The sequence below is a fragment of the Oncorhynchus keta genome, chromosome 35, assembly GCF_023373465.1.
Source record: "Oncorhynchus keta strain PuntledgeMale-10-30-2019 chromosome 35, Oket_V2, whole genome shotgun sequence".
NCBI classification, from domain to species: domain Eukaryota; kingdom Metazoa; phylum Chordata; class Actinopteri; order Salmoniformes; family Salmonidae; genus Oncorhynchus; species Oncorhynchus keta.
In genome coordinates, this window is record NC_068455.1 from 49,254,978 (window position 1) to 49,381,551 (window position 126,574).

Sequence of the window (126,574 nt, forward strand, 5' to 3'; positions counted from 1 at the left end):
TGTCCCAAACATGCACAAAATTTTAGCAGCCAGGGCTGTTAATTTGGGGTACCCTGGTAGTAGATACTGATAAAATCAGGGCAGGGTTGCCATTTGCCAGTTGCATCTCCCACAAAGTCAGCTTCAACTTAAATGCATGTATGTTGTCAGAAAACTGTATGACAACTTTTTTTGCGGACCTTGCAACATTTTGTTCAGATTGTTCAAGTGTTCAGTAATATCAACCAAGAATGCAAGGTCCCGTAGCCATTCCTGAGATTGTAATTCCAACACCGGTTTTCCTTTTTCTCCATGAACTGTCCGATTTCCTCTCGTAGATCAAAGAAATGCCTCAGCACAGCGCCTCGGCTTAACCATCTCACTTCAGTGTGGTATGGCAGGCTGTGGGTAATGTTGCTGTCGCTGAGAAGTTTGTCAAACTGACGATGGTTCAGACCTCTGGACCGGATGAAATTTACAGTGCGAACAACCACCTCCATGACGTGGTCCATTTTCAGCGACTTGCAACACAATGCCTCCTGGTGCAAAATACAGTGAAATGTCCAGAAACGATCTCCTCCATTAAGGGCTTGTACTTTGTCTTTGAACTTTGTCGCGACACCTGCTTTCTTTCCGACCATGGATGGCGCGCCGTCTGTAGCCAGGCTGACAGCGCGGGACCAGTCCACTCCAACTCTGTCCAATGCAGCAAGGACAGAGCCGAAAAATGTCCTCGGCTGTTGTGGTGTCCATCATTGGCACCAACTCAAGAAACTCTTCAGTAACAGTCAATGTCTCATCAACTCCTCGAATAAATATGGCCAGTTGGGCCACGTCTGTGATGTCAGTGCTCTCGTCAATTGCCACGGAAAATGCAATAAATGACTTGACTCTCTGTTTCAATTGACTGTCTAAATCTGCCGATAGTTCCGAAATCCTCTCTGCTATAGTATTCCTCGTCATGCTAATATTGGCAAAAGCTTGTCGCTTCTCGGGACATACAAGTTCAGCCGCCTTCATCATGCATCGTTTAACAAAGTCACCGTCGGAATACGGCTTCGATGCTAATGCTATTTCGCTAGCAATTAGGTAGCTGGCTTTTACCGCTGCTTCACTGACTTCTCGGCTCTGGATGAAAGTTGACTGCTGTTTCCTCAGACCCGCCAGCAATTCGTTAATCTTATCTCTTCTCAGTTGTCCTTGCAAGCCGTCATATTTTTCGCTGTGATGAGTCTCGTAGTGGCGTCGAATATTATATTCCTTCAATACCGAAACTTGTTGCAAACACACCAAGCACAAAGGTTTTCCGTGCATCTCTGTAAATAAATAGGACGTGGTCCATTTTTCTTTGAAAATTCTACACTCCTTATCTACTTTTCTCCTTTTGGATAACGACATTTTGGCTAATGAGGGTGTAGTGGAGAGGTAGAGACATTAACAATCTTAACAACGTCGTAACAAGCAGCAGATGGCGCATTGATACCGTCTGCTGTTTTCAGTCTGTCTCAGTGATGCGGCTTGTCTTAAAAAAAAAAAAAAAAAATTAATTCCATGTCTTTTATGCATTTTTTTCCACTTTCAAATTATCCTGCGGGCCTGATCGAACCTCCTTGGGGGCCGGTTCCGGCCCGCGGGCCGTATGTTTGACACCCCTGCCCTAGACCCACTTCAATTTGCTTACCGCTCCAATAGATCCACAGACGATGCAATAGCCATTGCACTTCAAACTGCCCTATCCCATCTGGACAAGAGGAATACCTATGTAAGAATGCTGTTCATTGACTATAGCTCAGCATTGAACCCCATAGTACCAACCTCATTGAGGCCCTGGGTCTGAACACCGCCCTGTGCAACTGGGTCCTGGACTTTCGGACAGGCTGCCCCCAGATGATGAAGGTAGGAAAAAACACATTCACTTCACGGCCCAACTAGGATGCGTGCTCAGGATGCGTGCTCCTGTGCTCCCTGTTCACCCATGACTGCGTATCCTCACACGACTCTACATTTACATTTACATTTAAGTCATTTAGCAGACGCTCTTATCCAGAGCGACTTACAAATTGGTGCATACACCTTATGACAACCAGTGGAACAGCCACTTGCATCTAAATCTTGTTGGGGGGGAGAAGGGGGGGTGAGAAGGATTACTTACCCTTACTTACCCTATCCTAGGTATTCCTTGAAGAGGTGGGGTTTCAGGTGTCTCCGGAAGGTGGTGATTGACTCCGCTGTCCTGGCGTCGTGAGGGAGTTTGTTCCACCATTGGGGGCCAGAGCAGCGAACAGTTTTGACTGGGCTGAGCGGGAACTGTACTTCCTCAGTGGTAGGGAGGCGAGCAGGCCAGAGGTGGATGAACGCAGTGCCCTTGTTTGGGTGTAGGGCCTGATCAGAGCCTGGAGGTACTGAGGTGCCGTTCCCCTCACAGCTCCGTGGCGAGCACCATGGTCTTGTAGCGGATGCGAGCTTCAACTGGAAGCCAGTGGAGAGAGCGGAGGAGCGGGGTGACGTGAGAGAACTTGGGAAGGTTGAACACCAGACGGGCTGCGGCGTTCTGGATGAGTTGTAGGGGTTTAATGGCACAGGCAGGAGCCCAGCCAACAGCGAGTTGCAGTAATCAAGACGGAGATGACAAGTGCCTGGATTAGGACCTGCGCCGCTTCCTGTGTGAGGCAGGGTCGTACTCTGCGGATGTTGTAGAGCATGAACCTACAGGAACGGGACACCGCCTTGATGTTAGTTGAGAACGTCAGGGTGTTGTCCAGGATCACGCCAAGGTTCTTAGCGCTCTGGGAGGAGGACACAATGGAGTTGTCAACCGTGATGGCGAGATCATGGAACGGGCAGTCCTTCCCCCGGGAGGAAGAGGAGCTCCGTCTTGCTGAGGTTCAGCTTGAGGTGGTGATCCGTCATCCACACTGATATGTCTGCCAGACATGCAGAGATGCGATTCGCCACCTGGTCATCAGAAGGGGGAAAGGAGAAGATTAATTGTGTGTCGTCTGCATAGCAATGATAGGAGAGACCATGTGAGGTTATGACAGAGCCAAGTGACTTGGTGTATAGCGAGAATAAGAGAGGGCCTAGAACAGAGCCCTGGGGACACCAGTGGTGAGAGCGCGTGGTGAGGAGACAGATTCTCGCCACGCCACCTGGTAGGAGCGACCTGTCAGGTAGGACGCAATCCAAGCGTGGGCCGCGCCGGAGATGCCCAACTCGGAGAGGGTGGAGAGGAGGATCTGATGGTTCACAGTATCGAAGGCAGCCGATAGGTCTAGAAGGATGAGAGCAGAGGAGAGAGAGTTAGCTTTAGCAGTGCGGAGCGCCTCCGTGATACAGAGAAGAGCAGTCTCAGTTGAATGACTAGTCTTGAAACCTGACTGATTTGGATCAAGAAGGTCATTCTGAGAGAGATAGCGGTAGAGCTGGCCAAGGACGGCACGCTCAAGAGTTTTGGAGAGAAAAGAGAGAAGGGATACTGGTCTGTAGTTGTTGACATCGGAGGGATCGAGTGTAGGTTTTTTTCAGAAGGGGTGCAACTCTCGCTCTCTTGAAGACGGGAGGGACGTAGCCAGCGGTCAGGGATGAGTTGATGAGCGAGGTGAGGTAAGGGAGAAGGTCTCCGGAAATGGTCTGGAGAAGAGAGGAGGGATAGGGTCAAGCGGGCAGGTTGTTGGGCGGCCGGCCGTCACAAGACGCAAGATTTCATCTGGAGAGAGAGGGGAGAAAGAGGTCAGAGCATAGGGTAGGGCAGTGTGGGCAGAACCAGCAGTGTCGTTTGACTTAGCAAACGAGGATCGGATGTCATCGACCTTCTTTTCAAAATGGTTGACGAAGTCATCTGCAGAGAGGGGAGGAGGGAGGGGGGAGGATTCAGGAGGGAGGAGAAGGTGGCAAAGAGCTTCCTAGGGTTAGAGGCAGATGCTTGGAATTTAGAATGGTAGAAAGTGGCTTTAGCAGCAGAGACAGAGGAGGAAAATGTAGAGAGGAGGGAGTGAAAGGATGCCAGGTCCGCAGGGAGGCGAGTTTTCCTCCATTTCCGCTCGGCTGCCCGGAGCCCTGTTCTGTGAGCTCGCAATGAGTCGTCGAGCCACGGAGCGGGAGGGGAGGACCGAGCCGGCCTGGAGGATAGGGGACATAGGGAGTCAAAGGATGCAGTAAGGGAGGAGAGGAGGGTTGAGGAGGCAGAATCAGGAGATAGGTTGGAGAAAGTTTGAGCAGAGGGAAGAGAAGATAGGATGGAAGAGGAGAGAGTAGCGGGGGAGAGAGAGCGAAGGTTGGGACGGCGCGATACCATCCGAGTAGGGGCAGTGTGGGAAGTGTTGGATGAGAGCGAGAGGGAAAAGGATACAAGGTAGTGGTCGGAGACTTGGAGGGAGTTGCAATGAGGTTAGTGGAAGAACAGCATCTAGTAAAGATGAGGTCAAGCGTATTGCCTGCCTTGTGAGTAGGGGGAAGGTGAGAGGGTGAGGTCAAAAGAGGAGAGGAGTGGAAAGAAGGAGGCAGAGAGGAATGAGTCAAAGGTAGACGTGGGGAGGTTAAAGTCGCCCAGAACTGTGAGAGGTGAGCCGTCCTCAGGAAAGGAGCTTATCAAGGCATCAAGCTCATTGATGAACTCTCCGAGGGAACCTGGAGGGCGATAAATGATAAGGATGTTAAGCTTGAAAGGGCTGGTAACTGTGACAGCATGGAATTCAAAGGAGGCAATAGACAGATGGGTAAGGGGAGAAAGAGAGAAAGACCACTTGGGAGAGATGAGGATCCCGGTGCCACCACCCCGCTGACCAGAAGCTCTCGGGGTGTGCGAGAACACGTGGGCGGACGAGGAGAGAGCAGTAGGAGTAGCAGTGTTATCTGTGGTGATCCATGTTTCCGTCAGTGCCAAGAAGTCAAGGGACTGGAGGGAGGCATAGGCTGAGATGAACTCTGCCTTGTTGGCCGCAGATTGGCAGTTCCAGAGGCTACCAGAGACCTGGAACTCCACGTGGGTCGTACGCGCTGGGACCACCAGGTTAGGGTGGTCGCGGCCACGCGGTGTGGAGCGTTTGTATGGTCTGTGCAGAGAGGAGAGAACAGGGATAGACAGACACATAGTTGACAGGCTACAGAAAAGGCTACGCTAATGCAAGGAAATTGGAATGACAAGCGGACTACACGTCTCGAATGTTCAGAAAGTTAAGCTTACGTAGCAAGAATCTTATTGACTAAAATGATTAAAATGATACAGTACTGCTAAAGTAGGCTAGCTGGCAGTAGCTGCGTTGTTGACACTACACTAATCAAGTCGTTCCGTTGAGTGTAATAATTTCTACAGTGCTGCTATTCGGGGCTAGCTGGCTAGCTAGCAGTGTTGTTTACGTTACGTTGAGTTAAAGAACGACAATAGCTGGCTAGCTAACCTAGGAAATCGGTCTAGACTACACAATTATCTTTGAAACAAAGACGGCTATGTAGCTAGCTATGTAGCTAGCTACGATCAAACAAATCAAACCGTTGTACTGTAATGAAATGAAAATGTGATACTACCTGTGAATGCGACCGGGTTGTTGAGTTCTATTCAGTAGACGTTGGCTAGCTGTTAGCTGTTAGCTGTTGGCTAGCTAGCAGAGTCTCCTACGTTAAGGACGACAAATAGCTGGCTAGCGAACCTCAGTGAATTAAGATAATCACTCCAAGGCTACACACACTAAACTACACAATTATCTTGGAAACAAAGACAGCTATGTAGCTAGCTAACACTGAACTAATCAAGTCGTACAGTTGAGTGAATAGCACTACAGTGATGCTAATCTGTGTGCGTTAGCTAGCGTTGCTAGCTCCTGGGCGAATAGCAGTGAAGGCTACGTTAGGGCGACGAAATACGAAATACGATAATTAATGCAATTATCTCTGATACAAGGACGGCTATGTAGCTAGCTAAGAAGAATGGCTAAGATTATGTAGCTAGCTAACAGTAAACTAATCAAGTCGTACAGTTGAGTGAATAGCACTACAGTGATGCTAATCTGTGTGCGTTAGCTAGCGTTGCTAGCTCCTGGGCGAATAGCAGTGAAGGCTACGTTAGGGCGACGAAATACGATAATTATGCAATTATCTCTGATACAAGGACGGCTATGTAGCTAGCTAAGAAGAATTGCTAAGATTAGACAAATCAACCGTTGTACTATAATGAAATGTAATGAAAAAGTTATACAACCTGCAGAGCGAAGTGCGAATGCGACCGCTCGCTCCAACCGGAACCGGAAGAACTAACTCTAACTCAATCATCAAGTTTGCAGACGACACATCAGTACTAGGCCTGATTACCAACAATGGCGAGACAGCCTACAGGGAGGAGTTGAGGGCCCTGGGAGTGTGGTGCCAACGTCAACAAAACAAAGGAGCTGATCGTGGACTTCAGGAAACAGCAGAGGGAGCACCCCTCTGTCCATATCGATGGGACTGCAGTGGAGAAGGTGGAAAGATCCAAGTTCCTCGGCATACATATCACTGACAAACTGAAATGGTCCACCCCACACGGACAGTGTGGTGAAGAAAGCGCCTGTCGGCCCGTATCAACACCTGGTACGGCAACTGCACCGCCCGCATCCACAGTGCTCCCCAGAGGGAGCCAACGCATCACCGGGGGCAAACTACCTGACCTCCAGGACATCTACAGCACCCGATGTCACAGGAAGGCCAAAAAGATCCTCAAGGACAACAACCACCCGGGCCACTGCCTGTTCACCCCGCTAAGGCGAGGTCAGTACAGGTGCATCAGGATATTTGTATAAATGGTTACAATGTGTATCGCACTGATTGAGTTAAGAAAGGTGGGGGTGTGTCTATATATACTAAATTCCTTGTAAGTGTGGCAAAGTCTAACTATTTGTAAATAGTTAGAATTTCTTGCTTAGAATCTTGAGGTTTCAAAGGGTCTCTCTATAACTGTATAACTATAACTGCTGGTATAGACCCCCAACTGCTCTCGGTGATGCATTTTCTTCTCTGATGCACCTTATGTCTAAACTTCTTTACAGTGAAATGATGTTGATTGGTGAAATGGTGTTGGCTAAAGCCGATGTCTGGTGATTTTAAGATGTATTTTAATTCTATGAAATTTACCCAGTTGATTAACTCACCTACCCGCCCAAATCTTAAATGTCCAGAGAAATCTACCCAGATTGATTTGATATTGACAAATGTTCCACATAAATATTCTGCGGTTTGTGTTTTCTGTAATGATTTAAGTGTTGCTGTTGGAAATACAAATGTTCCTAAAACAAACCAACGGTTTATTCGTAAGAGAAAATGTTAAGAGTTTTAATGAGCAGGCGTTCTTTCATGATTTGTTTTATTTTGACTGGAACAAGATTGAGCTTATTAAACTGCCTGGAAATGCTTTCATTATGTTTTTTTCCAAATAGTAAACAAACATGCCCAATTCAGCAGGTTCAGAGTTAACCTGTAGTGACACCCCATCCCGTGAACGGGACCGTTGTCATCATCTGACAATAATTAGCATAATGCAACGGACATAAATCTTCTTAGAAAATATTCCTATTCATGAAAATCACAAGTGAAAAATATTGGAATACAGTTTAGCCTTTTGTTAATCACCCTGTCATCTCAGATTTTCAAAATATGCTTTACAGCCAACGCTAGACAAGCTTTTGTGTAAGTTTATCATAGCCTAGCATAGCATTATGCCTTGCTAGCAGCAGGCAACCTTGTCACGGAAATCAGAAAAGCAATCAAATTAAATTGTTTACCTTTGATGAACTTGGGATGTTTTCACTCACGAGACTCCCAGGTAGACAGCCAAAGTTAATTTTTTCCCAAAATATATATTTTTTTTAGGCGAAATAGCTCCGTTTGTTCTTCACTTTGGCTGAGAAAACGCCTGGAAATTGCGGTCACCACAACTCCGAAAAATTCCAAATTAGCTCCATAATATCGACAGAAACATGGCAAACGTTCTTTAGAATCCATTCTCAAGGTGTTTTTCTAATATCTATTCGATAATATATTCGTCGGGACAATTAGTTTTTCACTAGGACCGATTGGAGTACTGGCTACCTCTGTATTTTACGCGAGAATCTCTCTCGGAGCCACCATGTGACCACTTACGCAATGTGGCCGCCTATGGCTATTCTTCAACGTAGATGCATAAAACTACGTCACAATGCTGTAGACACCATGGGGAATACGTATAAAGTGTAAGCTCATTGATGGTACATTCACAGCTGAATAGGGAGTCATTGTAACGCAGCGCTTTCAAAACCTGGGGCACTTCCGGATTGGATTTTTCTCAGGTTTTTGCCTACAACATCAGTTCTGTTATACTCACAGACACGTTAGCGTGTTTTCTATCCAAAGCTGTCAATTATATGCATATTCTAGCATCTTTTCCTGGCAAAATATATTTTGCCAAAAATGAAAACACTGCCCCTAACACCAAGAGGTTTTAAAGGGCAGGATAATCCATGGTTTTCTTCTGAGCTGTTTTGTATTATTCACGAACATAATCTAACCTGGGCTAAGGCAAGGAAATATTTTTTCTGATGCTGATTGGCTTCTTTTTAGGCAGCTACAAAACAAGTGTTCTTCGCTTCTCGGGAAAGCCAAGTCTGAATATTTTAAGTATGTTACCACTGATGACCATAGAATGTTTTGGAAGGCGATTAAGTCTATGTCTGGTAACAGTAATGTTAATGAATTACCGTCATGTGAATTGAAGGACTCTTTTGCTGTATATGACAAAACTGAAATGCTGAATTGTTTCAATGAGCACTTCGCATCATCTGATAGGCTGTTTGATTCAGTATTCTCTGGCTCTGTACACTACTGTGTGGATGAACTGGTGAGAGCTGGTCAAACCTATAGCTGTTTGCCATTCTTAGTGCAGGAAATCCTTAGATCAGAGAAAGCCTACAGGTCCTGATCTTCTTGATCCATGATTTTTTCAATTGGTGAAATTCCAAGGATCTGGAAATCAGCACTTGTCCTACCACTTTTAAAAGGGGGAGATCCAACTATTTTAATCATTTATAGGCCAATCTCAAAGCTGTCAACCCTGGCGAAAATACTTGAAGCCCTTGTTAGTGAACAGCTAAAAGAGTTTTTATATACAGTACTAACTTTACTAATTTGATCAATGTACCAATCAGGCTTCCGAAAGAGGCATAGCACAATTACAGCAGCCATGAAGGTTTTAAATGATATCAATGAAGCCCTTGACAAAAAACAGCACTGTCTCACTTTTTATTGATCTCTCTAATGCTTTTAATACAGTTGATCATGCTATACTGAGACAGAGATTGTCGCGCGTAGGTCTTTCGGTGCATGCACTTGCATGGTTAGGTAACTATCTGTCTGACTGAACTCAGTGCACTCAATTTGATGGGCACATGTCTGTTAAATGGTCTGTCTGTAATGGTGTGCCCCAGGGCTCTGTACTTGGTCCCCTCTTATTCACTATTTCAAATGTGCAAAATGCGCAACTTCACTGTTATGCTGATGATACTGTTATTTATTGTTGTGCCTCATCTCTCACAAACGCTTTCCAGAACTTGCAAACTGCTTTTTATACTGTTCAACATACCCTGTGTCAATTGAAGCTTATCGTCAATGCTGACAAAACTAAACTAATGGTGTTTTCTAAAGCAAGAAATAGACCTCTGAACCTTTCACGTATTACTGTAAGGGCAATGAGATTGAGGCTGTAACCTCATATAAATATCAAGGAATTTTAATTGATGACGGCTTCTCTTGAATATTGCATATTGCATATTCAACAATTTACAAAAAAAATATGAGCTGAAGTTGGGATTCTATTTTAGAAATAAGACCTGTTTTTCTTTTGAAGACAGGAGGCTAGTATCAGCTACATTTATGCCTCTTCTAGTGATATTTTATACATGAATGCTTCCGCTCAGAGATCAATTGACACCCATAGGTATACTCCCGTGATTTATATGGTTTTTACTAGATTACTGGTAGTTTTTCATGTATTCTGTCTGTAGTTGTGTAATGACTTGGTGCTGCTTATCTTGGCCAGGATGCTCTTGAAAAATATATTTCAAATCTCAAAGTGCCCTTCCTGCTTAAATAAAGGTTAAATAAAATAAAATAAGGGGCTATTAAATTTGAACAAAATTTGAGAATCAATGCAACACATTTACTAGCTATGCGACTGGTGAATATTCTGTGAATCAAAACATTTACCGATGTCGAATCTGTGCGCTCAGTTTTGAGTTTTGGCACTAATTTTGTGACAATCCTCTGCCAAAAGTTTTGTAGTTGTAAAAAGATTCTGCAAGCAACCATTCGTGAACGTTTCTCGGGATGTAAACATGGTTTCCATTGTGCTAAATATGGATAACTACAGTTGAATTCGGAAGTTTACATAAACCTTAACCAATTACATTTAAACTCAGTTTTCACAATTCTTGACATTTATTCCTAGTAAAAAATCCCCGTCTTAGGTCAGTTAGGATCACCACTTTATTTTAAGAATGTGACATGTCAGAATAATAGTAGAGAGAATTATTTATTTCAGCTGTTATTTTTTTCATCACATTCCCAGCGGGTCAGAAGTTTACAAACACTCAATTAGTATTTGGTAGCATTGCCTTTACATTGTGTCACTTGGGTCAAACGTTTTGGGTAGCCATCCACAAGTTTCCCACAATAAGTTGGCTGAATTTTGACCTATTCCTCCTGACAGGGCTGGTTTAACTTAGTCAGGATTGTACACACGCTTTTTCAGTTCTGCCCACAAATGTTATATAGGGTTGAGGGCAGGGCTATGTGATGGCCACTCCAAAACCTTGACTTTGTTGTCCTTAGGCCATTTTGCCACAACTTTGGAAGTATGCTTATTAGTAGTGCGAACGGCCCATTGTTCATTTGGAAGACCCATTTGTGACCAAGCTTTAACTTCCTGACTGATGACTTGAGATGTTGCTTCAATATATGCACATCATATTCCTACCTCATGATGCCAGTGCTTCACGGTTGTGATGGTGTTCTTCGGCTTGCAAGCCTCCCCCTTTTTCCTCCAAACATAACGATGGTCATTATAGCCAAACCATTCTATTTTTGTTTAATCAGACCAGAGGACATTTCTCCAAGAAGTACGATCTTTGTCCCCATGTACAGTTGCAAACCGTAGTCTGGCTTTTTTTATGGCGGTTTTGGAGCAGTGGCTTCGTCCTTGCTGAGCGTCCTTTCAGGTTATGTCGATATAGGACTTGTTTTACTGTGGATATAGATACTTTTGTACCCGTTTCCTCCAGCATCTTCACAAGGTCCTTTGCTGTTGTCCTGGGATTGATTTGTGCTTTTTGCACCAAAGTACGTTCATCTCTAGGAAGGTGTCTCCTTCCTGAGCGGTATGACGGATGTGTGGTCCCATGGTGTTTGTGCAGATGAATGTGGTACCTTCAGGCGTTTGGAAATTGCTCACAAGGATGAGCCACATGTGTGGAGGTCTATACTTCTTTTTCTGAGGTCTTGGCTGATTTATTTTGATTTTCCCATGATGTCAAGCAAAGATGCACTGAGTTTGAGGGTAGGCCTTGAAATACATCCACAGTTACACCTCTCAAATGATGTCAATTCGCCTATCAGAAGCTTCTAAAACCATTACATCATTTTCTGGAATTTTCCAGGCACAGTCAAGTTAGTGTATGTTAACTTCTGACCCACTGGAATTGTGATGCAGTGAATTATACGTGAAATAATCTGTCTGTAAACAATTGTTGTAAAAATTACTTGTGTCGTGCACAAAGTAGATGTCCTAACCGACTTGCCAAAACTATAGTTTGTTAATTAACAAGAAATGTGTGGACTGGTTGAAAAACGTATTCTAACGACTCCAACCTAAGTGTATGTAAAAGTCCGACTTCAACTGTGTGTGACTTGTTATGCAAATGTTTACTCCAGAACTCATTTAGTCTTGCAAAGGGGTTGAATACTTATTGACTCAAGACATTTTAGCTTTTCATTTGTATTTACTTTGTAAACATTAATAAAACAACTCTACTTTGACATTATGGGGTATTGTGTCTAGGCTAGTTACACAATCTCAATTTAATCCATTTAAAATTCTGGCTGTAACATAACAAAATGTGGAAAAAGTCAAGGGGGTGTGAATACTTTCTGCAGTATGGATTTTCTTTTTGCAGTATGGATCAGATGACCACTAAATGCATTAAAAGGACCATTTTAGGTGTGCCGCAGAATTTCGTATCCCATCAAGGTGTGCCATGGTTAAAAAGGTTGGAAACCACTGCTCTACTGAACTCTACTGTACTGCTATTATTAAGCAATCAGGGCTCGAACCACCCAGTTGATAATGTAATTTATGAAACAGGTTTTTTGGATCCTGATTGGTTGATATGCGGGAGTCTAGGACAACAACTCCTGCAAAATACCATGATTTTTGAACTTCACAATTCCACGGTCCCGCAGCCCAGGCGTGAAATTCATCAACTTCAACTACAAGGGGTGGGGGTCTATGTATTATTTTAAACAACAGCTGGTGCACGATATCTAAGGAAGTCTCGAGCTATTGCTCACCTGAGGTAGAGTTTCTCATGATAAGCTACAGACCACATTACCTACCGAGAGAGTTTTCATCTATATTCCTTGTAGCTGTTTACATACTACCACAGTCAGAGGCTGGCACTAATATAGCATTGAATGAGCTGTATTCTGCCATAAGCAAACAAGAAAACACTCACCCAGAAGCGGCGCTCCTAGTAGCCAGGGAATTGAATGCAGAGAAAATTAAATCAGTTTTACCAACTTTCTAACAGCATGTTAAATGTGCAAGCAGAGGGAAAAGTACTCTGGACCACCTATACTCCACACACAGAGTTGCATACAAAGCCTCACCCTCCATTTGGCAAATCTGACCATAATTCCATCCTCCCCTCTTACAAGAAAAAATTAAAGCAGGAAGCACCAGTGACTAGATCAAGAAAAAGTGGTCAGATGAAGCAGTTGCTAAGCTACAGGACTGTTTTACTATTACAGGGATTCCTCCAATGGCATTGAGGAGTACACTACATCTGTCATTGGCTTCCTCAATAAGTGCATCAATGACGTCGTCCCTACAGTGACCATACGTACATACCCCAAACAGAAGCCATGGATTACAAGGCAGCATCCGCACTGAGCTTAAGGCTAGAGCTGCCGCTTTCAAGGAGAGGGACATCAAACAGGCAAAGCGTCAATACAGGATGAAGATTGAGTCGTTCTACACCAGCTCTGATGCTTGTTGGATGTGGCAGGGCCTGCAAACCATTACAGACTACAAAGGGAAGCACAGCCGAGATCTGCCCAGTGACAGGAGCCTACCAGATGAGCTAAACTACTTCTATGCTAGCTTCGAGGCAAATAACACTGAAACAGGCATGAGAACACCAGCTGTACTGGAAGACTGTGATCACGCTCTCCGCAGCCGATGTGAGTAAGACCTATAGAAAGTTCAACATTCACAAGGCCGCAGGGCTAGACGGATTACCAGGACGTGTACTGCGAACTAACAAGTGTCTTCACTGACATTTTCAACCTCTCCCTGCCCGAGTCTGTAATACCAACATGTTTTAAGCAGACCACCATAGTGCCTGTGCCCAAGAACACTAAGGTAACTTGCCTAAATGACTACCGTCCCGTAGCACTCACGTCTGTAGCCAAAAAGTACTTTGAATGGCTGGTTATGGCTCACATCAATACCATCATCCCAGAAACCCTGGACCCACTCCAATTTGCATACCGCCCCAACAGATTCACAGATGATGCAATCTCTATTGCACTGCACACTGCCCTTTCACACCTGGACAAAGGGAACACCTATGTGAGAATGCTATTCATTGACTACAGCTCAGCGTTCAACACCATACTGCCCTCAAAGCTCATCAATGAGCTAAGAACCCTGGGACTAAACAGCTCCCTCTGCAACTGGATCCTGGACTTCCTGATGGGCTGCCCCCAAGTGGTAAGGGTAGGTAACAACACATCCGCCACGCTGATCCTCAACATGGGCCCCTCAGGGGTGCGTGCTCAGCCCCCTCCTGTACTCACTGTTCACTCCATGACTGCACGGCCAGGCACGACTCCAACACCATCATTAAATTTGCCAATGACACAACAGTGGTAGGCTTGATCACCGACAACAACGAGACAGCCTATAGGGAGGAGGTCAGAGACCTGGCCGTGTGGTGCCAGGACAACAACCTCTCCTTCAACGTGATCAAGACAAAGGAAATGATTGTGGACTACAGGAAAAAGAGGACCGAGCACGCCCCCGTTCTCATCGACGGGGCTGCAGTGGGGGCAGGTTGAGACCTTCAAATTCCTTGGTGTCCACATCACCAACAAAATAACATGGTCCAAGCACACTGTGACAGTTGTGAAGCGGACACGAGAAAGCCTATTCCCCCTCAGGAGACTGAAAAGATTTGCCATGGGTCCACAGATCCTGAAAAGGTTCTACAGCTGCACCATCGAGCGCATCCTGACCGGTTGCATCACTGCCCGGTATGGCAACTGCTTGGACTCTGACTTTAAGGCACGACAGAGGGTAGTGCGAACGGCCCAGTACATCACTGTGGCCAAGCTTCCTGCCACCCAGGACCTCTATACCAAGCGGTGTCAGAGGAAGGCCCTAAAAATTGTCAATTGACTCCAGCCACCCTAGTCATAGACTGTTCCCCCTGCTACCACACGGCAAGCGGTACCGGAGAGCCAAGTCTTGGTCCAAGAGGCTTCTAAACAGCTTCTACCCCCAAGCCACAAGACTCCTGAACATCTAGTCAAATGGCTACCCAGACAATTTGCATTGCCCTCCTCCCCTCTCCACACCACTGCCACTCTCTGTTGTCATCTATTCATAGTCACTTTAATTAACTCTACCTACATGTGCATACTACCTCAACTAACCGGTGCCCCCGCACTTTGACTCTGTACCAGCACCACCCTGTATATATATAAAGCAAGGGCTGATTTCAAGGTTTTACTGCTAACCTACAAAGCATTACATGGGCTTGCTCCTACCTACCTCTCTGATTTGGTCCTGCCGTACATACCTACACGTACGCTACGGTCACAAGACGCAGGCCTCCTAATTGTCCCTAGAATTTCTAAGCAAACAGCTGGAGGCAGGGCTTTCTCCTATAGAGCTCCATTTTTATGGAACGGTCTGCCTACCCATGTCAGAGACGCAAACTCGGTCTCAACCTTTAAGTCTTTACTGAAGACTCATCTCTTCAGTGGGTCATATGATTGAGTGTAGTCTGGCCCAGGAGTGGGAAGGTGAACGGAAAGGCTCTGGAGCAACGAACCGCCCTTGCTGTCTCTGCCTGGCCGGTTCCCCTCTTTCCACTGGGATTCTCTGCCTCTAACCCTGTTACGGGGGCTGAGTCACTGGCTTGCTGGGGCTCTCTCGTGCCGTCCCTGGGGGGGGTGCGTCACCTGGGTGGGTTGATTCACTGTGGTCGGCCTGTCTGGGTTGCCCCCCCCCCTTGGGTTGTACCGTGTCGGAGATCTTTGTGGGCTATACTCGGCCTTGTCTCAGGATGGTAAGTTGGTGGTTGAAGATATCCCTCTAGTGGTGTGGGGGCTGTGCTTTGGCAAAGTGGGTGGGGTTATATCCTTCCTGTTTGGCCCTGTCCGGGGGTGTCCTCGGATGGGGCCACAGTGTCTCCTGACCCCTCCTGTCTCAGCCTCCAGTATTTATGCTGCAGTAGTTTATGTGTCGGGGGGCTAGGGTCAGTTTGTTTATCTGGAGTACTTCTCCTGTCCTATTCGGTGTCCTGTGTGAATCTAAGTGTGCGTTCTCTAATTCTCTCCTTCTCTCTTTCTTTCTCTCTCTCGGAGGACCTGAGCCCTAGGACCATGCCCCAGGACTACCTGACATGATGACTCCTTGCTGTCCCCAGTCCACCTGGCCATGCTGCTGCTCCAGTTTCAACTGGCCTGGGCCCTAGGACCATGTTTGACATGAGGACTGGCCTGCTCCTGGCCCTGGGCCCTAGGACCATGTCCCAGGACTACCTGACATGAGGACTCCTTGCTGTCCCAGTCCACCTGGCCATGCTCCTGCTCCAGTTTCAACTGTTCTGCCTTATTATTATTTGACCATGCTGGTCATTTATGAACATTTGAACATCTTGGTCATGTTCTGTTATAATCTCTACCCGGCACAGCCAGAAGAGGACTGGCCACCCCACATAGCCCGGTTCCTCTCTGAGGTTTCTTCCTAGGTTTTGGCCTTTCTTTAGGAACATCTTGGTCAGTTTTTATAATCCTAGCCACCGTGCTTTTACACCTGCATTGTTTGCTGTTTGGGGTTTTAGGCTGGGTTTCTGTACAGCACTTTGAGATATCAGCTGATGTACGAAGGGCTATATAAATAAATTTGATTTGATATACTTTTTTACTTCTGCTCTTTAATTACTTGTTACTTTTATCTTTTATTCTTATCTGTTTTTTTTTTAAACTGCACTGTCGGTTAGGGGCTCGTAAGTAAGCATTTCACTGTAAGGTTGTATTCGGCGCATGTCGTATTCGGCGCATGTGACTACATTTTTAATATTTTATTTGCTGATATTGCTGTCCATCTCTCTCTGTTTTATTTTGCTGAAGGTGACCACCTCCTTCATAGTAGAATCCTCAAACCAGTTTCTAAAGATGGTTGACCTCTAGTGGAAGCCGTAGGAAGTGCAACTTGACTCCATAGACACTGTGTATTCGGCAGACCAAGCTTTGAAAAACTACAAACCTCAAACGTCCCACTTCCTGGTTGGATTTTTCTCAGGTTTTCGCCTGCCATATGGGTTCTGTTATACTCACCGACATCATTCAAACTGTTTTAGAAACTTCAGAGTGTTTTCTATCAAATACTAATAATAATATGCATATATTTGCATCTGGGACATAGTAGGAAGCAGTTCACTCTGGGCATGGCGTGCTTTCGCTGTAAGGCCTTTTTGAAATTGGACACGATGGGTTGATTAACAAGAAGTTAAGCTTTAATTTGGTGTTTTACACTTGTGAATGTATGAAAGTTACATATTTCTAAAAAATATGTTTGAAATTCTCGCTCTGTCCTTTTCAGCGGAATGTTGTCGAGTTCCGCTAGCGAACTCCTAGCCGTAAGATTAACTGAGTGCCTTTTCAGCGCAAGGCAACCCCTGTTTGGGGTTTTAGGCTGGGTTTCTGTACAGCACTTTGATACAGCACTGAGATATCAGGTGCTGTAAGGGCTTTATAAATACATTTGATTTGATTATACATCTCACAGGAAAAAGTCAATGAAAGATAAATCTGATGACAAACCCATAACATGTAATGTTCCACTTTGAGTATTCTTCCTCGGCAGTTCCATGCTTCATGATCAACACCAATTTATAAATTTCTTCCTGAAACAAACTTAGATAGTTGTTGTTTTAGGTCTGTTTCGTGTAAACAGTTTGATAAGTGAATGTAAATACAATGCATTTGGAAAGTATTCAGACCCCTTGATCTTGACTTTTCAGTCTCATAAAATGCAGACTGTTGGAGCTCTCGCCAATGCCAGGTACAGGGAAAACACTTTGGCTAGGCAGTAGATATTTTCCTGCCACTCAAGGAAAGCCGGTATGTGTGTGAGGGCTCTTGTGGCCTTGTTGTAGCGGCTGGTGGCAGAATCTGTAGACGGCCGGAGGGATGCTGCTCTGAGGATTTTCTCTTTCCTCAGTTCCTTCCTTCCTAACTGTCTCCCTCTTCATTGAGGCCTCCAGCTCCCATTGAAAGAAGCAAAATCCTCAAATGGCATCCTTGAATTGGTGAGGCTTTCTGCTGTGTAAGTGGAGGTGGCAGGGAACGTGACTGGGACACTGACTGTTTCACTCTCTGCAGTAACATAATGCCATAGCTGTGTGTCTCTAGAAGCATCTCTGGACTCGTGTTAAGAGCAAAACAGATCCACCCACTTCGGGATCTCTTCCTCAACGTGATGCATGGCCAGTACGACATCACTGGCAGCTCTAATGGGCTCTGTCCATCGGAGTTGGTCAAAGATGAAGGGCCGAGTGGAGAAGTTGTCAAGGGCATTGGTGGTGTGCTTGGCAGATCTGAAAAAGAGGCACAATATTATTGTAATGACCAAGCCTTTCCTATACACTAACCTAAATTGTGTGTGTGTGACATGCAAATAATCTGGGTAGCCAATTGATTAGATGTTCAGGAGTCGTATGGCTTGAGGGTAGAAGCTGTTTGACACCGCCTGGTATAGAGGTCCTGGATGCCAGGAAGCTTTGCCCCAGTTATGTACTGAACCGTTAGCACTACTCTCTGTAGTGCCTTGCGGTCGGAGGCAGAGCAATTGCCATACCATGCAGTGATGCAACCCGTCAGGATGCACTCAATGGTGCAGTTGTAGAACCCTTTGAGGATCTGAGGACCCATGCCAAATCTTTTCAGTCTCCTGAGGGGGAATAGGTTTTGTCGTGCTCTCTTCACGACTGTCATGGTGTGCCTGGACCATGTTAGTTTGTGGACACCAAGGAACTTGAAGCTCTCAACCTGCTCCACTACAGCCCTGTCGATGAGAATGGTGGCGTACTCGGTCCTCCTTTTCTTGATCACGTTGAGGGAGAGGTTAGGCTGTCCCGTCGTTGTCGTTGGTCAGGCCTACCACTCTTGTGTCATCAGCAAACTTAATGGTGGTGTTGGAGTCGTGCCTGGCCCTGCAGTCATGTTTGAACAGGGAGTACAGGAGGGGACCGAGCACGCACCCCTGCGTGATCACCTTTACCACCTAGGGGCGGCCCGTCAGGAAGTCCAGGATCCAGTTGCAGAGGGAGCTGTTTATTCCCAGGGTACTTATTTCAGTGATGAGCTTCGAGGGCACTATGGTGTTGAACGCTGAGCTGTAGTCAATGAATAGCATTCTCACAAAGGTGTTCCTTTTGTCCAGGTGTGAAAGGGCAGTCTGGAGTGCAATAGAGATTGCATCATCTGTGGATCTGTTGGGGTGGTATGCAAAGTGGGTGGGTCTAAGGTTTCTGGGATAATGGTGTTTATGTGAACCATGACCAGCCTTTTAAAGCACTTCATGCCTACAGACGTGAGTGCTACGGGTCGGTAGTCATTTAAGCAGGTTACCTTAGTATTCTTGGGCACAGAGACTATGGTTGCCTACTTGAAACATGTTGGTATTACATACTTGGTCAGGATTTCTTATAAGCTTCCGGGTTAGAGTCCCGCTCCTTGAAACTTGCTAATTGGCAATCAATCCCCTATGGCATTACTTGACACATAAACAAACATTAATAATTCACTATTATTAATAATTCACTTTGGTAATTAAATTATATTCTTCTTCCGGCGTTCTCTACATTGCGCATCACGTAGAGTGAAAAAATAAAATGTAAATCAATACATAATAGTAATAAGGTTATACAAACAATAATTACATCCCAAGAGCAGTAAAATAACATACATACATACCAATAAAAACATATATATATTTTTAACAGAAGTCGCTTGAACCCAGTCTGACACAGAGAAGATTCATATGGGAGATTTTTTAACTTACTTTTATTAAAACAAGGCAAGTCAGTTATTAAGAACAAATTCTTATTTTCAATGACAGCCTAGGAACAGTGGGTTAACTGCCTTGTTCAAGGGCAGAACAACAGATATTTACCTTGTCAGCTCTGAGATTTGATCTTGCAACCTTTCGGTTACTAGTCCAACGCTCTAACCACTTTTGCCCCAGATAAGCAGATTTGCAGAGAAAAAGCCATATCTCAGACTGGCTAATAAAATAAAGACTAAGATGGGCAAAAGAACACAGACACTGGACAGAGGAACTCTGCCTAGAAGGCCAGCATCGCGGAGTCGCCTCTTCACTGTTGACATTGAGACTGGTGTTTTGCGGGTACTATTTAATGAGGCTGCCAGTTGAGGACTTGTGAGGCGTCTGTTTCTCAAACTAGACACTCTAATGTACTTGTCCTCTTGCTCAGTTGTGCACCGGGGCCTCCCACTCCTCTTTCTATTCTGGTTAGAGACAGTTTGTGATCTTCAGTTTCTTGACAATTTCTCGTATGGAATAGCCTTCATGTACCTTATCTGTTTTGAAGTATATTTTTAGCTTTCATCTTCAGTTGCTGCCAAGTACGTTTTGTGCCTGTTGGATTGCACCTGCATAAATGGTAAACACGCACGCGCACACACACACATTATATAAGTGGAACACTTAAGATAAAACTTTTTTTTTTTTACTCACGCATTGACTTGTTTGCAATATTCTGCCACGCCAGCTCACATTCTTTTGCTGCTGCTACGGTATTGCTTTTTTTCTTAAAAATTTACTCATATTCTGCATAAGCATTCATTAATATTTCTAACTCCACTGGGGATAAGTAGGAGGTTTGAGCCCTCTTTTCTCCTGTTGCCATTATGAATCATGTAATCTGCGTTCCATTGATGGGGGCTTTTTGTCTCCTCATGCATGTGCTTTACTCAGGGTTAACTTAACATAGAGTAGATTGAACTAATTGTTATCACCTGTTCTGAAACCGAAAACTGAGCTTGCAGGCTCAGAGTTAGTCATCCCAGAGTTCAGGTTTAAACTCAGAGTTTGTTAAACCTGCTTTCTGAAACTCGGCCCGGGTGTCTCATTTGATTGAGAATTGCTGATACTATCTATGTCTATTTTCTTCAGGAATTCTGCCACTGAATCACACACATTTAATCAGGGCAAGGTGACCGGAAACATGACCAAATACAAACAGTGTAGCTATTCCCTCCGCACGGCAATCAAACAAGCTAAGCGTCAGTATAGAGACAAAGTACAATCGCAATTCAACGGCTCAGACACGAGAGGTATGTGGCAGGGTCTACAGTCAATCACGGACTACAAAAAGAAAGCCAGCCCCGTGTGTCTTGCTCCCAGACAAACTAAACAACTTCTTTGCTCGCTTTGATAACAATATATAAAACATTTAAACGTGTTAACCCTCACAAGGCTGCCTGGCCCAGACTGCATCCCTAGCCACGTCCTCAGAGCATGCACAGACCAGCTGGCAGGTGTGTTTACGGACATATTCAATCAATCCCTATCCCAGCCTGCTGTTCCCACATGCTTCAAGAGGGCCACCATTGTTCCTGTTCCCAAGAAAGCTATGGTAACTGAGCTAAACAACTATCACCCCGTAGCACTCACTTCTGTCATCATGCTTTGAGAGACTAGTCAAGGATCATATCACCTCCACCCTACCTGACACCCTATATCCACTAAAATTTGCTTACCGCCCCAATAGCTCCAGGGGCGACGCAATCGCAATCACACTGCCCTATCCCATCTGGACAAGAGGAATACCTATGTAATACCGATGCTGTTCATCGACTACAGCTCAGCATTTAACACCATGGTACCCTCCAAACTCATCATTAAGCTATCGACCCTGGCTCTCGACCCCGCCCTGTGCAACTGGGTCCTGGACTTTCTGACGGGCTGCCCCCAGGTGGGGAGGGTAGGAACAACATCTCCACCCCACTAATCCTCAACACTGGGGCCCCACAAGGGTGTGTTCTCAGCCCTCTCCTGTACACCCTTTTCACCCACGACTGCGTGGCCATGCACTCCTCCAACTCAATCATCAAGTTTGCAGATGACACTAGAGTGAGAGGCTTGATTACCAACAATGACAAGATGGCCTTCGGGGAGGTGGTGAGGGCCCTCAGAGTGTGGTGCCAGGAAAATAATCTTACACTCAACATCAACAAAACAAAGGAGATGATCGTGGACAGTAGAGGGAGCACCCCCCTATCCACATCGACGGGACAGTAGTGGAGAAGGTGGAAAGTTTTAAGTTCCTTGGCCTACACATCACAGAACAAACTGAAATGGTCCACCCACACAGACAGCGTGGTGAAGAAGGCGCAACAGCGCAACAAACTTTTACCGATGCACAATCAAGAGCATCCTGTCGGGCTGTATCACCGCCTGGTACGGCATCTGCTCCGCCCACAACCACAAGGCTCTCCAGAGGGTAGTGAGTTCTGCACAACACATCACCGGGGGCAAATTACCTGCCATCCAGGACACCTACACCACCCAATGTCACAGGAAGGCCAAAAAGATCATCAAGGACAACAACCACCCAAGCCACTGCCTGCTATCATCCAGAAGGTGAGGTCAGTACATATGCATCAAAGCTGGGACCGAAAGACTGAAAAACAGCTTCTATCTCAAGGCCATCAGACAGCCATCACTAACATTGAGTGGCTTCTGCCAACATACTGACTCAAATCTCTAGCCACTTTAATAATTAAAAATGGGATGTAATAAATGTATCACTTGTCACTTTAAACAATGCCAGTTTATATAATGTTTACATACATATTGCTCATCCCATATGTATATACTGTACTCTATACCATCTACTGCATCTTGCCATCTTTGATGTAATGTATCACTAGCCACTTTAAACAATGCCGCTTTATATGTTTTCATACCCTACATTACTCACCTCATATATATATACTGTACTCTATACCATCTACTAAACCTTGCCTATGCCGTTCGACCATCGCTCATCCATATTTATATGTACATATTCTTATTGATTCCTTTACAGGTAGTTGTTGTGAAATAGTTAGATTACTTGTTAGATAATACTGCATGGTCGGAACTAGAAGCACAAGCATTTCGCTACACTTGCATTAACATCTGCAAACCATGTGTATGTGACCAAAAACGTTTGATTTGATTTGATTCTATCTAGTGAGAATGCACAGAACATTTTAGCTTTAATTACCTGGTTGTCCCACTGAAGTCAACATAAGTTTTTCCATTGCCATGTCTCATTTTCGCTTAATTGATAATGATGCTTTTTCAAACAAGCATTGCAGAGCTGGCTTCAATTTCAATTTCATCCCCCTGAAAAGATAGAACAAATATTTTTGCTGAACTCAAATGTGCTGGTTGATAAAATACCGGTATTTATAGGAAATATGTTTGAAAAGGGTATTTTGTTCTTAAAGGATATTGTAAATTGTAATGGTAGAGTTATGTCCTTCATGGAGTTATCAGAATTGTACTGCAAGGTCTGAATCCAAGAGTACAACCAATTGATTTCAGCATTGCCCCAAAAATGGAGGAGGCGGGTGGCAGCGGGAGGAGGTGGGGGACTGGTCTGTCTGCCCAATATAAAGGATCAAAACTGGCGGAGGAATAAAAATAGCATAAATAGGAAAGTATACCAGTTTCATTTGAGGACCAGGATGTTGACAACTGTGCCATACAGATTGCAAAATAGTTGGGAAGAGATTTTTGATGTACCGATTCCATGGTACAGGGTGTATGAGTTGATATATAAAACAACGCAAGATTCAATACTTCGTGCTTTTCAGCTAAAATTATTAAAAATAATTCTTGCCACCAACAAAATTTTGAAAGTTCAGGGCATAAAATCATCGAAGCTCTGCAGATTTTGTTGTGAGGATACAGAATCAATAGACCATTTATTTTGGTATTGCCCTCAGGTAGCCTGTTTCTGGTCTCAGGTTCAGGAATGGCTGAAAATGCATAGCATTGATCTAAAATTGACCCTAGAAATAGTACTGTTAGGAGATCTGGAGAGAGCGGGTCAGTCAATTACTAATATACTAATACTCGTAGTAAAAGTATTTATCTTCAACACACAATTTGTAGATTCTATTCGATTAGATAGATTGAAATTGTATGTTAAACATCATAGCAGAGTTGAAAGATATATGTTGCGTCGAAACACGAATTGGGTGGCCAGCAGAGATAAATGGGATGGTGCTGGGAAGTTGAGGGTTGGTATGTGGAATTGGAGACAAGTGGGAGTGGAGTTGCTGTGTGAGAGAGAATGATGGTCAAAATAAAACATAATAAAAGTACATTTGAATGACACTAAGTGGCAGTGTTTTTACAACTAATGTCGGTTTGCCTGAGGCTGATGCCGTGCAGGTGTTTGTACACATGCATATACACACACTCTCATTCAAATAAACACATACAAGAACACACACATACAGTGGGGCAAAAAAGTATTTAGTCAGCCACCAATTGTGCAAGTTCTCCCACTTAAAAAGATGAGAGGCCTGTATAATTCTCATCATAGGTACACTTGAACTATGACAGACAAAATGAGAAAAAAATCCAGAAAATCACATTGTAGGATTTTTAATGAATTTATTTGCAAATTATGGTTGAAAATAAGTATTTGGTCAATAACAAAAGTTTATCTCAATACTTTGTTATATACCCTTTGTTGGCAATGACAGAGGTCAAACGTTTTCTGTAAGTCTTCACAAGGTTTTCACACACTGTTGCTGGTATTTTGGCCCATTCCTCCATGCAGATCTCCTCTAGAGCAGTGATGTTTTGGGGCTGTCGCTGGGCGACACAGACTTTCAACTCCCTCCAATGATTTTCTATGGAGTTGAGATCTGGAGACTGGCTAGGCCACTCCAGGACCTTGAAATGCTTCTTACGAAGCCACTCCTTCGTTGCCCGGGCGGTATGTTTGGGATCATTGTCATGCTGAAAGACCCAGCCACGTTTCATCTTCAATGCCCTTGCTGATGATAGGCTTTGTTACTTTGGTCCCAGCTCTCTGCAGGTAATTCAATAGGTCCCCCCGTGTAGTTCTGGGATTTTTGCTCACCGTTCTTGTGATCATTTTGACCCCACGGGGTGAGATCTTGTGTGGAGCCCCAGATCGAGGGAGATTATCAGTGGTCTTGTATGTCTTCCATTTCCTAATCATTTCTCCCACAGTTGATTTCTTCAAACCAAGCTGCTTACCAATTGCAGATTCAGTCTTCCCAGCCTGGTGCAGGTCTACAATTTTGTTTGGGAACTGTGGGGGAACTGTGGGGGATCTTGGAGGGTTCGGGTTTCACAAGATTGTGATCATGAAAAAGGAAACTATGACATATATTTTATATCACTATCATGCACACGCACCCTCACACATAAGGATGGCTCTGTTGTGGAAAGACTGATACATGTTTGATAGTGTCTTGATGCTGTATTGTTTGTCCTTCATGTTCTAATACTTTAATGTTACCCCTTCCTTGTGTGTTTTTTTGTAATAAATTAAATGTAAAAAAAAACATACGTTTTTCATGGGAGACCTGCTAGTATGGATGAAGGCTTGAGTATTTTCACTCTTTAATGCAAGTGAATAGCTAAACAAGTGACACTGCCACAGCTGCATGAATTTGTGATATCTCCATAATGTTCATTTAACAATTACAATTTCTAAGTCCAACTAGATATACAGACAGTGTTCCTGCTACATTGTTGTCATTCAGTAAAGGTGTAGCTAGCTGCTGTAACTTTTACTGTACTAGCCTACTGTAGCCTACAACCAAACTAAATAACGTTATAGTTAACACACTTTTGTACATCGCGCTGTAACATAGAATTTACCTTATTTTAGCGCCCAAAAAATGTAATACTTCCAGGTCAACTGTAATATGAATACCATTGTAAAGCACAACTTCATGCTGTCCATCTCTGCATGATTGATGAAGGCAATGAGCTGCGTTGGGTCTTGCTGTGTGATAGAGAAAGGGCCGTGTGGGGAAACAACTTTTCACCCGATCTGTCCAACTTATCACCTCTGAAATGTAAATAAAACACTACAAAGAGTTTACATAATGTGTCATTACATACCTATTTGATGACTATAAAGTTCTAAAAGCAAGGTCACTACCTGTCTTTTTGGCGACTGCTGATCTGCTGGCAAACTGGATCTAGAGCCAGCTAAAGTTAGCTATCTTGGACATAAAACAGAGGAAATCATTTCAGTTGTGTTGTAAGAAGTAATTTACAGATGGTGAAATGCCAGACCAATCTGTAATAACTAACAAAAATCTGAGTCTACAGTGATAGTTTATTTATTTAACTAGGCAAGCCAGTTAAGAACAAATTCTTATTTACAATGACGGCCTAAGAACAGTGGGTTAGCTGCCTTGTTCAGGGGTAGAACAACAGATTTTTACCTTGTCAGGGATGATCTAGCAACCTTTCAGTTACTTGCCCAACACTTTAGCCACTAGGCTACCTGCCACGTCCTTCTTCCTCTTCTTTTTCGATGAGGTTTAACGGTGGTTGGCATCAAATATATGTTGCATTACTGCCACCTACTAGACTGGAGTATAACTCCCTTATACTTTGCTGTAAACAATAAATAAATAAAATACAACTAATACCCTACCATCTAACACTACGCTCACAAAAATCCCCAAATAAAATTAAAATAAACATACTTGACTATTTGAATCTATTTAGTCCTACTTCAGGACAACAGCCTGAAAGGATGGGACCACTTAATACACTCTGTAACTCTTCTGATGTCAAGTCTCGCACACCCAAATACCTCTCTGCAGCTGCCACCACAACCTCTATTTTCTGTGACTTTATGTTCCATCCCTGCAGTACAGTTGATAACCATTATTATAAATGCTAAAAATCCAATCTTACTGAAACATATAACACTTGTTGGTTTATCCCTCTGTACCTCCCCCCTACACACTGCTGGCACATGCCCATAAGCTTGACACCTGTAACAACGTAATGTATTTAGCACAAAAGCTCATACAGGATAGCTTATATATCCTAACATCTATTTGCCGGTCAAACATCAAAACTCAAAAGAACAGACAATGACACTTCTGTTTCTCCACATTCTCCACATACGCCACCCTGTCTGTCACCTAAAAAACAAGCATCACAAACACTGGGAAACACTTCCCCTTCATTTGGTCAGCTTTCACATTTCCCACTACCCCAGTAATCACTCCTTTCAATGGCACCCTAATCACTCCTTCTGGTTACCCTCACCGATTCCACAGCACCCAACTATGTTTTCACCCACCCTGAAACCATAAATGGATCAGCCAAAAGGCAAGGGTCCACTTTTGCCAAAAACTTAACTCCTACTGTCACAGACTCTGCTCCTTTCTCCGTGAGTTACCTAATGTTTTAGTGTGTGGAGTGTGGAACATTGTCACAAAACCAACCAGTGGCCAGAAATATATTACACCCATAGTGATAAGACACCTTAGAGAATGAATAAGCTTTACTATATCACACACACGAACCGACCATTCCAACATTATACCCTTGTCACCTCTGTATCCCCTGTTACTTATAATCTGATTCAGCAGATTTAGTGCCGGGAAGGCAGTGTTCCCATTTTGAACCATTTCATGTGTCTGAAGGTAGCTCTCCACCTACCCGGAAGGCCCAGAGAGCAAATCAAGTGCACCTATTGGCCTACCACTGGCCAATCAGATAGCTCAGATCACAGTGTCTGCACAGTTTCCTCGAACCATAGACTGTGAAAAGAATCCTCGAACCATAGACTGTGAAAAGAAACCTTGAACACACAGTAAAACCTTTAAAAAAAATAAAAAATCATGGCTAGAGACTCAACGAATACAGCAAAGAGCTGCTGTTTTTATGAGTAAGTTCATTTTTGTTGTTATTCAGCACTTTCAACAGTTTTATAAGCCATAAAATGCCCGTTCCTCCTACTTCCACTCACACTACAACCAGCACTGCAGCTGCAATGAATGAGTATCACAGAGTGTTCGAATAAGTTTGCGTTGTTAATATTAGCGGCTTGTGTCTTGAGGAATATTTCACATTCTCTGTTCAAAGGAGTAACAACATTCATTATATCCTTCCTGTTTGGCCCTGTCCGGGGGTGTCCTCGGATGGGGCCACAGTCTCTCCTGACCCCTCCTGTCTCAGCCTCCAGTATTTATGCTGCAGTAGTTTATGTGTCGGGGGGCTAGGGTCAGTTTGTTATATCTGGAGTACTTCTCCTGTCCTATTCCGTGTCCTGTGTGAATCTAAGTGTGTGTTCTCTAATTCTCTCCTTCTCTCTTTCTTTCTCTCTCTCGGAGGACCTGAGCCCTAGGACCATGCCCCAGGACTACCTGACATGATGACTCCTTGCTGTCCCCAGTCCACCTGACCATGCTGCTGCTCCAGTTTCAACTGTTCTGCCTTACTATTATTCGACCATGCTGGTCATTTATGAACATTTGAACTTCTTGGCCATGTTCTGTTATAATCTCCACCCGGCACAGCCAGAAGATGACTGGCCACCCCACATAGCCTGGTTCCTCTCTAGGTTTCTTCCTAGGTTTTGGCCTTTCTAGGGAGTTTTTCCTAGTCACTGTGCTTCTACACCTGCATTGCTTGCTGTTTGGGGTTTTAGGCTGGGTTTCTGTACAGCACTTTGAGATATCAGCTGATGTACGAAGGGCTATATAAATAAATTTGATTTGATTTTGATTTGATTGGTGCATGAGGCAGAAATAACGCAGTTTCGCCATCAGTTCGAAGACTGTGTCCCTTTTTCTTAGCGGAGGGAGAGCAGAGGAATGGTGAGTAGGGTGAGAGGCCTCCCTGCTGCTCCCTCCCCTCAGACTGACCGTCAGATGAAGGCCATCGGTCCAGTAAAAAAAAAATAATAATAATCTAAAAAATGGTCTGAGAAGAACACATTGGCAGGGCAATTCAAGCACAGCCAATACTGTATGCAGTGATAATGTATTGAGCCTATAGCCTACTGCACAAACCTTATTGCATCATAACTGTTTTTAATTGGTTAATGTTGCATAGGTTTATGTTTTTAAGTATTTAAAAAAAATCTTAGTGGTAGATCTCGACTTGAATTTTGACTCAAAGTGATCTTGACTCAGAAAAGGTGGGTGACCACTGAATTCGGCTATTAATTTAGAATCCACAGGTGGCACCTTGTGTGGCCATACATCTCTGGAATCAAATTACTATTGTGGTGCATAAATGCCATGGTTTGCTATTGTGATGCATAATTGATAGTAATTTGGAATGTAATGAAATGTAGTCATTCTAAAATAATAGTTTTAAACATGGAATTTTAACACCACTAATACATCTTTAATTTCTTGTTATTTCTTTACAATATACAGTAGGGTCCAAAATTATTGCCACCTTTGATAAAGATAGGAGAAAAAAAGACTAAATAAATAATACAAATACTGAGCGATATTGTATGCTCACAAAATGGGAAAACTACTCAAACCCTTAGAAGAGCTGCTGCATATATGATTGCCATGCCTGTAGCATAAACTGAATTATTTTTTTAAGTGTTAGAATAGTTTGTACATTGTCTTTTGGGTTGATATGTGATACAAAGCTTTTTGTGCATGTACATAGGTTGGCCATGTTCGACAAAGCCATTGGGTGGAAACCTTACAAAGATACATTGTAAGGTTTCCACCCAATGGCTTTATCGAACATGGACAACATATGTACATGCACAAAAACGTATAGGGTGATCAGTATAGCATAGATCCTTCGCAAAATTACTCAAAAGAGGACTACATTTATTGTCAGATCTACCCCCCTACACACACCACTAGGATCTTAGTGAAACATTCAGTAGTCTAAGTAGTCTAAGTGTTTTCCCAAGCCTTCATTGGTAAAGTGGCTCTTAAAAACCTTCACACATCTACGAGTGATCCAGACCACTTGTAGAGCTGCATCGTAAGATGTGCATCGTAAGATGCTTTTTTCCCCTTCCGTGTCACTTTATTTACAGAAGATCTCCGCTAAACATAGAATGAAGTAGATGAGGCTATATGTCTGAGTGTGACTGCTGATAACTTCAGAATGAAGTTGACTACAAAACAAAGTTGCCAAAGAATTTGCAAGTGTTACAAACAAGTGAAGTGAACAATGATGCTTCAAATTAAAACTGAGATGACCTCATTAAAAAGTACATAGCCAATATAGGCCCTTGTAGCCTATTTCAAAATATTTAAATCAAATTAATATTCAATTTAGTTATATTTTACGACTAGGCTTCTGTCTGTAGTTTTTGCCTCAATGTGTTTCATGATGTGTGGCAACGTGTGCAATGATGTGCCCAATCTGTGATTTAGTGCATTATTATTGGGTAAGCACAATAAGCTGCCTCAATAGCCTATTTGTGGCCATAGGTTGTAATATCTCTCTAGGAGCTGATCCGTTGTCTGTATTGTGGAATAGTTATAATGTTAAGGTAAGATTTGAATGTAAAAGCTGATCAGAGAGCAGCGCTGCTTTTCTTTCAATCCTATCAGTATTGACACATGGTCTAACAACAAACTAAGAAAAAAGGCTTTTTGGGGAAACACTTAAAAAGTTGACCTGTAAATAAGAATGCATCTGGCACGATCATCGGAATGCTTAAGTTTGATCGCAACTGGAAACCGAGGCCCTGACTGGTCCTGTGTCCTACACTGTCCAGACCGCAGAAGATGTCATTTGGAAAAGGCTGGGTGACATCCTAACCCAGCAGTCATCACCTAGGGGCTTACAAGTCACGTTCTCAGGACACTGACTCAGCCGCACCCACACAAGTGTGTGACGAGACGGTGACACAGGCTACTCACATGCCTACGCCTGTGTCAAGGCCACAGTCTGAAGACATTGTTGTTGAGAGTCAGGTTGACCGCCGTTACCCTACGAGAGATAGGCAGGCACCAAGATGCTTGGACTTGTAGAACATGCTCTCCCAACAGTTAATGTAGAAGGGGAAGATTTGTTGTGTATTGGGGTTGTGCCGCAGAGCACAGTCTCCCCTCAGGATTATTTTTGAACGTTGAAGATCATTTAATGCATTTCTATTAATTAAAATAAACTTAAAATACTATTTGGAGAACAGAAAAACTATAAAAATGACCACAGCCATTATTCACCTCAGTCGATCTACAAACAAATAGCCTATTAACTATACAATTGTAATGTTATACCCCTAAAAGGCGGGAAATGTGAGAAATTATTCATACTGACACGTAGCGTCAGCGACTGTTCAGTCAGTTGTAATGATGAATTGCATAAAATCGTCAACTCATCAACTGCCGTTCACATTTGTATTCCTAGGCATTACTAATCAAGCTCCGCGCAAACAGACACCATTGGAGCACACAGATGATCATATTATCACATTCACATCAGTGGAGGCTGCTGATTGGATGACGGTTCACAATAATGGCTGGAACCGAGCGAATGGAATGGCATCAAACACATGGAAACTATGTGTTTGTTGTATTTGATACCATTCCACCAATTCCGCTCCAGCCATTACTACCATCCCGTCCTCCCCAATTAAGGTGCTACCAACCTCTTCCACATGAACTATTACAATAGTACTTATGAGTCTTTATTCATATCAGTGATGTAGTGGTGAAAATGGTGGGTCATGGCCAAACTATATCTCCAGTAGGTGATCGAGATAAGATCAACAACCACTGACATAAACTAAAACATATGACATTTTTAGAGCTGTATTGGTTGCATTTTGATTGCATTTTAATGTAGGGCTATAGGGAAGATAGGCCATGTGGAGATGTTAATATTGAAACATATCTTAATTTTTGAAAGTTCCTAACTTGTTTGATAAGATAACTATCGATTTTCTCAGAGGAACCCACACGGGGCCACTATGCTAATGTCTCTCTTTGCTTGCTTCCTCTCTCTCGCTGTCTCCTCTGCTTCCTCCTGCATGCATTGCAACCTGCCTCAGCATCACCATTGAGCACCACATCACTGTCTGTCTCAGTAGCCTACTCTCTGTTAAGCAAAGTTATTATGATAACTTAGTATCATATTGTTTGATCCTGCTGGTGTAGGCTCCATTTAACTTTAACATCTTACTTCATCCTTCTAGCTGGCTAAGTAATACTAGCCAGAGCCCTTTAATGTTACTGCAGTGGCTGGAATCAATATTTACTGTAGATTTTGAGCCATAATTGATTTGCTGTATACAAAATATATAAATATTTATTATTACATTTTTCAAATTCAACCTCTATGTCCTCATATGTAGTTATGGCCCTGCTGGTTGCCAGTGTCTGGGACAACATTTAGAATTACACATGAGAATGGAAATGCAGCCCTGTCGGTTGCCATTGAGTGGCCATGACTAATACCTGTTCCTTCTCTTTCCATGGAAGCAGGAGTCTGTTATAATGAGAGAACTAGTGAAAGCTGACTGGGGTAGAAGGGACTTGGACACAGAGCACATGGAAAATAAATCCATACCCATTTGTAATAGTCACACAAACACAGGAGGTTGGTGGCACCTTCACTTGGGAGGATGGGCTCCTGGTAATGGTTCGAGCGGAAAGAAAAAAAATCCATTGTCTTTGTCTTGACCCATCTTTTTCTTTGCATTCTTAATATTTTTCCTAAAACTCAACCTCAACCTCAAATACTCTCCTGCGAAACGCCTCACCCAATGTGGTGTGGATCTGTTTTTTTCCTAAAGTATTTCTATTTACCTCCGAACTGGACTGCCTCAACTGAAGCTAGCTAGCTAACTTGCTACCAGCTATCAGTCAGATACCCACTGCTAGCGGTCATCAGCTAACTTTTAGCTCGGAAAGCTCTCGGCAGTTCGTACAACACATTTTAAACCAGAGCATACCGGACCTATGCTAGACGGCCAGTTCGTATAGCATTTAGCCGTACCCTTGTCCAACTTCTCCTCTGTTCCTCTGGTGATGTAGAGGTTAATCCAGGTCATGCAGTGCCTAGCTCCACTACCCAGGTGCTCTCATTTGTTGACTTCTGTAACCGTAAAAGCCTTGGTTTCATGCATGTTAACATTAGAAGACTACTCCCTAAGTTTGTTTTACTCACTGCTTTAGCACACTCTGCCAACCCAGATGTCTGAATCCTGGCTTAGGAAAACTACCAAAAACCTTGAAATCTCCATCGCTAAATATAACATTTTCCACCAAGAGAGAATTGCCAACGGGAGCGGTGTTGCAATCTACTGCAAAGAAAGCCTGCAGAGTTCTGTATTACTATCCAAGTCTGTACCTAAACAATTAAATCTTCTACTTCTAAAAATTCACCTTTCCAGAAACAAGTCTCTCACTGTTGCTGCTTGCTATAGTATCCCCTCTGCCCCCAGCTGTGCCCTCGATACCATATGTGAATTGATTGCCCCCCATCTATCTTTTGAGCTCGTGCTACTAGGTGACCTAAACTGGGATATGCTTAAAGACCTCTCTGGGATATGTGGGACTCTAGCGTCTCACCTGGCCAAAAGCCAGAGAAAATGCAGAGCACCAAATTCAAATTCATTTCTTTAAAAATCTAACTTTCTGTCACGCCCTGTTCGAAGTATTTTTTGTTTATCTTCATTTATTTGGTCAGGCCAGGGTGTGACATGGGTTTTTGTATGTGGTGTGTATGTATTTGGATTGTTGCTTAGTGGGGTGTTCTAGTTAAGTCTATGGCTGTCTGAAGTGGTTCTCAATCAGAGGCAGGTGTTTATCGTTGTCTCTGATTGGGAACCATATTTAGGCAGCCATATTCTTTGTGTGTTTTGTGGGTGATTGTCCTTAGTGTGTTGATGTCCTTGTTCTGTGTGTATGTGCACCAGTATTAGGCTGTTTCGGTTTTCGTTACGTTTATTGTTTTGTAGTGTTTGTATTTAGATTTCGTGTTACGTTAGTTGAATAAACATGGATCGCAATCTACACACTGCATTTTGGTCCGACTCTCCTTCACCACGAGAAGCGTTACACTTTCATGAAATCACAAAAGCTTCACGTGTTGTGAATCCAGCCAACATGTCAGATTTCAAAATGGCTTTTTGGCGAAAGCAAACGATGTTATTAACTGAGGATAGCGCCATAGAAACAAAGAGAGAAAACATATTTCAACCCTGCAGACTCGACACAAAACGTAGAAATAAAAATATAAATCATGCCTTACCTTTGATGAACTTCTTCTGTTGGCACTCCAATATGTCACATAAATATCACCAATGGTCCTTTTGTTCAATTAATTCCGTCGACATATATCCAAAATGTCAATTTATTTGGTGCTTTTGATCCAGAAAAACACCAGTTCCAACTTGTGCAACTTGACTACAAAATATCTCAAAAGTTACCTGTAAACTTTGCCAAAACATTTCAAACTACTTTTGTAATACAAATTTAGGTATTTTTCAAAAGTAAATAATCTATCAAATTGAAAACAGGATGATCTGTGTTCAATACAGGAAGAAAACAAACTGACGCTACCTTTCTGGTCATGCGCGTGTAATAAACAGTACACTTGAAGTGACCCTCATTTTGAACAGGGCTACTTCTTCATTACACAAAGGAAAAACCTCAACCAATTTCTAAAGACTGGTGACATCCAGTGTAAGCGGTAGGAACTGCAAGACGGTCCCTTAGAAATCTGGAATCCCAATGAAAATCCATTGAAAAGAGAGTGACCAAAAAAAAAGTGTTTTTCCTCTGGGTTTCGCCTGCCACATAAATTATGTTATACTCACAGACATTATTCAAACAGTTTTAAAAACTTGCGAGTTTTCTATCCAAATCTACTAATAATATGCATATCTCATCTTCCGGGGATGAGTAGCAGGCAGTTGAATTTGGGCATACATTTCAGCCAGAAGTGAAAATACTGCCCCCTGTCATCAAGAAGTTATTAACACCCCGGCCATCCTACAATCCAAGCTTGATGCCCTCAATCTCACACAAATTATCAATGAACCTACCAGGTACAACTCCAAATCCGTAAACACGGCACCCTCATAAATGTCATCCTAACTAACTCGCCCTCCAAATACACCTCTGCTGTTTTCAATCAAGAACTCAGCATTCACTGCCTCACTGCCTGCATCCGTAATGGGTCTGCGACCAAACGACCACCCCTCATCACTGTCAAACGCTCCCTAAAACACTTCTGCGGGCAGGCTTTTCTAATTGACCTGGCCAGGGTATCCTGGAATGACATTGACCTCATCCCATCAGTAGATGATGCCTGCATATTCTTTAAAAGTGCCTTCCTCACCATCTTAATGTCCCATTCAAAAAATGTAGAACTAGGAATAGATATAGTCCTTGTTTCACTCCAGACCTGTCTGCCCTTGAAAAGAACAAAAACATCCTGTGGCGTTCTGCATTAGCTTCGAATAGCCCCCGTGATATGCAACTTTTCAGGGAAGTTAGGAACAAATATACACAGGCAGTTAGGAAAGCTAAGGCTAGCTTTTTCAAACAGAAATTTGCATCCTGTACTACTAACTCAAAATAGTTCTGGGACACTGTAAAGTCCATTGAGAATAAGAGCACCTCCTTCCAGCTGCCTACTGCTCTGAGGCTAGGAAACACTGTCACCACCGATAAATCCACTATAATTGAGAATTTCAATAAGCATTTATCTACAGCTGGCAATGCTTTCCACCTGGCTACCCCTACCCCGGTCAACTGCCTTGACACCCTCCAATGCAACCCGCCAAAGCCTCCACAATTTCTCCTTTACCCAAATCCAGATAGCTGATGTTCTGAAAGAGCTGCAAAATGTGGACCCCTACAAATCAGCCGGGCCAGACAATCTGGACCCTCTCGTTCTAAAATTATCTGCAGAAATTGTTGCAACCCCTATTATTAGCCTGTTCAACCTCTCTTTCGTATTTTATGAGATTCCCAAAGATTGGAAAGCTGCCGCGGTCATCCCCCTCTTCAAAGGGGTGACACTCTAAACCCAAACTGCTACAGACCTATATCTATCCTACCCTGTCTTTCTAAGGTCTTCGAAAGCCAAGTCAACAAACAGATTACCGACCATTTCGAATCCCACCGTATCTTCTCCGCTATGCAATCTGGTTTCAGAGCTGGTCAAATCAAATCATATTTTATTTGTCACATACACATGGTTAGCAGATGTTAATGCGAGTGTTGCGAAATGCTTGTGCTTCTAGTTCCGACAATGCAGTAATAACCAACAAGTAATCTAACTAACAATTCCAAAACTACTGTCTTATACACAGTGTAAGGGGATAAAGAATATGTACATAAAGATATATGAATGAGTGATGGTACAGAGCAGCATAGGCAAGATACAGTAGATGGTATCGAGTACAGTATATACATATGAGATGAGTATGTAAACAAAGTGGCATAGTTAAAGTGGCTAGTGATACATGTATTACATAAGGATGCAGTAGATGATATAGAGTACAGTATATACGTATGCATATGAGATGAATAATGTAGGGTATGTAACATTTTATAAGGTAGCATTGTTTAAAGTGGCTAGTGATATATTTTACATCATTTCCCATCAATTCCCATTATTAAAGTGGCTGGAGTCGAGTCAGTGTCAGTGTCAGTGTGTTGTCAGCAGCCACTCAATGTTAGTGGTGGCTGTTTAACAGTCTGATGGCCTTGAGATAGCAGCTGTTTTTCAGTCTCTCGGTCCCAGCTTTGATGCACCTGTACTGACCTCGCCTTCTGGATGATAGCGGGGTGGACAGGCAGTGGCTCGGATGGTTGTTGTCCTTGATGATCTTTATGGCCTTCCTGTAACATCGGGTGGTGTAGGTGTCCTGGAGGGCAGGTAGTTTGCCCCCGGTGGGTGCACCTCAGCCACGCTCAAGGTCCTAAACGACATCATAACCGCCATCGATAAGATATATTACTGTGCAGCCGTATTCATCGACCTGGCCAAGGCTTTCGACTCTGTCAATCACCACATTCTTATTGGCAGATTCGACAGCCTTGGTTTCTCAAATGATTAACTCGCCTGGTTTACCAACTACTTCTCTGATAGAGTTCAGTGTGTCAAATCGGAGGGCCTGTTGCCCGGACCTCTGGCAGTCTCTATGGGGGTGCCACAGGGTTCAATCCTCGGGCCGACTCTCTTCTCTGTATACATCAATGATGTTGCTCTTGCTGCTGGTGATTCTCTGGTACACATTCTGTATACTTCTGGCCCCTCGTTGGACACTGTGTTAACTAACCTCCAGACGAGCTTCAATGACATACAACTCTCCTTCCGTGGCCTCCAACTGCTCTTAAACGCAAGTAAAACTAAATGCATGCTATTCAACCGATCACTGCCCGCACCTGCTCACCCATCCAGCATCACTACTCTGGACGGCTCTGACTTAGAATACGTGGACAACTACAAATACCTGTCTGGCAAATACCTGTCTGGCGAGACAACTCTCCTTCCAGACTCACATTAAGCATCTCCAATCCAAAATTAAATCTAGAATTGGCTTCCTCCATCGCAACAAAGCATCCTTCACTCATGCTGCCAAATATACCCTCGTAAAACTGACCATCCTACCGATCCTCGACTTCGGTGATGTCATCTATAAAATAGCCTCCCACACTCTACTCAACAGATTGGATGCAGTCTATGACAGTGCCATCCATTTTGTCACCAAATCCCCATACACTACCCACCATTGCGACCTGTACGCTCTTGTTGGTTGGTCCTCACTTCATACTCGTCGCCAAACCCACTGGCTCCAGGTCATCTACAAGTCTCTGCTAGGTAAAGCTCCGCCTTATCTCAGCTCACTGGTCACCATAGCAGAACCCACTCGTAGCACGCGCTCCAGCAGGTATATCTCACTGGTCACCCCCAAAGCCAATTCATCCTTTGGTTGTCTTTTGTTCCAGTTCTCTGCTGGCAATGACTGGAACGAACTGCAAAAAAATTCTGATGCTGGAGAGTCATATCTCCTTCACTAGCTATAAGCACCAGCTGTCAGAGCAGCTCACAGATCACTGCACCTGTACATAGCCCATCTGTAAACAGCCCATCTATCTACCTACCTCATCCCCATACAGCATTTATTTATTTATCTTACTCCTTTGCACCCCAGTATCTCTACTTGCACATTCATCTTCTACACATCTTCCATTCCAGTGTTTCATTGCTTCGCCACCATGGCCTATTTATTGCCTGAACTCCCTTATCTTACCCATTTGCACTCACTGTATACAGACTTTTGTTTTCTTTTGTTCTACTATTGACTATATTTTGTTTATTCCATGTGTAACTCTGTGTTGTTGTATGTGTCGAATTGCTATGCTTTATCTTGGCCAGGTCACAGTTGCAAATGAGAACTTGTTCTCAACTAGCCTACCTGGTTAAATAAAGGTGAAATAAAAAATAAATAAAAAATGAGTGGAATGGTATCAAAAAAGTTAAATGCATGGTTTCCATGTGTTTGATGCCATTCCATTTGCGCCATGTCAGCCATTATTATGAGCCGTCCTCCCCTCAGCAGCCTCCTGTGTTACACAAAGTGCTCACGGGGAAAACATTTTCAGTCAATCCATTTGAACTCTGTTGGACACACAGAGGCAATTTACCTGACAGAATATGATGATATTGACAGCTTTTGTCTGGCTTTCACAAGGGGGCACAAATCAAATAAAATTGTATTTGTCACATGCTTCGTAAACAACAGGTGTAGAATAACACGGGGGTACCAGAACCGAGTGGATGTGCAGCGGTACGAGGTTATTGAAGTAGATATGTACATATAACTAGGAATAAAGTGACTAGTAAACAGGACAGAAAAATAAACAGGAGCAGTGGCGTATGTGATGAGTCAAAAAAGTTAGTGAAAAAAGGGCTCATGCAGAAAGTCCAAGTAGCTATTTAGTGAACTATTTACCTGACTATTTAGCAGTCTTGTGGCTCAGGAGGAGAAGCAGTACAGGGTTCTGTTGGTTCAAGACGTGGTGCATCAGTACTGCTTGCAGTGCAGTAGCAGAGAGAACAGTCTATGACTTGGTTGGCTGTAGTCTTTGACAATTTGTAGGGTCTTCCTCTGACACCGCCTGGTATAGAGGTCCTGGATGGCAGGGAGCTCGGCCTCAGTGATATACTGGGCCCTATGCACTACCAGCCTTTCAAAGCATTTAATGGCAACCAATGTGAGTGCAACGGGGCAATAGTCATCAAGACAGGTTACTTTGGCATTCTTGAACACAGGGACTATGGTGTCGGTATTACAGACTGGCTCAGGAAGAAGATGAAAATGTCAGTGAAGACACATGCCAGCAGGTCAATACATGCTCTGAGAATGGGTCCTGGTAATCTGTCTGGCCCGGCGACCTTGTGAATGTTAACCTGTTTAAAAGGTTGTTTTACTCCCATTGGCTACGGAGAGCGTGATCACACAGTTGTCTAGAACAGCTGGTGCTCTCCTGTATGGTTCAGTGTTGCTTGCCTCGAAATGGGCATTGAAAGAATTTAGCTTGTCTGGTAGACTCGGGTCACTGGGCAGTTCGCGGCTGAGTTTCCTTTTATATTCTGTGATAGTTTGCAAGCCCTGCCACATCTGATAAGCGTCAGAGCAGGTGGAGTAGGATTTGATCTTAATCCTGTATTGACGATTTGCCTGTTGGATGGTTTGTCGGAGGTCATAGTGGGATTATTATTTATTTATTTAAAACATTTTGGTATATTTTAGCCCATTTTTTTCTTTTCCCACTTTTGTGATATCCAATTACAATCTTGTCTCATCGCTGCAACTCCAACAGGTTCGGGAGAAGCGAAGGTTGAGTCAAGTGTCCTCTGAAACATGACCCACTGCAGGATTTCTTATAAGGGTCCGGATTAATGTCCTGCTCCTTGAAAGCAGCAGCTCTAGCCTTTAGCTCAGTGCGGATGATGCCTGTAATCCATGGCTTCTGGTTGGGATACGTACGTACGGTCACATATGTACGTACGGTGAGGACGACGTCGTCGATACACTTATTAATGAAGCTGGTGACTGTGAACATATTCCAGTCTGTGCTAATGAAACAGTCCTTCATCGGACCACTTCCGTATTGAGTGCATCACTGGTACTTCCTGTTTGAGTTTTTGCTTATTAGGAGGATAGAGTTATGGTCAGATTTGCCAAATGGAGGGTGAGGGAGAGCTTTGTATGCATTTCTATGTGTGGAGCAACTCTTCGAACTCGCCGATAGCGTCATTGCGCAAAATAGTATGCAGCCTCATCTGAATATGTATGCAACAAAAGTTCAACATTCACCTTCTGCTACCATTTCTGTCAAGCCGTCTATGTATACAGTTTGACGCTTATGTTCGATAAATCCAAAGTATGCACCACACCGAACGCACTGCAACTGCCTCTGCAATGCAATGCTGCAAGGCAAACGCAGCGTTTCATTGGAAATTAATGTAATTCTGGTGTACCAAAATGCAATGACGCTGTCGGTGTGTTCGAAGCGTCAAGGTGATCTAGAGTTTTTTCTCCTCTACTAGCTACACAGGTGACATGCTGGTAGAAATGACATGAAACAGATTTCAGTTTTCATTCAATAAAATCACTGGCCACAAGGCGTGCCACCTCTGGATGAGCATTTTCTTGTTTGCTTATGGCCAGTGAGTGCGGTCCTAATTCCAGTAGCAGTTTGTTATGGTAAATAGACAGCTACGAAAAATGTAGATGAAAACTCTCTTGAGAAATACTATAGCTTATCATGAAGTATTCTAACTCAAGCGAGTAGAACCTCGAGACTTCCTTAATATTACAGATTGCGCACCAGCTGTTGTTAAAATTTTAAAACTTGTTAGGGCTAGGGACCTTTTTTCAGAATTTCCACCTGACTGACGTGCCCAAAGTAAACTGCCTGTTACACAGGCCCAGAAGCCAGGATATGCATATAATTGGTACCACTGGATAGAAAACACTTTGACGTTTGTAGAAATGTTACAATAATGTATGAGACTATACGACAATTAATATAGTAGGAGAAAATCCAAAGAAAAACCAACCAGAAGTTGTTGTTTTTTTAGTTCCCATGCTCTTACAATGGGAAGCTATGGGTCCTATGCAATTCTAGCTCCCAGATTGCAATTCCTATGGCTTCCACTAGATGTCAACAGTCTTTGTTCAAGGTTTCAGGCTTGTTTCTTCCTAAATGACTCTTGGTACAGGGAGTCAGTTGGAAATCATTCAGGGGCGCGGGACAAAGAAGACGCGCACTTGCTAATTTTACTTTTCTATTGAACATACTTCTTTCTGTATGAAATATTATAGTTTAATTACATTTTAGGGTACCTGAGGATTTCATAGAAATGTAGTTTGACAGGTTTTAACGAAGTTTAGCGCTAGCTTTTTGGGTTCCTTTGTCTGCACTCAAATCGATGGCGACAACTAAACAGACTTTTTGCAATATAAAGAAGGATTTTATCTAACAAAACGACCATGCATGTTGTAGCTGGGACCCTTTCGATTGCAAATCAGAGGAAGATTTTCAAAAAGTAAGTGATTATTTAATCGCTATTTGGGATTTTATGAAGCCTGTGTTGGTTGAAAAATATGTTGATGTGGTGCGCCGTTGTCAAACAATCGCATGGCATGATTCCGCTGTAAAGCCTATTGGATATCGGACATTGCAGTTGGATTAACAAGAATTTAAGCTTTTAACCGATATAAGACACTTGTATGTACCTAGATGTTTAATATCCATAATTTTACGATTATTTATTTGAATTACGTGCCTTCCAATTTCACAGGAAATTGTCGACAGGTGTCCCACTGACGGGATGCCTAGCCCTAAGACATACACTCCTCCTTTAGTGACAGGACAGTCTCGAACAGAGCTAGTCCAATTTGTCTCCGTTGATTCTACGTTCGCCAATAGTACGGCGGGTAAGGGGGGTTTTGTCAGGGTGCCCACACGTCAACCTCTCTTACTTTGCCTTTCTTTTTTCAGAATTTCGGCAATTAAGGGCATGGTCCAGGGTGAGCAGTATGTCCTGCACCTCCAACTCGTTGAAGTAGAAATCTTCATCAAAATCAAGGTTAGTGATCGCTGTTCTGATGTCCAGAACCTATTTTGGGTCATAGGATATGATGGGGAAACATTATGCTCAAAAAATGTTACGATCAGCGGAAGAAGAAAAATATGCAGAATTGGTCATCCAGCCTGTAACACAACAGCTATCCATTGCAGCGCTTTTTTTATTTTTATTTTTTTACAGTTGATTGTTAATCTATTATCGATTGAGGCTGAGAAGACATCTAACAAAGATGGAGCATTCTCAAGACCATATGAGAAGGCTATGGCATTATGGATTAAGGCAGTGTTTCTCAAACTCGGTCTTCGTTTGGATTGCTTGTGAACAGAGACTCAATCTGAAATGGTATGAATGGTTCCTGTAAACACACTATGAATCTCACTGCCGATAGACTGCTGATAGGTACTTATCACAGCGGGAGGTTGTTCCTTCTCTTGCTAGAACAAAAGTGGTACCTCCTGTGAGCCGACCCGTTAGCAACGATCCTGACACTTCTACTTGTAAAATCGCAATGCTCGACAGTGGCCAACAATTTGACATTGAGCTAATCAGAGAGCACAAACCCCTGCATCGGGAGCAGGGTTGGGGAGTAACGGATTACATGTAATGGAATAAAACAACTGTAATTGTAATCCGTTACATTACCAGCAAAAATATTTGTAACCGGATTACCAATACTTTTGAAAAAGTTGCTAATTACTTCTAAGATTACTTTCAAATTTAGAAGGGATGTTGGCAGAAAAAAAAGGAAACAATTGCCTGTTTTCTTAATGACCTTTCATAATAACATCAGTAATTAACCGAGTGCTACTTTGATCTTCCCGCCTGAGCAACATACACGGTCACAAAAGAAAACGTATGGTGCACCAACGCAGTGCATATTTTGGATAGCGTTTCAAAGAACAAATTGTGATCAAAGAAAAGGGCAGGAATGCAAACTGTTTGCCCATGGTAAAGCTGCTTTCGACATACAGAGACTTGACTTCAAACCTGAAGAAACACTTGGAGATAAGGATGATGATTGGCAGAGTCTAGCTAGTCTCTAGAGACAGACAGGTTGCCTTGACAATGTTACCAATGTTCCAGCTAACAGTACCAGTCAAAGGTTTGGATACACCTACTCATTCAATGGTTTTTCTTTATTTTTACTATTTTCTACATTGTAGAATAATAGTGAAGACATCAAAACTATGACATAATACATATGGAATCATATAGTAACCAAAAACGTGTTCAACAAATGAAAATGTATTTTAGATTTTAGATTCTTCAAAGTAGCCAATTAGGCTCTGCATAAAGGCAGTTGAATAAATAGCCCTTACATAGCCTGAATGTGTTTTGGGTCATTGTCCTGTTGAAAAACAAATTATAGTCCCACTAAGCGCAAACCAGATGGGATGGCGTATCACTGCAGAATGCTTTGGTACCCATGCTGGTTTAGTGTGCCTTGAATTCAAAATCAATCACCAACAGCGTCACCAGCAAAGCACCCCACACCATTATACCTCCTCCTCCATGCTTCACGGTGGGAACCACATATGCAGAGATCATCCATTAACCTACTCTCACAAAGAAACGGCGGTTTGAACCAAAAATCTCAAATTTGGACTCATCAGACCAAAGGACAGATTTCCACCGGTCCAATGTCCATTGCTAGTGTTTCTTGGCCCATGCAAGTCTCTTACATTTACATTTACATTTAAGTCATTTAGCAGACGCTCTTATCCAGAGCGACTTACAACTCTTCTTATTATTGGTGTCCTTTAGTAGTGGTTTCTTTGGCAGCAATTCAGCCATGAAGGCCTGACTCACACAGTCGCCTCTGAACAGTTGATGTTGAGAGGTGGCTGTTACTTGAACTCTGTGAAGCATTTATTTGGGCTTCAATTCCTGAGGCTGGTAACTCAAATTAACTTATCCTCTGCGGTAGAAGTAACTCTGGGTCTTCCTTTCCTGTGGCGGTCCTCATGAGAGCCAATTTCATCATAGCGCTTGATGGTTTTTGTGACTGCACTTGAAGAAACTTTCAAAGTTCTTGAAATTTTCCACATTGACTGACTTTCATGTCTTATTAAAATTCTATACAATGTGTCACTTCATTTGTGCTATTTGATGGGAACTAGCCCCTGTCCCCCTACACACCTAAAGTTTGCTCTTTCAGGCCCGCAAATGCAACAAGAAAAATGTTGCTCTATTAATTTCTCTCAAAACTCTTCATTTGAAGATCAACCACCATAACCACTACTCTACCGGTTAGACAGAGTCAAAATGTTAAGGGGTACTTAAAAATTCACACACCAAAGACACGATTTCAGAGGTTGGAGAATGGTGTGGGGGCTTGTACTTCTTGGATCCATCAACCATTCCTCAAACTTCTTCTGATGACTACAAGCATAGATTATGAACCTTCAAAACCTACAATATAGGATTGATGTGTTTAGGAATGGGGGACGCAATTCAAAAGTTACATGTTTCCAATTACCAGCAAATAGACGCTAGAAATGTTACACCATCATATTATTGTACATTTTTCCCTTCATTTGCCTACTACTGTTACTAAGCTATCATAACATGTGGGTTTTTTCAGGGTGACAAGGTATCAGAACGCTTTAGAATGGTTTTCAATTACAACCACACCAGCTACAGTAATTCTTATTACATAATATGGGCTAACTATAACAATGTGATACTCATTCAAATTACAATATTTTAAAAAAACGAAAAAGCATCAATACAAAACATACAATTTTTAAAAACACAAAATGGCTCACGTGTTTGTGCAAGGTAGAGCAATGCAAAGTGTTACAAGAAAATATATATAGGATTTTCTTTGTTTGTACAAAAGGTAAAAGTAGGCTTTTGCAGAGAAGGGTTATAGTTACTCCACAACATAATATGTTATCACTCCATTAAATTAATGATGGGCTGTCATTTGTCTTTGCTTATTTGAGCTGTTCTTGCCATAATATGGACTTGGTGTTTTTCCAAATGGATCTTAAGTCACCACCTCTAACTTGTCACAACCCAACTGATTGGCTCAAACTCAAATAAACATATTCAAATAAATTCCACAAATGAACTTTAATTGAGGCACACTTTTTAATTTAAATGCATTCCAGATGATTACCTCTTGAAGCTGGTTGAGAGAATCCCAAGAGTGTGCAAAGCTGTCATCAAGGCAAAGGGTGGCAACTTTGAAGAACCTCAAATATAAAATATATGTTGGTTGGTTTAACACGTGTATTTGTTATTTCATAGTTTTGATGTCTTCACTACATTTACATTACATTTAAGTCATTTAGCAGACGCTCTTATCCAGAGCGACTTACAAATTGGTGCATTCACCTTATGACATCCAGTGGAACAGCCACTTTACAATAGTGCATCTAAATCTTTTAAGGGGGGGTGAGAAGGATTACTTTATCCTATCCTAGGTATTCCTTAAAGAGGTGGGGTTTCAGGTGTCTCCGGAAGGTGGTGATTGACTCCGCTGTCCTGGCGTCGTGAGAGAGTTTGTTCCACCATTGGGGGGCCAGAGCAGCGAACAGTTTTGACTGGGCTGAGCGGGAACTGTACTTCCTCAGTGGTAGGGAGGCGAGCAGGCCAGAGGTGGATGAACGCAGTGCCCTTGCTTGGGTGTAGGGCCTGATCAGAGCCTGGAGGTACTGAGGTGCCGTTCCCCTCACAGCTCCGTAGGCAAGCACCATGGTCTTGTAGCGGATGCGAGCTTCAACTGGAAGCCAGTGGAGAGAGCGGAGGAGCGGGGTGACGTGAGAGAACTTGGGAAGGTTGAACACCAGACGGGCTGCGGCGTTCTGGATTAGTTGTAGGGGTTTAATGGCACAAGGCAGGGAGCCCAGCCAACAGCGAGTTGCAGTAATCCAGACGGGAGATGACAAGTGCCTGGATTAGGACCTGCGCCGCTTCCTGTGTGAGGCAGGGTCGTACTCTGCGGATGTTGTAGAGCATGAACCTACAGGAACGGGCCACCGCCTTGATGTTAGTTGAGAACGACAGGGTGTTGTCCAGGATCACGCCAAGGTTCTTAGCGCTCTGGGAGGAGGACACAATGGAGTTGTCAACCGTGATGGCGAGATCATGGAACGGGCAGTCCTTCCCAGGGAGGAAGAGCAGCTCCGTCTTGCCGAGGTTCAGCTTGAGGTGGTGATCCGTCATCCACACTGATATGTCTGCCAGACATGCAGAGATGCGATTCGCCACCTGGTCATCAGAAGGGGGAAAGGAGAAGATTAATTGTGTGTCGTCTGCATAGCAATGATAGGAGAGACCATGTGAGGTTATGACAGAGCCAAGTGACTTGGTGTATAGCGAGAATAGGAGAGGGCCTAGAACAGAGCCCTGGGGGACACCAGTGGTGAGAGCGCGTGGTGAGGAGACAGATTCTCGCCACGCCACCTGGTAGGAGCGACCTGTCAGGTAGGACGCAATCCAAGCGTGGGCCGCGCCGGAGATGCCCAACTCGGAGAGGGTGGAGAGGAGGATCTGATGGTTCACAGTATCGAATGCAGCCGATAGGTCTAGAAGGATGAGAGCAGAGGAGAGAGAGTTAGCTTTAGCAATGCGGAGCGCCTCCGTGATACAGAGAAGAGCAGTCTCAGTTGAATGACTAGTCTTGAAACCTGACTGATTTGGATCAAGAAGGTCATTCTGAGAGAGATAGCGGGAGAGCTGGCCAAGGACGGCACGTTCAAGAGTTTTGGAGAGAAAAGAAAGAAGGGATACTGGTCTGTAGTTGTTGACATCGGAGGGATCGAGTGTAGGTTTTTTCAGAAGGGTGCAACTCTCGCTCTCTTGAAGACGGAAGGGACGTAGCCAGCGGTCAGGGATGAGTTGATGAGCGAGGTGAGGTAAGGGAGAAGGTCTCCGGAAATGGTCTGGAGAAGAGAGGAGGGGATAGGGTCGAGCGGGCAGGTTGTTGGGCGGCCGGCCGTCACAAGACGCGAGATTTCATCTGGAGAGAGAGGGGAGAAAGAGGTCAGAGCACAGGGTAGGGCAGTGTGAGCAGAACCAGCAGTGTCGTTTGACTTAGCAAACGAGGATCGGATGTCGTCGACCTTCTTTTCAAAATGGTTGACGAAGTCATCTGCAGAGAGGGAGGAGGGGGGGGGAGGAGGATTCAGGAGGGAGGAGAAGGTGGCAAAGAGCTTCCTAGGGTTAGAGGCAGATGCTTGGAATTTAGAGGGGTAGAAAGTGGCTTTAGCAGCAGAGACAGAGGAGGAAAATGTAGAGAGGAGGGAGTGAAAGGATGCCAGGTCCGCAGGGAGGCGAGTTTTCCTCCATTTCCGCTCGGCTGCCCGGAGCCCTGTTCTGTGAGCTCGCAATGAGTCGTCGAGCCACGGAGGGGGAGGGGAGGACCGAGCCGGCCTGGAGGATAGGGGACATAGAGAGTCAAAGGATGCAGAAAGGGAGGAGAGGAGGGTTGAGGAGGCAGAATCAGGAGATAGGTTGGAGAAGGTTTGAGCAGAGGGAAGAGATGATAGGATGGAAGAGGAGAGAGTAGCGGGGGAGAGAGAGCGAAGGTTGGGACGGCGCGATACCATCCGAGTAGGGGCAGTGTGGGAAGTGTTGGATGAGAGCGAGAGGGAAAAGGATACAAGGTAGTGGTCGGAGACTTGGAGGGGAGTTGCAATGAGGTTAGTGGAAGAACAGCATCTAGTAAAGATGAGGTCGAGCGTATTGCCTGCCTTGTGAGTAGGGGGGAGGTGAGAGGGTGAGGTCAAAAGAGGAGAGGAGTGGAAAGAAGGAGGCAGAGAGGAATGAGTCAAAGGTAGACGTGGGGAGGTTAAAGTCGCGGGGAGGTTAAAGTCGCCCAGAACTGTGAGAGGTGAGCCGTCCTCGGGAAAGGAGCTTATCAAGGCATCAAGCTCATTGATGAACTCTCCGAGGGGACCTGGAGGGCGATAAATGATAAGGATGTGAAGCTTGAAAGGGCTGGTAACTGTGACAGCATGAAATTCAAAGGAGGCGATAGACAGATGGGTAAGGGGAGAAAGAGAGAATGACCACTTGGGAGAGATGAGGATCCCGGTGCCACCACCCCGCTGACCAGAAGCTCTCGGGTGTGCGAGAACACGTGGGCGGACGAAGAGAGAGCAGTAGGAGTAGCAGTGTTATCTGTGGTGATCCATGTTTCCGTCAGTGCCAAGAAGTCGAGGGACTGGAGGGAGGCATAGGCTGAGATGAACTCTGCCTTGTTGGCCGCAGATCGGCAGTTCCAGAGGCTACCGGAGACCTGGAACTCCACGTGGGTCGTGCGCTGGGACCACCAGATTAGGTGGCCGCGGCCACGCGGTGTGGAGCGTTTGTATGGTCTGTGCAGAGAGGAGAGAACAGGGATAGACAGACACAGTTGACAGGCTACAGAAGAGGCTACGCTAATGCAAAGGAGATTGGAATGACAAGTGGACTACATGTCTCGAATGTTCAGAAAGTTAAGCTTACGTAGCAAGAATCTTATTGACTAAAATGATTAAAATGATACAGTACTGCTGAAGTAGGCTAGCTGGCAGTGGCTGCGTTGTTGACTTTGTAGGCTAGCTGGCAGTGGCTGCGTTGTTGACACTACACTAATCAAGTCGTTCCGTTGAGTGTAATAGTTTCTACAGTGCTGCTATTCGGGGGCTAGCTGGCTAGCTAGCAGTGTTGATTACGTTACGTTGCGTTAAAAGAATGACAATAGCTGGCTAGCTAACCTAGAAAATCGCTCTAGACTACACAATTATCTTTGATACACAGACGGCTATGTAGCTAGCTACGATCAAACAAATCAAACCGTTGTGCTGTAATGAAATGAAATGAAAATGTGATACTACCTGTGGAGCGAAGCGGAATGCGACCGGGTTGTTGAGTGCGGAAGTTCTATTCAGTAGACGTTGGCTAGCTGTTGGCTAGCTAGCAGTGTCTCCTACGTTAAGGACGACAAATAGCTGGCTAGCTAACCTCGGTAAATTAAGATAATCACTCTAAGACTACACGCTCTAAACTACACAATTATCTTGGATACGAAGACAGCAAAGACAACTATGTAGCTAGCTAACACTACACTAATCAAGTCGTTCAGTTGAGTGTAATAGTTTCTACAATGTTTCACTATTCTTCTACAATGTAGAAAATAGCAAAGATAAAGAAAAACCCTTGGATAAGTAGGTGTGTCCAAACTTTTGACTGATTTCAGGGAGTTCTAGCTAGCTAGTTAGTCATATTTCTAGCTAGATAACCTGTTTAGTTTGCTAATTTGCTTGCCAACTTTCCTACACTATGTGGTATGCTGCTAACTTTTCTTGGGTCACCCATCCCATTAGCGGGATCATTTTCGTCAACATCCGCTGAATTGCAGAGCGCCAAATTCAAATTAAATTACAAAAAATATTTAATTTTTATGAAATCACAAGTGCAATATAGCAAAACACAGCTTGCTTTACAGCAAAAGCTATCCAAGTGTTTATGTTCGGACATCTCTCTCAGCAGACAAAACATTACAAACAGCTAGCAGCAAAGTAGATTGGTCACGAAAGTCAGAAAAGGAATAAATTAATTGCTTACCTTGATAATCTTTGGATGTTTGCACTCACGAGACTCCCAGTTACACAATAAATGTTCCTTTGGTTCGATAAAGGTAAGTTTTATATCCAAAAACCTCCATTTGGTTGGCGCGTTTTGTTCAGAAATCCACAGGCTCGTGCAGGTCATGACAGGCAGACAAAAATTCCAAATAGTATCCGTAAAGTTCGTAGAAACACGTCAGACGTTTTTATAACCAATCCTCAGGTTGTTTTTACAATAAATAATTTATAATATTTCAATATAGCTTTTTCAATGGGAGAGAGAGAGAAAATGTCTGCTCCAAGCTGTTGCGCATATGCAAAACTCTGCTGGCACCCAGCCAACCACTGACGCGATGTGATAGTTCTCGCTCATTTTTCAGAATAAAAGACTAAAACTATGTCTAAAGACTGTTCACACCATGTGGAAGCCATAGGGAAAGGAATCTGGTTGATATCCCTTTAAATGGAGGGAAGGCATGCAATGGAACAGGGAGATTCGTTTCTCTTAGGCACTTCCAGGTTGGATTTCCTCAGGTTTTCATTTACATTTACGTCATTTAGCAGACGCTCTTATCCAGAGCGACTTACAAATTGGTGCATTCACCTTATGACATCCAGTGGAACAGCCACTTTACAATAGTGCATCTAAATATTTTAAGGGGGGTGAGAAGGATTACTTTATCCTATCCTAGGTATTCCTTAAAGAGGTGGGGTTTCAGGTGTCTCCGGAAGGTGGTGATTGACTCCGCTGTCCTGGCGTCGTGAGGGAGTTTGTTCCACCATTGGGGAGCCAGAGCAGCGAACAGTTTTGACTGGGCTGAGCGGGATCTGTACTTCCTCAGTGGTAGGGAGGCGAGCAGGCCAGAGGTGGATGAACGCAGTGCCCTTGTTTGGGTGTAGGGCCTGATCAGAGCCTGGAGGTACTGAGGTGCCGTTCCCCTCACAGCTCCGTAGGCAAGCACCATGGTCTTGTAGCGGATGCGAGCTTCAACTGGAAGCCAGTGGAGAGAGCGGAGGAGCGGGGTGACGTGAGAGAACTTGGGAAGGTTGAACACCAGACGGGCTGCGGCGTTCTGGATGAGTTCTGAATGCAAATTAATTACTTAAAAATCATACAATGTGATTTTCTGGATTTTTGTTTTAGATTCCGTCTCTCACAGTTGAAGTGTACCTATTACATGCTTTGTAAGTAGGAAAACCTGCAAAATCGGCAGTGTATCAAATACGTGTTCTCCCCACTGTATATATATCCATATATATACACATATGCATACATATACATACACATACCTATATAGACATACATACTTTTTTTAGAATATACCCTTACTATTCCCCGCAAACCCTACCACCCTTCCCCCAATTGGAGTGAACTAATAAACAATAGCACTTAGGCTTCTACCTTCAGTTTATACATCTTATACACATTTTACAGACACAATATATTTTACAATAATAATATTTGGTTTGTTTTTAGTCCTTCCTCTATTTCTGATGTCCATCCAGTTTGATTTCTATTTGTACATGTGCTATTTCACAGATTTTCTGAACCTATATTAATTTTACAGACCCCCTATGTTTTACATTGGTTATCTTGTTATTAGTCCCACCCTTCAGCCCCATTCAACCCCTGCCATCTATCTCTCGACACCATCCATTTTGGAACGGACTGCCGACGTGCCGCCGGAAACTCCAGACTGCAGACCATCCGCCGGAGACTCCGGACTGCCACCGGAGACTCCGGACTGTGGACCACCGCCGGAGACTCCGGATTGTCGCCAGAGGCACCAGACTGTGGACGGTCTCAGGAGGTTTCGGACTGGGAAACGTCGCCGGAAGCTCCGGACTGGGAAACATCGCCGGAAGCTCTGGACTGTGGAGGTGCACTGGAGGCCTGATGCGTGGGACCGATACAGGTGGCACCGGGCTGATGACATGCACCTCAGGGCGAGTGTGGGGAGGAGGCACAGGACGTACTGGACTGTGGAGGCGCACTGAAGACAGAGTACATATGGCCAGCACAGGATATACTGGGCCGTGGCGGCGCATTGGAGGTCTGGAGTGTAAAGCTGGCACAACGCATCCTGGCTGGATGCTCATTTTAGCCCGGCAAGTGCGGGGCGCTGGCACAGGACACACTGAGCTGTGAAGGCACACTGGTGACACAGTGCGTAGAGCCGGCACAGGATATACTGGACCGTGGAGACGCACTGGAGGTCTGGAGCGTAAGCTGGCACAACGCGTCCTGGCTGGATGCTCCCTTTTGTGCGGGGCGCTGGCACAGGGCGCATTGGGCTGTGAAGGCGCACTGACGACACAGTGCGTAGTGCCGGCACAGGATATCCTGGACCGAGGAGGCGTACTGGAGACCAGGAGCACTGAGCCGGCACAACCCATCCTGGCTGGGTGCTCACTTACGCATGGCAAGTGCGAGGAGCTGGCACAGAACATATCGGGCTGTGGATGCGCACTGGGAGACACATGGTGTATCTCCGCAAAACACTGGTCCCACACTCCTCACGGCGACTGTTTTGCTCCACCAAACCATCCACTCTACCTCATCACTCCCCTCCCTCAACCATCTCACAATACTCCTCACTCAGTCTATCCCAATACTCGTTTTTGCTCTCAAACTCTCCTCTCGGCTTCGGCAACCAACCCGTGTGCCACCGCCCCCAAAAATTTGGGGGGCTGCCTCTCGGGCTTCCTTCTTGGTCGTGAACTTCGGAGTCGCCGTTGGTCCTTCTGCACTGCCTCCGCCTGCTTTCATGACAGGGTCCCTGCCATAACCTCCTCCCATGTCCATGATGTCCTCCACTCACTTTTCTCGCGGGCCCAGGATCCCTGCTCCTCCTGGCCACGCTGCTTGGTCCTTTGGTGGTGGGATCTTCTGTTACGTCCGTTGTTAGAAGGAGACCAACGTGCAGCGTGGTAGGCGTACATTATATTTTTATTTTAAATGACACCAAAAAACAACAAAATGCAAAAGGAACGTAAAGCTATATGCAGTGCAGAAAGCAACTACACACAAAGAAGATCCCACAACTGAAGGTGGGAAAAAGGGCTGCCTAAGTATGATCCCCAATCAGAGACAATGATAGACAGCTGCCTCTGATTGGGAACCATACCCGGCCAACAAAGAAATAGACAAACTAGAATGCCCACCCAAATCACACCCTGACCTAACCAAATAGAAAAATAAAAAGGCTCTCTAAGGTCAGGGCGTGACAATTTTGGAGATTATTTCATTTTCAAACAACCAAAAGTGAGCAGTTGTAATCTGAATAAAAGGATCAGATTAGGTTACCGATTATAATTTTAGACAGGTAATTAGTAACGGATTACATTTAAGAAGTAACCTACCAAACCCTCAGTGGGAGCCAACAGAAGTGTCAACAAAAGGGATAATAAACCACACTAAATACACTAAAGGACACTAAACAACACACAACAACACAACACTAAATACTTTCTACAACTCATTATAATTCAATCACAATGGATTCGTTTCCATTAAAAAACTGCCTGTGTTAGCTGCTGAGTTAGTGCAATGTCATTGGCTAGGTAGCTAGCTATGTTGTGCTAGCTAGCAAATATGCTAATGTTCACTAGCTAGCTAAACATTTGTCTATGGGCTGGCACTGTTGGTAGTGGATTATGCAGAGTGAATTAAACACTGTATTTGTCATCTTGCTGTGGCCATCTCGCTAGTATCAACAAGGGCTTTCTACAAAATAGCAACATTAGCACAGCTACTGTAGCCAACTTGATAATATTGGCATCTAGACCATGAATTAAGCAACACACACAGACATGCATTGCGAAACAACGCTACTGGCACCTTCTGGATAGAGTATTTTAACAAGGCCGAGTAGCTGACTACTTCAAGGTTTTTCTGTGTGAACACAATAAATATTGACTGCTGACACTCTGTACGGAGGTCATAAGTGCTGTCGGCAGGCAAACATTTGACAATCCTACCACTGTGTCTGAGCTATACGGATTTATATCCTACGCCAACCCTTCCATTATAGTTCAGAAAGCTATCATTATCAGACACATTTAATGTCTGGTAGCCTATACCACATGCCCTAGGATGGAGAAATACATTTCTACAGATCACATAATTTACTTAATTTCCGGTGACTATGACAAATTAATCGGCCACATCGTGAAAAACAATATTTAAATATCTTAAATGCCTAATTATGTCTGTACCCTCCTTCACTCCCCCCAAGTCTGAACCGAGTGCACACCCAGACACAAATGCTAGATCCACAATCGGTGCTATGTGTGCACGCCTTAAGAACTGAGCATTCTGCTCTTTGGTACTTTTTTGATGGGGTCAGAAGGAAACCAGGCCACCAGCAGTTTTTTTCCCCGACCAAATTGACATGACAAGCGAAGTGGTAGCAAATTACATTTATCGAAATACGGAAAAACAATATTACACCGAGTCCTTGAATTAGCCTCAAGAGCATCTGGAAATAAAAGGCACTCTAAGTCGCAAACGATTGAATCAATGGACCAATGTTTTTTCTAAAGAAAGCGAAGACAGCCACTCCAAATTGAAGATCTTAAGGACAGCTGAAAATGGGATGAGTGACCTTGCAGGTGTACTCCATTTTCTTGCAGGTGTACTCTATCTCAAGTGTAGATAGAGTTCTACTGTCATTGACTTAAACTGTGTACAACATCTGTGCACGGAAACAGACCGACTGAAGTCAATTTTCACTGGGGAACTTGTCAAAGTATTTCACTGCAATAGCCTGCGAGGTATGAGGGGAATGAACACACATGGACACATACACAAGTGAGGGAACATGCACACAGACACACACACAAACAACCCCAAGGTAATAGATCAATACAGTACAAGGCGATTAAACTGTAAGTAGTTTACCCTTAATAAGCTTTTATCAAACATGCAGGCTGTTAGACATGCAAATGGAGTTAGGTTAAAGGGTTAAGGTTAGGGGAGGGGTTAGCTAGCATGCTAAGTAGCTGCAAAGTTGCTAATAAGCTAAAGTTGTCCGTAATGAGAGAAAATCATTTGTGTTGCTAGACATTCGCGTTATAAGCCCAACCAACCGTCCTCCTATTGTTTCTGTCTTAGGTAACCTACTGTCTTTATCTGTGATTGAAATTAACTGTATAGAAAATTGTGTAATGCACACAAAAAAAAATCACATCTTTGTGTGCCTGTCACAAAGTTCCAATAAGCAACTTGTGTCTATTTCACAATAATCTGTGATACTGGGTTGCTAATTACTATATTGGATTTCCAAGAGTCCTTGATCCACTCAATAAGAATATATGAATGGCCACCTTTAATTCACAAGGAAAGATGGATTACACATTAAAGTGGCATAAGACATCAAAGGGCTGTTGTAAGCACGGGGCATTTACCTTTTTGTGACACTCAAAAAGGTGTCATGAGGAAACTATGAAAGGTCAACATATGATAAAAGAGTACCTTTTATCGTTCCAATATTTTATCGGATTTGAGGATCAATATTAATGAAATGAATGTAAACTTCTGTGTCCGTACATATCAGTTGTCTCAAAGAAGTGCTGATCTTGGATCAGCTTGCCCCGTCCATGTAACCTTATTCACTGTAATCTAAAAGCCAAAACTGATCCTTCAACTACTCCTACTCTAAGACGCTTGATACATACGGCCTATGGAGACATCCATTATTGTATGTGTCAGAAGACAAAATTATGTTGAATTAAACACTGAAAGCAGACCTAGCAGGACACCATGTGGTGGGTTTGTCTTAGTATGCTTCTCATGTTGTTCAACAGCTCATCTCACTGAACCAGGAGAAAGTTAAAGAGCAATTCCACCACTTTCCAACCTCATATTCATAATCTCCAGATAATAAGAAAGGTCCTAACAAATGCCTCTCTGTAACCACCTTTCATCCAGTTTTTAAATGCGAAGGAAGTAATAGAGAGGATATTTTCTTGCTCCCCACATCACTTTGAATTTCATAGTGTTTGAAAATCACGTTTTTAAACTTTGTAGAACATTGTAACTTTATGCAATTTTTCTATAAAAAAAATATATTTTTTCTTTTTTACATACGTTGACACGGGTATGGTGCTGGAGATAATGAAAATGAGGTTGAAAAGTGATGGAGTTGCCCTTTAAAAGCAGAAAGATTTAGAAGAAAGTCAAGAAGTAGAAAGTCAACTCCGTTCAGGAGCTAAATGAGAGTAAGTTACTGATGTTAATTGGTAAGAATTTGACACAATGTCATGCACACGCACAGATTAGTCAGACTGACTTTGCAATCTCGTCAAATTAAACTCTTGGATTCAAAATCATATAATATTTATTCCATTTAAATATTGTTTTATATTACACAGTTCCATGTTATATGATACAAACACTCTGTGCTATGAATATCCTTTCCAAGAATTCCCAGAAACTCCATGCTAAAACTTTTCTACACCGGGGAATAAGTTGAATTTGACATTTTACACTCCTTCTATTCCCTTTTTGGTAAATCCATTTGTTATCAATTAACAGAATTTACCAGAAAAAAATGTCATTTAAAAAATACATAAAATAACAATAATGTTGTCCTACTTTTCTTGGAAAGTAGTCAATTGCACAAGTGAATGCATTCAACCGAAATGTGTCTTCCACAGGGGATGCCTTAATCGACGTCATCGGCGCCCAGGAAGCAGTTATTGTTGGGGGTTAACTACCTTGCTCAAGGGCAATGAACACTTGTTCATTGGTCAATTCAAGGCTGGGTAGTAGGGCAAAACCATTATCTTGGGGTGGCCCTTCCAGTTAAGAGTCATCGGTCATTCATATGCTGAATTAAAAAAAACAGTCCTTTCCTTTCTGCCCTTCATTTGCACGTTCATGCACGCCCCCGCCATATGCACAATTGTCCAAAACTGAGGGAGTTAAAATTATCAAAGTGATAGCCACAACACGCAGCGCAATATGTTTGGAGTTTGCGCGAATATGCATTAATTCATGTCTGATTTTGAGCAAATACCAAATAAATTACCTAAAAAATTCTATGTAATCTGTTAACTGTTACTGAGGTTTATATCTTCTAAGACAACAAGGGGAATTTGTTCATTAGAATTTCCTGCTCATATAATTATTTAAATTATTATTTAAATGTGAAACATGAATTGCACGATTCAAGTCACAAGTGTGTACCAAAGTTGATGGGTTTATTTCATCACCTCTCCACTCTAGAAGTCCCCCTAGGAATTTCTTCAGCAGCCCATGACAACGGAGGGCATGACAACGAAGGGCACCTCTGAGTGAGTTGGTAAGGGCGAGGGGCTGGTTTGGGATTCACAGGTACTTTACCTCTAAGACAGTGCAGACAGCGAGTCAGTGTTGGCAAACGCCTGGATAATTTCTCGTTTTGAAAAGTCTAAATAATTCACTCTTAAATTACTTCAAAAATAAATGACATTTTCTCCATATATAAATACATATTTCTCTATGCACTTAAGCCAATTAAAATTTAAATTCAAGACTAAATCATTACAGATAAAAGTGTTAAGCCTTCATTTAATTTATGAGTCATCCCGTTAAATCCAAAACAAGTCTTAACTCGTACCATCTATCAACACGAAACGTGACTACTAACCCACATATTTATAGGCAAAGGAATGGGATGAAGCAAAAATAAAATCATCATTTGGCAAAGTAGTAAAAACAAAAAAGGGGATTTGTGCTTGGGATGATAAAAAACATTTCCTCATTGAACAATTGTGACCCACAGGACTTGCGAGAAGAGAGAGAGAGAGAGAGAGAGAGAGAGAGAGAGAGAGAGAGAAAGAGAGACATTGAGCAAAAACACTTCCAGACATCGAGACTTACTCAGCCTAAAACTGTTGACATCTCACACCCCTCTCAAAACAGAGTGGCTTGGTCTGTCTCAACTGGCGCTTTTGGTGAGGATTCTGAGCAAAGAACAAAATAGTGTATTTTTAACCTCTTCTTTCACTGTTTAATATTCCTTCCTTCTACCACTGTCCTCACAAGTGCTACTGCAGGTTCTTCAGGATGCGCCCGTAGCGGAAGTCGTAGACGTGGCGACAGACGAACACCAGGTTGGGGTCGATGTCCGTGGGCACACAGCGGTGGGCAGAGTATTCAACACAAGGCCGTACCATTCTGGTGGCACTTTCAGGGAGACCCTTCCCGCGACATTTCACGAAGGCACAAAATCTGAAATACCATGTCAAGAAGACCACCCAAATGCTTAAATGGAAATTCCACAGTTTTTTCACCTCATTTTCATTATCTCCAGCAAAATACCAGTGTCTACATATGTGAAAACGGCACATTTCTATGTTTTGTAGAAAAAATATATAACATTTAAAATGTTCCTCCTGATGACCTCATCAGAAGTTAATGATTTTCAAAAACGAAGAGTTTCGCGCTGCATCGAGAGCATGAAAATACCCTCCCTGTGGCTAGGAACTCGTTGATGGTTTTGAAAATCACTGTTTTTCGTACTTTTAATACTACCTTGTGATGACACAGAGAAGCATTTTTTTCTTGTCTTTTTAATCACAGATCATAGAAACACATAGTTTTTACATATCTAGACACTGGTATGGTGCTGGAGATAATGAATATGAGGGTGAAAAGTGACGGAATTGCCCTTTAACATCTTAGAATAGCTCACAGAGAAAAATAAAAGTGAACAAATACAATGCAACAGATATAATGTAATACAATCCACTCAACATCATGTGGCTCCCACATCCTATTGATTCTCACGCCCAACTTCCATCAGCGAAAAACAGACACCTTACCTACAGTACTGTGCTAACGTCAAAACATAGCACTTGTCTTCAATGCAGGCCACACTGTTCTGGTCCTGATGACGAGATGCAAAAATCTCATTCTGGAAACAAGGTCAGGTGACAAGACTGAAGAAAATTATGCATGAATCTTCACTTATGAACCAAAACAAATACCTTGCTTAAAGGGATATTTCAGCAATTTTACATATGTACATGTATCAAAATATGTCATAACTGAACTATCCCTTTAATATGAAGAGGAATCTCGTAACTATGTGTATCTGACATCATCACCAAGACCCACTTACCATCATGAAATCACACAGTCATGGGAGATTTAAAAAAGTGTGTCTTGTTTTAATCCTAGCTAGTTATCCTTACAGAGGCTTTAGTAGAGCAAAGCAGTAGCTTTGGTCTTCTCAAGGGCCTAGGGTATTAAGTAGGGCACACTGCAGCAAAATGTTTTACAACAGGTCATGAAAATCAGGCTGTACCACTCTGGTGGCACTTTCAAGGAGACCCTCCCCGCTATGTTGGACAAGTTCAGTTAGTGCCTCCCTGTTTCAAAACGTTTTTCTCCCTACTAGCTCTCTCGCAGATCATTTCCACTGGGCACACATTGATTGAATCAACGTTGTTTCCACGTCATTTCAATTAAATTACATTGAACTAACGTGGAATAAATGTTGAATTGACATCTGTGCCCAGTGGGTTGTGAATAAGGCTGCTGTTTATTATTTCTAGCCTGGGTGAACAAAGTCTGTTTGTTCCTGAGGGATATTGACAACGGGAAGCCTGTAGCCTATTTCTCCAGGAAATACATAATTCAACGGAAGCAATGTGTTTGCCATGTCATTCCCTACGGAGAACCAGGCCGGGGCTGGACAAACATTGTGGATTGCAGCCACACAGTATGAACTCAGCTTCTGCAAACTCACCTCACAGTGTGTGCTGGGATTGCGGCCTCCCTGTGTGTGTTCTGGGCGGTAGTACCAAAACAGACTCATCATCATCTCTTCTAAGGATACACACAGACAGTGCAATTTTCAGAGTGAAAAGAGGATAACTGAAGTTGTATCGAATTATGATGGGTAGGGATCCTATTCATAATATTTCACGTTTTGCCATGTCACATTCTCTAAATGATTATGCAGCAAACAATGGTCTGTTTAACAAACCTTGGTTCAAATGGTATTTGTTTTCATTCTAATGTTTTGAGCAATTTATTCCTGCCTGGAACAAAAGATGGGCAGGTTTTGTACTTTGGGGGCTATTCCTTTAGTTCCATTGTGCAAGGCACGCTCAATCTGAAGTATTTCAAACAAAATCAATACTATTTGACCTGTGGGTCTATGGTTTTAAACATGGCTATAGTTTCGTTTTTCATCCATCTGTGTCAGTTTAGATTTATGTAAAAAAGGCGGTGCCTCACCGGATTCTGAGTCCTCCCATAGGGCTGAGATTTTGGCTATGTAGGGCAGATACTTCTTCCTGGGGCCAGAGCGCAGCAGGACTGTGTCTCGAACCCAAATGACCTCCCCATCCCGCGTGACCCCTTCAAAACATTTGCGCAACACTGTTGTCTCTTCCCCCTGGAAACATATTCAATATATAACCATTGTTGCCACATACTATTAGCAATGTTATTAGTATATGCAAGCACATGATGTGTAATAATATCATACATGCATACAGACAAAGTTTGTCTTTACAGTACTAAATATAATATTCTGTAGCCTCAGCAAGTTACCTTACAAGGTACAACCAATATCCCTTAAAGGAATAATCCACCCCAAACCACTAATTCCAATGTTGAACATTGTTAAATTAACACTAAAATGTGAAAGAAATATTTTTGGGTGAAGAAATGTTTCATTTTGTTGTTATAACAAAGGTTGGTAGCAACATGTGAATTATTTTTTATTTTGTTGCAACGTGAAAATCATTGTGGAAATCTGTTGCAGCTCAAGTCGACTACAAAACCAACATTGTAGCTAGCCCAGAGAGAGAGCATTACAATGTCGGTTTTGTAGTCGACTTGAGCTGCGACAGATTTCCACAACAATTTCCAAATTGCAAAAGAAGCTAGCAAACATAGCTACGTACAATAATACCAGAGTAAATATCAGCATGTAAAGTAGCTAGCAAGCTGGAAAATGACCTAAACAAATTGCTCTATCCATTTAGAAGTTTATCTCACTGAGTTCAACTTGCAGTTCCTCTCTGCCCAGATCAAGTGCAGAGTACATTGCTTTGGGAACAATGGCCCTTTCCCACATTTCACACAGGCAAACAGGGCGCATTGCGAGATGGTACTTGAAGGAGAAACTGAATTGAACATTTGGTGCACTGTTTAGATTGAGCACATTTAATCAAAATATGCTTTCTTGTGACGATATAAACGGTTGGATGTGTTCTAGACCAGTGGTTCTCAACTGGTTTTGCCTCGGCACCCAAATTGAACCAGGTTGTCTCAGTCGTGACCCAATATTTGAAGAAAAAAAAATAGCCAGAACACAATCTGGAAACATATACTGATCAAAAATATAGACGCAACATGCAACAATTTCAAAGATTTGACAGTTCATGTAAGTGAATCAGTCAATTAAAATAATAAATTGATTGATTTCACAGGACTGGGCTATTGATTTCACAGGACTGGGCAAGGGTGCAGCCATGAGTCAGCCTGGGAGGGCATAGGCCCACCTACTGGGGAGCCAGGTCCAGCCAATCAGAATGAGTTTTTCTCTACAAAAGGACATTATTATAGACATAAATTCTCCTCAGCACCCCCTCAGATGATCCCGCAGGTGAAGAAGAAGGATGTGCAGGTCCTGGGGGCTGGCGTGATTACACGTTGTCTATGGTTTTGAGGCTGGTTAGACGTATTGCCAAATTCTGTAAAACGAAATTGGAAGCTTATGGTAGAGAAATTTACATTCAATTATTTGTCAACAACTTTGGTGGACATTCCTGCAGTCAGCATGCCAATTGCACACACCCTCAAAACTGCACATTTTAGAGTGGCCTTTTATTATTCCCAGCACAAGGTGCACCTGTGTAATATTTAATGCTGTTTAATCAGCTTCTTGATATGCCACACCTGTCAGGTAGATGGATTATCTTGGCAAAGGAGAAATGCTCACTAACAGGAATGTAAACAATTTTTTCACAACATTTGAGAGAAATAAGCTTTTAGTGAATATGGAATATTTATGTGATCTTTTATCTCAGCTCATGAAACATGGGAACAAAACTTTACATGTTGCGTTTATCCATTTCTTCAATATATTTTAAATGCTATATTGATATTAAATGTAGCAATTACATGACAAGGGAACATCATTCCCACCCCTTTTATTGTCAATAATAAAATTGAGTGCAGGTAATTGTTTTAAAAGCATTATTGGATGTGATAGTGTGATCCCTTATCTCCAGTGACGAAAACCATGTACAGTAGCTATAATGCGTTCCTACATGATTTCCTGATTTCACAGACGGACCACTTAGAAGTTAAATCACTGGAATATTATCACTTTACCTACTGATTAAACATAGGCTTTCACCAAATTGACAGGAGTTTCATGATTTTTATTTCTGGGGGTGGATTATCCCTTTAACACAGCAACACGTACCACAGTGAATACCTCCCTCTCGAAGGGCATGCCCACGGGCAGCCAACCATTGGTTGCCCGGCGACGGGTGAACCTCTGCTGCTTGGCAGCTCTGCAGGCTGCGAGGCCGGCGGGCCCCAGCTGCTGCTTGTCTTGAATGTGGGGGCAGACGGAACACGAGCCGCTGCTCACCCCAGACAGAGAGCTGCTGGGTGGCTTGGCACTCTGAGGGCACTCCCGGACCACCTGCAGCGGGACCTGCAGTTGGCTGGGGTCTGATAGAGAGGTCTGAAAGCAGGCCACTGATTGGGCAGCTGGGGGAGTGCTGGGGCTGGCGGGGCAGCCGGAGAGGGGCCGGGGTGCGGGGGAGGCTGGGACAGAGGAGGAGCTGTGGTCCTCCAGAGACGAGGAGTAGTCTTCTGTAGGGAGAATTGGAGCTGTCAGACACTGGAGTGACCGGTCTCGTAAACACACACACACATGCACCCACATGCACCCACATAGACCCTCACAAAAACTCTACACTTATCCTCTCCTTTCCTGTCATGGTGAACCCACTCTGTTTCAGCACTACTGATATAGAAACACTGACGCTGCATGCAGTAGAGATTAGAACACTGCCTATCTGTATCCCCTGTATTAATTGTAGCTGTGAGGCACAAGGCTGAAACAGCAGGCCACAAATGCACATCAGAATGACAGAGATGTCCATTTATTGTGGTCTGATGGACCACAGACCGGCAGTGTGGAATCAGAGAACTGGTTAAAGTTGATATGATACTGTAATATACAAAGTGATGCAGTCAGTTGAGGTCAAAGCATTTTATGCACCTTTTTTGTGAATAGCGTTTAGCCACCTATTACGCTAAATATGTTTTTTTTTGTTTGTATTATAGCATTTATGCTACTTGACTCTCATCTCAATCGGCACTCATTTACCACTTCTGTTTATTCCTGGAAGTATATTATTACATAATCTGATGCATGACTGGATCTGTGCACAAAGGTAGTAGAGACGCTGTATTGTACTCTAATGTAATGTAGAGTCTTTTTTTTAAACATAGGAATCAACCAAGCTGTGGGGCAGCTTCACCTGACCATTAAGGCCAGCTAGGATGAGAGAGGATGCAATAAATGTCACATGTCACACAGTGCAACAATATGATGAAGTGTGAATATTTCTGCCACCCACATACAGGAAAACGGTTCCAAATAAATGACATTATTACGTGTTCCACCACCCATGTTATTTACATGATTACATTTCCATGTGGGCTGTGCTATGTCGGTAAAACCTTCCACTCTCTCAAACAGAGAATCAGTGAACATAAAAGTTCAGTCAGGATAAACGACAGGGATTATCAAGTCGGAGTACATTTTAATGTCCTAAAGCATGACATTTCTACCTTTAGATTTTGTGGCATAGAGAAAGTTAAAATATCAGATAGGTGAGGTGACAATAATACTCTGAGTAAAAAATTATGTTTTCGGATTTTCACCCTCCAAACATTATTTCCTAAAGGTCTTAATGATATGTTATGTTGTGAATTTGAACATTAATTATTCCCCTATTTAAGATTGCTCTGATGTTTTTCGTACGATGTACCCAATGATTAATGTAAAACTTGCTCTGTAGGTCTATGTCCTCATTGTGGTTTTACATACGTGTTTAATACATCTTATTTACACACTTTATTTGAATATTTGTGAAATGCATATTGTTATATTTGGTAACACTTATTTGTTTTTCCTTCACCTCCAACCACTTTTGATGCGTGGAACGGATGTGGGTGGGGCTAGGTCTACATAAGGGTGCTTATTTTTTTTAAACTCACAAAAGCTCTGACGAAGGATGTGAGGCTGATACGTAAAGCTTATTAAAGATCAGTGATACTATCAAGAGCAGTGTGCAGTTTCCTTTTTCCTTCATCATGTGTGTACAGTACCAAGCTCTGCTACAAAGATTAACAGACCCTATATATATATATATATATATATATATATATATTTTTTTTTTTTTTTTTACCTTTATTTAACCAGGCAAGTCAGTTAAGAACATATTCTTATTTTCAATGACGGCCTGGGAACAGTGGGTTAACTGCCTGTTCAGGGGCAGAACGACAGATTTGTACCTTGTCAGCTCAGGGGTTTGAACTCACAACCTTCCGGTTCCGGTTACTAGGACGACTGGGAGCAATTGGGATTTCAGAGTAACTGGACTTCAGTTGATCAAAGACCACAGCTTGGCATCTCCGCATGAACACTACTCAGCTTCAGTAGTAAATACAGTACATTCTATCTAAACCATCTGTGGTGAATACTCATACAACTAGTGGCTAGATACAGTGGTTAAGGAACCCCCATGACCATGTACGTTGAGTGGGGGGGGGGGCAAGGATAAAAAAAAAAAGTTCAGTTCAGGTATGTGGATGTTAAACCCTACGAGGCTTTTAGACCCCACTGAATGAATCCGGAGAACATGACTGAACAAATTTCTTGTGAAATGTTGATTCTTCCCTCCTATGTGACATTTCTTATTCTCTGTAACCTTTTCCTATAACTGCCATTCCTGTGAGGAGTATTCTCAAGGTCAAACCATAAGTATTCTCCACAGATTGTTGCTGGTTTGACTGATCGACTTAAAGGACACTGAGCCATCTCAAACATGTGGTTAACACCCTGCAACTATCATTGCCATTTCACATCATTATCACTGTATACATTCACTTCCAAAATGATTAGCGTCCTTGATAAAGATGAGCAAAAAAAGACTGTATAAAATAAATTTGACAAATACTGAGCTATATTGTAAACTAAAAAAAAAACATTATTTTAGACAAATACAATTGCTCAGAGAAAGAGATTTTGTTTAACAAGTGATAACAATCAATCAAAATTATTGGCAACCCTGTTTTTAATACTCCGGTAGCAAGGATAACTGCACTGAGCCATTTTCTAAAATGTTTTTTGAGATTGGAGACATATTGGGAGGGATCCTCCATACAGAATATTCCCAGATCCTTAATAACCTTTGGTCTGCGCTTATGGACTGCCCTCTTCAATTCATTCAAACCAAAGGTTTTCAATGGAGTTGTCGTCCGAAGACAGAGATGACCATTGCCAAAATTTTGATTTTGTGGTCAATTAATCCTTTCTTTGTAGATATTGATGTGTGCTTGGGGTTGTTGTCTTGCTGGAAGAGCCACTTGTTGCCAAGTTGAACCACCTGGCAGAGGCAACCAGGTTTTTTGGCTAAAATGTCCTGGTACATAGTAGAGTTCTTGATGCCGTTGACCTTAACAAGGTTCCCAGGACCAGTGGAAGCAAAACAGCCCCATAACATCAAAGATCCCCCACCATATTTTAAAGTAGTTACCCAGCTAGCACATTTGGTTCCTTGGAAGTTGTGGGAAGATACATTTTTGGTTTCTCACTAGTTCTGGGAATGAAGCCATAAGTTTCCTGACTGGTAAAACTTTTTTTTTTTTTTAATGTTCTGAGAACTGACGTGAACATTTAGCCTGTTCTGTTAATTCGTGTATGCAGGTAGATTCTGATAACGTTTTACTATGGTTCCCTGGGAGGCTTTATTAACAATCTGAGAACAGAATGTATAGGTTATTTGAAGCTAATTATTAAATTATGTTCTGAGAATATGTTTCAATAAGACTTTTAATAACACTGCTAGCTTAGGCTAACTGTTTTCTAGCTTAGGCTAACTCCAGGAACACATGGAAATTCATTTTCTTAGGCATTAATCATGGAAACACGTTTATTTTTTATTGTGGCACTATGTCAGTGTGATTTGAACCTATGATCTTCTGTTCTCTATCCATGGAATTAGTCCATTGCACCACCAGGATGGAGTTAGCATGCCATGTTTTTTTTTACTTATACAAAGCTGTTCATTTTAGTGTATTCAGACAGAACCCATTTCAAAGGAAACAAGTACTCATTAAGATCAGGTGTGGCCAATTAGTGGCTGAAACACTTAACAAGATTGAGGATCGAGATACGTGTAGTTTTGATGACGCTGAGAACGGAATGTATATGTTTTTAAATAATATTTTTTGAACGTTCTCTGAACGTTACTAACGTTTTCTTATGGAAAGTTGTCTTAACGTTCTCAGAACAATTTGAGAACAAGACTTTAAATAGAACCATGAGGAAACCTGTAGGAAATGTTAGGACATTGTTCTGAGAACATTAGAGACAATGTGAGAACATTCCCAATGTCAAACCAGTTGCATTCCTAAAACATTATCAACATTTTTATTAAATCCAACCATGTTTGAACTTTTAGGAAACTTCTGTAAAGTAATAAAATACCAAGAAAATAATTAACCACACTCTCACCAAGCTCTAAGAAACATATGGTTCTCAGAATGTTATTTGCTAGTTGGTTATGAGTTTCTTTTCTGAATACACATCCTGCTTTAGTCTCCAAACTCACCACTGGTGTGCATGGCCAAAGAGCTCTATTTTCATGTCATCTGACCATAGCACTGGTTCCAAACTAAGTGCCAATACGTTTAGCGAACTCCTGGCATTTACAATTGTTGGTTGCTTTTAATAATAAAGGCAACCCTTCCAAAGAGCATATTGGTATGGAGGTGGTGAATGTAATTCTCCAACTTTGGCCCTTGGTTTTTTCTTTGCCTCCAGAACCATCTTCCTCACTGTGCGTGGGGCCAAGATACACTTGCGTCCAATTACCAGGCAAGTTTACCACTGTTCCACTGGTTTTATACTTCTTAATTGTTGCCCAAAGATTGGTAAGTGGTATACTCAGTTGTTTTGCAATTGTTTTCTCTCCCATTGCCTGTTTTTTGAAGGTTAACAACCATTTATCTCTTTTCGTTGGTGGGTTCTTTGCCTTTTCACATGATGAATGATAAAGGGATTATATATGTGTGTATTACCTCATTTTTATACCCCAGTGAAATAGGAAGCCATGGAAGGCCACAATACAGTTCCTTAAACTGAGATTCATTTTTAAAAGTAGAATGTTAATGCAGATTTTATTTTGTTTAGCAAAATCTCTTTCTCTGAGCAATTGTATTTGTATAAAATAATATTTTTTAAAAATAAGCGTATAATATACCTCAGTATTTGTATAATTATTTTATACAGTATTTTTGCTCATATTTATCAAGGGTGCTAATAATTGTGGAGGTGACTGTATTTATAGGCATTTCTGCCTCCACTTACCCATCTTAATCTTGTGGCTGCAGCTGGAGCAGCCTGCGTTATAACAGCACCTGCTGGCTAGCGTCGGTACTGCTCTATATGCGTATCCACTGATTTGGCAGGATTCTCCATAACAGTAGACCGGGTGGGCGATTCCTGAGGGTAGAGAGCCCTGTTGTGGAGCCTCGCTCAACAGGATGGGGGCCACAGAGGAGGGAGGGTAGGGCATGGGGATGGAGCTCACGGAGGTCATGAGGGTAGAGGAGGTTTCATGGTGAGAAAAGTGGACGTAGTAGCCCAAGAAACACGGGTAAGGGTGGGGGCATATGGTTAGGGCATGTGGGTGGGCCAGGGAATGGGGAGAGGGGAGGTAGCTATTGGAGAGCGAACGCTCCTCAAGTTTGTCTTCACCGAAGCTCTTCTGGTTGAGGAACAGGGCCAGTTGGTGGCAATACTCCACTGACCTTTCTTGGGAGCAGCAGTAGAAAGAAGGAGTCAACTGCGTCTTGACCTGTTCCTCCTTCACAGACTTCATCGGGTAGCCCAGCAAGGCTCGACACTGGAAGTCAGATCTGATGGAGCCATTCCCCCCTGTAATCCCCTCCCACTGGGGTTCGGGGTAGAATGACTCCCTCTTATAGAGATTACAGCTTTTCTGAACCAGGTGTGGATGGGTCTGGTATTTCCCGTGTTGGAGTTTATGATACTGTTGTTTCTTTAGCTTGGGGTGCAGCGACTGTTTGGTCCTCAGTACTGCACTCAGTTGCTTGCAGTTCGTCTTAGCCACCCGGTGTTTGGCTTTGAAGGAGGTGCTGGTGATCTTGAGCAAAGCAGCAGCGTTGAGACTGGCCTGACGCCGGGGGGTAGGACCGTACAGACTCAGCAGATCCATGTCCTCCATCTTCATAGACTTTTTGTTTTGTTTGGAACTTTCAGTTACATAAATGTCTGATTTTGACACTTTAGGACCCCTTGGGGTGTTGTGTCCCAAAATTACTGCATCTTTTGCCAGATTCCCATTGGACTGTAGCTTCTTTATGAGTCTGGCCCCTTGAGGATATTCTCTATGTAAGAGCAGACTATTCACAGCCTCCGCATTCAGAGAGGCTAGTCTCCGTTTGAGAGGCTCCACAACAGGTAATGTGCATAACAATTTTAATTGTTTGTTTATTTCCGGCAATTTCTGATAAGCTTTGAAGGTCTTTTGTCTAGACTTGCAGGGCTTGGTCCTTCCACGCACCAGGTTATGGCTCCCTTCCTCTTTGGTTTCTATTCGACCCTTCAAGCAGCTCGCCTTGTCCTCATCACCACTCTCCTCCAGACGGGTGAGAAAGACGCGACAGTTGAGGGTGTCCCCCTCACATTGATCCAGTGTCCTGGCCCTGAGAGGGTACAGCTTCCTGTCCTTCTCCTCCTCCTTCTTCTCCACCACTCTCAGATCATTGCGCTCTTTCGCTCTGCCCCTCTTGATCTTCTTGGGCCTCCCTCTTTTTAGTTTTGGGCGATCAGGCCAGACTCCCACCATGGCCTCAGCATGTGGCACCCCCCCGAACTGCTCCCAGGAGTTACCGGGCTGGTATCTGCTCAGAGAGTCCTTCTGTCGTGCATGGGTCATCACATCCCTTCATACAGACCCTGGGGGAGGAGACATAGAAATATCAACACATACACACACACAATATTGAGTCATGGAAAGCAAAAACTTGCCCTATCCCATTGTGTAGTTCCAATCATGCTTAAGTGATTCGGCAGGTAGCTTAGCGGTTAAGAGTGTTGGGCCAGGCCTCCTGAGTAGCGCAGTGGCCTAAGGTACTGCATCGCAGTGCTAGCTGTGCCAGTAGACATCCTGGTTTGAGTCCAGTGTCGCCCAGGTTAGGGGAGGGTTTGGGATGTTTTTTTTCATTTATTTTAATTTTTTTATTTGATGTCTTTTTTATTATGAACACAACAAATACAAAAAAACTGAAATATGCATTTTCGTGACCAAGCTTCCTGATGCTAAGTGTACATGTTATGCTATGCTATCGATAAACTTACAAACGCTTGGATTGCTTTCGCTGTAAAGCATAATTTCCAAATCTGAGACGACAGGTGGATTAACAAAAGGCTAAGCTGTGTTTTGCAATATTGCACTTGTGATTTTATGAATATGAACATTTTTTTATAATATTATTTGACTGTTGCGCTATGCTATTCAGCGGTTGCTGACGAAAATGATCCCGCTATCGGGATGGGTAGCGCCAAGAAGTTAACACTGAACAGACCGGGACTGTGTATTCAATGGAAAAAGATTCCAATCATATGCTTATTACAACCTCTTAGAAGGGCAAAGATCTACAGTCCATTCGGAAATTATTCAGACCCCTTGACTTTTTCCACATTTTGTTATGTTACAGACTTATTCTAAAATGCCTAAACTATTTTTTCACCCTCATCAACTACCACTGAGGAAGTACAGTTCCCGCTCAGCCCAGTCAAAACTGTTCGCTGCTCTGGCTCCCCAATGGTGGAACACACTCCCTCACGACGCCAGGACAGCGGAGTCAATCACCACCTTCCGGAGACACCTGAAACCCCACCTCTTTAAGGAATACCTAGGATAGGATAAAGTAATCCCCCCCCCTTAAAAGATTTAGATGCACTATTGTAAAGTGGCTGTTCCACTGGATGTCATAAGGTGAATGCACCAATTTGTAAGTCGCTCTGGATAAGAGCGTCTGCTAAATGACTTAAATGTAAATGTAATCAACCTACACACAATACCCTGTAATAACAAAGCAATAACAGGTTTAGAAATAATTGCACATTTTTACAAATAAAAGACTGAAATGTCACTTTTACATACAGTACCAGTCAAAAGTTTGGACACTCTCACTCATTCAAGGGTTTTTCTTTCTTTGAACAATTTTCTACATTGTAGAATAATAGTGAAGACATAACAACTATGAAATAACACATTTGGAATCATGTAGTAACCAAAAAAGTGTTAAAACAAATGAAAATAGATTTTATATTTGAGATTCTTCAAAGTAGCCACCTTTTGCCTTGATGACAGCTTTGCACACTCTTGGCATTCTCTCAACTAGCTTCATGAGGTCGTCACCTGGAATGCATTTCAATTCACAGGTGTGCCTTTAATAAAATTACATTTGTAGAATTAATTTCCTTCTTTAATTAGTTTGAGCCAATCAGTTGTGTTGTACAGAAGACAGCCGTATTTGGTAAAAGACCAAGTCCATATTATGGCAAGAACAGTTCAAATATGCAAAGAGCAGCGACAGTCCATCATTACTTTAAGACATGAAGGTCAGTCAATGCAGAACATTTCAAGAACTTTTGAAGTGTCTTCAAGTGCAGTCGTAAAAACCATCAATCACTATGATGAAACTTGCTCTCATGAGGACCGCCACAAGCTCATCATTAAGCTAGAGGCCCTGGTTCTCACCACCTGGGGGAGGTAGGAAAGGTAGGAAACAACATCTCCACTTTGCTGATCCTCAACACTGGGGCCCAACAAGGGTGCGTGCTCAGCCCCTTCCTGTACTCCCTATTCACCCATGACTGCATGGCCATGCATGCCTCCAACTCAATCATCAAGTTTGCAGAAACACAACAGTAGTAGGACTGATTACCAACAACGACGAGACGGCCTACAGGGAGGAAGTGAGGGCACTCAGAGTGTGGTGCCATCAAAACAACCTCCTACTCAACATCCAAAAAACAAAGAATATGATCTTGGACTTCAGGTAAGAGCAGAGGGAGCACCCCCCTATCCACATCGACGGGACAGTAGTGAAGATGGAAAGTTTAAGTTCCTTGGCGTACACATCACGAACAAACTGGAATGGTCCACCCACACATACAGTGTGGTGAAGAAGGCGCAACAGCGCCTTTTCAACCTCAGGAGGCTGAAGAAATTTGTCTTGTCACCTAAAAGCTTGACAAACTTTTACAGATGCACAATTGAGATTATCCTGTCAGGCTGCATCACCGCCTGATACGGCAACTGCACCGCCCACAACAGCAAGGCTCTCCAGAGGGTGGTGCGGTCTGCACAACGCATTACCGGGGCAAACTACTTGCCCTCCAGGACACCTACAGCACCCGATGCCACAGGAAGGTCAAAAGATCAACAACCAGCCGAGGCACTGATTGTTCACCCCGCTACCATCAAGAAGGCGAGGTCAGTACAGGCGCTTCAAAGCTGGGACCGAGAGACTGAAAAACAGCTTCTATCTCAAGGCCATCAGACCATTAGCCATCACTAACACAGAGAGGCTGTTACCTACATACAGACTTGACATCATTGGCCACTTTAATAAATGGATCACTAGTCACTAATAATGCCACTTTAATAATGTTTACATATCTTGCATTACACATCTCGTATGCAGATACTGTCTTATACACCATCGACTGCATCTTGCTTATGCCACTCTCTCATTGCTCATCCATATATATATATATATATACATTTCAAGACTAGTCATTCAACTGAGACTGCTCTTCTCTGTATCACGGAGGCGCTCCGCACCGCTAAAGCTAACTCTCTCTCCTCTGCTCTCATCCTTCTAGACCTATCGGCTGCCTTCGATACTGTGAACCATCAGATCCTCCTCTCCACCCTCTCCGAGTTGGGCATCTCCGGCGCGGCCCACGCTTGGATTGCGTCCTACCTGACAGGTCGCTCCTACCAGGTGGCGTGGCGAGAATCTGTCTCCTCACCACGCGCTCTCACCACTGGTGTCCCCCAGGGCTCTGTTCTAGGCCCTCTCCTATTCTCGCTATACACCAAGTCACTTGGCTCTGTCATAACCTCACATGGTCTCTCCTATCATTGGTATGCAGATGACACACAATTAATCTTCTCCTTTCCTCCTTCTGATGACCAGGTGGTGAATCGCATCTCTGCATGTCTGGCAGACATATCAGTGTGGATGACGGATCACCACCTCAAGCTGAACCTCGGCAAGACGGAGCTGCTCTTCCTCCCGGGAAGGACTGCCCGTTCCATGATCTCGCCATCACGGTTGACAACTCCATTGTGTCCTCCTCCCAGAGCGCTAAGAACCTTGGCGTGATCCTGGACAACACCCTGTCGTTCTCAACTAACATCAAGGCGGTGGCCCGTTCCTGTAGGTTCATGCTCTACAACATCCGCAGAGTACGACCCTGCCTCACACAGGAAGCGGCGCAGGTCCTAATCCAGGCACTTGTCATCTCCCGTCTGGATTACTGCAACTCGCTGTTGGCTGGGCTCCCTGCCTGTGCCATTAAACCCCTACAACTCATCCAGAACGCCGCAGCCCGTCTGGTGTTCAACCTTCCCAAGTTCTCTCACGTCACCCCGCTTCTCCGCTCTCTCCACTGGCTTCCAGTTGAAGCTCGCATCCGCTACAAGACCATGGTGCTTGCCTACGGAGCTGTGAGGGGAACGGCACCTCAGTACCTCCAGGCTCTGATCAGGCCCTACACCCAAACAAGGGCACTGCGTTCATCCACCTCTGGCCTGCTCGCCTCCCTACCACTGAGGAAGTACAGTTCCCGCTCAGCCCAGTCAAAACTGTTCGCTGCTCTGGCTCCCCAATGGTGGAACAAACTCCCTCACGACGCCAGGACAGCGGAGTCAATCACCACCTTCCGGAGACACCTGAAACCCCACCTCTTTAAGGAATACCTAGGATAGGATAAAGTAATCCTTCTCACCCCCCCCCCCTTAAAAGATTTAGATGCACTATTGTAAAGTGGCTGTTCCACTGGATGTCATAAGGTGAATGCACCAATTTGTAAGTCGCTCTGGATAAGAGCGTCTGCTAAATGACTTAAATGTAAATGTATACATATTCTTATTCCACTCCTTTACTTATCATTTGTGTTTCAACAGGACAATGACCCAAAACACATTCAGGCTATGTAAGGGCTATTTATTCAAGAAGGAGTCATGGAGTGCTGCATCAGATGACCTGGCCTCCACAATCACCAGACCTAAACCCAATTGAGATGGTTATGGTTGAGTTAGAACACAGAGTCAAGGAAAAGCAGCCAACAAGTGCTCCGCATATGTGGGATCTCCTTCAAGATTGTTAGAAAAGCATTCCAGGAGAAGCTGGTCAAGAGAATGCCAAGAGTGTGCTAAGCTGTCATCAAGGCAAAGGGTGGCTACTACTCACCTCCCTGACCAAGGCCCTACTCCCCCAATTACTCAGTATGGCTGGGAAGCCAGCCCTAGGAAGAGCCTTGGTGGTTACAAATGTTTTCATTTTTAAGAATGATGGAGACCACTGTGTTCTTGGGGACCTTCAATGCTGTAGAAATGTTTTGGTACCCTTCCCAATATCTGTTCCTCTACACAATACTGTCTTGGAGCTCTACGGACAATTACTTTGACCTCATGGCTTGGTTTTGCTCTGACATGCACTGCCAACCTTCTACAGACAGGTGTGCACCTGCCAAATAATATCCAATCAATTGAATTTACCACAGGTGGACAAGTATCAAGTAGAAAAATCTCAAGGATGATCAATGGAAACAAGATGCAACTGAGCTCAATTTCGAGTCTCATAGCAAAGGGTCTGAATGTCTAGAGTTGAAGTCTGAAGTTTACATACACCTTAGCCAGATACAATTAAACTCAGTTTTTCACAATTCCTGACATTTAAAAATTCTCTGTTTTAGGATTCTCTCTGTTAGGATCACCACATTGTTTTAAGAATGTGAAATGTCAGAATAATAGTAGAGACAGTTATTTATTTCAGCTTTTACTTCTTTCATCACATTCCCAGTAGGTCAGAAGTTTACATAAACTCAATTAGTATTTGGTAGCATTGCCTTTAAAATATTTAACTTGGGTCAAACGTTTCGGGTAGCCTTCCACAAACTTCCCACAGTAAGTTGGGTGAATTTTGGCCCATTCCTCCAGACAGAGCTGGTGAAACTGAGTCAGGTTTGTAGGCCTCCTTGCTTGCACACGCTTTTTCAGTTCTGACCACAAATTTTCTATAGGATCTAGGTCAGGGCTTTGTGATGACCACTTCAATACCTTGACATTCTTATCCTTAAGCAATTTTGCCACAACTTTGGGAAGTATGCTTGGGGTCATTGTTCATTTGAAAGATCCATTTACAACCAAGCTTTAACTTCCTGACTGATGTCTTGAGATGTTGCTTCAATATAACCACATAATTTTCCGTCCTCATGATGCTATCTATTTTGTGAAGTGCACCAGTCCCTCCTGCAGCAAAGCACCCCACAACATGATGCTGCCACCCCCGTGCTTCACGGTTGTGATGGTGTTCTTCGGCTTGCAAGCCTCCCTCTTTTTCCTCCAAACGTAACGATGGTCATTGTGGCAAAACAGTTACAAATGTTGTTTCATCAGACAAGAGGACATTTCTCAAAAAAGTGTGATCTTTGTCCCCATGTGCAGTTGCAAACTGTAGTCTGGCTTTTTTTATGGCGGTTTTGGAGCAGTGGCTTCTCCCTTGCTGAGGTGCCTTTTCAGGTTATGTCGATATAGGACTTGTTTTAATGAGGATTTTGATACTTTTGTACCTGTTTCCTCCAGCATCTTCACACGGTCCTTTGATGTTGTTCTGGGATTGATTTGGACTTTTCGCACCAAAGTACGTTCATCTCAAGGAGACAGAGCTCCTTTCTGAGCGGTAAGTATGACAGCTGCGTGGTCCCATGGTGTTTATACTTGCGTACTATTGTTTGTACAGATGACGTGGTACCTTCAGGCGTTTGGAAATTTCTCCCAAGGATGAACCAGACTTGTGGAGGTCTACAATTTTTTTTCTGAGGTCTTGGCTGATTTCTTTTGATTTTCCCATGATGTCAAGCAAAGAGGCACTGAGTTTGAAGGTAGGCCTTGAAATACATCCACAGGTACACCTCCAATTGACTCAAATGAGAAGCTTCTAATGCCATGACATAATTTTCTGGAATTTTCCAAGCTGTTTAAAGGCACAGTCAACTTAGTGTATGTAAACTTCTGACCCCCTGGAATTGTGATACAGTGAGCTATAAGTGAAATAATCTGTCTGTAAACAACTCTTGGAAAAATACTTGCGTCATGCACTAAGTAGATGTCCTAATAAGACTTGCCCAAACTATAGTTTGTTAACAATAACTTTGTGGAGTGGTTGAAAAACAAGTTAATGACTCCAACACAAGTCTATGTAAACTTCTAACTTCAACTGTATGTAAATAAGGTTTTTCATTTTCTTATTGTTGATAAATTTGCTAAAATGTATTTAAAAACAACTGTTTTTGATTTGTCATTATGGGGTATTGTGTGTAGGTTGATGAGGGGGAAACAATTTAATCAATTTTAGAATAACGTTGTAACGTGACAAATTGTGGTAAAGTCAAGGGGCCTGAATGCTTTCCGAACACACTGTATGTTCTCTCAGGCACAGAACACTAGAGTAAATTGTTCTTCTCACTCCAGAGAAGCACAACTTTCCACAGAGGCCATTAATATCTTAGACTCACTGAAGCTGTCATCCATGCCATACAATCTGGATTGAAGTATTTTTTTCCAATACTGGCCGCATGGAGATAAAACCTAAAAGCTGATATGATCCATAGTCTGCTTGAAAAACTCTAATAGTTACTGTCTGAATGGACATTCTTTAACTGCTTTCTCTTATGACAATTCATGTTTTCTATCATACAAATGCCTATCATCAATCGGCAACCATTCAAATGTTGGTGTGACTACTAAGCAAACAATTTCCTAACAATTAGCCTACCCACTGAAATCAATGCAGAATAACACACATAACTCTAAACGAACTAATCACCCCCAGTACAGGTAGTGGGAAATTCTTATGACATGAATGGAGATGTTTTTTTTAATGCACAAATGAATAACTGGTCTTAATTAAAAACAATAACAGGACTACAGGAGCTGGATTTTGTATGAAATACCACTTTGTAACAGAAGGCTCTATACACACCAACAATATGGCACTTTATGGGACCCCAGCCTGCCATTCTATGGATATAGTTCTGTTATTCACACAAATTCCTCACACATCAATTAGAACTGAAGTTTGATGTAGGCTACATTAATTGCCTTTTGGAATGCAGAATACCTGTAATGAATTTCCTCCTCTTCTTCCGAAGAGGAGAGGCGAAACGGATCAGAGGACCAATTCACGGCGTGGTAAGTGTCCATGGTTCTTTTTAATACGTTAAGGTACACATGAACAACTGACTACAAAAAACAAGAAATGTGAAAACTCAAAACAGTCCTATCTGGTACAAAGACAGAGACAGGAACAATCACCCACAAACACACAGTGAAACCCAGGCTACCTAAGTATGATTCTCAATCAGAGACAACTAATGACACCTGCCTCTGATTGAGAACCATACTAGGCCGAAACATAGAAATACCCAAATCATAGAAAAACAAACATAGACTGCCCACCCAACTCACGCGCTGACCATACTAACTAAATACAAAACACAGGAAATAAAGGTCAGAACGTGACAATACCCCTTGTCTATATGCATCATATGCATGATTGCTAGCAAATGCAACACTCTTAAAGACGTGGGTTCACTCAAATATATGCCTTTTATTGAGCCTGCCTTGAGTGCCGGATAGATGGGGTTTGCACATTTGGGACTACTCCATTGAGTCCATTGTGCCAAGCAAGCTCAATCAAGTGCCGTATTTGAAAGAAAACAAATACTAACTGAACCCAGGTCTGGTCCTTTCTTTCTTCACAATATCATTGCACTGGTTTCCTCCAACCTTTTACAACCAAAGAGCAACCTTTGCAAACACCCACTACTGAAACAAGCCAACTCTCTGCATGATGTTATTCCTTCTTCAGCATTTGTACATGCAACCAGAATAATGTTCAGTTGACTTGATTCTGGACTGCATTTTTAGCCTTGCATTTCCAAACATCCCGCAATTTAAAGGGACATTATTTCCAGTGGACTCAGAAGACCATGACATGCAATACATCAGAAATACTTTTTTATTTAGAGATAATGAGGGAACAGAAGGGGGCACTTTGAGTTTCTGTCTATGGATGTCAAATCAAGTTGCTTCATTGGGATAAGACAGCAGGCTATGGAACGAATGAAGTGTAAATGACGCACGCATGTTATTAAAAAGGGAAAACTTTATGGATAACTTGGATAAAGAAAACAATCATAATATTAATATTATATGGTTTATGATATGTCATATCATATTCTTTTTAACTTTCAATAATGGGAGAGAGTGGTGGAAGACCATGGATATGATGAGGGAACCAGGTAGCGGAGCGTTTGGCCAGCAACCAAAATGTAGCTGGTTCGGTAACCAAAATGTCACTGGTTCGAATGCCTGAGCCCGAGAAGGTGAACAATCTGTCGATGTTCCCTTGAGCAAGGCACTTAACCCTCATTTGCTCCAGGGGTTATGTTCTACTATGACTGTCCCTGTAAAACAACACATTTCACTGCACCTATCCGGTGTATGTGACAATAAAGCTTTTTTTTTTACCGACCTTCCGTTACAGTGCCGTTCTCATAGGGCGTAGCACATAAACCTGAACCACTCTCATATCTATCACGGTTCTGGATTTACCAGATTAATTTACCACCATGAGCAACGAGGCTATGAGTTTAGACCGCCAACTCACACGACTCAATGCGTGTTCAGTATTTAGATGAGCGATTAGCCTACCAATCGGACATTTAGCCTAACATTATAGTCAGTCATTATAATCCGCTTAAACCCAAATCATGAAATTGATAATGCACTGTAAAAAATCTGTTCTAAATTCTTGAGTTCGACTCCCGACACGGGCTATTCTAAGGCTATACTATAATATCAGAAGTAACGGTTCAGGTGGGTGCAGGCAAGGAATAACCATGACATCTGTCTGCAAGCATAATAAAGCAGTTATAAACATGTTATTACAACGTATCTCACATAGGCGATACATTAAATATGATGCATTATGCGCTATATAATTTTACCTTAGGTCACGATAGATGGTCGATTTGAGTCCACTCTTACTTCAAATTACACCTTTTTATAAATGATGAACAGTGTCGACGTGTAATTGTGATATAAAACGAGCACCCAATAGAGCTGAGACATGGTAAAACGGTGACCTACTTCCGAAGTGGCATGCTAGAGATAATATTCATGCGCTGCATTCGAGAGACTGCTGTTGCGCTGGGACAACGAACAGTATCGTTCCAAGAGCCACGATTTTCACAATGATAGTTTATTATCGAAGTATACGGACGTCAGAATTAACTACCAGTGGCCATATCAATCTGCTCTAACTGCGACGGAGATTAGAGAGACATATTTCCCCCAGATTACACAGATCCACAAAGAATTCGAAAACAAATCCAATTTTGAAAAACTCCCATATCTTTTGGGTGAAATTCCACAGTGTGCCATCACAGCAGCAAGATTTGTGACCTGTTGCCACGAGAAAAGGGCAACCAGTGAAGAACAAACACCATTGTAAATACAACCCATATTTATGCTTATTCATTTTATCTTGTGTCCTTTAACTATTTGTACATTGTATACATTGTATATAATATGACATTTGTAATGTCTTTACTGTTTTTAAACTTCTGTATGTGTAATGTTTACTGTTAATTTTTGTTGTTTTTCACTTTATATATTCACTTTGTATGTTGTCCACCTCACTTGCTTTGGCAATGTTAACACATGTTTCCCATGCCAATAAAGCCCTTGAATTGAATTGAATTGAATTGAATTGATTATTTTCTGCACAAACTTGCTGCATGAATCAAACATGCTTCACGAGACGCAGCCACCCAAGACTATGAAGAAATCAATATCAAGGCAAAACTTTGTTGCAAAGTGCATAATTATGATTCTTCCTAAATCAACCCAAATCGGAACAATTCCTTACTAAATGTAAACCAATGACACCGACGGTATTTGTGTTACCTTGAAATCTAGATTTTCCAATCAAAGTCGTCCCTGGGATGGAGCAAATTCAGTTAATTGTTTTAGGCTATCCAATGTCCACCCATCAACAGCCTACAATGAAAGTATAAGCCTACTTAAACCTAAATGAAATCCATGCAGGGCTGGCTCCACGCATATAAGTGACATAAACTGTCGCTTAGAGCCCTTGTTTTATCAGTCACTGACAGTAACTCAATTAGCCATGTCAGCTAACATTTATTTCATTGTTAACTTAGTCTCGACAGTTAACTAAATGTATAGTAATCATGGCAGAATATCGACCGGGCACGTAGGGCACGTGCCCAAAGTTAGTTACCTTAAGGAGCAATTCTCTCTCTGGAGAATAAATGTGGGTGTTACTGACTAGAAGCACATGGCTGAGCTCTTTAATCACCACTTCATTAAGTCAGGATTCCTATTTGACTCTGCCATGCTTCCTTGCCTTCCAACAATTCCTCTTCTCCCACCCATTCTAATGTGACTATCCCCGATGCTCCTCCCTCTTTTTCCACTGCCCCACCACAAAGTTTCCCCCTGCATGTGGTCACTGAGTCTGATTTCCTAAGGTGACCTCAATCTGGTTCAGATGGTTTAGACCCTTTTTTCTTTAAGGTTGCTGCCCCTATCATCGCCAAGCCTATCTCTGACCTTTTAAACCTGTCTCTCCTCTCTGGGGAGGTTCCCATTGCTTGGAAGGCAGCCACGGTGCATCCTTTATTTAATAGTTAGGATCAGGTTGATCTCCCCCTTAATAGGCCCATTTCTATTTTGCCCTATTCATCAAAAGTGTTGGAAAAACTTGTAAATAATCAACTGACTGGCTTTCTTGATGTATATAGTGTTTTCTCGGGTATGCAATCTGGTTTATACTCTGGTTATGGATGTGTCACTGCAACCTTAAAGGTCCTAAATTATGTCACCATTGCCCTTGATTCTAGGCAATGTTCTGCTGCTATTTTTAATGACTTGGCCAAAGTTTTTGATACGATAGACCATTCTGTTCTTGTGGGCAGGCTAAGGAGTATTGGTTTTTCTGAGGGGTCTTTGGCTTGGTTTGCTAACTACCTCTCTCAATGAGTGCAGTGTATAAAGTCAAAACATCCTGCTGTCTCGCCACTGCCTGTCACCAAGGGATTACCCCCCTCAATTTACATCAACAACATAGCTCAAGCAGTAGGAAGCTCTCTCATCCATTTACTCTATATGCAGATGATACAGTCTTACACTCAAATGGCCCCTCCCCAGATTTTGTGTTAAACACTCCACATCAAAGCTTTCTTAGTGTCCAACAAACTTTCTCTGCCTTAACCTTGTTCTGAACACCTCCAAAACAAATGTCAAGGGTTTGGTAAGAAGAATGCCCCTCTCCCCAACGGTGTGATTACTACCTCCTGAGGGTTTAGAGCTTGAGGTAGTCACCTCATACAAGTACTTGGAAGTACACTGTCCTTCTCTCAGCACATATCAAAGTTGCAGGCTAAGGTTAAATCTAGACCTGGTTTCCTCTATCGTAATCGCTCCTCTTTCACCACAGCAGCAAAACTAACCCTGATTCAGATTACCATCCTACCCATGCTAGACTACGGAGACGTCATTTATAGATCGACAGGTAAGGGTGCTCTCGAGCAGCTAGATGTTCTTTACCATTCGACCATCAGATTTGCCACCAATGCTCCTTATAGGACACATCAATGCACTTCTGTAAACTGGTGAGCTCTGTATACCCATCGCAAGACACACTGGTTTATGCTTATTTATGAATCCCTCTTAGGCCCCACTCCCACCTATCTGAGATACCTACTGCAGCCCTACAGACATGAAAAAACATGGGTACGAGGACCCGTCGCACACCAACACAACAAAATGACAACACTGACAATTAAACAATCTCTGACAAAGACATGAGAGGAAACAGAGGGTTAAATACAAAACAGGTAATGAATGGGATTGAAAACAGGTGTGTGGGAAGACAAGACAAAACCAATGGAAAATTAAAAATGGATCAATGATGGCTAGAAGACCGGTGACGTCGAACGCTGAGCACCGCCCGAACAAGGAGAAGCAACGACTTCGGTAGGAGTGTGTAATTAACTTCTGTAAACGGCCTCATGTACGATTTAATGGAGCATTAAAATGGTGGGAAGCTGCTAAGTTGGCAGACTGCAGAGAGCATGACCTCCTACACTATATCAGCACCTAAATTGCATTCCGAGCTGCACTTGCTCCTCATTTAGGAAGACACCTAGACTATACTTTCTGGAACCAACTTGAAAATGATCTCTTCATGCAATGGTTTTGAATTGCAGCTGAGATTCATTCCGACTTGTTTTAACAAGACAATATCATGCAGAAATTCCTCTATTCTGAATGAGTGAATATGAACAAGCAAATAAACAACCTTCACATCTTCAAATTAGTCAAAAAACAACACGAGTGTGTGTTCATTAAGCACCAAACTAAATAAAATGGACTGAAACAGCAAGGGACTACCTGGATCTTTCCAATAAGAAACATACATTTTAGTTTTCCATTGAAAACCTTTTCCATTACGGGCCTTATTGAACCCGACCAAGGTGTCACGAGAAACAATTGGTCATTTACCATCTCTTCTAAAACAAAGTGACAAGTACATTCATAATCAATGTCAAACAGGATATGATTATAATAGTCTATATAGATACCAATTCAATAAGTTTACAAAAGCTTCAAAATCAGTCACTAAAGTACTGTGGATGTCCACAGTTCTATAACATTAATATTGACAGAGCATGTCATGCGTTGAATGCTTGAATGTACAGTTGAAGTACACAAACTTCAAACCGCTTGATATGAACCTAACTGACGAATCAAATCAAATCAAATCAAATGTTATTTGTCACATATTTATAGCAGATGTTATTGCAGGTGTAGAGAAATGCTCATTTGTACATCTTCGTGCACACAGATTTGTAGATGACAGTACACAACCTCTGATCAGAGGAGATGACACAGGAAGTCTAGTTAGCTGCTGCTACAGCTCATCTTCAAAGAGCAGGGGAATACAGGGCAAGATGCCAAAGAGAGTGACAGAGAGAGCTGAGAGAGAGAAAATTAGGGGGTTTGAAGAGAGAGACTAGACAGCGAGAGAGAGAGAGAGAGAGAGAGATGGGGAGTCTTCCTGCGGTGAGCACTTTAGATCTCATCCAGTTGCACAGTAAATCATAAACTCATATGTCAATTTCTTTCTCGCAACCCGGCCCTTCGTTGACAGCTTTCATACGCTAGTAAAAAGGTTGACATGCCTCTCAAAAAACATCAGGAGCAATGGCTCTAGTAGGGCCTAGTAGGGCCTTACTTTCCAGAAGCAGGGAGGTGCCCAATTTCAGTGATACTTTTTAAGCATCTGTCACTTTAAGGACACTTTATGCAATGTGCTCGGTGCTTTTCAGTGGATGTTAAAAGGGTAAGTTTTCAACATCATATTCATTATCTCCAGTACCACAGCAGTGCATGTGCCATGACCAGAGTAGGCACATTTGCTATTTAATGCAACCATTTTTTGTGACAAAACTATAGGTCGAGTTGAGAATGTGATGGAAACACATTGAACTTCAGGTTTTTATTCGGTATAGTACATGAAGACAAGCAACACTATTTGGCCATCAATGTATACAACTTTGATGCCCTTTCTGAGTTTTTTTGTGAGTAGGGAACATAAAAAATGTTTAAACTTTCTGGCATCACAGCAATATAACTTCAGCTACATTGAAGTTACTCCCATGCTGTAGTTCTTGACTCAAGGTGGTTTTCTCATCTTTAGAGAGCAGTTTATTACAACGATTACGTCCTGGCTGTTCAGCCCACGATTTTCATCTCCCCAAGATGTCAAAATGAGTGTAGGAACTGTGCCTACCTTATTTGTTTTGCCGGCTCCTGTTCCACTGATCTGGACTCTTTGGTTGGTTCATAGTGTCCGTCGAGTTCTTACTCTGATAATTAGAACCTAACAGTTGGCATTGTCAGCAGGATTCACCATGGTTTTTAATCAACGTTTATTCTTCCCAAAGAATCGAACGGCAAGAAACATTCACACAAAAGACATTCACACAAGCACTGATTTTTAACCATTTCTCCTATGCTGAGTCTACTCCTACACATCTGAAAAGCCAATGCATCTCTGTTGCTAGACAGAACCTTAGTGATACCTGTTCTTCCTCACTTCATCTGACCTGACCTCTGCCCCAAAGTGCACACCCCTCCCCAACTCATGGCTGTCATGTTGACTTGTACCAGACAGTGTATTTTCTCTTCCCATAGGATCCCTGATGGCTAACAATAACATATCGTTGACATAATAGTATTTTTTATAAATGACCCTCTCTCCCTCAGTTGAAAGGAATAAGTATATTTCATGATTTCATAAGTCAAGAAATCAGAACCAAACACAGTATTCAATGTCATTTCTCTAAAACAGGCTACATGCCACATGTGCACCACCAAGTCAGAACAGTAGACTAAGTTGTGAGGGGAAAAGGGACCAAATTATTAGGGTGAGGCACATGGGCTACTAAGAGCTTACTACACAACATACACTTAGTATTACTTTCTTAGCTACAGTATACATACAGTGGGGAGAACAAGTATTTGATATACTGCCGATTTTGCAGGTTTTCCTACTTACAAAGCATGTAGAGGTCCAGAAATCCAGAAAATCACATTGTATGATTTTTAAGTAATTAATTTGCATTTTGTTGCATGACATATGTATTTGATCACCTACCAACCACTTGTCTAATCTGATGGGTCATGTGAAATAAAGATTTATACAACTCTGACTCCCTGTAGCAAAACTCAAATTTCTTCCTTGTTTAGGAAGAAACAAGCCTGAAACCTTGAACAAAGGACTGTTGACATCTAGTGGAAGCCATATGAATTGCAATCTGGGAGCTGGAATTGAATAGGACCCATAACTTTCCATTGTAAGAGCATGGGGTCTCAAAAAACAACTTCCGGGTGGTTTTTCTTTGGATTTTCTCCTGCCATATCAATTGTGTTATAGTCTCATACATTATTTTAACATTTCTACAAATGTCGAAATGTTTTCTATCCAATGGTACCAATTATATGCATATCCTGGCTTCTGGCCCTGAGTAACAGGCAGTTTACTTTGGGCACGGCAGTCAGATGGAAAATCTGAAAAAAGGATCCTAGCCCTAACAAGATTTAACACCCAGCATCATATTGCCAAGAGGATGGGTCGCTGCAGAAGATGTAAACGGTACAGCCAAATGGTTACTTGCATAATAGCAATATCAGAAATAGATAGTGTCAATATAAATAATATACAGTATGTAGAAGAACAATATCAATGATAGATGATGAAGTTATATGCATACAATCAGGGGTAAAGTGGCAGAGCAGCAGGATAAAAAAAATAATAGTGGCAACAGCGTATGGCATGTGCTAGGAGAGAGTCATTTGAATAGAGGCACTGCAGATAGTGATGATGACTGGTCCGTCTGAACCACGCATGAACAAGGGAATGTATATTCTGAGTTTCTGTCCTGCCCTTGACTGCAGGGCATATGTGATGTCCCATAGCCTCTTTGTCACAACACTCTCTGATCTTCTCAAAAACATAATGTTGTCTATCTGTGTCCAGTCCAGGTGGTGCTTGTACAGGCAGACCATCTATTTGAGGAAGGATTGCGCAGCAGCTGAAACCTGGTCCAGACTGAGTCTGATCGCTTCTTGGCAACAACAACGAAGCTGTAAAACAGGAAATAACAAAAAAATTACATTACAACCTTACAACCTTGCACAACATCAATTCACCTCCCAGGTTTAGATAAGAAGAAGAATCTCATACAATGCAATGAAAATGATAATCGCCTGAAGTGCTGGTACTGCTTGAACTGTGGCTGTGGCCTGAAGTACAGAGTCAGGTGTTGTTGCCAGCCATAGGTTTCCACCAGCACCGTACCATCCTCCAGTCCAACCAGCTGTGGGATGTTGACCCTTGTCACAGTGATGTCCTTCACAACACCAGCAATCTCAGACAGTGTTCAATCTGGTCTTTCTGAAGCGCTGCTTGATGAGGCCCGAAACACCAGTCGGGGGCAAACTTGGTGTGGCCAGTGAAGGTCCAGACTGATGGAGCTTGTGCATGGTTCGCCAGGCACAATACCAGAGCACAAACATGTTCTTGTTTTGGCCACTGCAGTTATCACAATTCAGGTCCACACGTGTTTCCCCAACTCCTGTAGTTGGTGAAGAAATGGTGCATGTAGTTGATGACTGCGCTGCTCCCTTTGCTGGATGACGTAGCAGACGTGAGTAAGACATTTAAACGTGTCAACCCTCGCAAGGCTGCCGACCCAGACGGCATCCCTAGCCGCGTCCCCAGAGCATGCGCAGACCAGCTGGTTGGTGTGTTTACATACATTTTCAATTGCTACCTATCCCAGTCTGCTGTCCCCACTTGCTTCAAGATGGCCACCATTGTTCCTGTACCCAATAAGTCAAAGATAACTGAATTATATGACTACCGCCCTTTGCACTCACTCCTGTCATCACGAAGTGCTTTGAGAAACAAGTCAAGGATCATATCACCTTTACCTTACCTGCCACCCTAGACCCACTTCAGTTTGCATACTGCCCCAACAGGTCCACAGACAATGCAATCGCCATCACACTGTACAGTGCCCTATCCCATCTGGACAAGAGGACTACCTACTGTATGTTAGAATGCTGTTCATGCATTCAACACCATAGTACCCTCCAAGCTCATCATTAAGCTGAAGGCCCTGGTCTCAACCCCACCCTGTGCAATTGGGTCCTGGACTTTCTGACATTCCTCGCCCAGGTGGTGAATGTAGAAAACAACATCTCCACTTTGCTGACCCACAAGGATGTGTGCTCAACCCCCTCCTGTACTCCCTGTTCACCCATGACTGTGTGGCCATGCACACCTCCAACACAATCATCAACTTTGCAGACAACACAACAGTAGTGGGCTTGATTACCAACAACGACGAGATCGCCTACAGGGAGGAGGTGAGGGCATTCAGAATGTGGTGTCAGAAAAACAACCTCTCCCTCAACGTCAACAAAGGATATGATCGTGTACTTCAGGAAACAGCATAGGGAGAACCCCCTATCCACATTGACAGTATTGGAGAAGGTGGAAAGTTAAGTTCCACGGCATACACATCACAGAAACTGAAATTGTCCACCCACACAGACAGTGTTTTGAAGAAGGCGCAATAGCGCCTCTTTGACCTCAGGAGGCTGAAGAAATTGGGCTTGTCACTTAAAAGCCTGACAAACTTTTACAGATGCACAATCGAGAGCATGCTGTCGGGCTGTATCACCACCTGGTATATGGCAACTGCACCGCCCTCAACCGCAAAGCTCTCTAGAGGGTAGTGCGTGCTCTGCACAACTCATCACCGGGGGCAAACTACCTGCCCTCCAAGACACCTACAGCACCCGATGTCACAGGAAGGCGAAAAATATCATCAATGTCAACAACCACCTGAAGCACTGCCTGTTCACCCCACTACCATCCAGAAGGCGAGGTCAGTACAGGTGCATCAAAGCTGGGACTGAAAAACAGCTTCTATCTCAAGGACATCAGACTGCTGAACAGCAATCACTAACTCAGACAGGCTTCTTTCTACATAGATACTCAAATCACTGGCCACTTTAATAAATGGATCCCTAGTCACTTTAAACAATGCCACTTTAATAATGTTAACATATCTTACATTACTCATCTCATATGTATATACTTTACCTTATATCAACTATTGCACCTTGCCTATTGCACCTCGGCCATCACTCATCCATATATTTATATGCACATATTCTTATTCCAACCCTTTAGATTTGTGTGTATTAGGTAGTTGTTGGGGAATTGTTAGATATTACTGCACTGTCGGAAATAGAAGCACAAGCATTTCGCTATACTCGCATTAACATATTTTAACCATGGGTATGTGACCAATAACATTTCATTTGAGTATTTAACTTGTTGTGGTATTCCTTCACAGCGGACACCAAACAAGCCACACTTGCATGGAGTTAAAAGTAGATGGGACCTGGCTGAATAGGGTAAGGAAGATAGTGCACCTGCAAACAACAAAAGAACATTAAGATAAGTTCATGAAAATAAAATGTAACATAAAACGTAATGTAATTTTTGAATGCATCATTATCAGGTAAGTTTCACTTACCTACAAATGTGCAGAGCAGCAGCACTGCATACAGAAACAACATCTTGGAAACTGGAAGTTAAAATGATAACACACCTAAATACAGAAATAATGTGAGATCAATAAAAGTAGTGCCAATCATGTTGGAGGTCAATTAAATAATCAAAACATGTTGTTTTATTCTATACATACAAAGTGTTGTCATCGATTCCTTGTAGATGTGACGTGGTGAGGGTGGACCCAGGTGCAGAGAAGAGACCAGGCGAGGAATCAGTGGTTGAGGATTAACATAACTCCTGATAAACAGTAGCCCCAGGATCAAATCCACTCCAAAAGTCGAACGAGCAGTAGATGGCGGGCGCGAGCAAGATGAAACATTATTGCGCTTGCAAATACTGAGTCGAGAGAGAAGGAAAAGGTCGAGCTAGCAGGGGACCGGTCCCCTGAGTGCACAGGTCAGTCAAGAGCGCCAATTAAACTTTAGAGCGTGCAATTCTGACTTTGAGCGAGCAGAAGAACATCGTCACATTACAACCCCCCCTCCCCCCCAAAAAAGAAAGAATTACATATAGAACTGTAAGCAAAGAAACGTGATTCAAATGTGTAAAAATGCATTCAATTGTCTCTCAATTTCTCAAATTGCTCTCTTTCAAGTCTTGGCACCTTTGGGTTTGAATTTCAGGCTGATAAGGGGGTGGGTTTACAGGCGGGTGCGTGTCTAGAAACCTCAGATTGGTCACTTTCACTGGAGTGATTATGACCCCATCCTCAGTAGCCTATTCCAGCAAGCTATTGGAAAACGCAAGCACTTATTATTGTGAAATCGCCTCGCTATTCAATCATGAATTAGTCTGTTAATTTGAACTAAGCAAGCTGCTAAATCGTTCAGTTTATATCTTGTAGAGTAGAATCTGAAATGAGATGCAGGCCTACCAGGGGCGATAGGCTACCTGCCCAACGGCTGTATCCAGGCACTCCGCTTTGCGTTGTGCATAAGAACAGTCCTTAGCTGTAGTATATTGGACATATGACATACCCCTTGTGCCTTATAACCTAATAAAATAATTTGAATATATGGCAAGAGAAAAGATCATTTGCCCCTTCTAAACTCGCCAGATCATTTTACATGTCGATTTAACTTGTTTGATTGCTATGATTAAGCATTGTCATAGCTTGCGATAATTATTATTTTGAGGAAACCCGAATTTAGCTTCTAACGTCATTACAAGTTACTAAGATATTCCTTCTTAATTGGCTCGGTAACGTTTTGGAAAAAGGTGTCACATTCTGACCATAGTTCTGTTATTTTATTCTTTGTTTTAGTATGGTCAGGGCGTGAGTTGGGGTGGGCAGTCTATGTTTGTTTTTCTATGTTGGTTTTTATGTTCGGCCTAGTATGGTTCTCAGAGGCAGGTGTCGTTAGTTGTCTCTGATTGAGAATCATACTTAGGTAGCCTGGGTTTCACTTTTGGTTTGTGGGTGTTTGTTTCTGTGTCAGTGTGTGTCGCCACACGGGACTGTTTCGTTGATTCACGTTTATTATATTGTTCCAGTGTCCAGTTGTGTTTTTTTTAAATAAATCAGTATGGACACTTACCACGCTGCATTTTGGTCCGATCCTTAGGAGGAAATCCATTACAAAAGGGTTGATAGAAAGGGCAACACCTCTTGATGTGAAAAAAAAATTGAGGTTGGGTTTCAGGCCTTTTGGCCCGGTTTTGAGTGGTCATTGGGCTAGAAATGTTAGCTTCACCTGGCAACTCTGGCTAGCCGGGTTGAGCAGTAAGCGCCAAACAACTTGGGAGACCCATTAGATGTATTGGGAAATACATTCTAATAGGTATACTATACCTTGAGTGAAATCTACTTGCTAAACTTAGCTAGCTTATTACTTGTTCGACCAGCAAAACGAAAAGCAGAGAGCTCAAAAAAAACAGTCAGCTCAAGCAAACACCATTAATCTTGAGTCCACTATCTAATTTTTTTCACCATTAATCTTGAGTCCACTAATCTTGAGTATTTAGGGGATTAAGCCCAGGGAAGGACACACACACAGCATGGTACCTGGTACCATTCATCCAGTACATAACCAATCCCAAATAATAAAATATAAACTGACAAACCAGCTAAACTCAGGTTAACATGTCAGAATCTGTTTTATTCACCAAATACATTTGCATGTACAGGAATTTGAATGTGAAATGGTGCTGCCACAATAGACAGAATATGAGGACGATAAACAGAATATTTAGACAAAAAATATATAGTTGCAGAATTTCCACAGATCCACACTATGAAGACTAAGTGGCAGGCAGCCTAGTGGTTAAGAGCGTTGGGCCAGTAACTGAAAGGTAGCTGGATTGAATCCCGAGCCAACTATGCCAAAAAAATATTTTGATGTGCCCTTGAGTGAGGCACTTTTCTCTAGTTGTTCTGGATAAGAGAGTGTGCTAATTGAGTGAAATTGTGTATCACAGCAGCATGCCACCCTGCATCCCACTGCTGGCTTGCTTCTGAAGCTCAGCAGGGTTGGTCCTGGTCAGTCCCTGGCTGGAAGACCAGATGCTGCTTGAAGTGGTGTTGGAGGACCAGTAGGAGGCACTCTTTCCTCTGGTCTAAAAATGATCCCAATGCCCCAGGGTATTGCCCTGTGTAGGGTGCTGTCTTTTGGATGGGATGTTAAACGGGTGTCCTGACACTCTGAGGTCATTAAAGATCCCATGGCACTTATATTGTAAGAGTAGGGGTGTTAATCCTGGTGTCCTGGCTAAATTCCCAAGCAGTCCCTCATATCATCACGGTCACCTAATTATCCCCAGCTTACAATTGGCCGATTCATCCCCCTCCTCTCCCCTGTAACTATTCCCCAGGTCGTTGCTGTAAATTAGTATGTGTTCTCAGTCAATTTACCTCGTAAAATAACGGTAACACAAGGAGCAGTGTGTAGTTTAGGGATGAATGTGCAAAGTTCAGGTGGCAGGAGGTTTTGGTCGCGAGAACTAGATTGAGAGAGAGAGAGGAAAATAAGATGTCAGGAAATGTCTCAGACAGAGTTCAATTGGAGTTTAAATGTTTTAACATCTCAATGTTGCATTCAAGGTAGCAGTCCATTTTAAGATTGCTGTATCAAAACTGTGGTTAATAATTTTGGCAAATAAGAGATAACAAAATGTGGTACTGAGCTGCAGGGCAATTTCACGTGAACAGAGTGAGCTCCTGTATATATTGAGATTTAAATGTTTTTTTAGAGTGAAGTACATCGAAAAAATCAAGAGAGAACTGCAAGACTCAATAGAAGACAAAACAAGGAACAAACCAAAAAAGACAGGCTTTTGAAAAATTAACTATTTTTCATAAAATTGTACAGTTATCTTAGCTAGCTGAATTGCTAGCAGAATTGTTTACTTGTTGCTAAGCAGTTGCTAGGGAATCTCCTGGAAGAAGCTAGCTAGCTTACAAAGAATAACAACAAAAAATATCTAGTTAACAGAAGAAAGGAAGACAAAATAAGGACAAAAGAAGGACAGAAGAAAAGGAAAATAAAGAGGACAACAAAGTGAAACAGTCAGCACTTCTATTGCAACTTCGTATTTCGTCGTCCTAACGTAGTCTACACTGCTATCTGCCCAGCAGCTAGCCAGCTAGCAAACGTCCACCGTCTACCGAATAGCAGCACTGTAGAAACTATTACACTCAACTGAACGACTTGATTAGTGTAGTGTTAGCTAGCTACATAGTTGTCTTTGCTGTCTTCGTATCCAAGATAATTGTGTAGTTTAGAGCGTGTAGTCTTAGAGTGATTATCTTAATTTCCCGAGGTTAGCTAGCCAGCTATTTGTCGTCCTTAACGTAGGAGACACTGCTAGCTAGCCAACAGCTAGCCAACGTCTACTGAATAGAACTTCCGCACTCAACAACCCGGTCGCATTCCGCTTCGCTCCACAGGTAGTATCACATTTTCATTTCATTTCATTACAGCACAACGGTTTGATTTGTTTGATCATAGCTAGCTACATAGCTAGCTACATAGCCGTCTGTGTATCAAAGATAATTGTGTAGTCTAGAGCGATTTTCTAGGTTAGCTAGCCAGCTATTGTCGTTCTTTAACGCAACGTAACGTAATCAACACTGCTAGCTAGCCAGCTAGCCCCGAATAGCAGCACTGTAGAAACTATTACACTCAACGGAACGACTTGATTAGTGTAGTGTCAACAACGCAGCCACTGCCAGCTAGCCTACAAAGTCAACAACGCAGCCACTGCCAGCTAGCCTACTTCAGCAGTACTGTATCATTTTAATCATTTTAGTCAATAAGATTCTTGCTACGTAAGCTTAACTTTCTGAACATTCGAGACGTGTAGTCCACTTGTCATTCCAATCTCCTTGCATTAGCGTAGCCTCTTCTGTAGCCTGTCAACTATGTGTCTGTCTATCCCTGTTATCTCCTTTCTGCACAGACCATACAAACGCTCCACACCGCGTGGCCGCGGCCACCCTAATCTGGTGGTCCCAGCGCGCACGACCCACGTGGAGTTCCAGGTCTCCGGTAGCCTCTGGAACTGCCGATCTGCGGCCAACAAGGCAGAGTTCATCTCAGCCTATGCCTCCCTCCAGTCCCTCGACTTCTTGGCACTGACGGAAACATGGATCACCACAGATAACACTGCTACTCCTACTGCTCTCTCTTCGTCCGCCCACGTGTTCTCGCACACCCCGAGAGCTTCTGGTCAGCGGGGTGGTGGCACCGGGATCCTCATCTCTCCCAAGTGGTCATTCTCTCTTTCTCCCCTTACCCATCTGTCTATCGCCTCCTTTGAATTTCATGCTGTCACAGTTACCAGCCCTTTCAAGCTTAACATCCTTATCATTTATCGCCCTCCAGGTCCCCTCGGAGAGTTCATCAATGAGCTTGATGTCTTGATAAGCTCCTTTCCTGAGGACGGCTCACCTCTCACAGTTCTGGGCGACTTTAACCTCCCCACGTCTACCTTTGACTCATTCCTCTCTGCCTCCTTCTTTCCACTCCTTTCCTCTTTTGACCTCACCCTCTCACCTTCCCCCTACTCACAAGGCAGGCAATACGCTCGACCTCATCTTTACTAGATGCTGTTCTTCCACTAACCTCATTGCAACTCCCTCCAAGTCTCCGACCACTACCTTGTATCCTTTTCCCTCTCGCTCTCATCCAACACTTCCCACACTGCCCCTACTCGGATGGTATCGCGCCGTCCCAACCTTCGCTCTCTCTCCCCCGCTACTCTCTCCTCTTCCATCCTATCATCTCTTCCCTCTGCTCAAACCTTCTCCAACCTATCTCCTGATTCTGCCTCCTCAACCCTCCTCTCCTCCCTTTCTGCATCCTTTGACTCTCTATGTCCCCTATCTTCCAGGCCGGCTCGGTCCTCCCCTCCCGCTCCGTGGCTCGACGACTCATTGCGAGCTCACAGAACAGGGCTCCGGGCAGCCGAGCGGAAATGGAGGAAAACTCGCCTCGCTGCGGACCTGGCATCCTTTCGCTCCCTCCTCTCTACATTTTCCTCCTCTGTCTCTGCTGCTAAAGCCACTTTCTACCACTCTAAATTCCAAGCATCTGCCTCTAACCCTAGGAAGCTCTTTGCCACCTTCTCCTCCCTCCTGAATCCTCCTCCCCCTCCCCCCTCCTCCCCTCTCTGCAGATGACTTCGTCAACCATTTTGAAAAGAAGGTCGACGACATCCGATCCTCGTTTGCTAAGTCAAACGACACCGCTGGTTCTGCTCACACTGCCCTACCCTGTGCTCTGACCTCTTTCTCCCCTCTCTCTCCAGATGAAATCTCGCGTCTTGTGACGGCCGGCCGCCCAACAACCTGCCCGCTCGACCCTATCCCCTCCTCTCTTCTCCAGACCGTTTCCGGAGACCTTCTCCCTTACCTCACCTCGCTTATCAACTCATCCCTGACCGCTGGCTACGTCCCTTCCGTCTTCAAGAGAGCGAGAGTTGCACCCCTTCTGAAAAAACCTACACTCGATCCCTCCGATGTCAACAACTACAGACCAGTATCCCTTCTTTCTTTTCTCTCCAAAACTCTTGAACGTGCCGTCCTTGGCCAGCTCTCCCGCTATCTCTCTCAGAATGACCTTCTTGATCCAAATCAGTCAGGTTTCAAGACTAGTCATTCAACTGAGACTGCTCTTCTCTGTATCACGGAGGCGCTCCGCACCGCTAAATCTAACTCTCTCTCCTCCGCTCTCATCCTTCTAGACCTATCGGCTGCCTTCGATACTGTGAACCATCAGATCCTCCTCTCCACCCTCTCCGAGTTGGGCATCTCCGGCGCGGCCCACGCTTGGATTGCGTCCTACCTGACAGGTCGCTCCTACCAGGTGGCGTGGCGAGAATCTGTCTCCTCACCACGCGCTCTCACCACTGGTGTCCCCCAGGGCTCTGTTCTAGGCCCTCTCCTATTCTCGCTATACACCAAGTCACTTGGCTCTGTCATAACCTCACATGGTCTCTCCTATCATTGCTATGCAGACGACACACAATTAATCTTCTCCTTTCCTCCTTCTGATGACCAGGTGGTGAATCGCATCTCTGCATGTCTGGCAGACATATCAGTGTGGATGACGGATCACCACCTCAAGCTGAACCTCGGCAAGACGGAGCTGCTCTTCCTCCCGGGGAAGGACTGCCCTTTCCATGATCTCGCCATCACGGTTGACAACTCCATTGTGTCCTCCTCCCAGAGCGCTAAGAACCTTGGCGTGATCCTGGACAACACCCTGTCGTTCTCAACTAACATCAAGGCGGTGGCCCGTTCCTGTAGGTTCATGCTCTACAACATCCGCAGAGTACGACCCTGCCTCACACAGGAAGCGGCGCAGGTCCTAATCCAGGCACTTGTCATCTCCCGTCTGGATTACTGCAACTCGCTGTTGGCTGGGCTCCCTGCCTGTGCCATTAAACCCCTACAACTCATCCAGAACGCCGCAGCCCGTCTGGTGTTCAACCTTCCCAAGTTCTCTCACGTCACCCCGCTCCTCCGCTCTCTCCACTGGCTTCCAGTTGAAGCTCGCATCCGCTACAAGACCATGGTGCTTGCCTACGGAGCTGTGAGGGGAACGGCACCTCAGTACCTCCAGGCTCTGATCAGGCCCTACACCCAAACAAGGGCACTGCGTTCATCCACCTCTGGCCTGCTCGCCTCCCTACCACTGAGGAAGTACAGTTCCCGCTCAGCCCAGTCAAAACTGTTCGCTGCTCTGGCTCCCCAATGGTGGAACACACTCCCTCACGACGCCAGGACAGCGGAGTCAATCACCACCTTCCGGAGACACCTGAAACCCCACCTCTTTAAGGAATACCTAGGATAGGATAAAGTAATCCTTCTCACCCCCCCCCCTTAAAAGATTTAGATGCACTATTGTAAAGTGGCTGTTCCACTGGATGTCATAAGGTGAATGCACCAATTTGTAAGTCGCTCTGGATAAGAGCGTCTGCTAAATGACTTAAATGTAAATGTAAATGTAATACTGTATAGTGATCTTGTATTAAATCAAATACACAGTCTGTACTTTTAGCTTGAAATAACTGTATTCCAGCATGTTGACCATCTAGTATAAAATGTCATGCACACAACACCAAAGACAAATAATAATTTAATTTATTTTAATTTTATAATCCACATGTTTTAGACAGCCTATGTTCTCTAATTTCTCTTTGGAAATACACAAGAATCATTTATATACATTTGTTACAAAAATACATTGAACATCTACCTTTTATTGTATTTGAACAACTTTTTTAATGTTTATTTATATATATATATGTATATATATATTTTACCCTGTTCTCTCACCAATTTCATGGTATCCAATAGTCTTGTCTGCAACTCCCAGACAGACTCAGGACAGGTGAAGGTTGAGAGCCGTGCAACCGCCGAAACACAACCCAACCAAGTCGCACTGCTTCTTGACACAATGCCCACTTAACCCAGAGCCCAGCCACACCAATGTGTCAGAGGAAACACTGTGCTCCTGGCGACTGTGTCAGCATGCACTGCGCCCGGCCCGCCACAGGAGTCACTTGTGCGCGATGGGACAAGGACATCCCTGCCGGCCAAACCCTCCCCTAACGACACTGGGCCAATTGTGCAACAGCCCCATGGGTCTCCTGGTTGCGGCCGGCTGCAACAGAGCCTGGACTTTTGAACAACTTGAACAACTTTATTAACAGCGATCCAAAATAGACTCTTCAAAGCAAGTCTTGTGAGAAGGGTATCTGCCCAGTGTTGTCATCAGTCAACCTCTCTTTTCAAGTAGTCCACATTTTCACTGCTGTATTCAAATCAGGAGCAATCTGGCTCTACCACTGAGGTCCAGTTCCATGGCATAGACAGTTCCACTGCTGAATTTTAACTGAAGTACACAGTAGGAAATTGATTGAATGTTGAATGTCACTCACGTGACGAGTCCTCAGTCACCATATTTGGCCATGCTGATTTATTTACATCTAAATTATTTTGTTGATTACAATGCTGCCATCTAGGGGTAGCTATACAGTACAACGTATACATGTCCAATTATTCGTGATACTTTCTGAACGTGAAACAATAAGACACAGGTAGAGAAATACTTTTTTTTCAAGTTTATTAACTTTGTTTCAAAAGATTCCTTCATACAAATTAATCTCTCATCTTACTTACAGAATCTTAAATATGTGGTACAGTATATCATACACATGGTAATGAACCTAGTACATTTATCATACATATGGAAATTGACATATAGTAGCTACATTTATAATGATTCCATCTTAACTATTAATACTCTGGATAGGACTCGTATCATAAAAGCAGTGCCGAAGCTCATTACAACATTAGAGACCATCTCTGGTGCTACATAGTGTAGTAGCCTAACAAAATGCAACTAGTGTGGTTTCGGGATATTCCCTAACAATGAACTGCAGTTTTTTATTGAACCATATCATAAAATCAACATTACAATATTTTATGAAAGTAACATAAGCAACAATGGACCGTTGCAGCTTTTGCAATGATATGTCATTGAATTCTTTCCCGTTTTGACAAGACATTTATAAACAAGCCAAACACACATGACCTAATAACAACAGTATAAGAAATCACATCATGTTCCTGTCCAGTAATAAAACATGATAACATATAAGGGTAGTTGGTAAAATGTCTGAAGTGAACAGGTAGTTATTTCTCCGGTGTGTGACTCTCATCCTCTTCAGGGTTCTGAGTGGCTTTCTCTGGTCCACTCTGTGATTGGTCCGTGGAGATATGCTCTCGGCTCAGTGACGGCAGGAGGAGATATTCCAGCTCCTCAGCACTGACAGCCACTTTCTCAGGTACCAGCCAACGCTTTAGATGCTCCAGGGCACTGTGAAGAACAGATAGGAGTTATGACACATCCTTTCATTACAAAAAGAGGTAAAGTACTGGGTGACTTCAACCTCCCAGTGCCTGACTGACTAATTTCTTTCCACCTCTTCTTTCCCCTCCTTGCCTCTTGACCTCACCCAGTCACCTCCCACTCACAAGTCAGGTAATAGGCTTGAACTCTACTTTACTAGAGGCTGTTCGCCTACAAATCTCACTGCAACCCCCCTCCAGGTCTCAGATAAAAATAAACAAAGTAGTTCTCACTCTCTCCTGCAATCCTACCCACTCAACCTATACCCAGATGATCATGGACTTTCGCAATCTTCACTCTCTTCTATCATCTCTCCCTTCTGCTAAATCCTTCTCCTGCCCGTCTCCTGACTGCCGCTTCGAACCTGCTCTCCTCCCTTACCGCCTCATTTGACTCAAACTGTCGCCTCCCCTCCTGCTCCGTGTCTGAGTGACTGCGCGCTCACAGAACAGGGCATTACCTGAGTGACTGCGTGCTCACAGAACAGGGCTGCGGGCAGCTGAGCGGCAATGGAGGAAAAATTAACTTCTGGAGACCTATCTTCCTTCCACTCCCTCCGCCTTACCTACTCTTCGGTATCCTCTGCTAAAGCCACTTTCTATCATTATATTCCAAGCCTCTACCTCCAACCCCGGGAAACAATTTTACTCCCCCTCCCTGCAGACGAGATTGTCAACCACCTTGAAAAAAAGTTTGACGACATCCGCTCCTCATACACACCTACTGAGTCCCCTGGTCTCACTCACACAACTACCCTACGCCTTGACCTCTTTCTCCCCTCTCTCTCCAGATGAAATCCTGTGAGTAGTGATGTCCAGTCGCCAGACAACCTACCCACTCCATCCCCTCTTCCCTTCTGCTATTCCCTCATCATCTCATACCTGACCACTGGCTGTGTCCCCTCTGACTTGAAGATGGCCATAGTTGCTCCCCTCTTCAAGAAACCAACACTCAACCCCTCTGATGTCACTGCTCTCTGTGTCATGGGAGGCTCTCCACTCTGCCAAAGCTGACTCTCTCTCCTCTGTCGTTATCCTCCTAGATCTATCCGCTGCCTTAGATACTGAACCATCAGATCCTCCTCTCAGGCTCTGCAACTCCTGGATTGCATCCTACCTGGCACATCGCTCCTACCAAGTGGTGTGGAGAGGATCTGTGTCTGCACCACGTGTTCTCACTGCTAGTGTTCCCCTAGGGCTCGGTTCTAGGCCCTCTCCTCTTTTCTCTATACACCATGTCACTCAGCTTCGTCATATCCTCTCATGGTCTCTACTATCACTGCTATGTGGATGACACACTAGCCACTTCAATAATGAAAAATGTATGTAATAAATGTATCACTCGCTACTTTAAACAATGCCACTTTATATAATGTTTACATACCCTACATTACTCATCTCATATGTATATACTGTACACTATACCATCTACTGCATCTTGCCTATGCCGTTCGGCCATCGCTCATTCATATATTTTTATGTACATATTCTTATTCATTCCTTTACACTTGTGTGTATAAGGTAGTTGTGAAATTGTTAGGTTAGATTACTTGTTAGATATTACTGCATGGTCGGAACTAGAAGCACAAGCATTTCGCTACACTCGCATTACATCTGCTAACCATGTGTATGTGACAACAAAATTTGACTATTTTTCTCATTCCCCCCTCTGATTCCCATGTAGCAACACACATCTCTGCATGCCCTGCAGATATCTCAGCTTGGATGTCAGCCCACCACCTCAAGCTCAACAAGAAGGAGCTGCTCTTCTTCCTGGGAAAGGCCTGCCCGCTCCAAGACCTCACCATCATGGTCGACAACTCCACGGAGTCCCCATCCCAGAGAGCAAATAACCTTGGCGTGACCCTGGACAACATCCTGTCGTTCTCTGCAAACATCAAAGCAGTGACTCGCTCCTGCAGGTTCATGGTCTACAACATCCGTAAAGTACAACCTTTCCTCACACAGGAAGCGGTGCTGGGCCTCCCCGCTTGTGCCATCAAACACCTGCAACTTATCCAGAATGTTGCAGCCCGTCTGGTGTTCAACCTTTGCAAGTTCTCCCATGTCACCTTCCTCCTTTATACACTCCACCGGCTCCCAGTCAAAGCTTGGATCCACTACAAGACCATGGTGCTTGCCCAAGGAGCAGCAAAAAGAACTGCACCTCCCTACCTTCAGGCTATGCTCAAACCCTTACATCCCAATCCGAGCACTCCGTTCTGACACCTCTCGTCTCATCAGTCTTACTATCCCCCTCAGTCCTACTAGCAGTGACTTTGCTGATAACATCTTTGAGGATAAATATACTTACTATGACTGTGAAATGTGGTTGTCTCACCTAGCTCTCTTAAGATGAATGCACTAGGACAAGAGCGTCTGCTAAATTACTTAAATGTAAAACAAATGTTAAATGTTTATAACAGAACAATCCATGGACCTGTAAGACTCTTTACAAGCTCAGCCTCCAAAGCTGTCCAGAACTAGTGGAGAAGGTTAATAGGCCTACTTCAAACAGAACAACAAAACAAATGATGCTCTTCAGCTCACCTCTGATCTAGTTCACCCTCCTGAAAGAGTTCTGAGCTCTGAGCATCATGCAAGAATCTATCCCAGCATTCTTTTTTGGCCTGAGATAGGGAGCGCAGCATCTCCCTGGAAGTCACCTCAGTGCACTGGCCCTTTATTCTCTTCAGACGGTTCTCTGAAAGACAGGATTCATAATGAACTTTAATATTAAATGTTAAGAACTATGAGATTAGGATTAATAGAACCTTGATTTCCGACATTGATTTCCAGCATTCTCACAATCATCCCAAATAGCTGTGTGAAAATAAGACTTAGAAGTGTGTTGCAAGGAGAGAATGGAATCAATAGTAAAATCCCACTGGGCACAGATGTCAATTCAATGTCTATTCCACGTTGGTTCAATGTAATTTCATTGAAATGACTTTTATTTATTTTTACCTTTATTTTACTAGGCAAGTCAGTTAAGAACAAATTCTTATACATGAAAACAGTTTTGATTCAACCAGTGTATGCTCAGTGGGATATGCATTTGGATACTTTCAAATGAATTATTCCTCTATTTCTGGACATAACATTGATGCATGAGAAGTTTTACACTACTGTTTACATGAACCCAACATAGAAACTGGAAAGAATGCTAAGCCTCTAAAACTACAGTAAAGCAGACAGCTGTTGGGTGTGCAGGCTTTTGTTCCAGCATTACACTCACACAGGCGTTGGAGTTAAAGTCAAGGACCAGGGTTGATGCCATCAAAAGGGCCATAGATAAGGGTGGAGGGCCACACATGACAGAAGTTTGATATTAGATTGACTTTACCTAAACTAGCAATGTAGACATCTGAGTCTTCCATAGGTTCCCAGACGCTGTGAGAGGAGGAACTCGTAGACATGCCATTAGATTGCAGGCCATTGCCAACATGTGAGGGTTGGAATGAATCTGTGAACAATGTGGCATCATCCCCCTCTTGGCCTTGAGCTTCCTCCTGTACGTCAGGCAGGCTCGAGCAGATTTCTGACCACAGCTCTCCGCTGGACCGAGTCTCGTGACTCTCGAAATCCTCAATCATCTTCATACAGATGCAGTCTGTCTGTGGTCTGTTGAGAAAAGCATGTCAACAACTCTATGAACGGACAGCTAGCTTAAAAATCAATTCAGTGATAGCTAGCTTGAGCAATGCAATTAAGTTAAACTGTATACCAACTGCAAGGTCTTGGTAAACTTTTCACCAAGTTAGAAATGAGCTGCTGTTTACAAGCATTAAATGAGTGTTTCTACGTTATTTGTTAGCTTGCTAACCGTAGCTACCAAGTTGGCGCGTTTAGCTTTAAATTAATCACATTGTCATTGGAATTTCAAAAGTATAACTAAATGGAAGCTAAACGTTCACTCTGCTAAATATGTTATCTTGGTGTCTTACCTGCGAATAAAACGTAAAGCAACTAACCCGTATTTTCCAGGCAGTAGGACATAAACGTGCTAACGTTAGCTAGCTAGCCTACTAGTCGAGCAGGAATCCTAAACAAAATCCAAATACTCCTCCTTTGGCGTGTTTTGAGTGATTTGATTAGATGAGGTCACTGCCTGTCAAGTCATTCTGAGGTTCTATTGGTGCTCATTGGCTTTCAGTTATGTAAACCCAAAGTTATTGGCCAGCTATGGTAGTCCTTTGTGGGGACCAGGAAGTGTCCTGCAACAGTCCAAATGTTGAAGATCGATATGGTGGTAAGTAGCTACTATCAAGGTACGTTTTCATCATTTGGAAAATCTTTGCTACTCACGTTAGTGTTACATGTAGTATATTCTGAGTTATGCAAGCAATAAACCAACCGTTTTTGTTCGATGGCAAGCTAACAAACTTGATATTTTCGATAGTTTTTATAAACGTGTGTGTGTGTCGGTCTGAGCATACCTTGCAATGGGGTTTTTGTGTGACATTGTGTGGTTTTATTTTCATTGTCAGGGAGCTCCACCAGTATAGGAGATGCAAGCAGTGTTCAGACTGGTTGTAGTTGCAGTCCCTATGGGTGTGCTGCTTTCAAGAACCATGGCATGGATGTCCACTGGAAAGACACACCCAGAACTTATCGACCGCCTGAGAGGTATGAGAGACTGATGTCAGTCCTGGGCTGTGTTCAGCAGGACACGACATTGTGGAATGTTAAGATGGAAACATGTTCTGTTGACGTGTGGTTCTCAACCTTTTTTGGTTACTGTATATATATTTTCTGGTTACGGCATATCCTTCTAAAAAGCCACTGTGTTCAATAATTGTATTTGAAAATGACCTCCTTTACTCCAAAGAACATGGGGTTATCCGCAGTGATCGGGTATTTGACGCCATGCTTGCCACCGACCGAGGGATCTACTCCAGAGACTACCCCTATGCTGACTCCCCTCAGTCCATAGGTACAGTGCCTAATGAAATTCTACACATCTAATATGTTTTCCAAATGAATTTTAAAAAATGGTGTCTTGATTGCGTTTGTCTTCACACCCAAGAGTTAATACAGTACTTACAGCTGTGAATCATTTTGAATAAGATTCTACCATCTGAGGGCAATATACTCTATATCCATTGTTTTTGTAAAAATTGCTCAAGCTCAGTAAATGTGGATGAATCTAATCTGATTTTCAAGCAGATTTAAATCAGGACTGAGACTGCACTATTCAGGAACACAAAATTCAAATGCTATTCCAGGGTTAGGTATTAAAAGGTTCGAGGCAGGGCTTCCTCTAACTTTAAAAAAAAATATGGGCTTTGATCCATTCATATTTCAATCCTACCAATAACATGCTGCCACCACAATACTTCAAAATACAGAGGATCAACAACATTGTGTTCACTCCATATTACTGGCCTGTATGACAAAGTAAAAAGAAAGAAGCCTTTGTTAATAAAACAAAAAAATACACAACACTGCAATTTATTATTATTATTATGTTTTTCCAATTTTTAAGTATTGTGGCATTAGCATCATGTTATGGGTATGCTGGAAGGTTTGTCATGTTCAAAATAAATAGGAAAGGAGCAAATCTCAAGTAAAAAAAGTACAAGGAAAATCCGCCTCAGTCTTCTGAAATCCTAACCCTGGGATAGTTTTATTTTTTAGCAGGACAAATACAAAATATGTAATGCCAAAGACACACCAGAATGGCTTTCCAAGAGGTGTTGAGTGTTCCTGAGTGGTCCAATCTCAGTCTTGACTTAATTTAGCTTGAAAATCAGAGACAAGGTTTATCATATTGCTGTCGATCAATGATTCCTAACCAAATTTACTGAGCTTGAACAATTTTGACAAAAACAATGGACATACACTGAGTGTACAAAACATTAACAAACACCTTCCTTATACTGAGTTGCTTCAACATTAGGAATTACTTCAGTGTAATTTACATACAAAGTATAGGTTATAGAACTTCAGAAATATTTTTGTTGTTCTGCTCATTGATCTGCATTATATACACTGAGTACACCAAACCTTAGGAACACTTTCCTAATATTGAGTTGCACCACCCCTTGCTCATTTTAGTTGTCCCCCCTTTTTTTCTCTCAGAACAGCATCAATTTGTTGAGTTATGAACTCTACAAGGTGTCGAAAGTATTCTACAGGGATGCTGGCCCATGTTGTGTCAAGTTGGCTGGATATCCTTTGGGTGGTGGACCATTCTTGATACACATGGGAAACAGTTGAGTGTGAAAAATACAGCAGCGTTGCAGTTCTTGACACAAACCGGTGCGCCAGGCACCTACTATCATACCCTGTTCAAAGGCACTTAAATATTTTGTCTTGCCCATTCACCTTCTGAATGGCACACATGCAAAATAATTGTCTCAAGGCTTAAAAATCCTTTAACCTGTCAACTCCCTTTCATCTACACTGATTGAAGTGGATTTAACAAGTGACATCAATAAGGGATCATAGCTTTCACCTGGTCAGTCTGTCATGTACAGAGGAGGTGTTCTTAATGTTTTGTACACTGAGGTTACGTTACCCTAAGTGTTCTGCAAAGTTGGTGGAATCTTATTCAAAATGATTTACAGCTGTAATGGATGCTAAAGGGGCTTCCACCAAGTATTAACTCTGGGGTGTGAAGACATACACAATCAAGACATCTTCGTATAATTATATTTTTCATAATTTCTCTTTCACTTTGAAAATGTGAAGTAGGTTATGTAGATCTATTGGGGAAAAAATGTAATGTATTCCCTTTTTAGAGTTAATTTTAAGGCAGCAAAATGTGAAGACTGTGCAAGGGGTGTGTAGACTTACTTCAGTGTAGACTTTCTTCAGTTATGATTAGCATACAAACTTGTACAAAGTAGCATAATTGACAGTTGAATAGATGTTATCACTACATACAGTACATAATGAGCTCCTTTGTTTTCATAGGATTCAAGGCAACAATCAGTGCTCCACACATGGTAAGTTTCTCAGTATAGAACTTGTAGTTTTCTAAGTAGGAAAGATAATGACACGATGCTGTCCGGTGTTTATTCAGCATGCCCATGCCCTGGAGATACTAAGTGACAAGCTAATGGACGGTGCATCTGCATTGGATGTGGGATCAGGCAGTGGCTATCTCACAGCGTGCTTTGCAAGGATGGTAAGTTCCAGAATCGATCAGTATGAGTACTTCACAATAATCATATTTGTGATATTTCCTTATAGTCATTTGCGTCTCCTTCCCTCTGTAGGTAGGGCCCTCAGGGAAAGTAGTAGGGATTGAACACATAGATGAGCTGGTCCAAACCTCTGTGAGGAATGTCCAGGCTGACGACCCCGAGCTGCTCTCTTCAGGGCGTATCAGTCTTGTCGGTAAGTCCGGTGAATGAAAGGCTATGTATTCAGCTGTAGGTTCAGACAACATACAAACAAATAATGATAGATGGAAATGTTGAGTTGGCAAACTGTATCTAGTCATGATACACTTGGTGTCTGATAAATCTAAGATTTCTTAAAGTGGTGTCATTCCCTATTGGATTAGTGACCTTTCAATGATTTATTGCACAAAAAAGGCTCAGAAACTGTCACAACACAATACCTTTTAGGTGTCTGAAACATAGCAAAGATGCATTTATTGATCACTTGAATAAAGTTCATTGGGACCCGGTACTTAAATGTATAGATATGTATAGATATGGATAAAGTATTGGAGTGTTTATAGTGGCTCCATGGAAAGCCATAAGAATTAAACAAAGAACTGAAACTTGGATGAATCAGGAAATCCTTGAGGCCATTAAATCAAGGAATACTGCATTTCTAGAATATAACAGAACCAAAGAGGAAGATGCTTTCACCAGACACAGTACCCTAAGGAACAAAGCTAGTCAGATGATTGAAGATGCCAAAAAATAATATTTTACAACAGAATTTGTGAGAATAGGCATAATCCTAAGATGTTGTGGCAGTCCTTAAAACATTTGGTATATAGATAACAGAAAACAAATTGCAAAAGCTTGAGTATTGAGGCCAATGGAGAAGTGGCAGCTGACAATCTCAATACCTTTTTCACAACAGTTTCCTCAAATTTGGTTGAGAAGCTACCTGGTAGTACTGGAGTGTATGCTAGGATCAGGTCCTAGGCTATTACTTCATGATGCATGTACAAGCTGATGCCTTTTCCTTTATAGCAGTGTCTCAGGCTGAAGTTGTTAAGAGACGGTCTGAAAAAAACTGCTCTAAAGCTACAGGCCTCAACAATATCCCTACCAGGTTTTTAAGAGATGGTGCTGAACTTATTGCCCCCTGTGTCACCCAACATTAAATGGGTAATACAGAGTTCCCACGAATACGACACTTGCTAGAGGGATCCCTATCCACAAAAAGGGCAGCAAAACAGACAAGGGCAACCTGTATCTATTTTGAGTGTGATGTCTAAAGATAGAGGAAAATACTAGTAAGAATAATATTTAATACGAACTACAGTCTGGTTTTAAAAAGTCCCTCTCCGCTGACACACCTATTGTTTTTAACTGACTTTATCAGGAAAGAATTTTACCAGGGACATTTCTGTGGAATGGTAATGCTGTATTTGCAAAAGGCATTTAACATGTTTGATCATAGTATCATGCTCTATAAGTTAAAAGCCCTTGTATTTAAGAGAATGGTCGTTGACTGGGTTGAATCCTATTTAACGGGTAAAGACCAAATGATGGATATTAATGGAAAACATTCTATTGCAAAGGGGATTAGCTGTGGGGTGCCACAGGGGAGGACCTTGGCACACTTCTCTTCCTACTGTACATTAACGATATGAAATCAGCCTGCTCTTGTAACTAGTTGTATGTGGATGACTCTGCTCTACTGGTGTCCCATAAGGACAAAGCCTCAGTAGAAGAGAACCTTCGTGCAGAGTTATCCAATATCACTAAATGGCTATCAGATAACAACCCTTCTCTGCATCTTGGAAAAACATTTTGGTTCCAGAGTAAAGCTTGCAAGGCCCCCTATTTTTAGTGTCAAAGTGGGCAACTCAGGGGTTACACCAAAAACCTCAGTCAGTTACTTTGGGTGTGAATTGGATAGGTACCTGGTGAGACTATGTCCCTGAAGGTTTTAACAAAGATAAACCAAAAAATACAATTCCTAGCTCGGACCTCAAAATATCTTGATAGTGACTGGCAGGTGCACAAGTTCAGTGTCACTTTGATTATGCATGGACATCATGGTTCACCAGCATCCCTAAACATCTAATGATCATCTAAGCGACAGACCAGCCAAAACAAGCTGGTGAGAGTTGTACTTAAACTCCCCACTCGTACTCATCTGGTGGTTGAGCATTTTAATCAGCTAGGCTGGCTATCTGTAGAGAAAAGGGTCAAATTAAATCAACTTTGTCTGATCCATAGAATTATTACTTACTCAGCCCCTATGTACCTATCAAAAAATTGTACTTATATTAGAGATGTCCACTAATACAACACCAGAGCCAGAGACTCTGTTTTTATATACTGGGACTGTTGAGTGGAACAACCTACCACAGCAACTCAAAGCCAAACCAACCATAACTTCATTTAAAAAGAATGTCAAAAGCTGACTCATGATCGAGCAATTAAAAATAAACGTCTGTATGTAATGCCCCAGGCTATGACAATGTCGTCCTGTCTTTTTGTTTTGTTATGAGTTATATGTCTCACCAATGTATATGCCTAGTAAGAGGACCACAATGAAAATACGTTTTCAAATGTTCTTGTGTTATCCTTGATGATTGTAAATGCATTATCCACGTGTGATTGTATTGTTTTAAATTGTCAAATAAATTCTCTCTCTCCACACGCCATAACAATGTTTCATAATATTTATGTTTTTCTCAGTCGGAGATGGACGGTTAGGCTACCCTGATGGAGCCCCATATGATGCCATTCATGTAGGGGCAGCCGCGCCTACGCTCCCTAAAGCTGTAAGGACTTGGCCGATCAATAACTTTCAAGCCAGTGTTTTTATTTTACTGACGACTTGAATTTATCATCAGTAATAGATGCGGTAAAGAGGTGAATTGAATATGAGCGAAACAATGGAATTGCCATGGAAACGTGTGGGGTCTCTTCACTGCCCCTGGGTATAATTAGCTTACATTTAGGCTATTGTTTATGTGTATTTCACACTATGTTGAGGTAAAAATCTCAGTATGTAGGACCTCCTGAGTGGCGCTGCGGTCTAAGACACTACATCGCAGTGTTCAATCCCAGGCGGTGTCATTACCTGCCATGACTGGAATTCCTATAAGGCGGCACACATTTGGCCCAGTGTTGTCCGGGTTAGGGGAGGGTTTACTTGGCTCATCGCGTTCTTGTGGCGGGCCGGGCGCCTGCAGGCTGACTCGGTCGTCAGTTGAACAGTGTTTCCTCCGACACATTAGTGCAGCTGTCTTCCGGGTTAAGCGGGCGGGTGTTAAGAAGCACGGTTTGGCAGGTCATGTTTCGGAGAGCACATGACTCAATCTTCGCCTCTCCCGAGCCCGTTGGGTAGTTGCAGAGATTATACAAGATCGACTTTGTCTACTACCACCGATTTCTGTATGCTAGCTATACTAACCAGCTTATACAAACAGGAGTTAGCATTTAGCCATTGTATGCAGAGAAAACAGCCAAATATATCCAAATCGGACTTACATTGCCTTCAGAAAGTATTCACACACCTTGAATTTTTCCACATTTTGTTGTGTTACAAAGTGGGATCAAAATGGATTTAATGGTCATTTTTTGTCACCCATCTACACACAATAATGACGAAGTGAAAATTTGTTTTTAGATATTTTTGCAGATTTATTGAAAATTAAATACAGAAATATCTCATTTACATTATTTTCAAAATTCTTCAAGCTCTGTCAAATTGGTTGTTGATCATTGCTAACCAACCATTTTCAGGTCTTGTCATAGATTTTAAAGCTGATTTAAGTCAAAACTCAGGAACATTCACTGTCTTCTTGGTAAGCAAATATAGATTTGGCCTTGTGTTTTAGGTTATTATCCTGCTGAAAGGTGAATTAATCTCCCAGTGTCTGGTCAAAAGCAGACAGAACCATGTTTTCCTCTAGGATTTTGCCTGTGCTTAGCTCCATTCCGTTTCTTTTTATCCTGAAAAACTCCACAGTCCTTAATGATTACAAGCATACCCATAACATGATGCAGCCACCACTATGCTTGAAATTATGAGAGAGGTACTCAGTAATGTTATGTTTGAGGCAAATCCAATACAACACTTTGTATTCAGGACAAAAAGGGAATTGCTTTGCAGTATTATTTTAGTGCCTTGTTGCAAACAGGATGCATGTTTTGGAATATGTTTTATTCTGTACAGGCTTCCTTCTTTTCACTCTGTCAATTTGGTTAGTATTGTGGAGTAACTACAATGTTGTTAATCCAACCTCAGTTTTCTCCTATCACAGCCATTAAACTCTGTAACTGTTTTAAAGTCACCATTGGCATCATGGTGAAATTCCAGAGCGGTTTCCTTCCTCTCCGACAACTTTGGAGTTTGGAAGGACGCCTGTATCTTTTTAGGGGCTGGGTGTATTGATACACCATCCAAAGCCTAATTTATAATTTCACCATGCTCAAAGGTATATTCAGTGTCTTCTTTAAAATAAAAATGTATCTAGAAGGTACCCTTCTTTTCGAGACATTGGAAAACATCCCTGGTCTTTGTGGTTGAATCTGTGTTTGAAATTCATTGCTCATGTTAAACACTATTATTGCACGCAGAGTAAGCCCATGAAGTTATGTAGGCTTGCCATAACAGAGGTTGAATACTTATTGACTCAAGACAATTAATTAGTGAAAAATGTAACAACACTTTGACATTATGGGTTATTGTGTGTAAGCCAAAGATGAAAAGATCCAAATGTAATACATTTTAAATGCCAGCTGTAACACAACAAAATGTGGAAAAAGTCTAGGGTTGTGAATACTTTACAATACATATATCATGACAGATTTGACGAATATCCACTTTGTAGGTCAGATTTGTTGAATATGCGCCAATCTGGTCAATGGAACGTCTGTGTTCCATTGTCTCCTTTACCGCATCTACAGTACCAGTCAAAGTTTGGCATTCTCAAGTGTGCAAACCTGTCATCAAGGCAAAGGGTGGCTACTTTGAAGAATCTCAATGTATAAAATATGTTTTGATTTGTTTAATAGTTTTTTGGTTACTACACTATTCCATATGTCATTTTATAGTTTTGATGCCTTCACTATTATTCTACAATGTAGACAATGGTAAAAATAAAGAAAAACCCTGTAATGAGTAGGTGTGTCCAAACTTTTGACTGGTACTGTATATCGGAGCATCATTACATCATGAAGGCCATTATGTCAGAGCATTATTACACCGTTAAGGGCATTATGATGTCAAAGCATTACTATATCAATGGTATTAGTATTTCAGAGCAGTTAAAATCATTATGGGAATTATATCAGAGCATTATAATGTCATTAACACACATTTTACAACATTGTCTTTTCACAAGGGAGGGAAAGTAAATGTGCATTTTTCTCATCATTTATGCCTTCATTACACAGCTATTGGATCAGTTGAAGCCTGGTGGAAGGCTGGTTTTGCCTGTTGGTCCTGATGGGGGAAGCCAGGTCCTAGAACAGTACGATCGCCAGAGTGACGGCACCTTCATCAGGAAAGCCCTTATGGGGGTGATCTATGTTCCTTTGACTGACAAGCGACGCCAATGGCCTGGGTACGTATACAGACAGACCAGGTGAAAGCTATAATCAGCAACGGTGCTGGGTTTTTCACGCTGGCTACTTTGATGCTACTATTGATGTCACTTGTTGGGCAAGACAACATATTTAAGTGCCTGTATGGTAGTAGGTGCCAGACATACCGGTTTGAGTCAAGAACAGCAACGGTGCTGGGTTTTTCAAGCTCATCAGTTTCCCATGTTTATCAAGAATGGTCCACCACCCAAAGAACGTCCAGCCAACTTGACACAAGTTGAAGTTTGTCACCATCACCTGCCGTCAGGAGGTTCATCATTAGTTCATCATCTCACATCTAGAATTATTTCTCCTGAGAGTTGTTGTTCTGTGTTTCTCTTTCCAGAGGTGAGCTCTGACTGCTGTGTCGTGTGGCTGCCCCTGCAGGAGGTGGCGCTGGTGCTGCAGCTCTTGTGTTCCCTAGATCGCCATCTGTCTGCAGCCTAGCAACACGTCCTATGTGCTTATTGACTAAAACTGGGTTGCAGATGACAGTTGTCCCAGAGGGTTGCCACGGGCTGTTGGATTAATGGTTGCAATTGGAGTTGCATTCAGAACATCAAATCACAATGTTCCTCACAGATGTCTGGCTGAAAGGTTGGCTTATTTATTATAAGGTTTCATAAAATAAACGTATGATGTAATTTTACAAAGATGCAACACTCATACAAATTCAGTGATTGGGCTTCACCAACCAACATGAAGGTTACATGTCTTGATAAAGGGAAGAAATTCATTAAAAATGTTTCTAATGTCTGACGTGAATCCAAGTAAACATAGTGACCTAAATGACCACAATTACTGTCTTATTAGCAGAAAAACAACCCTTTTTACATAGCGATGGGAATACATCCACTTTATTTAGAAAAAATAATTTAAATGATTATGCGCAAATGCCATAACCTCTTAATAAAAACATTGTAATGAAAATGCTTGCTTGTTTGTAAATGTATGAAATAATGTTGCTTTTTTTGAGACATTGTGGATTATCCATCTACAGTATTCACACCCCTTGACTTTTTCTACATTTTGTTGTGTTTCAGACAGAATTTAAAGTGGATAATTTTTTATATAGTATATATTTATTTATTTGAACCTTTATTTAGTCAGTTAAGTCAGTTAAGAACCAATTCTTATTTACAATGATAACCCACTGTTCCCCGGTAGGCTAACTGCCTTGTTCAGGCGCAGAACGACTGATTTTTACCTTGTCAGCTCGGGGATTCGATCCTTGTTTTTGAAAGAATAGCAAAAAAAAATGTCCATTTAAAATAACATCAAATTGATCAGAAATACAGTGTAGACATTGTTAATGTTGTAAATGACTATTGTAGCTGGAAACGACAGATTTGTTTTTAAATGGAAAATCTACATAGGAGTACAGAGGCCTATTATCAGGAACCATCACTCCTCTGTATTTCAATGGCACATTGTGTTAGCTAATCCAAGTTCATAATTTTAAAAGGGTAATGTATCATTAGAAAACCCTTTTGCAAATATGTTAGCACAGCTGATAACTGTTGTGGTAATTAAAGAAGCAATAAAACTGGCCTTAGACTAGTTGAGTGTCTGGAGCATCAGCATTTGTGGGTTTGATTACAGGTTCAAAATGGCCAGAAGCAAAGACCTTTCTTCTGAAACTTGTCAGTCTATTCTTGTTCTGAGAAAGGAAGGTTATTCCATGTGAGAAATTACCAAAAAACTGAAGATCTTGTACAACGCTGTTACTACTCCCTTCACAGAACAGTGCAAACTGGCTCTACCCAGAATAGAAAGAGGAGTGGAGGCCCCGGTGCACAACTGAGCAAAACAGACGCCTCACAGGTCCTCAACTGGCTGCTTCATTAATTAGTACCTGCAAAACACCAGTCTCAACGTCAACAGTGAAGAGGCAACTTCGGGATGCTGACCTAGGCAGAGTTGCTTTTTTGAGCTGTTCTTGCCATAATATGTACTTCGTCTTTTAGCAAATAGCCCTATATACTGTATTGGCTCAAACGCATTAAGGAGGACTGAAATTCCCAAAATGTACTTTTAACAAGGCCCACCTGTTAATTTAAATGCATTCCAGGTGACTACCTCATGAAGCTGGTTGAGGGAATACCAAGAGTGTGAAAAGCTGTCATCAAGGCAAAGGGTGGCTACTTTGAAGAATTTGAAATCTAAAATTATATTTTGATTTGTCTAACACTTTTTTGGTTATGCGTGATTTCATAGTTTTGATGTCTTCACTATTATTCTACAATGTAGAAAATATTAAAAATAAAGAAAAGCCCTTGAATGAGTAGGTGTGTCCAAACTTTTGACTGGTACTGTATATTTCAACTGATGTTCCAGCTGGTGGTGCAATGTTGTAAACGCAGTCTGCACTACTGTTGTGATTGACATTTTTGAATACCGTGGCAAGTGTAAATAGAGATTGTATTACTCTATGCTGAATCTTAATTTCTTTGCACAGTGATGTGAATTATCTGAAGGAGCCACATGATGGATGGAGCCACAGGCCAGTAAAATTCCCCTTTGTCAAATTCAGGCCTGCCAATAAATGTGCAAGAAATTCCTTTTTCATTATCGAAACTGGGATATGCTTTAACACCCCAGCCGTCCTACAATCTAAATCTAGAGGCCCTCAATCTCACCCAAATTATCATGGAACCTACCAGGTACAACCGCAAATCCGTAAACACGTGCACCCTCATAGATATCAACCTGCCCTCTAAATACACATCTGCTGTCTTCAACCAGGATCTCAGCGATCACTGCCTCATTGCCTGCGTCCGTAATGGGTCCGTGGTCAAACGACCACCCCTCATCACTGTCAAACGCTCCCTAAAACACTTCAGCGAGCAGGCCTTTCCAATCGACCTGGCCCGGGTATCCTGGAAGGATATTGACCTCAGGCCATCAGTAGAGAATGCCTGGTTATTCTTTGTAACATCTTAAATAATCTTAAATAAGCATGCCCATTCAAAAAATGTTAAACCGGGAACGGATATAGCCCTTGGTTCACTCCAGACCTGACTGCCTTTGACCAGCACAAAAACATCCTGTGGCGTACTGCATTAGCATCGAATAGACCCCGCGATATGCAACTTTTCAGGGAAGTTAGGAACCAATATACACACAGGCAGTTAGGAAAGCAAAGGCTAGCTTTTTCAAACAGAAATTTGCATCCTGTAACACAAACTCCAAAAAGGTAAGGGACACTAAAGTCCATGGAGAATAAGAGCACCTCCTCCCAGCTTAACCCTCCCAGAGGCTAGGAAAAACTTACCACCGATAAATCTACAATAATCGAGAATTTCAAGAAGCATTTGTCAACGGCTGGCCATGCTTTCCACCTGGCTATCCCTACCCCGGTCAACAGCTCAGCACCCCCCATAGCAACTTGCCCAAGCCTCCCCCATTTCACCTTCACCCAAATCCACATAGCTGATGTTCTGAAAGAGCTGCAAAATCTGGACCCCTACAAATCAAATGGGCTAGACAATCTGGACCCTCTCTTTCTAAAATTATCCACCGCAATTGTTGCAACCTCTATTACTAGCCTGTTCAACCTCTCTTTCGTATCGTCTGAGATCTCCAAAGATTGGAACGCTGCCGCGGTCATCCCCCTCTTCAAACTGTTACAAACCTATATCTATCCTACCCTGCCTTTCTAAGGTATTTGAAAGCCAAGTTAACAAACAGATTACTGACTATTTCGAATACCACCTTACGTTCTCCGCTATGGTTTTAGAGCTGGTCATGGGTGCACCTCAGCCACACTCAAGGTCCTAAACGATATCATAACCACCATCGATAAAAGACAATACCGTGCAGCCGTACTAATCGACCTGGCCAAAGCTTTCAACTCTGTCAATCACCGCCTTCTTATCAGCAGACTCAACAGCCTTGGTTTCTCAAATGACTGCTTTGCCTGGTTCACCAACTACTTCTTAGACAGAGTTCAGTGTGTCAAATCGGAGGGCCTGTTGTCTGGACCTCTGGCAGTCTCTATGGGGTTGCCACGGGGTTCAATTCTCGGGCCGACTCTTTTCTCTGTATACATCAATGATGTCGCTCTTGCTGCTGATGATTCTCTGATCCATCTCTACGTAGACGACACCATTTTGTATGCTTCTGGCCCTTCTTTGGACACTGTGTTAACTAACCTCCAGACGAGCTTCAATGCCATAGAACACTCCTTCCTTGGCCTCCAACCGCTCCAACCTCCAACCTCCTTTAGTAAAACTAAATGCATGCTCAGTCTGGTTAGACTGTAAACTCTCCTTCCAGACTCACATTAAGCATCTCCAATCTAAAATGAAATCTAGAATCAGCTTCCTATTTTGCAACAAAGCATCCTTCACTCATGCTGCCAAACATACCCTCGTAAAACTGACTATCCTACCGATCCTTGACTTTGGCGATGTCATTTACAAAATAACCTCCAACGCTCTACTCAGCAAATTGGATGCAATCTTATCACAGTGCCGTCCGTTTCTTCACCAAAGCCCCATATACTACCCACCACTGCGACCTGTATGCTCTCGTTGGCTGGCCCTCGCTTCATATTCGTCGCCAAACCCACTGGCTCCAGGTCATCTATACGTTTTTGCGAGGTAAAGCCCTGCCTTATCTCAGCTCACTGGTCACCATAGCAGCACCCACCCGTAGCACGCGCTCCAGCAGGTATATTTCACTGGTCACCCCCAAAGCCAATTCCTCCTTTGGCCGCCTCTCCTTCAGTTCTCTGCTGCCAATGACTGGAACGAACTGCAAAAATCACTGAAGCTGGAGACTCATATCTCCCTCACTAACTTTAAGCATCAGCTGTCAGAGCAGCTTACAGATCATTGCCCATCTGTAAATAACCCACCCAACTACCTTGTCCCCATATTGTTTTTTTGTTTGTTGCTCCTCTGCACCCCAGTATCTCTACTTGCACATTCATTTTCTGCACATCTATTACTCCAGTGTTTAATTGCTAAATTGTAATTATTTCGCCAGTATGGCCTATTTATTTCCTTACCTCCCTAATCTTACTTCATTTGCACACACTGTATATAGACTTTATATTGTGTTACGTTTGTTAATTCCATGTGTAACTCTGGTGCTGTTTGTGTCGCACTGCTTTGCTTTATCTTAGCCAGATCGCATTTGTAAATGAGAACTTGTTCTCAACTGGCCTACCTGGTTAATTAAAGGTGAAATAAAAAAAATATTTTAAAAAACAAGGCTCAAATATAGCTCTGTACCTGCAGGTCTGCAACAGTGCTGTTCAGTTCCCCTAAATAATTAATACACACAAAACTGTCAAATTGTCAAAACAGTTAACAATTAATGTTACATTTCTTGGCATTCACTTTGAGCAACAGCAACGGGTGGTACGTTCTGACATTAAAATGGTTACACAATGTATATAGAGATGACTCCATCTCTGAACTATTTTTAGTGATTTGATGTGAATTACATCACTTTTCCATGTTAAGATAAAGTGAGGTGTGCCTCCTGTTTTAGTGGTCTTTGCCTCTAATCGCATGGCACAAGTTAATAGCATAGGCACAAGCATAGCAAAAGAGCACCTTCTCTCACATCTAAAATGTATTGGGAAATTATTCAATTTGTGGTTCAGTCCAAGACAAAAAGGCCAGTGACTATCCAAGTTCCAGTGTCTGTCTAGCTGTGAATTTTCAACATTTCTAAATCCATTATGAAGAATCTTTGTCACATAACATTCCACATGAAGCAGTATCTGCATTAACTAGACCTGTTTATGATAATACTTTATCAAAGGATAGTTTCTGATTGAGCGAAGGAAGCTGACAGACGATGAACTGAACACTTTTGCATGCTTAGATTATTTTGAAATCGCATTCAGTTTGTATCTTCCCTTGGCCCAACTCGTTTGATCCATACATCAGGCAAATCTGGTTTACTGTTTGGCAACATGACTGGTCCTTCACTCTGGCTTGTATGACCCCTCCCACATCCGGGAGAGGCTGTCTCATAGGTGGTCTCTCTCAGGGAGAGACGTCGGGTCTCTCTCTGTCCATTAATAAGGTGCCCTGGGTGTGATTCAAGTTCTCCCTCTGCTTTAATAGATATATGTTGGTTTGAGGGCCGTGGTTCAGTATCACTCAGCCAAGTCTCATTGGAATCTTCTAGCGCGTCAGATGAACTCTGAGTTGACTGTCTTTGGCGCTGTTGGTTTGGGTAAAGGTAATTACCCTGGTCTTTATTGAAATTCCTTTGAACTCCCAAAAGCCCCTCTGACTGCAGAGGTCGAGGACCTAGGTTCTGATGCTGAGCAGGATGGCAGACCGTGTCCTGTTTAGATGAACATGGCAACATTATTTTACCACAGTTTTTTTAGGACTGAAAAAGCAACATAGTGATTGGAAAAAGATGCCAAATCCACATGCTACACATTTCACCAGATGTAGGATTATCCCCAGCTTTCTGAACAACGAGGCAGTAGTAGGGAGCATAATGATGCCCGCACAGCAAAAGGCCATGGATCCAACTCTTCCAGCTCTATCAGCGTATGGAGCTGAATTATATGATATGCAGTAGTTGGCTAAAAAGTCAAGACAGTCCAGCAGCAGCTGATATGCAGAATGCCTTCACACCACTAAGCTGCCATTCTAGAAGGACAAGGAGACCGATGGTGACATAAAACACTTTCTCCAACAGCAGCAGTGCCATAAATACTCAGTGGAATATTCCATGTGGTCAGAAGAAGTAAGGCAAACGTTAGGGCTATGGAGAACCCAGTAACCACAAGGGTCTCTGAGTTTAGACATTGTTGCAAGTCAGTGTCAACTGGCTCCCAGTGGAGCCCTAGAAATTTCTCCATTAAACCATGACACAATATCATTATAGAAAAGGGTGGTGTTACTAAAGTTGTAACTATAGCGGTGCGTAGTTCTAAATACCATTACCAGGGCTTCTATTTGCCCATATGCCCCAAAATGTAGGCCTCCAACCTCGGACACATAACCCTCTGCATGCCGCTCGGCCACCATCATGCTCAGGCTTTGTTCAAAAACACCCGGTAGGTAAGGAAAAGGAATAGCGTTGCAGCAACAAAAAAAAGCATCCTCATTCTCGGAGCAACGTCGAATAGACACCCAGTCTATGAGTTGCTTGACAATACAGACATTGTCTGTTGAGCCTTTGTTTTCTGACGATGAGGTTAAATAAAAGCCTTGGTTTTGAACTCTTCCACACAATTCCACACGGTTTACTCATGTTAAACTCATGTTAAACTGGATCCATAACTCTGGATCAAAGGGAGTGCCATTATCGGTTGGGGTGACTCCCCAAACAAGAGTTAATGTAAGAAACTGGTCCTCCCCATTCACCAGTCATTCAAACATGAATTGGTGGCAATATTCAGCATCATATCTTTCAAAGGGATGGCTGGAGTGGAATAACTGAGTTGCCATGTTTTCTAAAGTGGGTAGTCTCATACCAGGGTCTACAGCTGAGATACATGTTCCACCTGCGGCCAACACTACGAACCAGCAGACCCAAATGTAGCTGAACTTGACCACTCCACAAGGGAGGATTTTTCAGGGAAAGTACATTGGAGGTGTCGGACAGTCCCCGCTTCAACCCTCGTAGCTTCTGACCAAAGGTGAAGATGCATTGCCTTAGTGAACTTGTGTCCCAGAACCCGCCTGGGCTTTCCGTTCCGTAAGGCTTCCAGGTCTGAACAGTAACTGAGGCTGAGGCAGCCGCAGTGTAGCGCTCACACAAAGTGAGAGAGCTGGGCAACCACGCAAGGGCGGAGAGAGTACAGATTAAGTACACAGTTCCCAGGTACACCGCAAAGCATCGCACTACTGTGATGAGAAAAACATGGCACTAGAAGTCAGTCCTGATGCAAGTATCAAATATCCATCCTCTTGGAGAACTTGATTGACTCTCTTCTCTAGAGAAGCAGGTGGATTCTGGGATAGTTGTTGGTTCCAGAAATCAATGAAAGTAAAAGTCTGGTTAGAGCAACTGCCGAACAGGACGAGGGCTGAAGCTAAGTTGAAGAATGTCAGCTGGAAAACCACTTTGTAGAAGAAATAGGAAGTCAAGAGCAAACTCACAATTGCGAGTAAAGACAGTGCTGATAGGAAAAGTGACCGCAAATAAAGGGCCATGGTGAGGAACAGCGAAACTACAGCCAGAACAGGGTAGATGGCATCCCTAGCCAAATAATACTTGAATAGCTTTTGCTTTCCATAACTTTATTTTCTTTCAAATTAAGAATATCACACCATTTTGTTTATTATATCAGTGTCTGCCAAGTTCTGCATCCCAGAATGGTCTTTAATTTGTTTGTAGGCTCCCTGATTTCATGGTCTGGTTCGTAATGGTGGAAAATGGCAGATGGTCTGCTGATTTAAGATGAGTAAAGACCTCGTCACCTACCCTGGCCTGCTCAATCTCACACATGGAGTAGATCGCCTTCAGGCTCTGAAGACTGGCATAGTTTCCCGAGCAGAAGACCAGTGACCTGTGATACCACAGATGGCGGCAAGAACATGCCACCCCTCATCATCATCTGTGCTCAGTCTTCACTTACAAAAATGGAGCTAGAGTGACTGCTTATATTCTTACATAACTGAAAGTGAACACTTGAATGATGAATTAGTGGGTCAATACCTACAGTTGAAGTCGGAAATTTACATACACCTTAGCCAAATACATTTAAACTCAGTTTTTCACAATTCCTGACATTTAATCATAGTAAACATTCCCTGTTTTAGGTCAGTTAGGATCTTCACTTTATTTTAAGAATTTGAAATGTCATAATAATAGTAGAGAGAATTATTTATTTCAGATTTGATTTTTTTCATCACATTCCCAGTGGGTCAGAAGTTTACATACACTCAATTAGTATTTGGTAGTATTGCCTTTAAATTGTTTAAATTGGGTCAAACATTTTGGCTGGCCTTCCACAAGCTTCCCACAATAAGTAGGGTGAATTTTGGCCCATTCCTTCTGACAGAGCTAGTGTAACTGAGTCAGGTTTGCAGGCCTCCTTGCTTGCACACACTTTTTCAGTTCTGCTCACAAATTTTCAAAAGGATTTAGGTCAGGGCTTTGTGATGTCCACTCCAATACCTTGACTTTGTTGTCCTTAAGCCATTTTGCCACAAGTTTGGAAGTATGCTTGGGGTCATTGTCCATTTGGAAGACCCATTTGCGACCAAGCATTAACTTCTTGACTGATGTCTTGAGATGTTGCTTCAATATATCCACATCATTTTCCGTCTTCATAATGCCATCTATTTTGTGAAGTGCACCCCCACAACATGATGCTGCTACCCCCGTTCTTCACGGTTGGGGGATGGTGTTCTTCGGCTTGCAAGCCTCCCCCTTTTTCTTCCAAACATTACGATGGTCATTCAGGCCAAACAGTTCTATTTTTGTTTCATTTTTGTCCCAATGTGCAGTTGCAAACCATAGTCTGTCTTTTTTATGGTGGTTTTTGAGCAGTGGCTTCTTCCTTACTGAGCGGCCTTTCAGGTTATGTCGATATTGGACTCGTTTTACTGTGGGTATAGATTATTTTGCACCTGTTTCCTCGTACATCTGTTGTTCTGGGACTGATTTGCACTTTTCGCACCAAAGTACGTTCATCTCTAGTACACAGAACACATCTCCTTCCTGAGTGGTATGATGGCTGCGTGGTCCCATGGTGTTTATCCTTGCGTACTATTGTTTGTACAGATGAACGTGGTGCCTTCAGGCATTTGGAAATTGCTCCCAAGGATGAACCAGACTTGTGGAGGTCTACAATTTGTTTTATTGAGGTCTTGGATGATTTCTTTAGATTTTCCCATGATTTCAAGCAGAGGCATTGAAGTACATCCACAGGTCCACTTCCAATTCACTCAAATTATGTCAATTAGCCTATCAGAAGCTTCTAAAGCCATGAAATCATTTTATGGAATTTTCCAAGCTGTTTAAAGACACAGTCAACTTAGTGTATGTAAACTTCTGATCCACTGGAATTGTGATACAGCGAAATAATTGTTGGAAAGATTACTTGTGTCATGAACCAAGTAGATGTCCTAACCGACCTGCCAGAACTTGTAGAGTGGTTGAAAAACTAGTTTTAATGACTCCAACCTATGTGTTTGTAAACTTTCAACTGTGACTGTTCATTAGACCTGCAATTGCACTAATATGCATTCACTTGTAGCCACAGTGCTGCCGAGGGAGACATCCACCATCAGCGGGTCAGAGAAGTCTGGTAGGGGACCAATTAACAGGCCGGCCATCTTAGGAGGACCACTGCACACCCGACGAGCACCGCCAGAGGATACTCCACTACCACCTGGGAGTAACTGTCAAGGAAATGCCACAGGAAAAGAGGCTCTCTTTGCATAATTAAAGTACTATATATCTCTAGGAAAATCCAAGTAAAACATTGAACATTAAATCTTGAGACATTGGTTACCAGTACTCATATTTTGAGTCACACAGTACTATCTCGAGCTTATGACCGTGTTGCATAGCTAAATTAAGAGCTAAAGATTGTTGTCCTAATTACTACCATGCACTGAGTACAATTGGACGCAAGGTAAATTGTTGGTCATTTTTATTCACACAATGATCTTATTGTCGTGGAAACAGACTTTCTAGGGATCCAGTAAGAGTCTGTCATCCCTAAAATAGAAACATAATTCTGTGTCATTGACCTTGTTTTGAGATTATATTTTTCCATGATAATATGCTAATGTATGTACAGTATATATAGACTACAGAGCTGACTGTGACCACTTGATGCTGTTTGGACTTGTGGGGGCCACCGCCGTCATTGGGATGAGCTGCAGGTGCAACTGGTCTTGAAAGTGCCCATCGAGCAGTCGGCGTGAGGAGGACACACAGTAATTGGGTGTGACTCCAGACACGCATTGCCTTTACAGTGACATCGTCGGGTCTGTGGCGAATCGTTGGCATCACCCTGTAAGACTTGGTGGTAGAGCTGGGAGGAGGAGGGCCTGGAAAGGCTGCAGCTGTCAGACTGGTCCCCTTTGGTTTGGATCAGAGTCGCCCGGGCCTCCAAGAACACAGTGTTGGGAGGACACAGTGACATCACCGGTATCTCACTGTCAGAAGACAGACCAAGGGATAAGTGATTTCTGTTTAACCCCTACAGTAGCAGTGCTTGCCATTTGTCAAATGTACACTGGAATTTTCAGTAATCAATGTTTGCCTTGAGTAGGCAAACCAAATTAATTGGGTAAGGAATGACATTTCTAAAGTATTGTTGCGTTGCTTGAAGGCCCAATTAGGCAGAGATGCTCCGCCTGTCCACATTCATAAGAGAGTCCCGTGGATAGGGACTGCAGTGGATGAAATGAACAATAACTGATGTTTATGGAAGAAGTGGGTAAAGATATAATTGTTTTTCTTCCTCGTGTTGTCTTTAGGCCTAACGCAATTACTAATGGTGCATGACGTTGTCATCTCTGGTGGTCAGCAGAGTTTCATCATGTACAATGTTGATGTCCAATTCCTAAATCAATCACTATTTACTGAACTACATTTACATTTTAGCCATTTAGCAGACGCTCCTATCCAGAGCGACTTCTAGGAGCAATTGGGATTAAGTGCCTTGCTCAAGTGCAACATCAACATATTTTTAATCTTGTTGACTGAGGAATTTGAACCAGCAACCTTTTGGTTACTGGCCCAATGCTCTGAACTGCTCGGCTACCTGCAGCACTGTAGACGTCAGGGCATTCATACTTCTTGCCCTTCGCAGAACAGTGCAGAGCTGTTGTGAAGGAAATTGTCAAGAAAGTGAGTTTGTGTCTATACAGGAATGCAAATTAATTACTTAAAAATCATAATGTCATTTTCTGGATTTTTCTTTTAGATTTTGTCTCACAGTTGAAGTGTACCTATGATAAAAATTACAGACCTCTACATGCTTTGTACGTAGGAAAAGCTGCAAAATCGTCAGTGTGTCAAATACTTGTTCTCCCCACTGTAATTGACATGGGAGACTTCTATCAAAGGTTGATATAATAATGTATTTTGGTCTAAAGTATCATATGCTGATACACCAGAAACAACCTCAGTTTGGCAGTGCTGGGCTATTTGCTATTGTTGATATTACATCATATTTGGGTCTAAAGAGGATATTGATTTGCTGACACTGCTGCTTTCATGTTTGCCCGATACTGCTACTGAGGCCTACACCTTGTTGTTGTAAATACAATACAGAAGACATAAACTACGCCTAATATTTTTGAATTGTGGTCCCAAATGTTTAGATTTGGGAAATAATCTTAGTTTTGCTTCCAAATGGAATTGCAGTACTCCATTAATTCAAGTATATCTCCAGCTCATATTCCTAGGGGGTAACCTGTAGTTCTACCACCACCGTAGCCATCAGGTGATGACGCTTTTCTGCTGATACACACTCTGCTGTCCTTTGGTGACCTGTAGTCAGAAAAGGCACCTGGGACCAGAGAGGGAGAGCAAGTGTGTTCTTCCTTGGGTTACTCTATCTTCATAAAGACATAATGCAGGCTGCTCTGGTGAATGATCATTGGCATGCCAGCTGGTCTGTGTCTACAGATTAATCATAATGCAGACACCTCATCACTGAACCCATTAGAGTAGGCTGGAGGAAAGATCAATGGTCTTTTTGACACTGAGGCACCCAGTGAGCAAAATTGGTTAAAAATCCATTTTTGAACATCTTCCATCTTCCATAGAACCACAGTCTGGAAATCAAACTTTATCAACGACTTGTCAAAGTGTCCAAAAAGTGTGATTTCAATGGTCCAAGCAAAGCAGTCAGTTTCCTAGAGAAACCATTACTTTTTGATGTATGCCTTAGTGCTGAGATTATTAGATGACTGACTATAACATTTGAAATATGCCTATAGACTAGCGTATTATGTGAAGAACTTGTTGATGTATTTCAAATTTAGATATACATGTTCCAAGCGGCCCCTTTTTGGGGAGAAAACATAGATTTTATATTAGTTCCCCAAAAAACTTCAAAGGCTTAACTTTTAATAACATTTTAAATATGGCTTTTAGTTCTTAAGATACATCTATATATGTTTAAGTAGGCTAAGGCTAGGCTAGCGGGACACCTGCCGACAACATCCGGTGAAATTGGAGGGTGACCAATTCAAATAAATAATCGTAATATTAAACATTTATGAACATATAAGTATCGTATATCGTTTAATAAAAGCTTAAATTCTTGTTAATCTAACTGCATTGTCGATTTACAATAGGCTTTACAGCGAAAGCATACCATGCAATTTTTTGAGGACGGCACCCCACATTGACATATTTTTCAACCAGCACACTTCATAAAATCACAAATAGCGCCTTAATAACTCACTTACGTTTGAAAATCTTCCTCTGTTTGCAATCGCAAGGGTCCCAGCTTCAACATGAATGGTCATTTTGCTAGATAAAATCCTTCTTTATATCCCAAAAAGTCAGTTTAGTTGGCGCCATCAATTTCAGTATTCCACTCGTTCAACATGCAGACAAAGGAGTCCAAAAAGCTACTGCTAAACTTTGTTCAAACAAGTCAAACTAGACTCAAATGTAAATAAACTATAATATTTAATACGGAAAGAAGTATGCTCAATAGAAAAGTAAAATTAGTAAGCGCTCCAACAGACTGATATTGTACCGCGACTCTTTGTATAAAAACTCAAAATTCTTGTTTGTTTTTGAAGGAACAAGCCTGAAACAATGAACAAAGACTGTTGACATCGAGTGGAAGCCATAGGAATTGAGAGCTGGAACCCATAGCTTTTCCATTATAAGAGCCTGGGAGCTCAAAAAAAAAAATCAGGTTGATTGTCCTATGGATTTTTGCCTGTCATATCAATTGTGTGATAGTCTCAGACATTATTTTAACATCTCTACAAACGTCAAAGTTTTTTCTATCCAATGCTACCAATTATATGTATATTCTGGCTTCTGGGCCTGAGTAACAGGGCACGCCAGTCAGGAGGAAATGGCGAAAAATAGACCCTATCCTTAAGTAGGCCTAGAGATGTAAAGTACTCAGATTGAGCTTTAATCTTCCCATTGCCCTTGGAATCTCATATGACAGATACAAAACTGGGTTTATCATCTACATTGCAAGCCAGTGTTGTAGCTACATCTAGTCTGTAAATAAGCTGTGAGGTTTGATCATGTCTTGAGGCTAATGCCCCCAGCTCGCTAAAGTTGCTATATCCCCAGCCCACCTATAGCTTTGTCTGCTCCAGATAAGGGGTGGATCTGAACTGACACCCATGGTAATTTCCCGTGGCAGATCTCTTCCCAGTGATTTGTGATATGAGCAATTTTTAAAAATGATTTTGCAGCTCAAGACTGAGTGGAAAGATTTCCATAATTGGGAACATTTGTATCCTTCTCCCCTAAGGCAAGATGTTGCTTATGACAAGAGATAGGAAGATAAAATGGGCAAGGAGTACAAAAAGGCATGCTCTCAGAATTATTGTTCCCAAATGACCAACCATATTATATATTTCAGTAAGGAAAGTGGGAACTGTGAACATTTCACAATGAATCATCTAATCTGAACTTCGGTCTAGGATCGAGAGTAATGGTTAATAATCAGCTATGTTACAAGTTTAATGCCATTAAACCTAGAGTTAGTGCTTCCTAACAGAACTGCTGGGCTTTCATTTAAGTAGAGATCCAGTTAATTTCTCCAGCACTGGCAATTGGCTAGCTGTTTTTTCTCTTCCACTGTACCCAACAGAAGATTATGCAATTTTAGTGAGGAATACTGTACAGTGCCAGTCTGATGCCCATGAAAAATGCCATCTAAAACAGACAACATTTGAAAAGTGTGCGACTATGGTTATTTCATCCATCTGCATGAAGATGTTTACATTAATTATCTCTCAATTAATTATTAATTATATTTATTTTATATGAATTAAGAAATCAAATGTTACTGTTAGTTTAGATTTGATCATTTTCAAACTGTTATTTTCAATGTAATGTATGTGACACTGGTGTGTGCAAAGGTGTCCTCAGACTAAAGTCTCTCCTTATCTATTTTCAACATTAATTTATTTAATAACATGCTAAGTTAATCCCCTCTGAAAAAGGTATAGGAAACTGCCAAAATAAAGAAAACAGCACATAAATTGTCTTGACGTTGTGCCACCACAAGCCGCCAGAACAGCTTTAATGCACCTTGGCATAGTGTCTGGAACACTATTGGAGGGATGCAACACCATTCTTTAAAAACTTCTTATGGGCAAAAAACAGGGGAAATGCAGAGCAGCAAATAAATAAAAAATTATATAAAAATCTAACTTTCATTAAATCACACATGTAAGATACTCAATTAAAGCTACACTCGTTGTGAATCCAGCCAACATGTCAGATTTTTAAAAGGCTTTTCGGCGGAAGCATAAGAAGCTATTATCTGATGATAGCCCAATAGTAAACAAAGAGGGTAGCATATTTCAACCCTGCAGGCGCTACACAAAACTCAGAAATAAAATATAAAACATGCATTACCTTTGACGAGCTTCTTTTGTTGGCACTCCAATATGTCCCATAAACATCACAATTGGTCCTTTTGTTCAATTAATTCTGTCCATATATATCCAAATGTCCATTTATTTGACGCGTTTGATCCAGAAAAAAACAGCTTCCAAAAAACGCAACGTCGCTACATAATATTTCAAAAGTTGCCTATAAACTTTGCCAAAATATTTCAAACTACTTTTCAAATACAACTTTAGGTATTTTTAAACATTAATAATCGATCAAATTGTAGACGGATCTATTTGTGTTCAATACAGGAAGACAACAAACCAAAGCTACTTTTCACATCTTGCGCACTCTCAACAGTGTTACCAAGTTCCTAGATGGCCTACTTCTTCATTGCACAAATGAATAACCTCAACCAAATTCCAAAGACTGGTGACATCCAGTGGAAGCAGTAGGAACTGAAAACAGGTTCCTAAGAAATATAATTTGCCAATGAGAACACAATGAACAGACAGAGACCAAAAAATAAAGATTCTGAACGGTTAGTCCTCGGGGTTTTGCCTGCTACATAAGTTATGTTATACTCACAGACATGATTCAAACAGTTTTAGGAAATTCAGAGTGTTTTCTATCCAAATCTAATAATAATATGCATATCTTATATGCCTGGCATGAGTAGCAGGAAGTTGAAATTGGGCACGCTATTTATCCAAAAGTGAAATTGCTGCCCCCTATACCTTAAGAAGTTTTAACAAGAAATTCCATAATTTGGTATTTTGTGGGTGGTGGTGGAAACGCGGTCTCAGGCGCCACTCCAAAATCTCCCAAAAGTGTTCTGGGTTGAGATCTGGTGACACACGCACACCCTTTAAACCCCCTGCAATCCTTTTGAGACCCCTCTTTCAATGTCACTGAGATCTCTTCTTCTAGTCATGGTAGCCAAAATAATGGACAACTGTGCATTTTTATACATGACCCTAAGCATTAGGCTACGGAATGTTAATTGTTTAATTAACTGAGGAACCACACCTGTGGAGGCACTTGCTTTGAATATACTTTGTATCCCTAATTTACTCAAGTGTTTCCTTTTTTTTGGCAGTTACCTGTATATTACTGTTAGACTACTAATCACCATATTTTGTGTACTGTTCGACACACCAGCTTTTGGTGCTTTACTGCTTTACGGTCTGAGCATACATTGCAATGGGGTCTTTGTGTGACAGTATGTGTTTTTATTGACATTATCAGGGAGCTCCACCAGTGTAGGAGATGCAAAGCAGTGTTTATACTGGCTGTAGTGGCAGTCCCTATGGGTGTGCTGCTGTCAAGAACCATGGCACTGGAAAGACACACTCAGAACTTATCGACCGCCTGAGAGGTATGAGAGACTGATGTCAGTCCTGGGCTCCATTCAGCAGGACACAACTTTGTTGAATGTTCAGATGGAAACATGTTACCTGTGGTTCTCAACCTTTTTTGGTTACTGTACCACCAAGTACCCCCTCATCCATTTTACCAGTAAGCCTATGGTCTCAAGAATCTACTCAAGTAGCCCCTGGGGATAAGCCAAGTACCCACAGGGGTACTACCCCTGGTTGAGAACCACTGATGTAGACCAAACATGCCTCTCTGTCATGTAGAGTAGGAAACATACTATTGCAAGAAGCAAACAGTTTTTTTTACTTTTTTGCTGTTGAATATTGATGCCCATATCCTGCTAAAAATCCACTGTGTTCAATGTGTGTGTGCATGCGAGCATGGTCGCACTCTTCTTTTTTTGCCTAGGCACTGGTGTACCACACACACCCGCAGCCCCCGCAAGGTTAAGGGGACCACAGGAATTTAGCTGTAAAAACAGCAAAATGTTCTGTGAGCTTCATGGCAAAATGTGTAGAAAAGCAGGACATTAGCTTTAAAAATGTATAATTCTCTCATCCTCAT

General features: G+C 42.7%; 3 protein-coding genes and 1 pseudogene across 6 annotated transcripts; 1 reads left to right on the plus strand and 3 right to left on the minus strand.

The window, feature by feature from the left end:
* Nucleotides 1-55,541: 55,541 nt before the first annotated feature.
* On the minus strand, nt 55,542-78,543 carry LOC118368584 (bromo adjacent homology domain-containing 1 protein-like). Of its 2 annotated transcripts, none has more exons than XM_035752802.2 (7): nt 77,796-78,543; nt 66,825-68,438; nt 61,635-62,032; nt 59,432-59,591; nt 58,938-59,014; nt 58,009-58,100; nt 55,542-57,415 (listed from the first exon to the last, which is right to left on the minus strand). In XM_035752802.2, exons 2-7 carry the CDS (start codon nt 68,416-68,418, stop codon nt 57,232-57,234), a joined length of 2,505 nt encoding a protein of 834 aa, XP_035608695.1. In that variant the 5' UTR covers nt 68,419-68,438; nt 77,796-78,543; the 3' UTR covers nt 55,542-57,231. The 2 variants fall into 2 exon arrangements, with proteins under 2 accessions (XP_035608695.1, XP_035608694.1); XM_035752801.2 differs by having other exon boundaries at nt 58,938-59,017.
* A 17,041-nt stretch (nt 78,544-95,584) lies between these two features.
* On the minus strand, nt 95,585-100,497 carry ccdc32 (coiled-coil domain containing 32). Of its 2 annotated transcripts, none has more exons than XM_035752808.2 (4): nt 100,364-100,497; nt 99,736-100,013; nt 98,940-99,093; nt 95,585-96,357 (listed from the first exon to the last, which is right to left on the minus strand). In XM_035752808.2, exons 2-4 carry the CDS (start codon nt 99,989-99,991, stop codon nt 96,174-96,176), a joined length of 594 nt encoding a protein of 197 aa, XP_035608701.1. In that variant the 5' UTR covers nt 99,992-100,013; nt 100,364-100,497; the 3' UTR covers nt 95,585-96,173. The 2 variants fall into 2 exon arrangements, with proteins under 2 accessions (XP_035608701.1, XP_035608700.1); XM_035752807.2 differs by having other exon boundaries at nt 100,337-100,476.
* On the plus strand, nt 100,495-110,062 carry pcmtl (l-isoaspartyl protein carboxyl methyltransferase, like). Of its 2 annotated transcripts, none has more exons than XM_035752803.2 (9): nt 100,495-100,641; nt 100,880-101,018; nt 101,221-101,325; nt 103,311-103,342; nt 103,420-103,524; nt 103,616-103,736; nt 106,235-106,320; nt 108,944-109,113; nt 109,479-110,062. In XM_035752803.2, the coding sequence occupies exons 2-9, from the start codon at nt 100,901-100,903 to the stop codon at nt 109,489-109,491; spliced, it is 750 nt and encodes a 249-aa protein (XP_035608696.1). In that variant the 5' UTR covers nt 100,495-100,641; nt 100,880-100,900; the 3' UTR covers nt 109,492-110,062. The 2 variants fall into 2 exon arrangements, with proteins under 2 accessions (XP_035608696.1, XP_035608697.1); XM_035752804.2 differs by having other exon boundaries at nt 100,550-100,660.
* A 4,292-nt stretch (nt 110,063-114,354) lies between these two features.
* Nucleotides 114,355-116,142, minus strand: LOC118369134 (protein dispatched homolog 2-like; annotated as a pseudogene).
* Nucleotides 116,143-126,574: the final 10,432 nt, after the last annotated feature.

Coding starts and splice junctions, on each gene's coding strand:
- ccdc32 (XM_035752808.2), bottom strand. CDS start 99,991: ATGAAGATGATTGAGGATTTCGAGAGTCACGAGACTCGGTCCAGCGGA. Junction 99,094..99,735: donor TGTCTACATTGCTAGTTTAG/GTAAAGTCAATC, acceptor CCTGTCTTTCAG/AGAACCGTCTGAAGAGAATA. Junction 96,358..98,939: donor GAGGGTGAACTAGATCAGAG/GTGAGCTGAAGA, acceptor TGTTCTTCACAG/TGCCCTGGAGCATCTAAAGC.
- pcmtl (XM_035752803.2), top strand. CDS start 100,901: ATGCAAGCAGTGTTCAGACTGGTTGTAGTTGCAGTCCCTATGGGTGTG. Junction 101,326..103,310: donor TGACTCCCCTCAGTCCATAG/GTACAGTGCCTA, acceptor TTGTTTTCATAG/GATTCAAGGCAACAATCAGT. Junction 103,343..103,419: donor CAATCAGTGCTCCACACATG/GTAAGTTTCTCA, acceptor GTGTTTATTCAG/CATGCCCATGCCCTGGAGAT.
- LOC118368584 (XM_035752801.2), bottom strand. CDS start 68,418: ATGACCCATGCACGACAGAAGGACTCTCTGAGCAGATACCAGCCCGGT. Junction 59,018..59,431: donor ATGGGAGGACTCAGAATCCG/GTGAGGCACCGC, acceptor GTGTATCCTTAG/AAGAGATGATGATGAGTCTG. Junction 57,416..58,008: donor ACGTTAGCACAGTACTGTAG/GTAAGGTGTCTG, acceptor ATGGTATTTCAG/ATTTTGTGCCTTCGTGAAAT.